This window comes from Xyrauchen texanus, chromosome 18 (genome assembly GCF_025860055.1).
Source record: "Xyrauchen texanus isolate HMW12.3.18 chromosome 18, RBS_HiC_50CHRs, whole genome shotgun sequence".
NCBI classification, from domain to species: Eukaryota; Metazoa; Chordata; class Actinopteri; order Cypriniformes; family Catostomidae; genus Xyrauchen; species Xyrauchen texanus.
In genome coordinates, this window is record NC_068293.1 from 13,902,071 (window position 1) to 14,032,129 (window position 130,059).

The following is a 130,059-nucleotide window of genomic DNA, read 5'->3' on the forward strand; positions in this document are numbered from 1 at the left end:
GGGTAGGGTCAGGGGATAGAAATTATCATTAGATCTGTGTTAAATCCATAAAATGCATGGAAGTCTATGGAGAGTCCCCACAATTATATAAAAACAAATATGTGTGTGTGAGAGTGTGTGTGTGTGTGTGCTCTATTCTAAATTTAATGTGCATGATTGTTGGGGTGTTATTAGCCTTCTAGGGAATACCATGCTTAGGCCATGAACTATGAATAAGAGATATATTTGAACAATGAATTATGTCAAATGGACAACCTTCATATTGCAGTTTCAATGTAAAACCAGCAGGGAGAGCACTTGGCATGTGTATCTGTTCAGACTCAGAGGATCATGATCTGCATATACAGCATATTTGCATCTATATATGAAAAATAATTCTGCTTAAGTCTGCAATTAAATAAAATATAGCAATTAAACTCCAACTCATTCAACTAATTTTATATATATATACACACACACAGGGTAAGAAGAAGAGGAAAATACGAAGAAAGAAAGTCATACAGATCTGGGATGGTTGATGTGGGTGAGTAAATGATGAGACAATTTTCATTTTTGGGTGAACTATTCCTTTAACCAACTAGTTGTTATGTATTATTGTATTGATGCAGCTGTCACGCAAGAGGGCGATAGTGATTTAGAAGTTAACAGCTTGTAGAAACAATCCTTGCAGATTCAGCCTGTTGAAGCCAGATGAAGAAAACTAAACTGTGTGTGATACAGTAAAGGCCTACATCGCACAAGCTGCACCCGCGGAGGACCTTCTTTGGTCTGTTACTTCGATACTCCCCAGATAGCCTAGATGTGTGACATGTGTCCAGTTTCAGCACTAGACAGCGCCAGGGATGAAAACAGTTGAGCAAAACCTCTCATGTGACTCAACTTTTGGAATAATTCCTTATTTTATAAAATATAGATACAAATCCATCACTTTATTATTATTATTATTATTATTATTATTTGCTTAACTTTTCTCTTTTGCCCTAAATTTCTCGCATATGCTCTGTCACAGCCTGAAACATTGGACCACTCCCTGTGTCCTCTCATTAAACTATGAATTAGATCATTATCATTATAGGTACCATTTGTGACCATTTGCATTGCCCACTACTTACAGTAATATTGTTGACAATTACATTTCACACATGCAATTTAAGTATTCCCATATATGAATCCATAACTTTATAAACGCTAATCTTGAATGGGGTGCACTTCGGCTTCATTCACTATAAGGGGGTCTTTGTGCTCCTTTTCCCGCTACACCCCCGCTGTCTAAGTGAATGGTACATTCCAAAGACATGTGAATCAAAATGAAAACAGTATGTGCCATCAGATAGTACACTAGAAAGAAATGAAAACCAGAGGGAGACCAAAAAGCAAGCTTGTCATGAAAGGAGGTCCGTTTGAAAGGATATGGACTTGTTTTAAAAAAATGTGAACCCGTTTCATAATGTCTTAACATTAGATCACAGACAGTACAGCGTTAAGAAACACTGGATTCTGAAGCATTGCTTCGGAATGGGAAAATCTTCCGCCACAAAGGATGTTATCTGTGATCATCGCGTTCAATTTCGCTTCAAATAAGACAATAAGACTAGAAATCTCGAACTGACAAAACGGTAAGTTATGGGTTCCCCTCCCCCACCAATACCGTAGCCTGTGTGTTATCCATGGTGCGCTTTTGTTGTAATCGCAAAAAAGTGTACAAACCTGAATTTATCCTAAAAATATTTTCAGGATGTATATATAGTTGGAGATATGTAATGGTGAAATGTAGGTATACGTGTAACCTATACGTTATATAGGTTGGTATCAGACCTTTGTTCAAAATCTTGTTTTAAAATGCTACAGTATTGCAACAGAAAAGTTTACTACTTTGGTTAAAGAATGCTGTCACCGATATTTTCCGTAATTTATTTTCAATTTCTGGCAGCGCATTTTAGTGCACGTGCTATTGTGCCATCCCATTGTGTGTGTTCTTTTGTTTAATCTCACTATATATAAACGCGCTGCCGTACTGAATTGTGTGTTTACCTGTAATATTGTACATAATAACCAAGTACTGGTGTCGTGGGAACAGCAGCGAGCAACAATCACAATACGTCGTCCTGCTTTCCTTAATGGTTGTGCAGAAACATTTATTTTTTCAGGAATACTTGAAAACAAACGGAATTGATCCCGTGCTCTATAGATGTGGACTAGTCACGTGTTCAACTGGACAGAATTCGCCTATTGTTTTGTTATTGCGTAACTGTAGTAATCCTGTGCCCACGCTGTATCAAGAACATTTTATTATTTTATTTCAATTTAATTTCAATAGCGTTGTATATCGCATTATTTTCGCTGTATTTATTGTTTATTTGTGTTTTGTTTACTTCCTCTGTTTGGTATGATTCTATAAGGATATCCACCGATAAAGACAGGCCTGTAAAGTGTATATTTGAAGATCTGGCTGATGTGATATTGATTGATCGGGGCAATGATTTTAATAATTGGTAACAATTTACAATAAGGTTTCATGAACAATATATTTTTTCAGCATTTATTAATCTTTGTTAATGTTAGTTGATAAAAATAGGCAATTGTTCATTGTTAGTTCATAGTGCATTTACTAATGTTAACATAGAGTATACAACTTTTGATTTTAAAAATGTATTTGGTATATTTACAACAATTAGTTCTGGTCCTTGAATCTGATTGGACGAGAGACGTTCCATGAGTACTGATGGACTCATACCATCAGCACTCCGACGCTTCACTGTTTGATCACTCCGCTTGTGTTCTTGCTGTTCTAAACTAAAGTGTAAGAGCAGTGCAGATGTGTTAAGAGCCATCTGTCTCTTTACATTTAATATTGTGACATTACATTTTTCAGCCAGCAGGTTTTTGTGATTAATATGAGCCAGTTGGTGACGTGAGGTGAGTCAGCATCACTCAGTTTTTATATTCAACAGCACTCTGTGATCGCTCGTATTACTACTACATTGCTACTACATTACTAAAGCTAGGAAATTAAGGATCATCATAGCTGAGAGACTGATTAATTACACAAACTCAAGGCGCTTACCTCTTACCGGACTTTCCACATAGGAGAGGACAAACTGGTAGAGGAGATTGCAGTTTTTATAGTGAAAGACTTGCACACTGGTACCGCAAAATAGGGAGGAATACCCCCGTTTGAATGGATACATAGGAAAAATAGGATACCAAACTGACATTATCTTCAGAAAGCTGACTAACACACTACAGTGTCATCAGCAGGTGATAATACAAGCTCTATCTTTCTCTCTCTCTCTCTCTCTCTCTCTCTCTCTCTCTCTCTCGCACACACACATACACATGCAACCACACACACACACACATCCTTGTTTCTGAATGAGAAAATAATAGGTCAGAATTCTGCAATACTAGTAATGCATTACATTAGAATTTTAAACATTAGGTCTCGGCTCATAAACCTTACAGCACAGCCCACTTGTATTTGAGCAGTATTGACAAAAAATACAAATAAAAAATAAATACAGTTCAGTCCATGTGGTTAGCAGCTGTCTCGCTCCTGCTCCAGAAAAGACTTTCAGTTCAGACACCGCAGCATTTCCTAGTTGAAAACATAGGAGTACTGCTTACTTCTTTTACATTTTAGGCCTAGTCCATTTCTGCTAATTCCAATATATTTTTGAGGAAGAAATCTTTGCTTTAGAGTGTATGTATTGAAACATTTTTCATCATTCTTTTAATATTTTTATAAGTCGTGTTCTCAGTGTAAATTGATGCATTGAGACATTACAAGTGGCTGCCATTTTTGGACTTGTCCAGGACATTGCCATGGGTAGAGGGCTTCTCTTGGTAGTCTTCTGATTGGGTGTGCAGAAAGAAGTTTAGTTACATAGATCGATTCCGAGAATCTTGCCACATTTCAGCAGAATGAGATTTGACATAACTAGTTAAAGGGTATAAGCATTATCTGCAAATATTTTGTGACAGAAGCTTTTATTGAAGAAAAAAAAAACATTAAAACTTTCTGAAAGCTTTTATGCTGACCTGGTTTTCTGATCACCTTTTATGTGCCATATAAAATTAATTTATTCTAAGACTGGCCATTGTCTAACCACCTATCCATTATGAAATATTAGTGAACTAGACAAAAAAAGCTTGCAGATGTTTCACATGAAAGCACACATGCACAACATGATTACATATGGAACATTTTGTTTTCCTCAAGTTGTGAGTCATACCAAGAAATCTCGTCATCTGGGGTTCCCAATACATATGCACAATAGTATAAAGATTTGGTCATGATGAGACACAAATGTGTGGAACAATACACTAACACACAGTGGTAGGTTAAAATAATGGGTGTGGTGGGAACAAAGAAAAGAGATTGAAGTTGTTTGAAAGCCAAGCACTGTGTTCTGTAATGAAGGTGGTTATATAATAATGGAGGGATAAAAGGAGCAGAAATGCCCCTTAGAGATCCATGTCTAATTGAGTCAGGCAGCAGCAGACCAAACATTTTGTACTTCATTTGAGGGAAAGTGGAAGATGAAGATGGAAAGAGAGATGATCAAGATGAACTAGATGTTGTAATAAGAATAAATGGAGGAGGAAGAAAAAAAATAGTATTACAGATAGAGAAAGTGATGATAGGCCACAGGGGGTGAGATGGAGATAACAAAGACACATGTAGAGAGGAGCGTGAGAGAGGAGGAGAAAGTCGATGATAAATCAGTTAATCCATTTCACTGCTGTTCTGCCCAACAGCCATAGTTAATTCATGCTGCTATGCTTGAGACTTTCCATAACTAGACATTTTAAACCAATCAATAAGCACACAAGTATTAGTTTCATATTCTAAAACATAAATTTTCTACTCTTCTTCAGAGTGTAGATCAATGCATATTAAATTAAGGCTATAAAATCAGGAAACTGAATTTCTAGAAAAATGCTTTGCAGGTGTCCGTTGCAGAAATGTCTTGATGCAGACTATTAATTCTGCCCATGCCTTGCACAAGAGGTAAGAAATTGTCGTGCAGTCTATCCGTTGCAATCCTTTTTGTGACAATATATCAGTGGTCTCTTTTGTTAAAGCTGGCTTTTTGCCCTGATCAAGAATCCAGCTTTCCATTCCTATGTTGTATTTATCTCAGGTCAGTTGTCTTACCTCTTGAAACAGCCTTTGTGCATGGAAAGGAATATTGGCATTTTAGAATTGTCTCAGGCACATCACTCATACGTCCTTGTCTTTCCAAAGATTTTGAGTGTCTCTATCAAAGCTTGTCCTCTATTCAATAATATGATACAGTAGAGCAGATGTTCAGAGAGTCATGTAATGATATAAGCAGGTCAAATATTCCCCAGTCTACATTGCACAGCTATCTACTGATCCTCTACCATGTCATTGAATGTATGCACCACCTCTTTGCTGTGAGAGATGAGTGTGAAACTTTGTTTGGCCTCACTACGTTCTCTCAAGTGGAAATATATTTTTGTTTGAGCCCAAACTGAAGTGGTTTTGTCATCTTGTCCTGCCTTTAACTAATTCCCTCCAGCTACATTTAAGGTTTATTTCTTCAACTTTATTAGTCAAATTCAAAGCTCCTTAATGGGTCAGTGACTGCTTCAGCAACAGATGACAGTTATAGTAAGTTGTTGGTTTCTAGCTATTTTGTTGGACTTGGCTAAGGAGGGAAGCTTTAATCTGAGAAAAGCCTGTTTGGATCTTCATCTCTCATCCCTTGCTAAAGTGACAAGAGGACTCCAAGGCATCAGTTTAAAGAAGAGAAACTGGCATTTATACTGTATCTTGAAGACTGCCAACATGATCACACAGGAAGTCTTATGTTTCCCTAGTATCCTATGATTGGCCACATAATGCCGACTCACTGACAAGTGTCATCTACTATCAGACATTTTTGCAACAGATCCAGCATGGTTACCTTTGCATGTTGCATGACTGAAGCATGTTGCGTCAGCTGCATGGGACACTCGGGTTCGGATATTGATATGAAACTAGGAACTAATCATGTTTGCATAATCATTAACAAACCCGATTCGGAGATTGTATTTTTCCCTTTAACAGTACATATTTACTACACTGATTCGTTTTCTCACGCCTACTTATTTGAAAGGATGTGAGGTGAAAGGCACAGCTGGCACATCTGGTTTTAGGAAACATTTGAGTAATAATTAAATTGATAATCCTCCTTACATAAACCCTAAATCTAACCCTAACAGTACTGAGATAATAAAGCAATCTTTCCATTTCAAATGGAAATTTCTCCATTTCCTTGTGATGTCAAAGGCACAGAGTGCAGTTTTGGGGGACATGAACATTCACTGCATGGTGGCGCTAGTTCTGAATTTTGCACGTAAGATACGAATTTGGGGGTACAAAAAATCAGAACTAACATGCTGATTTCCTGTGTGATCTTGTTGATTGAATAAAGAGAGATTCATAATAATTCACCCAACTGTCACATTAGATGCTAGATTAGCTTTTTTAAATCTTTCTGACTACTTTTAATTTCCCCATTGATTTCTTTTAATAATTAAGCCCATCTGTCACATTGCCTTGAATTTCTGCCTCAAAAGCTGAGAGGTCTTCAAGTGGGAAAGGATTCTTTGATACATGATAATTACCCTGCAGTTACAGCACAAGATCTGAACTTACACAAACATGGCTCTCAAAAAAAATGTTTTGCACTTTTTTGCATTTTGTGTTGTTGTTGTTGTTGTTTGTTGTTGATGTTGATGGGTTTTTTTTTTTTGACTGACTGACTATAAGGGAGATTGATGCATTTATGATGAACATATATTCAAAATATATTTTTTCTCCATATACAGTTGAAGTCAGATGCTTACATACAATTAGGTTGAAGTCATTAATACTCAATTTGAATTGACTATACAACACTGCTCCAATGCCGCCATGAAAAGCCAGACTACAGTTTGCAAGTGCCCATGGGGGACAAAGATCTTACTTTCTGGAGAAATGTCCTCTGGTCTGATTAAACAAAAATGTAACTTTGGCCATAATGACCATCATTATGTTTGGAGGAAAAAGGGTGAGGCTTGCAAGCCAAAGAACACCATTCCAACGTGAAACATGGGGGTGGGAATATCATGTTGTGGGGGTGCTTTGCTGCTGGTGAGACTGGTGCACTTCACAGAATAGTTGGCATCATGAGGAAGGAAAATTGTGTGTATATATTGAAGCAACATCTCAAGACATCAGCCAGGAACTTAAAGCTTGGTCGCAAATGGGTCTTCCAAAATGGACAATGACCCCAATGTCTCCAAAGTTGTGGCAAAATGGCTTAAGGACAACAAAGTCAAGGTATTGGTGTGGCCAGCACAAAGCAAATTTGTGGGCAGAACTGAAAAAGCTTGTGCTAGCAAGGAGGCCTACAAACCTGACTGTTACAACAGTTCAATCTGGAGGAATGGGCCAAAATTTCTGCAACTTATTGTGAGAAGCTTGGCGAAGGCTACCCAAAACGTTTGACCCAAGTTAAGCATTTAAAGGCAATGCTACCAAATACTAATAAAGTGTATGCAAAAATTCTGACCCACTTAGAAAGTGATGAAACAAATAAAAGCTGAAATAAATCATTCTCTCTACTATTATTCTGACATTTCAAATTCTTAAAATAATATATTGATCATAACTGACCTAAGACAGGGAATTGTTTCTACAATTAAATATCAGGAATTGTGGAAAAAAGTGAGTTTAAATGTATTGGCTAAAGTGTATGTAAACTTCTGACTTGAACTGTATATCTCAATATAAAGTTCTTTATATCTTTACCCCCACTTTCTTTTCTCTCTATTATGCATTTCTGTCCATGGACGGCACCACTTCTTCCCTCAGGCCTGTCCTTACTCTACCCACTTCTGCTTCAGTGGACTGTCAGAGACTCTGTTCAGAGCCCCTGCCAAGAATAGCTCAATAGATGCTCTGTATCATCCCCAAGAACAGCCTGGGAAAATCACCAAAGCATTTGATTTGGACACAAAGTCAGTGGCAGAGGTCACCCAGCCCTTTGTAAGAGGTGTGTGTGTGTGTGTGTGTGTGTGTGTGTGTGTGTGTGTGTGTGTGTGTGTGTGTGTGTGTGTGTGTGTGTGTGTGTGTGCGCGTGTGTGTATGCAAATGCATATGTTTGCCCCCACATGCGTATTAGGACAAATTGAATGTGAACCCAGGCTTGGCAGTAATTGTATTATGTGCTCACTTCATTTTGTTCATTTGTTGTGATTGGGGCTCAGTGATTACAGATCCACCCACAGCGCAATCAAGAGCAATCAGAGGGAGATTGGCCCCTCATGAAACAATAAAAACAATCGACAACAGAAGATGATGAATTGTCAGATCAGAAGTGTGAAATACCTCTGCTCTTGATTTGCTTTGTTATAGATCTTTCCTTGGTTTGTATCCTTTGAAGTCACTAGCTTTTATCACAAAACCTCAAAGACTCCTCTCCTCTCTTCCTCTCTCCTTTGTCTCGATTGTGAAAAGTGGAAATTAATTTAGAGGGGTTCACTCAGGGGCCTCTCAGCTGGATTTTAAGCCAAGAGCATCATAGAGTGCTCTGTTAGTCCTCATGCAATGCAATGCACTTTTTTTTTAACGTGAGATCTGTGTTTTCAGCTCAATAGTAGGCCATTGCATTTAGAATAATACAGGGCCGAGATGCACTTGTGCAATTGAAGTCAGCTGCATTAGCTCTAAGGTTGTGATCAGGGGTGGAAAGAGTATTTTTTTGTATGCCAACTTTTAAAATACATAATTGTTTATGATAAAGACTACATGAAACTGATTCCAAATAATAAAAGGGACACATGATGACAGAAATTAAAAGATTAAAACGTTAATTTCAATACACAGATCACCATTTGAAATTGTAATGTATGAAAAAATTACATTAAAATCAATTTGTGTAGGGTCTAAATTTCCCTTAACGCCAACAGAGCATTATTGTTTGTGCATAAAACATGTTCAAACAATGCAAGGAATGCAAAACAAATGCTAAATAAGCAGGATCACTAGGCAGGCATGAGAAAAGTTGTTTGGTACAGGGGATACATTACGCTTAAAAAGGAATAATTCACCCAAAAATGAAAATTCTCTTATCATTTTACTCACCCTCATGACTTTCTTTCTTCTGCAGAACACAAATTAAGATTTTTAGAAGAATATCTCAGCTCTTTTGGTCCATACAATGAAAGTTAATCGGTGCTAAAATATTGAACCATAAATCATCATAAAAGTCTCATTTATGTGCCTCCAGTGGTTTTATCCATGTTTTCAGAAGTGATATGATATATGTGGTGAGAAACAGATCAATATTTAATCATTTTTTACTATTAATTCTTCTCCCTGCTCAGTCAATCTCCACTTTAACTTTCACTTTCTTCTTGTGTTTTTGGTGATTCAAATTCTTCATACATCTCACCACCTACTGGGTAGAGAGAAGAATTTCTTGCAAAAATGGACTTAAATATTGATCTTTTTCTTACCCACACCTGCCATATCAAGTCTGAAGTCATGGATTAATGCTTTTATGTTCTTTTTGGAGCGTCAAAATTTTGGCACCCCTTCACTTGCATTGAATGGACTTACAGAGCTGAAATATTCTTCTAAAAATGTTAATTTGTGTTCTGAAGAAAGAATGTCATAGACAGATGGCTTGAGAGTGAGTAAATGATAAGAGAATTTTCATTTTTGTGTGAATTATTTATTTAACTAACATATGGGGGGCCACATTGTCCTCCTTTTGAGATATAAAGTTCAATATTGATTTTGTTCTTGTATCTTTTAAGCCAAGAAATAGTTGTGTTCTCATTCTAATGCACGATGCAAAAGTTTGTGACTGGTGGAATATTCTGCCTGAAGTATTGCTCTACAAATGTTGATCATTTTCTATCTTTATAAAGGCTAATCATAATTATCAATTATGTTATCATCTCTACATTCCTGGTAATGTATTATACCAATTAACACACACTCTACATCAGGGGTCGGTATTATTAAGAAACGAACAATATTTAAAAAAAATATCATTATCAAAAATGTCATTGTTTTATTCTATTACATTAATACTTTTAAAGCTACTCAAGTTATTCAGTCAAAAGTAGTGAGTGGTTTTCTCATTTCCTTGTTATTGTTGTTTGATTAATAGCCTTTATATAACATTGCCGATATCAGACAGTTCTTGATTCAGTTACAGGTCAAGTCTGACATTTTGATGCAAAAACACTTTTTGTGCCATTGTTTAAATTCACTTTAGACATAAACGACTGCGTTTACATTAAATCCTCACCAAGACGGGCATTGGCAGAATTATAAAGTGTATTTGATCATTTAGGCGCGAACCTGTATTAGTGCACAAACATTAGCTGCCTGTCAATCAAACAGCACACAACTACAGGAAATAAAAAGTCAATCTTTTATATGTTATCTAGATCAACCAACCAGTGGTGCTCTTGCTATTGCGGTTGATGTGATGAACACCCCTGTTCTAGATGTGGCTAAGTATACGTTGAAAACTACACAAAAGTTTGATTGAGGAAATCCTATAAACACTTTTTTCCTATAAACATCTAGATCATTTTATTACCTAGCCCTATTGATAACATTGCATTAATCTCTCACAGCAGCCCAATAATCTCAGTGATAGTTAAATTACAGGCTACATTAGAGACACAGAATCTAGTAAGGAGAAAAATGAAATTTACCTTGATATATTTCTACAAATTAGAGGCAGGATTAATGCTGATATCTGTCTTGAGCAAGTTAAACTCACATGACATGATCAAGCAATTGGCCTTTTTCACTGCGTAAAGCCCTTTCGTGTGCAGCTGTGAAGTTCAGCTGTAAACTGTGTTTAATGCTTCCTCCATAGTTGGCGCAGTAAAAGTAGAGTTACAGCACTTAAAATGAACTCAAGTAAAAGTATAACATTTTTAAACTACTTAAAGTACAGTTCTTGGGAAAAAATTGTTCATAACAGTAACGCGGGTATTTGTAATTCGTTATAGCCCTGGTGGTGATTATGTTGTAAATCATGATTGCACTTATAATCATGCACTCTGTTTCACTAACGTTTGTTTTCTATCATGGTGGGGACTTTCCATTGACTTCTATTGTTTTTATACTGAGGTAATGATATATTCTATCCCTTATAATATTACTGTGGCAAGGCAGAGGGCGGGGCCAGGTCGTGATTATATACACCCGGTCCCTTATCAGGCTAATCAAGCCTCGGAGAGGGATAAGGGCCGACTGCGGAGGATTGTGCGGGGGAGAGAGAGATAGTTTATGTCCGTCATGTGTGTGTTTGTGTCTTCTGTTTCAGTTTACTATTAAACTATTATTTATGTTGAAAAGCCGGTTCTCGCCTCCTCCTTTCCATTGACTGCTTTACAATTACCCTATCCCTAAACCTACCACTCACACAAACATTTTTATATTTTCATTGTTGTACTGTTAATTTCTTGTGGGGACATTTTGGTTCACAACACGAGCAAAACTCTGTTGAACACACATGTTCGCTTGACTATATTAGTATAGACATCTCATAGAAACAATGGTTTTTATATGGAGCTAATGAAGTTTGCTATTCCCAAACCCTACTGAAACCTGTTTATATCAATAGATTTAAAGCAAAACTCGCTTTGGCCTATTTATCAGCCTTTCAAATGTTGAGGACCATGTCAAATGCCCTCAAAAGTCAGTTTTCAACATGTCTCACTATATTAGTGAAGGAGTAATTTTTTCAAAAAATTAAGTTATTCAAAAAGACATTAAAAATGCAAATCACACAGAACAGTTACTTGAATACACTTCTTCTATGATGAACATGTTTTCAAATTCTGAGCTTGAAGTAAAAATGTCATTGGGTGTAACTGTCCAAAGACATTCAAATGAAATCAAAGTCTCATTAAGAGGTGAAATTCTTGAAGAAAAAAGATGTTGGCAGATTAAAAAAAGAAATGGGTTGTGCAGATTAATATTTTGATATTATTTCTCAAAAATAAAATTAAAACATTTGTTTCCCAAATAAAGTCATGTGGTGTACACAACATTTAGGTTGCAAATTTGTTGTTAAAAAAAAAAAAAAAACTTTAGACCGTCAAGTGTTGTTTTAAAAAATACCACATATTTTGACATTTTCACGAAAAGGCATATTTTTTCTTGGACATATGAAGTAATCATAAGAACTTAATTTTCTTGACTTTTCTTGACTGAATTCATGATCTTTGTCAAAAAAAAAGTTAAGTGTGCACTCTCATGTATTCAAGGTGCAATTTCAAGAACCTATGTTGTGTGTATGTGTATGACGTTAAATCATTATATTTTAAAGGTCTGACCGTCTACTGTGTTGGACAGCAGATGACCACTCAACTGTTGTTCTGTCTCACCTCTGACTCAGAATGGTTTCATACAGTGGGGCCGTTGTGCGGTTAGTCATTATTTAGAGCAGACAGCCAGTGGATAAAACTGAAGAATGCTGGACAAACACAGATACAAATGCACACATTGGTATGCACATGACCATACACATTACAAACTGACACCCATAACACTGATGATCACATACAGGTCAGCAGAAGGAGAAAGCCAGTCCAGTGCTAATGGAATTTAGAGCAGAAGTCCTCAACAAGATTAACGAGGTTTGGCAGTGCCATCGCCTTGTCCGCTAAACCACACAGCCCAGTCACACACACACACACACGGTCATTCACCCAACCCCTCCATTCAGCGCTCATGCCTCTCATCCTCTTCCACATCCTTCTATCTGTTCCTTTATCCTGGCAGCCATCGCCAGGGTAACCTCCACAATGGTAACTGTAGCGGAATAAGAAATGGGCAGTTTAGTAGGATGCCTCTTTATCTCCATTACCCACAGCTCTTGGCTAGCATCTGCTCTCTTGCTCTCATTTGAGGTGTAAGTGGATGTTCAGGGAGCAAGAGCAGTACATTTTAACTGTCAGTTGCTGCCTGCCTTTACTTGCAAGTGGTCTCCAGGGAGCTAATGCATGGGGTGTTGTGATTCAGCGTTTAGTATGCAGAAGGATTATTGAGGCTTCCTTCTGTCGTTCTCTGACCTATTCATGTAGCTCATAGTGGGAAAACAATTATTGTGTATGTGAGGGATAGCCTGCTGTAGCACAGTAAGTCATGAGTCATGGAAGTCATGAAATAAAAAAGTCCAACTTGAACAGTTTGTACAGCACATTATGAAATGGTTGTGAGTGTGACCCTGTTAGAATGTAAAAAAGAAATTTGCAAAGAGGCTGTTACTGAAGTATAGGGCATCATTACCTCTAAAGAACCCAATAGCAAATGTAATTAATTTCACATGAGAAGATCATTTTTACAGAAGAGACTTAAAGGCAGAGTAGCAGAAATGTCCTGTTATATAGTATTCTAAAAGAGGGTGGAAGATGATTAGGCCAATGTAAATGTATAGTATGACTGCATGTTTTTTTTAACTCAAAATGTGACTAAAATTATAAGTAGGCATCAGGGGAAAAAATTGTAATACTTTACATTAAGGTTCCATTCATTGACATTAGTTAATGCATTAGGTATCATGTAAAAATAATGAAAATATGCTATGAACTCATTTAAACTTTATTATTTTTCCTTATTGTACCTTATTATCAACAAAAATGTATGCCAATAGTTGCCGAAAGTTTTTTTTTTATTATTCCTTTGAGTTCTTTTGTGGCCAGTGTTAAAGGATTTTTCAGTTAAAATGGTTTTGCAGTATAACAGCCTGGGCTGGACTGGGAAGGGAAATCGAGGCGGGATTTTACATGGCAACTGGCCCAAATGTTGAGCGGGGTGTGGGGGTGGGCTGTCACTGTCCCTGTCCCTGTCCTTTTATGCATATCGCGACGCCATGGTCCATTCTGCATAACGTGGCGGATCATTTTTGCTTATCGTGGCCCATTCAGGACGTTTCGCAGCCGACCCACTGGCCCGCTTTGTTCTCCCGATGGCCAGTCTGCCCCTGATCAAAGTGTGTCGGCCCACAGGGAAAATGCCCTGTATGCCAGATTACCAGTCCAGCACTGACAGCAGCCTTTAGAGGTAATAAACATGATGGGTTTTATATAAATATGATATAATCAAAACCCATCATGTGGTGAATATATAGTGTAGTTTGGTAAATGGCCTATGCATGGAATCTAAATTTTTTAGTTTTATTGGGATTTAGTTTGGAAAATAAACTGCATCTGGGATTCATTTTGGACTCTTGAGTCTGTGCCACTCATAGTAACAAAGACTAAGAATTTGTTTGAAGTCTGTAGTTCCAATCCTGGTGTCCTCCGTCAGTGATTACTGTATCTTTTAATACTCTTTCTGTCCTTTACCGTCAATTGTTGAGATAATGTATTTTATATGTAAGCAAAAGCGACATTATAACTGAAATAAACCAAATGAATCAATATTGAATCAAATCTAAATCAAATATATTTGAGAGCTTGTGAATCGGAATCAAATTGAATCGGGAAATCTGTATCAGTCCAGTGTTATCACTCTTATTTAGCATGAAAGGGGACCAGGGTTCAAATTTCTGGGCTGCGATTTGCAGAGACAGTCCCCTGGGGCTGTATTCGAGCCCATAACTGGACAGCTGTTTACACTGATCTGTTATTTTCCATCTAATGAGTAGCACACATCCATATACACGTGCATACACAGGTCGAGCCTCATTCTGCTGACAATCTCACTGTGATCCTTTCAGCTGACTGTTTAAAATATTCATGTGAAGTCTCAAGCTCAATATAGGCGTTTGTTCTACATCATGACTGACATCTACATCTTAGGCAGATGATGACTATTGCCCATGATCTGGAGTGAACAGGGACATACTGAAGGTAACATTTGGAGATGCAACATAGATTTGAGGTTTCTTCATGACAGAAAATAAATCTAAAGACCGCTTCTTTGCCTTGAGGGTTGGTTGGCTTTAAATAATGCTCTTTGTTGGGGCCTGGGTAGCTCAGCGAGTAAAGACGCTGACTATTACCCCTGGAGTTGCGAGTTCGAATCTGGGGCGTGCTGAGTGACTCCAGCCAGGTCTCCTAAGCAACCAAATTGGCCTGGTTGCTAGGGAGGGTGAAGTCACATGGGGTAACCTCCTTGTGGTCGCTATAATGCGGTTCTCACTCTCGGCAGGGCACGTGGTGAGATGTGCGTGAAGCCTCCACATGCGCTACATCTCCGCGGTAATGTGCTCAACAAGACACTTGATAAGATGCTCGGATTGACGTCTCAGACATGGAGGCAACTGAGATTCCTCCTCCGCCACCTGGATTGAGGTGAGTCACTACGCCACCACGAGGACTTAGTGGGAATTGGACATTCCAAATTGGGGAGAAAATAAAAAAATAATGCTCTTTGCATAGAGCTATACCTGAAAGTTTTATTCCCAAGCCATTTCCAGTGGTGTAATTTCATGTTGTGATATCTCTTTCCAGCTATCCATCCAAGTGATGTTTTTTTCGCTTGAGTGCTGAGTTGTTGTAGAGTGTTGGCATAGATCGATTTCTTTTTGCATGTTGTAACATGAGCCTGTTTGAACTGTGTGCTAGAAGTTCACCCATGCGTAGTTGAAGGCAAACATGGCTTAATAACAATATCTCTCTAATTCTCTCTCTCTCTCTCTCTCTCTCTCTCTCTCTCTCTCTCTCTCTCTCTCTCTCTCTCTCTCTCTCAAGGTATTTCAGTCTTATAACTAAATTTATTTCAGGGAATAATCTCACCAGTCTCACAGTGAGCACAGACTCTTTCTTCTTTTTGAAGTCATGTTTGTCTGTATCTGCCTTGTTCTGTGGCTAGACTAGAGGTCAATGAGCCTGTATTTGGTAAGGACCCTTCTCTACTTTGGATCTGACGATGGACAGATATTCTGCCAGATCTCTCTCTCTCTCCCTGTCTATGCCCCTGTCTTTCTAATGACTCTATTGGCTTCTTGGTCTCTCCTTCTTTCCCTCTTTCTGTTTCTCTGTCTCTTCTTTCCCAGGCTCTCCCAAGTGGGCCAAGTTGTTATTTGCATGTCTTGAGTGCAGAAGGGGAGGGGCTTGCATGAATGGGTGAGAGAACTCTCCAGCACTGAAAGACTAGGCTGAAACATTGATTGGTTCTCATGCTGTTGCCATGGTGGCAGGTCACTCTCCTCATTGCAACCCAGTGGTGTATATCTTTTCATTATCATTATTCAGCCAGCAGCCATATCACCATGTAGCTCAAGACTGGTTGCCTACTGAAGCTAAGCAGGCATGAGCCTGGCCAGAACCTGGATAGGAGACCACCTGGGAAAACTAAGTTTGCTGTTGGAAGAGGTATTAGGGAGTCCAGCAGGGGATGCTTACCCTGTGGACTGTGTAGGTCCTAATGCCCCAGTACAGTGATAGGGACACTATACTGTAAAAAGGCACTGTCCTGCGGATGAGATGTTAAACTGAGGTCCTGACTCTCTGTGGTCATTAAAAATTCCAAAATGGCCAAATTCTCCCATTGGCCCTTATCAATCATGGTTTCCTAATGATCCCCATCCATTAATTGGCTGTGTCACTCTACTCTCTCCTCTCCACCAGTAGCTGGTGTGTGGTGAGTGTACCGGTGCCGTATGGCTGCTGTCGCATTACCCAGGTGGATGGTTCACAGTGGTTGTTGAGGAGAGTTCTGTTCACTGTGTAAAGTGCTTTGAGTGTAGTGTCAGAAAAGCACTATATAAATGTAACATTCATTCATTAGCATCCCAGAATCCCACTGTTGTGACGACAACAGATAGGAAGTGAGGTATTGTTATGCCAGTTATACTGTCTAAATGCTTTATTTTCTAAAAAATGTCTTGCCCCAAAACACATTCTTCTGCACTGGAGAATGTCTCATCATACAAGAGCTGTCTTGGATATCGATTTTATACTCATTGCCAATTTATGGTTACCCAAAGCCATCTGTTGCAGACCTGAGGAGCTAAATCACTCTGAACCTTGTGTCACAATGTCTGAACTATTCTAAATAGTCCTACATACTCTATATTTATTTGTATATTTGTATTTATTTATTAGGGCTGTCAATTTAATGCGTTAATTCAGTGAGATTAATTTGACAAAAAATACTGCGTTAAAAAAATTTACACAACTAATCGCAATGCCCACAATGATATGGTAGATTCCTGAGAAATGCAAGCTTGTAGTACCACCTGTTTACTCCAGAGGGCAGTAAGTGAATTTACAGCTGTGTGGCAATGCACAGTTTATACAGTGAAGAAAAACACCCTTGAGCAGCAGAACAACACAGACATGCGTTACGTTCAAACACTTGATGGAGTGCAAATCCGAACTAAGGGATCTCAATATGTGTTCTAAGTATTAAACTATATTTAACTTGACACAGTGACCTAAAAATTGTATGTTTATGATGCAATTCACCCGAGACGCTACACAAGCATGTCTGACGTAGGTGTAAATTGACGGGTCCTTAAACAAGCCCTCATAATAAATCTCCAACTGATTGACAAATTCACTTGTGAAATGGATTGCTGTGAACTGTATGCCAGTGATTGACTTATGATCAATAATATGGTAGTAAACAATACATTCTATTCTAAAGCCACTTTTTGTATTGTCTTATTAATGATTAACTATTCTGACTCAAGAATGTAATGTAATGTGCATTTTAAATATCTGAATATATATATATATATATATATATATATATATATATATATATATATATATAATATTTAAAGATAACTATATATCATTATTTCATCATTATATATTGAATTATTGTTATATGAGGGGTTTTCTCAGCAATATTGTATATGCGATTAAATGCGATTAATTAATCGGGACACCATGTAATTAATTCGATTAAAAATTTTAATTGATTGACAGCCCTATTATTTATATATACATGTTATTGGAAATTACACTTACAGTTTACGTTAAAACGTCCTCTATACATATGTTAAAATACAGCCTGTCTGCAGATTATAGTTTGTGAGCCACTAAGGAAAGTAATATGTCTGATTCAGTAATTAAACTTATCTGTTTCTGTCAGATCCACAGTTAACCAAGTAGTTGGAGTTGCAGGCTGGAAATCTCCAAATAGGGGCGGTATCTCCCTAATTGGGTGTGGCTTCTCCAGAAGGGGTGGAGTTCCTCCAAAAGGGGGTGGTAATACTTCAAAAGGGGGCTACACTTCTACAGACAGTTAGGTTTAGGGAAAGGGTTAGGTAAGGGGCTCCCTCCCTATATATTTGCTGGAAGTTTGGAGCTCCCGCCCATTTTTGTAGCTCTGTCTGCAGCTATACCATACTGTATATTTTAGGTTGGATCAGACTAACAATCAACCTAGAGACTGTATCAAAGTTGGAAATGTATAGGTTCCTAATAGACAGTCTACCTTCTGTTTTTCCCCTGCTTTCAACAGCTTAATGTCATTTCAGGTCTCCATCAAAGCATTACTGGAGAGTAATTACTAGGTGGTTTCCTTGAGACCAACCCCCCCCATAATTTCAAATCAGATGATTGCAACAAAGTTGAGACGGGCAATTCAAAACTTATAACAATTTGACGAGTTGAAATAACAAGGCGATGTGAAACAGGAGATGTTAAACGGGTGAGGCAGCTGTGTCATAGTACTGTATACTGTATAAGGAGCCTCCAAAAACAGCCTAGTTCTTCAAGAACAAGAATCGTTCACGACTTGCCAACAGATGCTTCAGCAAATAATCCAGCACTTTGAGGACAATGTTCCCCAAACACAAATTGGAAGTATTTTGGGCATTCAACCCTCTACAATGCACAATATATTTATAAAATTCATGGAATCAAAAACCACTTCTGAATGCACGTGATCTCTGATCCCTCAGAGGTCACAGTGTTAAAAAACATCATCATTCATCTGTAATGGATATCATGAACTTGGCTTGGGATAACTTTATTAAACCTTTGTTAGTCAACAACAATCACCGCTGCATCCACAGATGCAAGTTAAAATTTACTGTGCAAAGCAGAAGCCCTACATCAACACTGTCCAGAAGCTTTGCCTAATTCTCTGGGCTCGGTCTAATCTTAGATGGAATGTAGTACAGTGGAACCGTGTTTTTTGGTCCGATGAGTGCACATTTCAAATAGTTTTTGAAAAACCCAGCCGTCGTGTTATCCAGGCCAAAGATCAAAAAGACCACCCAAGCTGTTATCAGCATATGGTCCAAAAGCCAGTGTCTGTATGGGTAAGGGGTGTGTAAGTGCCCATGGCATGGGTAATTTGCATATCTGTGAGGGCACCTTTAATATAGACAAATAAGTAAAAGTTTTGGAGCAACATATACTGCCATCCAGTACCGTCTTTTCCCTTTTCCCTGCATTTTCCAGCAGGACAACTTCAAACCACAATCTGTTCAAGTGCATGGCTGTGTAAGCAGAGAGTGTGGGTGCTGGCTTGGCCTGCCTGCAGTCTTGACCTGTCTTCAATTGAGAATGTGTGATGCATTAGGAAGCACACCATATGGCAATGAAGACCCTTTACAATTGGGACTGGGGGAAAATTCAGCTTTCTAAAATTAACAACCTTGTGTCTTCAGTGCCCAAATGCTTAATATGTGTTATTAGAACAAATGGTGATGTTTCACAGTGGTAAACACTCGACTGTCCCAGATTTTGTGGAGCATGTTGCAATCATCGGTTTTTAAATTACTGTACATTTAAAAAAAACAATGAAATTCACAAGGTCAAATATTATGTGTAGCTTTAGAGCTTTCAATGTAGCAAAGGGTGAATATAATTTACAAATCACTCTAATGTGTTGATGTTTGTGGTTATTTATTTCATGTCAGCTGGTGCCGACATATACTGTATCTCAATGCAATAATAAAAAAAGCAATTAACCTTTTTTATTTCTTTTGAATAGTTTATTTTTCTCACCTCATTGGCAATATTTTTTCTTGTTTTTAACATAAACCTTACAAAATTTTGTAAGACCTCTTACTTAATGTCTTGAATTTCTTGCCATTTTTATAGGAATATAATATGCAAATGAATATATTTGTAGTTTGTATAAGGGAAAAGAGCTTAAAAGGGATAACATTTTATGTGAGTGGAGACATGACTTAAAGAGTTGGACAGCAGGCAGCAGGAAAACTGGTATTACACTCTGATATTGTCACAAAATGAATGTTTAAATGTAATCTGGCTGTTCCGTGTTTATTTTGAGAGGAGGCAAACTGTCTTCTACTGTCAATAACGGCACACTCTACTTCTGATCTCTTTGAACAGGGAAATTCCTGTGGATGGGAACCTCTCTGCGTCCTCTGTCTTCCACATGACCTCACTCTCCCGTTACTCTCAGCTGCCTTGAAAACACATAACATTCTCCAACCTACACTGTCAGCATGACATCCACTCCACAGATTCTGGCCTTTAAGTTCTCCCCACCCTCTCAGGATGGGAATCCAGAGCGTCTGTTCAGGTGTGATGAGGACTTTGAACGACACTATGAGGTGGTTCCGTCTGTCGTCTGCTCCATGTGCTGTCTCTTTGGCATCATCTACTGCTTCTTCGGTAGGTTGCAACACAGGCAGGATCTGAAAAAGTTCATGAATAAACTGATTATACTTGACACTCCCTCATATTATAGTTGATGAATACAGATGGCAGGATGACTGGTTTGGAGAAGTATAGATTTGCATAAGTATTACTTACTCCAAACCAGGTCAGATTCTGACCTAAATGCATGGGTATGTTTTTGCCTCATTATGACAAACATCATTTCATTTGTGGTTGTTTATAGCCAAATGTAATTCACATAATAACCATCTAAATGTGACATCCAGACAAGGGTGACAAATCCCTGTCCCTCTCTATTTGATGAGCTGTATCAGTTTCACTTGACTGTGAAATTAGCTTTCACTGCCCATTACTTGCTAGGGGAGTAAGAGAGAGAGAGAGTGAGGATTTAGGCTATTTTAGCTGTGACAAGTGACAGCATATCCTTTTTTTATTTCTTTGACATTCAGGCCCCAATATAACTAAACTGTTCAAAAACATGTTATTTATTCCCCTCTGCTTCTCTCAAAACTCTTGAGCCAATATTGACAATCCTAATTGCAGCAGTTAAGGGATAAAATCTCTGTGTGAAAAGCACAATGCATTAGGAATAATGTCGATTTAAAAGCTACCTTTTTGTAACTGTAGCAACAGAATGGACATTAATGGCACAGAGCACCAAGCACCTTTAGTAATGGTGCATATAAATGCAACTCTGGTGACCCCACTTTTATGTTTCGAAACACAATATTTATCCCTTAGATTTCTTTATCGAATTGTAGCTTAATATGCAGAGAAGATAATAAGTAAATCATTCGAAGGTTTATTTCATCTGAAAGTGTAACACTGCCATATGTGGCTTTGTTGTTTTATCTAGGGATGTGCAAAGTCTCATTCGGTTAACCGTTCGATGCACCACTATTCACATACCAAAATCACCATTTGGTTATTCTACATGCACAATAGAGGTCTTTAACCCGACCCGAACTCAACGAGTTCCGAGAAACCGTCAAATTGGTTTTCAAGTCTAGGGGGAGTTAGGGGCAGTTTAAACATGCTTTTTTGTGCATCTGAACTGTTTTTCTGTATAGTTAAAATCCGCTGGACAGATGTTTTTGACTGTTGCGCTAAATGTCAGTGCAACAGTCTTGTGCAAGATTGCAGCATTTTTAGATACCAAGTAAAGTTAAAAAGAACTTTAATTTTGATAAACACATCTCGAAACACCTGCGTTTTGTTTCCTTCATTGTGCTGCATTCTGAAGAAGTTCAGGTTGCAAAGAGGACCTCATATGAATATTACACCATTTAACATGACTTGAGGTTGTTTTTTTGCTGAGCAAAGTTTCAGCGATTGATAAATGTAATAAAGGGTTTTTTCCCTTTTACTCTAGTGTCCATATTTACGTACAATAATTAAACAAGTCCATTTGATTAGAAACCATTTAAAAATCAAAGCACCCCGAAGATGCTATTTAGCTGCAGCAGTATAATTTCACACACACCTCACAGATATGTAGTGACATGAAATACAAGCAGTGTCAGTTTGATTATTTTGTTTGACTTAATGTGAGATTTAATTATTTGAATATCTACATATTGTACTATTAAGGCTCATAGCTCACTGTGCAATTTATTGGCTGCTATCTTGAGTAGTGTTCGAGGTAATTCTATTGCTATAAACATTCTTTTTTTCCCCACGTCCCAACTCCCGACAAAACAATTATTCGGTTAACTGAATGTAAAAAATGGTAACCCTGCACATCTCTGGTTTTATCAAAACATTCCTCTGTTTGTTTGAGTATTCCATTCAGCCTGTCAAAGCAAAATTAGCTCAACCAGTGGCATTCATTTTGGGGCGGGACTATCTGTTTGTACAACCAATAAATAACGGGGAGTTTTCAAAAGAATGATAGTTTTTGCAGATCAGTTTAGTGACCCAAGTATTCCTGTACTTGCATCTATTTTGTTTTGTGTGTGTGGAATATATGCACTATTCATCGTATTTCTTAATGTTAAAATAATCTACATATTTCTGCTTCTCTATTACAATTCTCTTTTCTATCCCCTTCTGCCCTTTCTACCTCTCTTCTTTCTCTCACAGGGTACCGCTGCTTCAAGGCCGTAATGTTTCTCACAGGTCTATTGTTTGGCTCCATCGTCATTTTCATGCTCTGCTATAAGGAGAGGGTCATGGATACTCAGCTAAGTGTGGAGGCCAGTGTGGGCATCGGCCTGGGCATTGGCACCCTGTGTGGCTTGGTCACTATGCTTGTCCGCAGTGTGGGGCTTTTTATGGTTGGACTTCTCCTGGGTTTGCTGGTGGCCCTTGCCTCTCTGGTGGTTCTGGAAGAGTTTTACCACCCAAGGACAGTGTGGCTTCCCCTGGGTGTGCTGCTAGGATCGGGCATGCTGTTTGCCGTACTCACATTACAATGGCAGCGCTGTTTCACTACCCTCTCCACTGCCGTCTTTGGATCAGCTGTGGTTACTGTGACTGTGGATTATTTTGTCGAGCTCTTCGCTTTGACACTATACATCTACGAGAGGGTGAAGGTGGATCCACCTCGTCCTGTGTGCTGGTTCACATGGGTGGTCATGGGAGTTTGGCCCGTGCTGGCACTGCTTGGTGTTCTGATTCAGTGGAAGGTCACGGCTGAAGGATATTCACACACAGAAGGTTTGTTTAAAAAACATTCAGAAATGTTTCCCTTTTCTGACATCCATTTCAGGTCATGTAGTCTCTACTAATTAACTAAATACTAAGATGTATCAGATAGATAAATGTGTAGTACTGGGGTCCTCCAAGACCAGGATTGAGAAACAGTTATGGTGTCTAGGACCATACTATGTATTGGAAATAAACTTTAAATTACAGAACAATTACATAATTAGCAAGACTCCATTATATGGATGTCCCTCTAATTTGTCCCTCTGGGTATCCAGTGCATTTTGGGGTGATGAGCATGGGTTTATGGATGTGTTCTATATGGGTATCCAAGTTAATTACTTGCTGTGGTGATGATCCTATGGAGACCAGCCTCAGCTGTGCCCTGCAAACAACCTCACTCTGAGACTCTTTGGGAAATCCTGACCTGAAATCTATAAATGGGGATTTTCAAATTGCTTCATGCCTTTCTTGCAGAAAGTAAACAACAACAACATGTAAATCAAGGGGTGTGCATGGATATTTGCATGGGTTTGATGTCATGATGATCCCTTTAAGACAAATTACTTTACTCTGTGGCCATATTGGTCATTTGGGCAGCTATTGCCAATCATACGAGTAGCTTATATCGACTTAATTGGGGAAAAATCAAAATATCCAGATCTGTTTGTCAAGATTACGTTCTAGTAAAATTTTTCCAATCAGTAATAAAAGTTGACAATTGACACTGTGTCAGACATTGTGTTTCTGTGACTCAAATCATGCACAATCTTTTACTGGCTGGTCTAGCTAATTACTTTCAAAAGTAACTCGTAAAAATATTGTGTTACTAAAACATTTACTCAGCTAAAAAGTTACTTTTTATGCAAAGTAATGCGATACATTTCACTGTCTGCCACTCTCTCTTCTTTCAGAGCAAAATTGCTATGCATTCCATACAAATGAGCAATGAATTGCATACAAGAGGCATTAGGGGTCATGCCACCTACTGTACAACATTCATGTAGAAAACCTGCTGTGCATTGAAAATGCACTACACAGACTCTTTTTAATGGTTGCATCAACTGCGTCTTCCACTGAAAATGTTTTGTCATGCTTCTTCCGCGAATATGGATAGGGGAAAATGGGGTGGCGAATGCAGCGCGCTGGGCCCCATGGGAGTTGTAGGATCCTGGGCTTCAGCCTGTGTAAGCCTGTGCGTTAATGCACACCTGATGATTGCATACTACTGGAAACTACTACTGATGGTACATATGGATATCATTTGAATTAATTAATTTTCAGTGCTACCAAAATGTCAAAAGAACGGTTTGTATAAATGGAGAATCATTTTAAAAGTGATAACATTTTCTAGGCACACACAGACCTTTTAGGACATTGCTTGTAACTGTTGTTCCAGAGTAAGCTTTTGCCATCTTGCTCTCCCAGTGATGGGCAGCCATAACACGGAGCAGTTTGACAGCATAAGTCCATGAACTGAGCAACAATTTCATCCTGTTATCATGCTGTGGCCTCTGCCTAAGTGTATTCACAGATTTCTTTTTTTAATGCAGCATGTATTTACACATGAATTAATCACATTCACTCACCTGGATTTTGATTGTTAAATGCTTTAACATGGAGCATTTTGGCCGCAAACTGATTCTAGAACAGTGGTTACAGGCTGCTTTAAAACAAATCAATTCGGATGCAAAAGCAGTCAGTGATCCTTCCACGGTGTATGTAACTGTATGCATAATCATGCCATGGCCATGGGAAGACTTCTCCGACCTTACGCCTATGCTCAGAGCTGAGTAAAAGTGCTAACATAAATAATTACTTGAGTAAAAGTACAAAAGTTTCCAATTAAAAGAGTTCTCAAGTAGTGAGTAACTCGTTACTGTCATAAATTACATAATGGATGTTAACTCTCATAAATTCCATGATATAATAAACATTTAACATGTATTACAGAATTATTTTTATTATTATTAATGTAAATTCTGTCATCATTCACCATCATGTTGTTCCAAACTTGTATGACTTTCTTTCTTCCATGCAACACAATAATGAGATTTAATACAGAATGTTAGCCTTGGTCACCATTTACTTTCAGTGAATGTGTTTTTTTTTTCTATATATTTTGAAATTGAATGGTAAATAAGACTCCATTTAACCACTGGAGTCTTTTTGAGCTTTTGAATCCTTCTAAAATTCTTAATTTGAAGAAAGTCAGACACATCTGGGGTGGCATGAGGGTGATTAAATTATGAGAGAATTTTTATTTATTGGTGAACTATTCCTTTAAGTGCTTGTCAGATCTGGATGAATTTGTCAATAAGAAGAGAGGTTTGGAAACCTTTCTAGAAATTATTACGGGGAAAACGTGAACATTGTCCCAGTCATACGAATAGATTATATCGACTTGATTGGGAAAAGACAAAAATCTCCAGAACTGTTAGTCAAGATTACGTTTCTGTGACTCAAATCGTGGGGAGCTGTATCGAAACTGGGTCAGAGACCGTGCTTATGTACTGGTACTTGTGCTCATAAAAATAATCTGATACCAAAAAAGCATCTGAAGTACGAATGTCAATCCGTAAACATTCAATGCACAAATTAAAATCATGTTATGTCCTAGTGTGATTTTTAAACCGCAAAGGCTAATAATTAAATGTATGGTTTGCACTGAATTCCTTTTATAGCTCCTTGGGTCATACACGGAAAAAACACATCATGAGCATCAGCAGAATCACGGAAAAGGCTTCAAAATAAAAGCTCAATTTCAATGAAAAAATATATAAAAATGACAGTATAGCACTACCAGCGGATGCGAGAATTTTGATTGCTAGTGCTATAGAGGTGCTAGATCATTGACAGGGGGTGCTGAGCTTTGATCACTAAATATGTGCAAAACCTAGCATGGCTAATCCATTTTATGAATATCAGTTTGCATGTAGAAGTGAACAGAGGTGATTCTACAGACCTGGTCCCTTATCAGGCCAATCAAGCCTCCGAGAGGGATGAAGGCCGACTGCGGAAGATAGAGATAGAGATTACGGGCATATCCGTCATGTGTGTGTGTGTTTTTGTCTTTTGTTCAAGTTTATCATTAAAATATTATTTATATTGCCAAGCCGGTTCTCGCCTCCTCCTTTCCATTGAACTGCTTTACAATGGTCTTTGCCTGATAAATAACACAATACTAAATATTTGGTTGTTAAAAATAGATCCCAAAAAAAGAAGGCCTTAAGCAGTTCTCTTTAAAAGCACACATCCAATCTCTGCTTTTCCTTGTCATGAGCAAGGCTAAGCAAAATGATACACAGAGATTCAGAATTAAAGTGTGCACTGGGAGAACAGACAACCACAACTGTGCTGGGAGTGGTTACCATGGATACAAGCTGGGCCTTTGTTTGGCAGGCTGGGGGAGGGGGCTGCGATGTGGAAGGGGCAGAGGAATGGAAGCGAGGGTGGGAGGAGAGTTTGTGAGGGGGAGAGAAAGAGAGAGCGATCACTATATGAATTCCCTGACAGATGGGCCACAAAGCTGTTTAGGCACAACAGAGTTACTGAATTGGCAGAAATAATCCATCTGTTTTTAAAATTGACAGAGAACAGAATGTCGATTTAGCTGTGTGGTGGAGCAGAATGTGTCAAAATACTCAATGGTTTGTTAGCAGCTTGGCTTGAGACTATTGTCTGAGAGATCCAGCCAATACTCACAGTAGACAGTAGTTTCTTTACATTAGAAAGTAGGTAGGAGGTAGGAGCATAAAGAAGGGAGGAGGGGGTAGCTTTAAAGAAATAGTTCACCTAAAAATAAAAAACTGTATCATAATTTATTCCCCATGCCATCCTTGATGTGTATGACTTTCTTTCTTCTGCTGCACACAAATTAAGATTTTTAGAAGAATATTTCACCTCTATTGGTCCATACATTGCAAGTGAATGGTGACCACATATCAGAAGGTCCATAAAGGACATAAAGGCAGCATAAAAGTAATCCATAAGACTCCAGTGGTTAAATCCATATAGTCTGAAGTGTCATGATAGGTGTGGGTGAGAAAAAATCTTAATTTGTGTTCTGCAGAAGAAAGAAAGTCATGCATATCTTGGATGGCATGAGGGTGAGTAAATGATGAGAACATTTTTATTTTTAGGTGAACAATCCGTAACATTGGCATTTGAAACACGCGAGAACTGACGCACGTGTATCACAGCTAGAAGAGCAGCGCTGTTTACAAGTGAGGAGGAGGAGCGCTGTACATTAGTGTAGTTGATTTTGGTTTAGATCTGTATTTATCTGTTTCTTTACTCAGTGTCGCATTTGTGTGCTTAACCGAGTGGAGAACGTGAGATTACGTCGGTATCATGGCAATGCAAATACATCACACGAGAGACCGCTCGCATCCACCCTCTCGTGAAGCGGAAGCGATGGTTTACTTTCAACTCTCACTTTCAACTTTCAACTCTCACTTTCAACTGCTTTTATTTTCAGCAAACTTAACATGTGTAAATATTTGTATGAACATAAAAAGATTCAACAACTAAGACATAAACTGAACAATTTTCACATACACGTGACTAACAGAAATGGAATAATGTGTCCCTGAACAAAGGGGGGGGTCAAAAGTATCAGTCAGTATCTGGTGTGGCCACCAGCTGCATTAAGTACTGCAGTGCATCTCCTCCTAATGGACTGCACCAGATTTGCCAGTTCTTGCTGTGAGATGTTACCCCGCTCTTCCACCAAGGCACTTGCAAGTTCCCGGTTATTTCTGGGGGGAATGGCCCTAGCCCTCACCCTCTGATACAGCAGGTCCCAGACGTGCTCAATGGGATTGAGATCCGGGCTCTTCACTGGCCATGGCAGAACACTGACATTCCTGTCTTGCAGGAAATCAAGCACAGAAGGAGCAGTATGTCTGGTGGCATACATTGTTGCTGATGATGTCTGATAAGGACCTGCCTTACAACAGGTCCACAAGCCCTCAGTCCAGCCTCTCTCAGCCTATTACAGACAGTCTGAGAACTGATGGAGGGATTGTGCGTTACTGGTGTAACTCAGGCAGTTGTTGTTGCCATTCTGTACCTGTCCAGCAGGTGTGATATTCAGATGTACCGATCCTGTGCAGGTGTTGTTACACACGGTCTGCCACTGCGAGGAGGATCAGCTGTCCTTCCTGTCTCCCTGTAGCACTGTCTTAGGCATCTCACAGTACGGACATTGCAATTTATTGCCCTGGCCACATCTGCAGTCCTCATGCCTCAATGCAGCATGCCTAAGGCACGTTCACGCAGATGAGCAGGGACCCTGGTCATCTTTCTTTTGGTGTTTTTCAGAGTCAGTAGAAAGGTCTCTTTATTGTCCTAAGTTTTTATAACTGTGACCTTAATTGCCTACCATCTGTAAGCTGTTAGTGTCTTAACGACCGTTCCACTGGTGCATGTTCATTAATTGTTTATGGTTCATTGATCAAGCATGGAAAACATTGTTTAAACCCTTTAAATAAAGATCTGTAAAGTTATTTGAATTTTTACAAAATTATCTTTAAAATACAGGTTCCTGAAAAGGGGACGTTACTTTTTTGCTGAGTATAGTTTAAAAAGTACTGAAATATTTATATTTTTCTCACTAAAAGTGATTGAAAGACATTAATTTAACCGCTGGAGTCATATAGATGAATTTTATGCTGACTGTTAATTTTGGAGCTTCAAAAGAGAAATCTCCATTCACTTGCATTTTAAGGGGCTGAAAGGGTCTCAGCTAAGATATTTTTCTATTTTTCTTTAAATGTGTTCTGGTGAAGAAAGTATAAATCCTCATGGGATATCATGAGGGTGAGTAAATAATGAGAGAATTTTCATTTTTGGGTGAACTATCCCTTTAAGCCTCTATTTTGCAGTTATGATATATTGGGGCCAAGAATACAGTGAAAATGTATCCTTTTCCTGTCTCATTTCTTTCTGTCTTTCTAACAGTTTGGTCTTGTTTTTGGTTGTGAATTACTCTCCTAAAAGTGCTCTTTGCATTCCTTTCTTGTTCATAAAAGTCTTCATCAGTCACCAGCAGAGACGAGTGCAGTTAATGCGAATTCGTCAGAAGGAAGAAAGGAAAGAATGTAAAAAGAAGAAAAAAAAGCCACAGACACTGCCACCACAGCAACAAAAGTACCACCACCCCCCTCAGTCCAACCCTCGCCCCCCCAACCCTCCACCCAAACTCCAGCACCCAGAGCCCACCCACCGCCGGAAACCCAACACCATTCGCCGCTTCGATGGAGATGTACTATCTCCAGTAAGTGATTATGAATGTCCATCTCACTACATTTGTCTCCATCTGTGGATTTGAACCTCTGCTTATTCTCCTGTATGTATGTTCAGAAAACAATCCATCTGCCAGTTTACATAGTCTTTTCAAACCTTTCAAACAAACAAAAGAAATGGTTTGTATTTTCAAAAATCAACAAAACTTTAAGCATTTGAATCTCATGCTTATCTATTCAATTTGTCTGAAATTTTGTTACATATACCCCCTCTCTCTTTTAGAGTTACATCCAGAACTTTCGTGACAGGCGTGTGGACAGGAGGGGCTACTCTCATGACAGGTTGATTGGCGGCTCACATGTTGTAGATTTGGAATATGACTATGGCTCCCAAGTGCCCCTAACAGCCCATACAGGCCCTGCATTGAGAGGTTGATCCAATTCCTCTACTGAACAGGAGATGCACTGCAGCAACCAATCTGAGAAACAAGAACGTTCCGGCCGGATCAAATCAAATAACTCAATGGACCATCACAGCCAAATCATTTTGCCATGATCCCATGCATTTTTGCTAAGTTAGTGTGATGCTGGAAAGGTTGCATCAAATGGATCGTTTACCTTTAATGAGTGTAATTATTTGCACACCACTGCCTAGTAGTGCTCTGTTCTTCTGCATTTAACCATTTTATATTGCTAAAGGTAGACGTGGAACAGAATGTGTGTCTGCACCTCTGAGGCTCTACTTCTATCCATAATTAGACTGTGTCTCCCTCTGTCCAGGAAGAACGGCCTCATTACCACAGCAGCCATTTTTAAGAAGGTACATTATGTTCTGAACATTGGACCAAATGCGGCCTTGACTTTCAAGCGACTAACCTGCCATAAAGCATGCATGGGTTCTGCAGGATAGACTATTCATACTATATCTAGTTTAAAGATTCAAACTTCTGTCTGCTCTGTTCATTTATAACCTGTTGGACATGGTTTAGATAATGTGATGTTTACAGCACAGGCAGGGAAGTGTGTAACATTTTATAACGGTTTCAAATGGCTTTATCTGCTCTGTGTCAGGACCTACGCAATTTCTGTCGAACCATGTAAGGTGAAAACATTCTCTAAATAGCCTGAGCCCATTGCTGAAACCACAAATAATGAAATGTCCTGTGTGTTTATCTTTGTCAGCCAATGCATGTGGGGGAAAAGTGCCACCAATACTTATTTGTGAAGTAGCGATGCATTGCTTTCATTTTTTTAATCTCTTGTTAGATTTTCCCATTTATAGCCATTTAAGGCATAGTTTAAAGTATCTAGAGACTGTTTGCGTGGCTTCCAGTTAAATCTCAGGGGCTGTGACAGCAGGGGGAGGCCTAACAATGTAACTGTGAACACTATGGGATTTTCTATGGATGATTAAAAAAGTGTCCTTATCTACTATGAGAGAGTTTTGAAAGTGATTGAGGGACTAAAGTAAGATGCCTAGGAAGGATGGAAGAGATATAGAATGGTGGGGTATTGTGTGTTCCTGTGTGTCTATATGTTTATTTGGGTTTGTTTGCAGAGAGAGAGAGAGAGGATATTTTTTGTGTGGTGTGTGTATGTGTAAGTGTGTAGAAAGCATTTGTGTATACTGTGAGTCTGTGGAAGATTGGCAGCAGGGTTAAGTCTTAATTTCTGATTTATCTTTATATTTGGATGCAGAGTGATTTCACACCCAGTTTCTCCTCTATGTTTATCTGGTCTGTAAGAGCAATGAAATCACAGTTTAATCTCTTGCTCACTCTGGAGTAGTAAAAGTGCTCAAAGGCTTAAATTCCTTTCTGTTTACCGTGTCTTTTAAAGGGACAGCTTGGATCTCTTGTACATTTTTGTACATAATATATATGCTAACAATTCTGTATTAATGCTAGTGCTTTGATTAATTTGTATTATTGTTGTTTTTCTTTCTCTTTCTAATCAGTGGTTACATCTGTGTGCTGAAGAACTGTCATTTTGACCAATGTGTCATATTGATAGTCATTCGTAATTATAATTTATTTCTAATTTATTAGATAAGGACTTCAAGTGGAACTCTGTGTGTAATTAAATGGATGTTGACCATTATTATTATTATTATTATTGAGCATGAATTTGTACAGAATTGATGACAATAAATGTCATATTTGTCTATGTGTCTATTTCTCTCTTAACACGCTGCTGTTTAAAGCAGAAGTCGGTAGATGTCAGAGTCACGGAAGAGTCGCGGGGTGAAACTATTAAAATGTGTGAACTAGTCACTGGCGGGCATGCACCAGCAATGAAGACGAAACATGCTCAAATAATGTATAATTTTTTCATTAAATGTGCTCACTGGAAAATGAAAAAATTCATTAAAATGAATTACTGTTGTCATTTTACTTTTTCATTGTAAATTGATGGAAAAAGCTATGAATATACAGTAGTTTCAGCGATATGATTTCATTGAAATTATCAAAGATCTATCAAAGTGCACTCTTGCGAGCTGTAAAAAGCTCCTCGCTTTTCCGCAATGCTCTCATTCATCTTTTAGAAACAAAGACATGTCTGTTTTATTTCTTGCGAATCATCACAGACAGTGGGGCTGAGCTGCTAACGCTTCTCTTTCATTTATGAGTGCATGCTCAGCGTATATGTTTTGTGGTGGTATGGACTCTTGATTAGAAGATTCAATCTGTTGCTAGTTTTAGCATGATTAAATGCTCCCAATTATAGTTTTGTTCTCTGATATTAATAGGTCTGAGATCTCTGAGTGGCATGTTTCTTGTCTTATCATTTAGAGGAAGAACCCCACTTTTAATTAAATGGCATTTAAACTGACAACCAAACATGGGTTATATCTAGTGAGAAGAAACGTGTATCCTTCAGAATTACACAGATGAAGTTGAGTTAATTATAAAGGATGTCTATAAATGGACATTTGTGCATCATTATATCTCCATATAAATGTTAGGAAGATATATTAGAGTTCACAAATCAAAATCTCAAATGAGTATGGAAATTAATTCTGCAGGATGTTCCTTAAATATAGATCAATCTATGTATACAATAATAATAATAATAATAATAAAAAATATTTTCCAAGCTTAACCTCTTTCCTTGCGTTTGTTATTTTCAAGCCTACCTTGCACGGAGACCGAGACAAGCCCAACAAAGAGCTGGAGGCTTTCTAAAGGTCAGCGTTAACTCTTTTAAAGGAGTCTCATTAAGATCATGATGATGTATTCATAAGCCGGTGTGTGTAAAGTGAGGTAACTGTAAGGTGAGAGAGGAAAGATTGCAGTGATGTTTTTCTGCACTGCCTTTGCTTCAGGAACAAAGAGCTGGAAGATGAAATAGGACAGAAGTTGGAGCTTCACTGAGAAATGCATCTACCAACATCATTCACTCAACATGTGTTTATTAATATGTGCAGTATATGCATTTTGACTTTTATTTTCAAAGGCATTACATTTAGTCATTCTGACTTCTGAAAAAATATATCTCTAATTATTGTTGGCAAATGTATGATGAGTCTGAACCCTAAAGCACAGAAACCTTTAATTCAATTTTTAGGAGGAAACAACAGTGAATCTTTATTAATAAATTTTTTGTAGTGGTGGAACACAATTTGTCAAATCAGACCCAACCAGATGTGCACACGTACATGTATACAAACTGAAACTTTGAGATCAACTGATTTCTTCAGGACACTCCTCACAGCATGTGTGTTACAGGTATGACCACCCCACCCTCTCTCTCTCTCTCTCTCTCTCTCGCTCTTGTTCTTTTGCTCACTTGCCTTTTGTCATTGTGTTCATCCACAAATACTGTTGTAATGGGTCATGACAATTCTTAGTGTGTATAGAAAACCTATAAGGCCATCAGTAAAAATGTAAGCTAGGTTTAGAGATTTGATGAAATTCCATATGCTTCAAGGAGTTTACATGATGTCCTGCTGGTGCTGTGTGGACTCACTGACGACCTGTAGAGAGTGAAACACATGGTGACTCACATGCATAGATATGGAACGTTGGCTGCACATAAATGTGATGATAACACAGGGAAGTGTGCTACACAAAGTGAATAGGTGATATCATTAATCCATAATAAGGACAATTGGGAGGGGCTGTATTACAAGTTACATCATCTTTTTTTCTGCTGCAAATGAAAAGTGGGCTAGAACAAGGACACATTCTTTAACAAATGAGGTTCTCCTTTTGTGTTTTCCAGTGAGGAATAGTGTGCAGTGAGATCGAGCAGAACACTAGCAGAAAACAGATATTTAAAGTGAAACATGAGGATTGGAGGATTCTGAGTGTGCAGTGCATTAGTGAAACCCACTGCTGGTTAACAGAGAACAGGTTTGGCTTGCGAATGTGTTTGGGAAAAAGACTGTAGAAACTAAATGAACCATGGCTCAATTTACACATTCAGCAATAAGGGCACTCATACCCTCAGCAGTTGTCCTAATCTAGAATGAAATTGAACATGACTTTGATGATAATGATTTTACGTATGTACACATTAGGCCTATACAAATATGGGTAACACTTTACAATAAGGTTCTATTTCTTAAAATTAGTCCACAACGTTAGTTAACATGAACTAACAATGAACAATACTTTTACAGCATCGATTAGTCTTGGTTCATGTTAATTTCAACAATGAACAATTTAGTATTTTTATTTTTTTTTTGTCAAAGGAATATTCTGGGTTCAATACAATTTAAGCTCAATCGACAGCATTTGTTGCGTAATGTTGATTACCACAAAAATGTATTGCGACTTGTCCCTCCTTTTCTTTAAAAAAAGTATCAGGCTGAAGTAACAGTGAGGTCCGTAGAATGGAAGTGAATGAGGGCCAATCCGTAAATGTTAAAATACTCACTGTTTCAAAAGTATAGACACAAGACATAAACAGTATGTGTGTTAACATAATTTTAGTGTGATAAAATCGCTTCTAAAATTACTAAACTTTTCTGTGTAAAAGTATATCCAATTTAACAACTTCACTGGCATGACAACATTACCCTGTACACTGTATTCCCGCAAAAATTACAATTTAAACAACTTTACACCTAAAATAACACAAGTTTTAACAGAAGAATTAATGAAGAGGCTTTTATAAAACTATAAGCCCTTAACCCCCCAACAACCCCCCCTATTTGTTTTAAAGAAAAGTAGGGATGAGCCAAATCATTTTATTGTGGTTATGAACATTACGCCACAATTTCTGTCGATTGAGCTTAACTTGTATTGAACCCGGATTGTATTGAAAATTTTAACAAATGCTGTAAAAAAATATATATTATTCATTATTAATTAATGATACATAATACATTAACTAATGTTAGTACCTTGTTGTAAAATGTTACCAAAATATGAATGTGTTTGTGCGTATAACACCAATCCAAAGATTTAATTTTCACAAAATGTAAGTCACCATTCACATTCACACAAAGACACAATGAAGGTGAATGGTGACTGAGGCTGTCCTAACATCTCCTTTATTATGTCACAGAAGAAGTCTTAGTGCTTTGGAACAACATAACGGTGAGTAAATTACAGATTTGGGGGGGGGGTGAATGATCCCTTTAATGGTGCTGTTGACACAAACATTCCATCAAGAGATGACAAGCCTATTAGCAAATGATTGTTTATTTGTTTTTGTGTGTGTGTGCATGTTACCTCGCCATCACGGGTCTCAATGGTCTTGATCAAAACTGTTTTCTTAGAGTGGACCTCAGATGGGCGCTGTGGCTGGTAGTGCTGCTTGTCTGGGTTGGTCTCTATGACAATGCATTTCACAATCTCTGCATCATTAAACTCATCCTCACATAGTAAATACATAAATACTGCATTATTGATATCATCTTAAATTGAGGTACACTGAGAACCACAGGAGTTTTGGTCAAAGTCCTCAGAAGAGATTAACAGGTTAAAAGTTTGAAAGGTGAAAAGGTTTACATGTGAATGTATGAGAACTCACCTCTGAAACTAATGCTTGAAAATGATGGCACAGGTAGAGAAATCCTGAATAAGAAATAATATTATAAAAAATAAGCAATAATATTAATGATTTCATTATTGAAATATTATAGCAATAAAAGTAATTATTAGATATCAGTTTACAATTTGAAACAAAATCTTCCCAAGCACCTTTTTTCTCAACCTCCTAAATCTTACCTGCTCTCTTCTCCTTCCAGAAGCTTCCTGTAGGTGGCGATCTCCACATCAAGTGCCATCTTTACATTCAGCAGGTCCTGGTACTCACGCAGATGGCGAGCCATCTCATCCTTCATTTTAGCGATCTCACCCTCCAGGCGGGCAATGGTGTCCTGGAAACCACCAGCCTCGTTACCCATCCTTTCTTCCATCTCCCTCATCTGCCTCATCAGAGACTCATTCTGAAGGTAGAACGACAGGAAAAAAGAAAGAGATAGAGGGAGACATAAAGGACACCAGGTGAGCATGAATTGAGATGCAAAAGGAAAACAGATAGATTAGTTGAGAAGTACTGAGTGCAGTATTTTAAAAATGTATAAATGCATTTAGCTAGATATTTATTTAGACAGCTTTTCAGAGTGGTGCTTGGGGCTGTTTACAGAATCAAATTTACTTATGGAGGATATGGGGAAATAGGCTTCATAATTCATTTCATGCTGGAATCAGTTGTGCTGAAGCTCAGGTTATATTTGTTTTGGCTGTGATATATAATAACTTAGAGCCCACAGGTCCTTTAAAGACTCACGGTGCCCTTGAGAGAGTCGATCTCGCAAGTGTAGGACTGGATCTGGTGACGGAACTCCATGGAATCCTGCTTGGCCTGTCTCAGAGCATCATTATTCTTGTTTACTGCCTGGCTCAGATCTGACACCTGGGGGGGAGTAAAGGTTAGCTCAGATACCTCTAGCCCACAGTGATACACACCTGAATATATAACCCTTCCAGTTACATAATACAAACAGTGACTGAAATATATGTTTGTCTTTAGCTAAAAAATTTGAATACAGACCTTGGATTTATACCATTCCTCCGCCTCTTGGATATTCTTGGCAGCAATCGCCTCGTACTGCATGCGGATGTCCCTCAGGGCAGCAGTCAGGTCTGGCTTGGACATGTCCATTTGGACCTGCACCTGAGTCTCCTGCATCTGGTTTTGCAGCTCATGGATTTCCTAAAGGAAAAGTTAAAGATGGAGACAGGGCTTAAGAGTGCACTTATTTATTGACTTGATTTCACTTGATAACTTGAGGATTGCTTGGTGTATAATGTAAGCTACTGTCATTGTGAGAATGAAGAACAATATGAATCAAACCATAATGTGGTTTATTTGGAAGGAAGAAACATTAAAGAAAGCTAAATCTGTGGATGCTAGCATGCTAATGAGTGAGTCTATAAACATAGCTGTAATTATATTTTTCTCTGATAGCTGTTTCTTGTCATTAGTGAAGGAATGTGATGCCTTTTAAGGCTTATTATGTCCACCGCCCTGCTCACAGCTGTCTCTGTCTCTGTTTAATTATAGGGATGCATCTGTTCCACAGCTTCACACTGCCCCCTCACTGTCAGTATGCAGCTGACATGAACATTGCACATGTGACCATTTTGTTCTTAGATGTCAAATAAAAAGCAGAGCATTTAAAGACTTTGACCTCAGAATCATGTCAGTAAAAGGTCACTGTAGGCTATTGTTGTATGTTGAGAATGGGGATAAGGGTTTGCAGGCAGAGACAAAGAGTGAGCAGACAGCTATCTCTCGAAAAGCTCAATATATGATTAAATTCAGATATTTTTGGTGTCTAATGCAGCTAAGCGATCAGTTACTCATAGTCTTGGAAAATGTTGACTGTATAAATGTGACTTTAGCTGTATATAGTGTGCAGACCTCCTCATGGATCTTCTTGAGGAATGCAATCTCTTCCTGGAGGCTCTCAATGCGTCTTTCCAGGTCCAGCCTGGACAGAGTGGCAGCATCTACATCCTACAGAAAGCACAAAAAAGAATTGTCAAGTAATAAAATCCTTTTCATTCCTTCTTTAAATTCAATTATTTATTTGTTTTTTAATTTGTATCTTTCATTCAAGATTTAAAAAAAAAAAAGTTTTGGCAGCTTGAATTTAGATCTTGACAATTAAGTCTTATGTGTCTCCTAATGTAACTTTATTGGAAATAAAAACAATTTTGCTGTAACTAAATGTTTTCAAGGTATGTGTGATAGAAAGAACATACAGCTCTAAAAGCAGAGAGGTTGTTCTCAGCTGTCTCTTTCTGGTGGATCTCCTCCTGAAGTCTGTGGAAGACAGAGGTATTAAGTTTGTCACAACTATTTAACAATCTTAAAGTAAGCATGTCTCAAATTCCAGGGACACACTTGGTATTAGGTGTCTTTAATTACTAAGTACTTAAGCATTTGGAACAATGTATTATTATGTACATGTTGTTCCATTGTACTTACATGTACTGTACCTGTATTTAATTACATCTGTAGTTACACTGTTAACCTTACTCCTAATCCCTAATCCCTAACCACTAACCCTACACCAACCCTGACCCTAATCCCTAACCACTAACCCTACACCAACCCTGACCCTAATCCCTAACCCTACACCAACCCTGACCCTAACCCCTAACCCCTAACCACTAACCCTACACCAACCCTTACCCTAAACCCTAACCCTAAACCAACCCTGACCCTAACCACTAACCCTACACCAACCCTGACCCTAACCCCTAACCCCTAACCCTAAGACTACCCATACCTCTACTAGAAAATAGAGCCTGTAAAGGCTCACAAGTCCTGGGTGTCCTCAGTCTTTGAAGTATGTTGAGGAGAACTTCTGATGTTGGCATTCCTTCATTCCCAGAGATTAAGATGGAACATTAAACTCTCACATACTGCTTGGAATCATACATTGCTTAGGTTAATGTAAATGTCCCTGACCTCTTTGAAAGAGATATCATGTTAATGTGCCACGTCCACGGTTTCATGAATGTAATTGTTGGCAGTCAGTTGGTATCTGATATTTTCATCAGAGAGATGAAAGGAGTCGTGACATAAATAGTACCATGCCAGAGTTGGTGGCCCTGTGGTTTCTAGGAAGCTGTGGAGAACTTCAATGATAAGAATGAAGTTTAGAAACTGTTTTAGTTGGTGTAAACAAGGTTCACTTTGAGCAGTGTCTATGAATAGCAATTACTTTTAGTAGAATTTGGACAGTTATCATTAATCAGTGTTGATAATGTGGGGCATTGTCTGTGAGTCCCTTAAGTGTAATGCACTCAGACAGACAGACGCTTTGAGAGACTATGAGTGAGATAAGGGTTATTTTAAGGCAAATGCATTCTCTGCGGTTCTGTGTTGTATATTGAAGAGGATAATAATAGCAGTCTAATCTGGGCAATGTGTTATATGACTCTGGGTCCTTTTGCAAATGGCAATTACACTCATATGCTGTTTCCAACATCATACACAGATATGAATTACACCTCTGTTCACTACTTGGGGTTACTGTACACACTGACATAGGTATCCTTGCATTCTTTCTTTCTGTCTGAGGTGGTCCTGACCCCTTCTACAAATTCCTGTAGGTAAAGTATCTGGTGTCTATGTTTCAGACCATGATGTCACTGTCATATTTAAATAACTCCTTTTCAATGCAAAACAATCTTTCATTGTCAAAGATCGTGCTGTGTTTTCATGTTTTTGAGAGAGGTTCAGTAATGAGGCAGTAGTTAGTAAATGTCCAATAACGTCCTTTCCCAAGCTCACAGCTAAATGGCATATGCAAATGTTATGAGTGCTATCATAACTTGTTCCAGTTTTGTGCTTTATGAATTCTTCAAGGCCACACACATTACATAATAAATGTCACATCTTTTTTACTGTGTGGATACTTAAGTTCAGAACCAGTGTTAGCCCCATCATCAGTGGCACTATCCCACCACTTCTGTATTAACATACACTTGCTGTGAAATTGTTTTAAATTAATATAATATAAAATAAAAAAAATTCATTCTCACTAAAATCAATAAATCTGAACGCTGATCTCACCTCAGTTTTAGTTTTTGGAGGTCATCGGCCAGGTTGTCCCTCTCTATCTCAACATGAGATCTCTGATTGGTCAGTGCATCCACCTGTCTGCGTAGCTCTCTCATCTCCTCCTCATAAATCTCTGCGATACGTGTAGGCTCTCGGCCCCTCACACGTTCAATCTCCACCATCAATGCCTGGTTCTGCTGCTCTAGGAAGCGCACCTTCTCAATGTAGCTGGCAAAGCGATCGTTCAGATGTTGAAGCTCTACCTTCTCATTTGTGCGTGTATTGAGAAAATCCTGGTTCATGGCATCGGCCAGATTGAAGTCCAGCTTCTCACCAAGGCCGGCATAGGAACGGACCTTTGAGCCTCCACCGTAGGAGGAGCTGGAAGCGCGGTGGCTGGAGTAAATGGGAGCCGAAGAGGTCTTGGACACCTCATAAACTCTGGATGACAAACGAGAGGACCCAGCGGAACCACGGCCATTGAAAATGGAGGAGCCCAAACCAGAGCCAAAGGTACGGCGGTAGGAGGAAGCCGTCTCGGCAGAAGCTGAATAGGACTTACTCATGACTGGGCCTCTGAGGTTTGGATGGTGCACAAATGTTGGGTCGCTGAGGGCTGTGTGGTAGAATGAGGGTCAAGTGGCTACGATAGTTTATATATAGTGCTGCTCCCACCCTATCTGCCCCAACCCACTCCTTCACATTCATTCTTTCACTGGTGTCACCCCACACATTGGTCCCCGCTTCTCCCTCTCTCTCTCTCTCTCTCTCTCTCTCTCTCTCTCTCTTTCCTGAGCCTTGCTTCCTCAGCTGTCATGAGGTCACTTTCTAGCAGCTGGGTGGAGCAAATGGATGGGGGTTAGCACTGATGGGGCATGAGGTGGTGCAGTATATCTAAACTTTGTGTCTCACTCATGTACGAGTTACAGTGAATTTGCCTTCTTTTGTCATTTCTACTTGATTCAGGTTTAAAAGCTGAAAAGGCTATCTGGGCCAGGCAAATAGGAAGCAGAAGCTGTTAATGTCTGGCTCTGAACCCTGACCTCTCCTCAATTATAAGACAGAGGGAGTTTGCCAGAGACTTCAGTAGTAGCAGGGGTTCTATTATACATAATAACCAATTATGATGGGCCAGCCTGATCTCCAGAATGGACAAAATATTGTAGTTATGTTATATATAAGTGTGTATAATACTGTTAACAGAGTATGTTCCACCCATGGTTTCATAAATCTCTAATCTCTTACACATCCTTGTTTTGTGCACTGTGTTTTGCCTGGTTTAGCAGGTAATTTCATGTTTTTACCTACCAATTTTAAATCCTTTTCTGAACAACACATTTTTGATCTTAAACATGGAATCATGTGAGGATTACTTCATATTTTAGACTCATAGTGCCAGAACACTATTATGGGGTGATTTTGATTTTACAGGTCATTCGCCTGCTCTCCTATCCTGTGGAATGCTCCTCATTTGTTTTACTTTTGTCAAATAGCACCTAGGAAATCAGAGCGATTTAACAGTGTATTGGTGTCATCAAATACATATGATACCAAATAAGAGCTCTGACACACCAACCCCATGGCTCTGCCCTATTCCTCAGGCTAACCATAGTGACTGAGAAGCCAGTGTTACTCCACAGCTGCAGTTGTCATGGCTATTAATAGATTTCCAATCTGAACCCCGTCACAGAGTGCGTTCCTTGGGGCCTCTTGGAGAAAGACTGGATTTGATGTGTCAAAGATGCCATCAAAACTACAGTATATAAAGAGTTGTTTAATACAGAATGAAAACATGAATCAAGATATATGTTTTAAAAGATAAAAATATTCAAATTTAAATTAGATTGATCTATTCTGTGTGAATGGAATTGCGTGAGCGTTGTGTCCCTTGTGTTAAAAAGTGCCTCAAAGAACAATTTACAACCAGATAAAGTCTAATCTGGGTAATACTGTTCTTTGAATGCATGACAATTTGATTATTATTCAGTAACTGGATTGTGTTGGCCATGAAAAAGCACAATGTGATGGTGTTTGATTCATTTTAAGGTATGGATATAAGAGAGATGTAGCATATTTAAAGTTATGGATAAATTCCATGAATATAAGTGGGTAAGTATTTATTCGGTACATGGTTGGTATTTCCATTGTACCATTACCCGTGCATTTTAACTAGCTTTTAAATATTTTTTTAATTGTTTCTACATCACTGTAGATAATTCCTTATGGTTAATGCACACTTCAGATGAGTTCAGTTAATTTAACCTCCAAAAAATAAAACAGGCATGGATAACTCTGGGCATACAGAGAGGAGGCTCTTAATCCTCATTATATGGACACAATCCAAAGAAGATGTATAATATGGAAGATGGAGGTGGTAGTGTTCTGTCTGGAAAAAAAAATGTAAACCATTATCCATTTAATTAAATTGTTTGATGAAAAGTGACAAAAGTTCGAATTTTCTCAAACTAGGTATATATCCATGCTGAAAAAAAAGTTATTTTTGGAACACGGAAACTTTGTTACAGGTACAAGGTGGTCCACCAGCCCTAACCAGCTTGATCAAAGTGTACAAGGATGGCAGTGGCTCCACAAATAACTAGCTTTGTCTAGCATGAAACATTAAATCAACAACCATCAAATGGGTTATAGCCAACTACAGAAACAATTGGGCTGTCAGGAAATGCCCAGGCTCAAGCTGTTAAATTACATGGTTTTTGTTACACTCCTAATAGCCTTTACCATTGAATTCACCATTCCACGAGGCTCCCACTTTCCCACATTCCACTTCTTCATGTGACGGGGGTTATGTGTGCAGACTGTAAGTCTATGTAAATATGTTCTGGGCGGACATTTTGTGGTTATTTCTGTGTCTCTCACTCAACATGTTTACATGTGCTCCTCCTTCGACTTTTGACCGGGTTGGGGTTGCCACTGGATACTGTGGATATAGGCCATCCTGGGAGTTGAGAGCCTTGGAATTAAGCTAAGGTAAGCCAATGTGTGCATGAATGCATACAGCCCTGCATAATAGTATGATAATAAATCATAATCCATTAAAACAGTATTAAAAACTCACTTAACCAAAAAGCTATGGTCCCATTTGGTTTAACATGTTAAGTTAAAGTGGGATGGTACCTAAAATATACCCTCACAAATAATTAAATACCATTTACAACAATACAGTTTTTGATTGATGCATCGAAATCATGCTCTGTTACGAAACATTCCCAAGCACTTGACTTCCACATCTCAGGCTTAAACCAAGTGTTTCTTCATCCTGGAGTTAGAGCAATCGCTCAATCCTTTGAGCTGTTTTCAAACTAAATCCTTTATTCAGATGACTGTGAGGTGTATAATGCACATCAGAACAGCAGGCCTGTTGATTAAATTAAGGGCACTTGAGTGAGACAACAAAACATGGCACGCGATGCGCATGCTGTGCACAGACAGCCCCAGTAGCTTAATGGATAAGGCACTCCCCTGCTAAGTAAGGTTTTGTGGGTTGAAGTCCCATTTGGGGTGAGTTTCCATGCAGGGCATAAACCACAGGTTGATGGATTGAAACTATCCTCTGCTAAGAGTCCTAATCACAGAAAGCTATATCAGTGCTACACTGAAACCCAGGTTGGAAGGTATGGAAAAGCAGCACTAAATGTGTCTAAATGCAGGTTACTTTGAAGACACTTAAAGGGATAGTTTGACCAAAAATGTTAATTCTCTCATGATTTACTCGCCCTCATGCCATCTCAAATGTGTCTGACTTTCTATATTCTGCAGAACACAAATTAAGATTTTTTTGGGTGAACTATTCCTTTAAATCCATAGAATGCATGCTCAGTAGGTAAGCAGAATGGCTTGTACCTGTAAGGCATGATTTCCTTTTCTACATCTGCCATATTGGGTGCTCCAATTTCTCCCATTCATTTGAAGTGCTCAATAGTCTCAGTAAATGCACAGCAGAACACGAGGCCTACGGATAAATTGGGCCAACTGAGCAAGACAAAGCATAAAATGTGGCAAGCGATGTGCATGGTGTACTGGGCTCACTCCAAAAGAAATGTAAAATTTAAATGTGGCTATTATTTAAGGATATGCTTAATGTAGTAACCTTGTAATCACTTTATTTTCTCCATAGTCCCGCAGCTCTGCTACGCCATATAATCGCCTACAGTGTGAAATTAGCAAATTATATTTTGCACCAAAAAAGTTCATTTACAATAAGTAGGAGCCCATAAGTAATTTCCATGTTATTAACCAAGATAAACTTTTCTTATAAATGTACAAAAATGTATGTAAGTTTTCATGCCCAGTAAGAGTCATTTATGTTCAGTATATTTCTGCTTCTCAATCTTGTGTAGTGTATGTGTGAGAGAGTGTGTAGTATATTTCTAACTGAAGGGGTAATGATGTACAGTGGTGAACAGGGGTGTAAGTATTTAAGATTAATTTCAACAGTCCCAAATATAACCTAGAGACAAAAGTGTTCCTATATACACATTGCTTATTCATTAAATAAACATCACATTAGAATATCAGGTTCAGAAAATTCCCAGAGGCACAGAGGAATTGTGGGATAGGCGGGGCGACAGTTTAAAAATGAAATTTGTCAAGGTCAGATCACACAGTTTTATGTTGCCAGGCAACTACTTTGTCTATACCTATGGCAACTCATATAATGTTTGTTTGTTGTTTATTTTTAATCATTTACTTCCATTTAAATCTGAGATGAAATTAATGGATTCATTGTTTTATTTATTCTTTCATCTATTAATTTATCTAGCAATTTCAGATAAAGTCAGTCCTTTACATACTTTAATTGTAGTGTTATTTTCACTGTATGAGAAATGGAACTAAGATAAAATTGATCAAAATCACTTAATTTCTGAACTTTGAAACTTAGAAATAGAAACAATAACATATGTCCCTGTCCTGTGATATTGACAGTTTCTCCTGTGTAACATCAGTTTATTTGAACTGATTCTGCATCCGTATGAGCTGTACAGATTGTGTGCCAATATGGTAAGTGGTTTTTTAGATGCCAGGGGATTGTTGTGTCTAAATGCCAAAACATGTGACACAAGCATTGGCGGGAGTTATGGGAAATGATGGGAGGCGCCCAGTGGGTCGTCTTTCAAAAGCACCCTACGGCTGCCTCAGCAACCCACCAAACAGACATACACAGATTCCAACAAGGTGAAATTCCACACGGAAAGGGTAAATGAGAGCAGGTCAAGTGAAATTGCGACTCATGTTTCAAATATTACAAATATTTAAGGGTCCCTCAAACATTGACAATAATTTTGTAACATCTTAATTTCCCCCAGGGGATGAATCCTATCCTATCCTATCTGGGCTTGCGGCCATATTTCATTAGATCTTCACATTTCAAATAACACAGAAAACAATACACTATGATGATAAATGTAGTTCAACATATCATAAAAGTGGTTGTTAAAAATGTAACTAATATTTGGGCAAAATAACAGTTATTTATTTATTGGTGTATTTTTCTTATTTAAATTGTTTTTTATTACACATGAAAACGTGAGACAAAATATTTTATTTACATTTTTTTTTTAGCTTTCTAAAGGCAAATCTATAAGGTTTATGCGATTAAGATTAACATGTAATCGATCCTTTGTAGGACTTTGTTCCTTTGGCTGGTTGAGAATATTACACTGTCAATATCTGGACAGTTGGTGGCACCACTGCACTGCAAAGTAAAAAGACACTAAATTCCTTCAATCACGACTTCAGCTAGAGTAATGCCACTTAGCATATGCTCAGCAGAGTTCTTTCTGGGGAAAAGGAGAGGGTCAACAACAATAACAACAAAAATGATTTTAAGATATAGAACATATCTCACCAGCTTACACAAAATAGAATGGCGCAGCGGAAGTGTTCTGGGCCCATGTACCAAAGGTCGATAGATTGAAACCATCATCTGCGATTAAACATTCCTAAGCCCTAGATAAGGGGTGATATAAATATTAAGATATTTTATTTACACAAAAAGGTAAAAAAAAAAAAAATAGCTTACCACTTGTAGCTACCGTAAAGGATTTCATCATGGCAGTAGATTACAGGCTTTTGTGATTGTAATTTAAGTAAATTGACTTAATTTTGTTTATTTCAATCAATTATAATGTAGGTGTATTTTGGCATTAGGTAGACTTTTGCTTAAAACATATGACAACTGACAGGTAAGATACTTCAGTAGCAAATCGTAAACCTCACAGAATACATATAAAAACTAACATTTTCCCTTTCTGGAGTCATCATGTTATGCATTGACACTGTTTCATCTACATTAATGATAAAAAAACAAAAAAAACATCTGCACTTGTTATGAAAAATAGCACTTCTGTGATACAACATATTGCTCAACACCAAACATTACCAGAGTTTAAACTCAGATAAACACAAACCTATGATCTACTATATGAAGGTGAAAACTATTAATATTAATAAGTCACTCTAAAACATATAGTTTTGCATGTTTTAAAGTTGTACACATTTCAATTAAATTTTTAACCAAATCAATCAATACAACTTTTTTGTTGTTATTTTAATTTTATTTTGTTAAAGGTGCAATCAGTAACTTTTTTTCGTGTCATCTTGGACTTACAGTGACACCTAGTGGTGTGGATGCAGCATTATTCAAATTTCACTATTCACAATCAGCCATGATTAATTTAATCCAAGAGTGAAAGTGTCAAGACGAAATAACCAGATGGTTACTGAGATTATGGCAGTAGTATTTGGCTGGTTATATGATTCTAAAATGGCAGCCCCCATGAGGGCGCCCCTGCCCCATGTAGAATAAAACAGCTTTTATAGGATTACTGATATGACTACAGTCCTCATCTCATGTGAGTGTTCATGATTTTATACATATGTTTCAAAATTTCAATTCATTTCTTCAAGAGTAAAACTTTTATAATGTGGAAAAATGACTGAGCGCACCTTTAAAGATTACTCAATTCAATTTGATGGAATTGTATTAAATTTAAATGAATAAATCTTGCAATTATTTTTGTTGCACTTTATTTTACAGTATGTGTGCTTTCAGTATATTTACAGTGTACTTATCCAAGAAAGTACTGAGTAATATTAGTTAACTACATGCACTTAAAAAGGGTTAAATTTAGGGTTGGGGTTAGGTTTAGGGTTAGTACCTAGTAATTACTGTAATTATATAGTACATAAATGTAAAACAGTACTGTAAAATTAAGTGCTGCCATTATTTTTTGGAGGGTATTAAAGCAATGATATTTTTACTTTGAGCTGTGTTAATATAATTTATTTCTCAAGAGTCAAAACTGCTTCCATCACAATCCTTTGTTCTTATTTGTAATAAAGTAGTTTAATATCACTTATTTCTCAAGTGTTAAAATTCCTTCAATAACACTTCTTTTATTTAATGCAGTATTCCCAACTTGTCTTTTTCATTATAAGTCTATTTATAGAACAGTTATTGTTGGCACATGTGTATGTGTGTTATACCAAACGATGGCATGCAGCCTACTTGAAGCAGTCTGTGAGTCATGGAGGAAAATGTAAATAATGGTGCATAGGCCTTACTTGTGCTAAGGCACTAAATGATTGCCATCTGCCTCTGAGACATTTTACTATCACGTGTCTTTGTGACACAGCCTTTTCCTGGTTTTTGAGCATTTTTATGGATTTACATTGTAGCACATCATATGTAGGCCTATTTGTATTTCCTTGAGTCCACATATTACAAGAAAAAAAGTAGCCCATTTGTCATTGTCATCTGATATGTAGCCTATTCTTTTCTCGGATATGTGATGTCATTTTCTTTTTTACCTCAATAATTTCATGGGAAATTAATTGTGATTCTTGTAAAACAAGAAGTAGGCCTATTCTCTTATCTTCTATTCATTCTGAAATCCAGAATTACAATTTACGGAAGCTCAAAGAGGCCATACGTTATTATTATTTTTCTGTCTCGTTTTCTCGTGATCTCGACATAACTAAGGTTGTTTTCTCGTGATCTCGACATAACTAAGGTTGTTTTCTCGTGATCATGACTTAATTTTCTCGCGATCTCGGCATAACAAAAAGTTGTTTTCTCGTGATCTCGACATAACAAAAAGTTGTTTTCTCGTGATCTCGACATAACAAAAAGTTGTTTTGGTCAATTTCATTGCCAGCCAACTTGAGGGACCGGGACGTCTGCATGACTGCGGTCAAGCCAGCCGCGATTTAGATCCGAGTGCGCGCATATTACAGTATTAACGGTACTTTGCGGAAAGCACATAAAGACGTGCTTCTTGACTCCTGTTGAGTGCAGAAGAAAGCGAGTCTTTCTATATTGATGAAAAGCGTGTATTAAGTGTTTGTGACGTGCTGCCTGGTGTTTATTAATATGTTTGATTTAGCCTATGTGAAAGGTGACTGGTTAGAATACTCTTGGATAGGGCAGGTGAATATTTTATAACCAAAGTGTAATGAATTAACATAACTTTACATTTACATATGATAAATTGTACTTTTCTGCCAAAGATCTCTCATTGTCCTTCATACCTTGTAATAAACGTTTAATTGTAAATCCTGTAGCTCAATTAAAAACTGTATAGAAAATTAAAGGCAAAAACAACTTTTTGTTATGTCGAGATCACGAGAAAACAACTTTTTGTTATGTCGAGATCACGAGAAAATTAAGTCATGATCACGAGAAAACAACCGTAGTTATGTCGAGATCACGAGAAAACGAGACAGAAAAATAATAATAACGCATGGCCTCTTTGAGCTTCCGTAACAACTACACTTGCCCAGTCTTTCATTTCAGTGGTAAACCAGTAACTACAGTATGGCATTCCTACTCGACTTCCTCTTCTTTCTCCATTTACGACTCTTCACAAATGTCTTGGGCTCGCTGTGACGTATTTGCGGGTCTCCGCCACAGGACGTGCGTGATTCCCGCTCCAGATCCGCACCAGACATTCCGTACATTCGTAAGTGTCTCTGTATGTTTATGATTGCCTAAAGCGAAAGCCCACAGTTAATTTACCTAACCTGCCGCGTCCATCACTTGTGCTACAGCCGTTTAGCACAAGCCTGCGAAAACGACAGACAAAATGTGGATTTAAATTCCTGACGTGCGGCGATAAAATAACGCGTGTTGACTTCAGTCCCGCGGATAGTTAAAATGATGCATCCACCACTATGGAGAGCCCTGTTTCTGATGACCGTATTCTACCAGCTTGGGATGGCAGGCAAATATGGTGGGTAACTATTAACATTGCAACAAAGTCATCGAGGAATAAAATGACAGATGCAAGAATCTATTCACAATATTTCTGTTTCATTGCACAGCCTATTCAGGCAGACATTGCACACTGGTGCGGTTTTTAAGGCCTATGCAAATTAGTTATGGCTGGGTGTTCCTAATTCTGTTTTTTATTTTTATTTTTAAATGTATTATTATTATTATTATTTTGTAGTCACTGTTACTTGAGTAAACAGCTACAGCATATGCTACTGCTCGTTGACATTTTAATTGCGTTGAGTGACTCGTGAAATCACCTGTAAGATGCTTCATATCATGTCATTCTTATAAATCAGTTAGTGTGAAATCCGCATGCATTGTTCGGGTGTTTGTTCTCAACCTGAGACCTGATTTGCTAAAGAGTTGTCCTTATCATGCACTGAAACTGTTATGATAAAGCGCATTTTTTTTCCAGCTCTATCATCACGCAACTGGTGTGAATGCACATCCTCAACGAGTCCATCGGTGAAGAGCAACATTTCAGCACCACGGAGAGGGACAATGTTGCTATTTGTTTATTTTCAAAGCATTTATCCATTTCAGCTAGAATTCCCGAATGTATCATCCACTTCAATCCAAGCCTTTTCTCGTTAAAAATAAAATGAACCCTGTGCACGTTCACACAGAATGTGTTTGTGCGTGCGTCTGCGCGGTTTTTCAATGTAAAGCAGCGTCTAAATATTTTAGACGCCGTGTCAACTTAAAAATAACTTTCACTTTTTTTTTTTAAACGCATCTCTAGACACCTGCTTACTGTTTCATTCGTTGCGCTGCGTCAAGTCTTTTTCTTTCTCTCTCTCCAAACACATTCGGCGTGAACTACCCTTATTTTCCACCCCTGGTCTGACCATCATACACATCTCTGTGTCCTTGCCGACAATTCGGCGAAACGGCAACAGTGATCCCAGTGAATTTCTGAAACATCTATTAGGCTATGTTATCCACTAAGTCATACAGTCTACGTTTGCTCATTTGAGCCGACAGTACGGTTTCCGTAATGTTGCAGTTAGCTTTTTTTATTTATTCATGCGTTATTCATACTTTCGCGTTTAGCTACTGATATTTGTGAAATGTTGCAGCTTAAGTTTCGACTTTTTCCGTCCTTTGCCTCTGGTTGCCTTTATTTTTCCGAGGGCTTCTTTTGATGTAGTTAATGACAATTTACAAACATGGCCATTGCCATCCACCCTGCATTACTCACATGTGCCTCAATCTATCTCTCATGTTTTCCTGTTTGACCTGCTTTTGTGGGGCAATAACGATTCAACGTGTCTGACCATATTCAGGCCAACCACTGTAGGAAAGAGAAATTGTCATACGAACATGTATATAATTTGATCGTGTAAATGGTTCAGGGTTAGAATATTGTGAATCTTTTAAGAATTGAAAGAGGCGTGTGTGTGTGTGTGTGTGTGTGGGTGGGTGTACAGTTAACCAAATTGAAAATGGTCTCATCATTTACTCACCCTCATGCCATCCCAGATGTGTATGACTTTCTTTAATCTGCTGAACACAAAGAAAGATTTTAAGAAGAATATCGCAGCTCTGTTGGTCCATTTAATGCAAGTGAATGGGTGCCAGAACTTTGAAGCTCCAGAAAGCACATAAAGAAGCATAAAAGCAATCCATATGACTCCAGTGGTTTAATCTATATCTTCAGAAGTGATATGATGATAGTTGAGAAACCGATAAAAATGTAAGTCCTATTTTACTATAAATTGTCCTTCCTGCCCAGTCGGTTGCGATATGAACAAAGAAAACAAAAGAAGAAGAATGTGAAAGTGAAATAACAACAAACAGGTTTTTTGTTGTTGTTGTTGTTAAAGGAATAGTCTAGGTTCAGTGAGGCACCAACAATGGAAGTGAATGATGCCAATCCGTAAACATTAAAATACTCACTGTTTCAAAAGTTTATACAGTATGTTATGCATGTTCACATGATTTTATTTTTTTTATCACTTACTAACCTTTTCTGTGTAAAGTTATAGCCAATTTTAAAACTTTGTTGCTATGATGATGAACTTTACAGCTTAAATGATACATGAGATTTAACAGAATAATTAATGTAAGTGCTTATATAAAACTATACGCTTCACATTTCTGCCTTTAAACCCTCCAAAAATTGGTCCCATTCAATACCATTGAAAGAAACACACTGTAACCTTGATTTTTGCTTTTATTTTTAAAGAAAAGAAGTGATGAGTATTAACTAACTAATTAGAATATAACTAGTATTGCTACTTGTTTAGTTCCATTTAGAGTGATTTAAAAACAAATACAGAACACTTACAATGCGTCATACCCTTTTACTTGTCCACATCTGTTTTTATGCCAGTTCTGGCTTTATTCCCATCTGGCTGTATCAGCCTGACTTTTTATCTGTGTTTGTCCCACTCTGTTCCTTTGACAGCAGTGCTCCACACACACACACACACACACACATCCAGGCACACAAACATACATAACCATATGCTCACTCAAGCATAGTCAGGTCGTGCTCACTGGCAGTTACAGCTTTTTTTTTTTTATTTGATCAGCTGTGTTCAGCACATGCCCAGAGCTTTTCTCCTCATTCTATATGCCCACACAATAGCTCTAGATCTTAGGGGAAACAGAGTTATCTCCTGCAACTATTGGCCATCATGGATGAATGATTTGTGTTATTGATTCATCTTGTTTTAGTATTATTTGGGGTTATAAGCTGTAACTCTTAAAACAGACAGAAAGTAAGGAGAGACAGTTCTGACAAGTTTGTTTATATTCCCATGCTGAGATGAGTGTTGGTGGAGGAAAGGTCAGTTAGACATCATTAGTCTGGTTCAGATTAAATGCTCAGTCTCTCCCTCAATACAAAAACACAGTTTCACCTATCCCTCCACTAGCAAAGTATGAAATCATTGTGTGATATTTTCAATTATTGTGTTAGAACTTCAGTCAAACCCTTTTTAATTGTAACTGTTATGTTCTCTTGCCTTTTCTCTCGCTTTCTTACAGGCTGTTTATTTGAGAAGAGGCTGTGCCCCAGGGAGCAGTTCTGCTCTGATGGTGAGTATCAAACTATGGGTACAGAATTGCATGCCCCTCACAGATACAGTAAATCTCGTGGTTCAGAAACAAGGATGAGGCTGGCTGATGTTAGCATAGCACATGGTGTTAACTCCAGTGTCCTGCCTCTTTAAGTTTTGCTCACGATGATGCGCAAGTTATGGATCATCGCTTGACATCACAGCTCTGCTACATCCTGCTGCTCAGACAACAGGGGATGCATACATGCGGCTAAATAATTTACATTCCAGGAACTTTTACTTCACTCATTTCATACTTTTCAACAGTAACAAAGATTGTGTAGGTTTATGTTGGAAGGGGATGTTTATGTTTTTTGCGTCAATATCCACATGAAAATACAGCGGGGTCCAAAAGTCTGAGACCACTTGTGAAAATGTATCTATTTTGAATTCTTTTCATTACAAATTATATTATCAGCCTAACAAATTGCGTGAACAGGAAAAATGTACTGGAATTTTCTTAGTAGGGCTTGAATAGAGAACCCCTTTTAATTTAATGACAGTTTGTCCAAAACCTGGAGATCCATATTATACCAGCATGGTTTGACAGTGTTCCAAAAAGCATTTTTTGCTTCAATGGATGCAAGAAAATATGATCTTTTGTGCAAAAATTAGTTAATAAGATCAGTTTTAAAGGAAAAGTTCACCCAAATATTACAATTCTCTAAATATTTACTCACCCTCATGCAGCCCCAGATGTGTATGACTTTCTTTCTTCTCCTAAACACAATCAAAGATTTTTTTGAAGAATATCTCAGCTCTGTAGGTCCATACAATAGAAATGAATGGTGATCAGTTCTTTGAAGGCCCAAAAGAAAGTATAAAGTAATCCATCCGATTCCAGTGGTTAAATCCACATCTTCTGAAGCTATATGATTGGTGTGGGTAAGAAACAGATAAATCTAAATAAAATGTAAGTCATTTTTTACTACCAATCTCCACCTTTGACCATCCCCAACCAGTAGGTGACTAAATGTAAAAGTAAAAGTCACTTCCACAACAGAATGTGGAGTGAAAGTGAAAGTGGAGATTTACAGTTAAAAAAGGATTTAAATATTGATCTGTTTCTCACCGACACCTATCCTATCGCTTCTGAATATCATTTTGGGCCTTCAAAGTTCTGGTCTCCATTCACTTTCATTGTGTGGAACAACAGAGCTGAGATATTCTTCTGAAAATCTTAATTTGTGTTCTGCAGAAAAAGAAAGTCAAACACATCTGGGATGGCATGAGGGTGAGTAAATAATGAGAGAATTTTTAAAGAAGTTTAATAAGGTGACCTAATGCACAGTACTACATTCATATTGTAACTTTTTTTTTAAATCCTAAAACTTGTTTATTTCCAGGTATAAATCTATAAAATATTTTTAAGAATCCCACATTTTTGATGTGGTCTCAGACTTGTGTACCCCACTGTAAAAAGACATTCTCATATTAGTTGTAAACACTACACGATCAGCACTGACTACATATTTATATGTATTTTTTATGGTTTTGGTATGAACCCACATGACTGAATGTGTGTTAATGTAGTAACCAAAAAAATCACTTCACATATCCAATAGATTTTTACTCCTCTCAGGGATTAACCTGTGCATGTATTTCCACAACCCAGAGCCACTAGTATTCTGTCACCTGCTCTTTTCTCTCTCCATAAAGTCCCTCCCACCTCTGCTCTATGTCCCCTTGGTAACGGTGACATCATCAAGCCAATGGAAGCTGGGTGTACGCCCCCACAATCACTGATGACTCACTACTCAGTGCTTACGCACATAAACACGTCTCTGCCTTGCATCCATACACATTAAAACGCACATACGCTCATATTTATACCGACATGGATACCTGCACATTCAAATCTTAAATATGCAATGACGATGATATGGATCCTGGCTAGATGTGCGTGGTCAAGGTCTCTTTGTTCCCAGGCTCATAAAATGATGGAACAGATGCGTATACAGTAAATATCCTGTGTGCTCTCAGTCCTTTCTCTCTCACTTTGACACCTACATAGACATATTGAAAGGAGTTTTATGGCAATTTTATGGGTTTTCATATGGAGCATTTTAGTGGACCTTGTCTTCTCTATTTTATTTCTTAAGTCCAAAAGGGATTAGAGATCATGATTAGACATCTTCGTCAAATAATGAGATTCCTAAAGCCTTCAGTTATTTGATTTTACTGGTTTTATGGCTCTCAAGTCAGCTATTTATTCATCTTTTTTTTACACACACACACACACACACACACACACACACACACACACACACACACACACACACACACACACACACACACACACACACACACACACACACACACACACACACACACACACACACACACACACTCACACACACACACACACACACACATACACACACACACACACACATGTTGGTCTACCTATCATTATGAGGACTTTCCATAGACATAATGACTTCTATACTGTATAAACTATAGATTCTATCCCCTAAACCTAACACAACCCCTAAACCTAACCCTCACAGAAAACCTTCTGCATTTTTACATTTTCAATAAAACATTGTTTAGTATGATTTTTAAGCGATTTGAATTATGGGGACACTAGAAATGTCCTCATAAATCACATTTATAGCATAATAACCTTGTAATTACCAGTTTGTAACTTACAAAATTGTCCTCGTAAATCACAAAAACACGCACACACACACACACGCACGCACACACACACACACACACACATATCTCTTTGTAAAAACTATTTTATACACTGTATATGTGTGTGTGTGTGTGTGTGTGTGTGTGTGTGTGTGTGTGTGTTACTGTAATGTGTGTGTAGGTCAGGGTCAGAAATTAACCAGAGCTTGAGGCAAAATGACCCAGGTACTGAAACTGTGGGATTAAAAACCTATTTTATCTGTTTCTTGCATTTGATGTATTTCATAATATTTGATCTAGATGAAGCTGCAGTCCTGTGGTTGAGCTCCTGTATTATGGACATCACGCCAAATCTGTTTACCTTAATTCTCTCCAGGAATATATGAACAAATTCTAGGTTTAGTGCAGAAACCATGTAGGGACCTGAAGCTGTCATATATCTGTATTAGAAATATCTGACCCCTGTAATTGATTTTCAGAGGCTTATTTTATTTTCAAAGTAATTTCTGAGATTTGTTTGTCTGTCTGTTTATGCTTATGGGTATAAGAATGGCACACACACACACACACACACACACACACACACACACACACACAAAAATATTTTGTTTAGCAACCTGTGACACTTTATGTTGTCTATGCTTTCTGAAAAAAAAAAAAAATTGTTTTAGTGTGTATGCTTTGTTACTCCGTCACTTTATGTAATTATTTTACTAAAGCAGTGGTGCGACATAAGTTCTCATGGGTCACTTCTATTATGATGAAATACTCAACTATGTATTTCCATGCCCCAGGGCAACTGATCTACAGTGTCTCCCCCATAGTGCTCTTACACCTCCATTTGTGCTATAAATAGCCGTGAGTCATATTCATGGACAGGCCATCTCTGAGATGTAGAAAATGGCTGCGTTCATGTTTGGAGCTCATTTGCGATAGGGGTTCAACTCAGCCCTTCAAGTCTTTTTTTAAATGACACAACTGGAGGTTTAGTCAGAGATGAGTCAATGGTATATGTGTGGGAAGTGAGTGCATGAGAGTGTTCGGTGTTGGGGGGATTTAATATGTTATTGAGTGTTTGTTAGTCAAGAAACTGGCTAACTTTTTTATTAATGCCAAATTTTCACACAAGTGTTTTAGATTTTTTTTTATTGTTTTTTACATTTTTGACATTCATCAGAACATTTTTTACACTATTTATTTCACAGGCTCTTCAGAGAATGATATATATTCCAGTGTGTATCTATCTATCTATCTATCTATCTATCTATCTATCTATCTATCTATCTATCTATCTATCTATCTATCTATCTATCTATCTGTCTGTCTGTCTGTCTGTCTGTCTGTCTGTCTGTCTGTCTGTCTGTCTGTCTGTCTGTCTGTCTGTCTGTCTGTCTCTCTGTCCGTCCGTCCATCCATCTATCTATCTATACAGTATATACACAGTATACAAAAATAGTTTTTATAAAGAGATATATTTTCGAGCTGTTCTCTGTTGTTTGATACTTGTCAAATCTAAACGGTGTGTGTTTGCTTTTATTACAGATCGCCTTTTCGGACAGTGTCGGAGATCTAGGCAGGAACAGGTTCAGTACCAGGTCTCTGTTCCTGTACTTCAAAGACTACAGGAAGTGCTCAAACAGTTGATGATTCAGGGTAACATACAGTACATGGACACTCACACACGTGTACATATTTGCTCGGCAATCTAAATGGGGACATACCATAGACTACTATTGTTTTCATATAAAGCTAACTATCTTTACCTAACTATCTATTCATATTTACCCATAAACCTAACCCTAACAGAAAACGTTATGCATTATTAGGATGTAAAATGAGGATGTAAAAATGTCCCCAAAGGGAGGTTTTGTCTGATTTAGCTCAATTTTGGGTACAAATTTGTCCCTAAAATATAGCTAAGTAAGCACACACACACACACACACACACCTACACACAAACACACACAGATACACACATGCGCTATCCTTATGAGGACAGTCCTATGGAGAGTCCTCTTTGATACTGTACAAACTATAGATTCTATCCCCTAACCTTACACCTAAACCTCACAAAAAATGTTCTGCATTTTTACATAAAAAAGAAAAATGGTATAGGATGTTTTTTAAGCGATTTGAATTATGGGGGCACTAGAAATGTCCTCATAAACCACATTTATAGTATAATACCCTTGTAATTACCAGCTTGTAACCTAAAAAAAATTCCTCGTAAACCACTTAAACCTGTACACACAAACACACACACACATAATCGCGAACACACACAAACACATACACATAAGCACACACATATGTACACACACACACACACAAACACACATAGGCACATACACACACATAATCACACACATACACACTGTTGCTAATATTATTTTTGCTGTTTTCACATATAATTAATTTAATCGTGTAATCGTTATAAGATATAATTAAAAAAACTAGTGTTTTCTTACTATTAACTATCTCAAAATGAAATTTTGGCTACCCTCACGCTTGAAATTCTGTGTAAACCTTGATTAAAGAGAGTAAATAGCTGGTGGCCGATTAAGAGTGTTTGTTACCAGTCTTCGTTTAACTCATTGATTCATTGATACTGTAAACATTCACTACTGCCAAATATTTTAAAACTTAATTAAGCAAGTTTAAATTGAGAAAAATAAGATACAGTAAAATGTAATAATGGAAAGAAGACAGCATGACAATGCTGACATTAATGTGTCTGAGAGATCAGGATATTTGTTTAGTTGATGGTGGAGCATGGTACTGACAACAAAATATTACAGAAACTGCCACAAATATATGACACTTCATTGATGTTCTGAATCCTGAATTTTACAAAAGGGTCTATTCACAAAGTTTTTGTGCTTTTGTGTGAATGTGAACAGGATTCTCCTGGCAGGATGACATCACCCAGCACATCATTGCTAAGGAACTGAGCCGTATTCCTCGCGCACGCACCCAAAAGACCCAGAATGCACTGTGAGTATCTGAGGTGTCGAAGGAGCATTGGAATCAAAATGTTCCAAATTATAAAACTGCACCCATATCATTTTCAATGAATGCTTTACGTTCAAGTGTATGCTATCGAGGCCTTGAAACTTGATTTCAGGGCTCTTTTCAGACCACAGACATTCGATTTCAATGAAATGAGAAGCTAGTAGACGATTTAGTATTGATTGTATTTTTTTAGGCCTTCACAGCATGCAGCTAAGAAGATCTATTCCAGCTCTAACTCTGAGCCTGGACCAGTACAGAGCTATATGGATTACATGATCTTAGACCCCCGCCAGTCCTCCTCACTCCGGATGCAGGCCCTACCTATGGAACCATTCTCATACCTACAGGTAAAAAGGCTGTAGATTAAAGAATGTATGTGCATGTGTTTTTTTAATCATTACCATGAAACAAAAACATACATTTACTGAGAAAGAGTGGTCCCAATTTATATTAGGTGTCTTTAACTTCTATGTACATTACTAACATTAAAATACATGCAATAAAATATATTTATTGTGTAACTACATAATGTTCTGCAAAATTCTAACAAGATTCACATTTGCTGTTTTTGAGGTTGAGGAATGGGTAGGTTTAGGGGTTAGGGTAAGGATTGGGTTAGGTTAGGTTTAGATTTAGGGGAAAGGTTAATAGTGTAATTACAGATGTAATGAAATGCAGGTATTTTAAATATAAATGAGTCCGTTGTTTTCACTCATTGTCATCATTGTTCCCTAACAGGAAGACATGACCCATTCTCTCCATCCTCACACCAGTGTGGGATACCAGCAACCCTCCTCTCGAACTGGATCCCAGCAGAGAGACAGAGACCGTCAGCTCCTGGAAGATGCTGTGTCTCGCTACCTCTCCTCTGCACAGCCCTCTTTTCGCCACAGGGGGGCAGCAGCCCTCACTGCTGCCCCATACTATGAAGATCTCGACTTCCCATTGGACTACGGAGAGGAATACACTCTAAAGGGGCAACCAGGCACACCCCAGCACACCAACAAGAAAGTCCCTCAGGACTACAGCTCTTTTGCTGAACTTGATGGTGAATTTCAATGGCATCTGGCCTTTTTTGGAAGTTTCAATTGTAGTACCCCTTAAGAACTATTGAAGTCTGTATGTGCATTTCTTTTGCTTTAGTTTTGTACTGGGATAAAATCTAATTGCAGGGCTATTTGTTGTCTCTTGCACAAAGAACACATTCCAACAAGACATTTACCTTTGTAAGACCCTTATATTTAAAGAAACCTACAGCACATTCAAGCTGTGCATTTATTTGGTATTTGATACTATCTGGGAATTTAACCCATGATTTTGGTATTGTTATCTACCAGTTGAGCTACAGAAGCAGTTGCATCTACACAGAACTTGAGGGTAGAATTTCATATCAGTAAATAATTTTTTTCCCTATGTCGTCTGATTTTCAGTTAGTTAGTGAGAATGTGTGCTGATCTTTTTATTGTGCAGTAGTAAGTTGTATGTGTGTTACAGAGGACACACTGGCACAGCTGGCCACTCTGTTAGAAGGTTTTGGGATAAACCCACAAGACCTGAACCCTCAGCAGATAAAAAGACTCACTCTACTGTTACAACTGTTACAAAACATGGAGAACACAGGTAAAGGATGACCCTGAAACACATGCAGGCATAAGCATTGAGACATTCTGTATGCACTGCCACCCTGTATGAATGAAGTAGACAATGCACCTTGTCTTAAAGTTATAGTTCACCCAAAAATGAAAATTCTCTCATTATTTACTCACCCTCATGCCATCCCAGATGTCTACGACTTTCTTTCTTCTGCTGAAGATATACAAATATTTTTAGAAGAATATTTCTGCTCTGTATTCACTTACAATGCAAGTGAATGGTGACCAAACATTTTAAGCTCCAAAAAGCACATCAAAGAAGCACAAAAGTAATACATACGACTCCTGTGGTTAAATCCATATCTTCAGAAGCGATATGATAGGTGTGGGTGAGAAATCAATATTTAAGTCCTTTTGTAGTATCAATCTACACTTTCACATTCTTCTTTTGGTAATTGGGATTCATATTATTTGTGCATCTAGACACCTACTGGGCAGGAAGGAGAATTAATAGTAAAAAAAATAATTAAATATGTATCTGTTTCTCGCCTGCACCTATCATATCACTTATTAAGATATAGATTTAACCAATGGACTCATATGGATTACTTTATATCCTTTTTGGGGCTTCAAAGATTTTTTTACCATTCACTTGTATTATGAAGATCTAAAGAGCTGACACATTCTTCTAAAAATCTTTGTTTGTGTTCAGCAGAAGTGAGAAAGTCACACACATCTGGGATGGCATGAGAGTGAGTAGATGATGAGAGAATTAAAATTTTGGGTTGAACTACTCCTTTAGGCATGCAGACCTAATTTTTTATTTATGTATTGTTTCTAAAAGAAAATAATAAGTTTAGGTACAAAAAGCACTATGTGATGCTTTCTTTTTCTTTTTTGTCTTCCTCAGATCAATCCCCAGGGACGGTCACAGTAAAAGAGGTAGGCTCTCTTTGCCATGTTATTATTCATCTAATTGCAAAAAAAAACAAAAAACAATTAACATTTCCACCAGGATTGGTTTTAGTGCATAGTTAAATATAGTCATTTAATTATGTAAACAACACTGGCATGTATCAAACAGCTCTAAAATAGCAATGAAGTAATAAGTGTGCTGTACATTTCAGTTTCAGGATCTGGTTAAAATGTATGCAGAAATTTCTGTTACATAATTCCCATTTAAAAACCTTAAATATGGAATTTATTAATTTATCTGATAAGTGCATGTTATTTCTAGTGCTTTACCATTGCCAATATTAGTTTGTGTTTCCTTGACAGACAATGGTAGAAGGCAGTGATAAAGTGACACAAAAAGGAGCCAAACCCCTCTCACCTGTCGCAGATTTGCCCTCGACCCCAACATACAAGCTGTCCCCTACTAAGCCCCCATCCACACCAGCCCCTGCAACTGTGCCTAAGAAAGACAGCGAGAGCACTATTAGGCCCACCCTGTCAGCAAAAGACCTGGATTTGAAAGAAAAAACAGCCAATGTCCTGACAGTCGCTAAGGATGGGACAAATACCAGAGAAGAGTATGGCTACATTGTCACTAATCAGAGGTAGGAGTTGTGATTTGATTTTCAGTGACACCAGGCTTTCATAAGTCAACCTCTGAAAACGTAGTTTTAATGCTGTACAGTTAACTTTGGGGTGGCGTTCATGAAATCCACCCTGATCATTTTCAGAAACATTAATCCATGCTCAGCCTCGGTGAAAAAAGGCGTGTATCTGTTGACATGCACCCTTTGCCCTGAATAACTTCTCATTATTAGAGTGTGCAGCCTTTACAGATACACAGCGTTCTGGTCAAACATTGTTTTTCTTTCCTGCTAAAAAGTAACGATTGTGTTGAATCAGAATAATGAACATTTGAATAGCATAGTAACTATTCACTCACCAAGCACTTTATTAGGAACACTCTACTATTGCAGACTATCCGCCTCAAGATTCGACAAGTTCTGCATTCTGAGATACTATTTTGCTCACTACATTTATACAGTGTGGTTATCCAAATTTATTGCACCATTCTGAGTAAATTCAAGAGACTGTTGTGCGTGAAAATCCCAGGAGATCAGCAGTTAGAGAAATACTCAAACCAGCCCATCTGGCACCAACAATCATGCCATGCTCCAAATCAATGAGATCACATTTTTCCCCATTCTGATGGTTGATGTGAACATTACTGAAGCTCCTGACTCCTATCTGCATGATTTTATGAATTACACTGCTGCTGCATGATCAATACATAATTGCATGAATAAGTAGGTGTACTTGAAAAGTGCTCTGTAAGTGTATAACGTGATTATACAATGTTATTATAGTAATAGTGTTATCATAGTCACAGAAACACAGGAAATGTAAGGGAATTTTAAAATTGTGATTTCCAAGCCTGGAAAAGTCATGGAAATATATATATATATATATATATATATATTCAAGTTATTCTTAGCTTTGAAATATTTAATTAGTTACACATTGCTTTTTGTGAGTGCAGTCTGGAATGGACAACTGGAAAAATCATGGAAATTCATTGCCGAAGAGGTGTGGGAACCCTGTAATAAACATGCGTTTTAAAAAGGTTTATAGGGGATTAATTTAATTGATCACATCACATATAATCAATATAGTACTTTAATCTTTTTATTAAAAATAGAATTGAAAGAATAGTTGATCCAATTATACTTCCTGAAAATCCCCCTTTTTATATTATAGGTTTTCAGAGGATTTGAAAATCAAAAATGATTCTAGGTCAGCTTTTCCTCTTTGAGACGTTTGAAAAATGTAGTCTAGTGTGTGATGATTCTTTGAGATGTGTTTCTGTTAATATGGCTGAATGTTTCCTGAATTATTTATTTATTTATTTGTGTATCTAAATTCTCTGATTAAAATGAGTGTGATGTCTTGTGTTTTCCCGCCAGTCCTTTAAGTCTATATGATGGAGTGAAACTCTTAGAGACCCTGGCAGAGAGAATTCATCTCTCCACAAGCAGTTTTATCAACATTAGGTACAGAGTGTGTGTGTGTGTGTGTGTGTGTGTGTGTGTGTGTGTGTGCGTGTTTTTGTGATTTACGAGGACAATTTTGTAAGTTACAAACTGGTAATTACAAGGTTATTATGCTATAAATGTGATTTATGAGGACATTTCTAGTGTCCGTGTGTGTGTTTGCATTGAATAAAGAGTGAGAAAAAAGAAACTAGATCTATCGGCCATTTGTCTCTTCTCATGTCTGCAGCGTGGTGGGTCCTGCCCTAACGTTCAAGATCAGACAGAACTCTCTGAATCTCAGTGCTGAGGATGTGGCCAATAAAGCTGGTAAGTGAAAAGCACTCTCGTTTGGACAGTTAATTTTACAGCCAGCAAGATAAGGAGAGGGAGAAGGGGAATTTGATGAGGAAAAAGGTGGGGGTTTTTTTGTTCTCATATTTCTTCTGAAGTAATTAAGCAGCTACTCATAGTAATTAATGTATTCATAGAACAGCACATATGCAAACATCGTTGCCTTTACATTGCAGTAGCTGAGAAGAATTTCCTCGAGGGTGAGACAGGTTTGAAAATCATCCAGACTGGAGTGGGAGAGGTAAGCATCTCTCTCTCTCTCTCTCTCTCTCTCATTTTTTGTGTCATCCAACCACAAACCGCAAAAGCCACACATTCTCCCTGATCAGCAGGTTTATAGATGAGTGATTATGTTTATTGGTTGATAAAATGATCCACTCTCTCCTTGTCAGTCAGCAACTGAATTGGCCACACAGGTCATTATTCTCTACCTAACAGCCCTTTCCAAGCAAACGGGGAACATTGTCATTGAAATTCATAGATTCTACAGTTTGTCCATCTATTATGTACAGATCACATACTGAAATGTATTAATTCCCAATTCTCATGAATCACTTTGCCGTTTAATACTGAACTGAACAAGGAGGGCATTTCAAATGAAATGTTTTTTTTTTAATCTTCACCGTTCATCTCTAACTGTCCCCACTGTACTGTTCCCCCATCTCAAATCCTCCTGTGTTTTTTCCTGCTGTGCCTCATTTCTCTCCCTGACTCATTCTTTTTCTTCTTGTCCCATGCCATTCTCCCCTCTGCCATTCTTTTGCCCCTTCTCTTTTTGTTACCTCTGTCTTTGACCCCTCCCCATCCCTTTCTCCCTCGCTCCCCCACTTTCTTGGGTGGCTTTTGTGCTCTGTGCACATTGAGGCATTCGCCTCTCTCCCTCGCTTGCTCTCCTTTCACTTTGTACAGCTGTTGCAGGCACTTGAATGCAGAATAATGTCTTTTGTTGCATCCGGCAGCTCATATTTTTATTTATTCTTTCTTGTTCTATTGTAGGCCGTGACTCTTTCTTTGCACTGAAGTGCAAGTTGTATGAGCGAGTGAGTGCACGTGTGTGTAAGAGTGTGTGTGCGTATACTCTCTCTCCTTTATCTTTTAATTTCTCTCTCTGCCTGAGTAATGAGACCTGTTTGCACCTGACGGTTTTTGTCCGCCTTTTTATTAGGGATAAATGCTTTTCTGCATAGGCTGCTCTTTCTTATGTTTTTCTCTCTGTCAGTCTCTTTCTTTACTTCTCTTCGTTAATGAATTACTGTTAAGAGTGTTCACACAAAAATGTAAATGTTCTCATTATTTACGGTACTCACCCTCATGCCATGTCAGATGTGTGACTTTCTTTCTTCTACGGAACACAAATGAAGGTTTTTAGAAGAATATTTCAACTCTGTTGCCCCATTAAATGCAAGTGAATGGTGATCAGACCTTTGAAGCTCCAAAAAATATAAAAGGCAGCATAAAAGTTATCCATACAACTCCAGGGGTTAAATCCATGTCTTCAGAAGCAATATGATATGTGTGGGTGAGAAACAGATCAATATTTAAGACCTGTATTACTATAAACCTTTTTGACACATTGTTCATGTATTTTGCCAACTACTGGGCAGGGAGGATAATTAATAGTTAAAAAGGTTAAATATTATAGTTAAGTTTAATATTGAACCTATCATATCGCTTCTGAAGACAGATTTAACCACTGGAGTCGTATGGATTACTTTTATGCTGCCTTTATATGCTTTTAAGAGCTTCAAATTTCTGTCCACAATTCACTTGCATTGTATGGACCTACAGAGCTGAGATATTTTTCTAAAAATATTTGTTTGTGTTCTGCAGAAGAAAGAAAGTCGAACACATCTGGGATGGCATGGGGGTGAGTAAATGATGAGATCCTTTTCATTAATTTAAATGGGCAATATTTAAAATTTTTCACGTAATATTAAACTTTTTTTTTGCCAATGTGTGAACGCCTTGTAACGCAACTTAAAAAATTAGTCCTTCCTGGACTTCCTAGGTTGCCTATTAAAGACTGTAGACTGATTTTCATGCGAAGGGAGCGGGTCACTTTTGCCGGGAATATCCAAAGGATGTGACATTTATGCATGCTCCCGAGAGCCTTGCATCAGACAGTAGCTTCTCTTCCGCTATACAACAGCGACGACAAACTGCAACACTAAATAACGTTATCTTAGAGATGGAATCCAGCAAACGGCCGGCTCCCAGCACAACACCGACTCCTACACAAACTCAGAGTAAGCCAAAAGCAAACACACACACAAAAAATACATTTATCTACTGAATCCAATCTGGCTAAGCGGGAACATGATTGTGGTCGAGCGAAAACTAGAGTGAACATCGGCAGGGCATTTGATTCCTGGAGGGACATTTGTTCGGTTTTGGGGATCAAAACTGACCCTGAATTGCCGTTCATCTTATTGGACAGGTAAACTTACATAACTGCAAAGCATGTGAATTATAGTGCCATAAGGATTGATTTGTGTAATCTCAGCAAGCTTGATCTTGCCTGCTAACGCTAACGAATTGGAAGCTTCCTTGCTTCGTAACTTTCATTTCAACGATCTTCTCTTTATACTAAAAGTGAGGTTAATGTCAATGTTAATCTGTAATTATTCAGAAAGGTAAACAACAATAACGCATGAAATGAATGCTTGACAATGTTCAAGATAATGCAAAAATCTCCATTCATTATTGTAATGTAACTTGGTTATACAGAAAATATATACAATCTATTATTATAAAACAATACCACATCGATATATCAAAATTACATTTGTGATGGAATCACGTCAATAATGAATTGTATCAATTAATTTATAATGTACAGTCTATTATATTAACAGCTCTTGTTATCATCCACCAAAATTAGCTAGCAGCTATTGATAAAGCTGACTAGCTAGCTAACGCCGACATAGGCTTTCGTATAAATGCAGTGAATGTATCATGCAGAGAAAAGTGATTTCTATCAGGAAGACTTGCAGACTCGAGTGAAATTTAAGATGACATTTATTTGATGAATATAAAACAGAAAAGTAATGTCTCACTTTGGCGTAGGCCCCGTCTGGCAGTCCGAAGAAGTTGTACTCGGAACCGTCATATCCTGCCAGAGATAGGAGGCAGGGGCGAGGAGCCTACCCCTGTGCGGGACGGGGCTCAACTGGTGGTGGTGGGGTGGTGGAGGTTGCCGTGTTAGCACACTGAAACAGCAATGTGGTAGATTGTGAGCAGACTTATAAAGCAACGGCTTACATGTGATTGGCTGGGAATTACCCAGCTAATGATGTGATGATGTACAACTGCTAGTCTTCCAGCTAGAACTACGCTGCACTTCCATTTCTTCAAACTAAAGTCTCGCATAGTCAGACCTATATCCACACTTTGTTTCGGCCCTGTTCCAGCACTGGAGAGTCAAATATAATATACAGTCTCAAAGTTTGTAGTAAAACAATCATAACTGTGTAATTTTAATTATGCTACCTCATCTTTCAGCATGATGTCAGTGAATCACATTTAATCTCTTTGTATGTTACGTCATTGTTTTGGCCGATGCTCGCTCGCTTTCGTCCTTATGGACTGTGTGCGCATGCACGAGCAACAGGTATTTGGCTGCAGTTCACTTAACAGCCACAGGTGTCACAAGCAAAGTAGTGCACTTTTTTTTTATCATATTGATGACATTTATGCTTATTGGACAACATATCCAGAAAATGTTGTTGATTATTTGTCTTTTTAGCATAAATGATCAATTTATTACCCAAAACATTCCACTTAAATCACTAAATCAGCCTATTTATTTCTCATATCAAACTAAACACTTGTTATTCTATAAATCATAGGGGGCATTTCCCATATTTTCCCCAGCCTCTGAAGTCTTGTATAACTTCAGTGGTATGATTATTCCAGATGTGAAGGAGTGTTTGTGTCCTTGCCAAACCATATTACTTACACAACCTTTTTTGGGCCCATGGCACTTTAGTCGTTGTTCCCCCTCCAGCACTCTTTTTTTTTTTTTTTTTTCTTTTGCCCTGTTTTTTCCCTCCTCTCATTCTTTCACGGACAGCCTATCCAGGGCATCAATGCCACCCCCCTCCCTGCACCGTTTCACCATCAGCAACATGTGGAGCTGTCGCTACGGCAACGCCGTTTGATGTGACAAGTGGCGGCGATGGTTGAATGGGGCTGAGAGGCAGCGAGGTACTTCGTACGATTCGGACACAGGGAGGCACTTTCTCTCTCCCCCTCCCTTTTCTAGTCCTCGCCGTTTATTTTCACTCATTTGCCTTTGCGCTCCGTCTCCACTCGTATGGCTCTCCTTCCCTCCGTTGCTACTTTGAGGCGTTTGTTTGATGCATAGCTTCAGCAAGTTGTCCGACCGGGACGCGTTAATTTGGCGGAGGCTTGGAAATGTGAGACGGTGCTGCTCGCATTTTCCGCTGCGCGTCTTAAGTAGTGAGACATGCGTTCGGAGCGCGCGGGAAACACGAGAGATGTGTGCGGGTGAGTTCTGCTCTTAACGCTTCATAACTGACGCTGTAGGCCTTAAAGGACTACATAAATGCTGAGATGACGAATTAATGCAGGTGTGTTCTGCAGTTATTGTTTTTAGCTTACGTCTGTTTGACACTTTTATGTGACCAATCATTCCTGTCTAAAAGTCATGTAACACGCCATTCAAATGCGTTCTGAGATGTGAAAATGCGGTATTGGCGGTTATTATTCCATCGATATATTGATGCAATTCATCGTGCATCTTGGTTTGTCAATTTAGTCAACTCTTTTATAAACACAAACGGTTTTGCTTTGTTATAAGCACAGTTAAAATATAAAATGCAAATAAAAGCCATCTGATCAAAATCATTGGTGACAAGAAAACTCTAATAATTGAAAACACTAATAAACTTAATTGTTATATGAGTTAAATTATGGGACACTTAGTCATGAAAATACTGTGTATTTTTAAGTGTAAGATTTTATGGATTTAATCAATATTTAGTAGAATGTGTAGGTTTTTTCAGGTCTGTATTTATTATTTTTATTTAAAAAAATCCTAGTAACTTCTAAAACATAAAGTTCTCCAAGATCTTTATTAACTTATGAAAAATATTTCTCTCTCTCTCTCTCTCTCTCTCTCTCTCCCTCTCTCTCTCTCTCTCTCCCTCTCTCTCGCTCTCTCTTGAGTTTATAGGGGTCAAAGTGAATTGTGATGAGTATAAATGTAATAGTTTACATTTATAAGCATTTTAATACACATTTGAAATATTAATTAAGTATTTTACCAAAACAAGAGATCTTAAATATAGGTTATCACTGCAGTAAAAGTGTTTCGTTTGCCAGCAATATTTGGAGAAGTAATATGAGCAGATATTATAATGAGAGCTAAAATAACTATTAACCACATGCATCTGACCACAGTTCACTTCTACAGTATTAAGCAGCTTGGCAGACACACAGTACTCTTTTATGTGTATGTGTGTGTATACATGTGTTTGATGAAACATTTTTTTAAGAGTTGTGTGCTATCTTGACTAGTGATGTCAGGTGGACTGGTTGCTGTGGTAACAAGGCAGAGCAGACTGGATGAGTGAGATGATGTAATTCGTTTGTAGCCTTTGCAGGTACTCTTAAGTTCACACTATTTATACTGGTTACATGTTCAAAAAGGGATTATTGTACATTTTATCTCCTACTGCCAGCGCTGCTGAAATCACCCACTCAGTGACTAGAATCGACTGGACATTTTTACATTAGAGTAGAAAATTTGAATGATCGTTTCAATAGATTCTAATTTCCATTTAGATAGTTTAAAATAATTTTAGCATTGTTTATGCCATTTTCTCTGTTAATATTGGTTATTTATTAAACAAAAACAACTGTTCCTCCTATGTACGTAATTGTTTTAATTCACTATGGATTAAAGCATTGGCTAAATGTACATGGTGTGTATGGTAGTTCAATGAAAGGTGCAAGAGAGAGAGGGAGAGAGAGAGAAATTCTTTATAAACAGCTCTCTAAAGGTTGAAATTTACTGCACACCCTCCGCTGTGTATTATAAAGGCAGAGACACTACAGCGGTGATGAGAATCCTGACGAGTCATAGTCTGAATGGTTTTATCAGATAACAGCTGAGTCTTGCTGAATTGTGAAATCAATTCACAGTAAGTGAATGGACCAGAAGACACATAATGTGACAGACAGGCTGATGAAATCTTAGATCACGAGAGCCTCAGAGATGGCCGGCGCTTCATTTTTGACCCTGACATCTCGGCCTTGCCTGAATTGCTATTGTGATTTAGAGTGTGAAACTCATGGTGATCTTTGCCCCTGAGATTGTCCAAAACAAACAGCCACACATACAACCATGCATGTGTGTTTGCGTGAGTATGCATCTTCTCTTTTTTGGTTGAGTTCAAAGGGCTCAGTAAAGGTCAGAGGGGTCATGGGGAATGACGGAGGGGTCCTGGGATCCTGAATGCTATTTTCCGGCTTCTTGAGGAGCAGATGTTTGAATTATGCTTCCACATCCAACAGCTTATTGTGATTCTAAAGCACGTTTGTATTTGTAGGTATGTGTTTAATAAAGAGCATTGCGCTATGTAATGCTTTTTATTTTGCGGAAATAGACCATGTAATTACATGCCCTCTATTCTGAGGTTTTTCTCATATATATCCACATGCATCACCCCCTCTGGAACCCTTTTACCCCTCCTACGCAGAGTTTTACAATCTCGTTCCCTGTTACCATGCTTTCTTTCCTTCCAACCCTCTGATCGGTTGCCTCCTCTCGTGCTTTCTCTCCTCTCTCAGCCTCCTCATTTCTCTGCCTGCCCCTCTCAGACCTTGGGGGGCTTTTGTCCTCTTGTCCTCTTGTCCTAAACCAGCTCATTTTTCCTGCTTGCTCCTGTGCTCCATTCTAAAAGCCTGTCACTCTTCCTTTTGGGGCCTCTCCAGAGTAGCAGGTGAGGCGCCCCACACCCCTTATCTCCTCCCCCATTGTCCTTCTGTCCAGCCGCTCACCCTTGCCTCAACACCGCCCCCTCCCTCCTTCCAATCTTCTCTCCGGAACATTCATCCAGCTTTTTAGAAGAAAAGGCTGAATTTGAGTGGGAACAAGAGGGACAGAATGAAACATGTGAGGAATGAAGGGAGAGTGGGTGTGAGGAGGGCATAAAGAGATGGGGAACGAATTTTGAGAAAGGATAGAAAAGTAGAGAAAGCGTCTTGACCTCTTTGTGGTCAGACTTAAGTGCTCATTCACTCACTCTTCCTAGCTCGGCTAGCTGTGTGCTGCATAGCCTGTTCAGATGGTGGTGAGGTGTCAACCTGAAGATCTATTCCACTAACAGCACACTAGAACCAGTGGGTGCTTGAGTGAAAATTACATCCATTGTAAGAATAGGTTGTTAAAACTTCATCCTGCTTTTTTATTTTTTATTGATTTGATCCACATAAAGATAGTAGTCTTTAAATAGTCAGTTATATGTAGCTCCATCATACATAAAATCTCTAAAAAAGATTGTAGTCAGTATAAGTACATTTTCAGTTTATTCCACTGTAAAAAATGTTTTGTCGGGTAACCTAAATAATTTTCTTCATGTGGTAACATCTAAATTAACTGGTTTTATTGAAGTCAAAAATGTTATTTAATCTGAACAAATCTTTTTATTTATGGGTGTAGAAAGAGATTCTTACATGAATATTCCAGATTCAATACAAGTTAATAATGTTGGCATAATGTTGATTACCTCAAAAATGTATTTGAACTCATCCCTCCTTGTCTTTAAAAAAAGCAACAAACAATGTTTCAGTGAGGCACTTACAAAGGAAGTGAATGGGACCAATGTTTGGAGGGTTTAAAGGCAGAGATTTTAAGCTTATAATTTTATAAAAGCACATTAATTCTTCTGATAAAACGCATGTATTATTTGAGCTATAAAGGGTTTGTTGATATTACATCGTGATGGCAATTAAGTTGTAATATTGGCTATAACTTTATACAGAAAAGGTTAGTTAGTGATTTTATCACACTAAAATTGTTTATGTCTTGTGGCTTAATTCTGAAAAGGTGCAAACTTTAACATAAAAAAATTGGCCCTCATTCACTTCCATTGGAAGTGCCTCACTGTAACCTCGATATTTTGCTTTAATGAAAGAAAAGGAGGAACTAGTCAAAATGTATTTTTTTGCAAATCAAAATTATTCCACAAATGCTGTTGATTGAGCTGAACTTGTATTGAACCCGGAATATTCCTTTACAGTAACTATTGCAGGTTACCACTTTTAACAACATTTTTAAGAATCTTCTATAAATTGTTAAATGTTCATGCTTGGGTTTTCTCCTTTTATATTGAGAATTATACGCCTTATTAAAAAAATGCTTTGGATGATATTTCAGTGTTTAATTATTAATGACATAAAATATGCATATTATTACTTGAAGTGGAGGTTTATTTTGGTACAGCGATCCTTTCATTTCTATAAATGTAATCAAATTCAAAGTATTTCCATGTAGTTTTACACCACATATTATTCAATTTAATGAGTTAAGCATACTGACGATGGCATCTCTCCTCTCCTCTTCTGTCCTGTCCACTCCTTTCCTGCCCTCTCCTCTTCTGTCCTGTCCTCTTCTCTTCACACCTCTCCTGTCCTGTCCTCTTATCTCCTCCTCTCCTCTCCTCTCCTCTGCTCTCCTCTCCTGTCCTGTCCTCGCCTCTCCTCTTATCCTCTCCTGTCCTGTCCTCTCCTCTGCTCTCCTGCCCTGGCCTCTCTTCTCTTCTCATTTCCTTTCCTCTCTGTGATGACCATGGATTTCATTGAGCGTTCTGTTGTTGCCATGGTAGCGCTATAGCCTGTTCTCCCCTGCTAAGGCTCCCAGACACCATGGCAACGCCAACAGGCAGGGGTTGGAGACACAGGGGCAGAGGGTTGAAAAAGCGGTTGCATGACATCAACAATCATTGCCAATCACTGCTTTCATTCTCTTATCTTGTTCTCTTGATGTCTTATTCTAAAGTACACACTGTAAAATAAGAGAGAGAAATTCATAGATTGACTAAAGATAAATGAGAATGTGCAAGAGATCCCCTTGCCCATTGAGCATTTCCTTAGTTGTTTACTTGCTAGTAATTATTCAGAGGGGCGGGCGGGCCAGTGACTTCCTCTAATTATTTCAGGGAGTTGCGAAGGGCTGGCACGTGGCTGTGCGTGAGTGTATGAGATTGTGTACGGGTTGCCAGGGTAATTAGTTGATGATGGCGGTGACATCCAACTTGTTTACACAGAGTCGAGACAAAAGAGAGGATGAGAGAGTAAGAAAGACACTTGTGCCATAGAGACCACACAAACACTGCACCTTCCATGCTCTCTCATTTTACGAGCATTAAACTCTTTCGACTGTGCAATAATATTATATTGACTTGTACAGATTGATTTAAATAATATATTAATTATTTGAAATATATTAAATGTTCTTATTTATAATTTTCTAACATTTAGATTTTTCCTAGCGTTGCTTAAATGGTCTCTCATTTACATTGTGCTGTCTGACATTTACACTATTTATTTCTTTATCTTTTTCTCCCTTCACCATAGAGGAGCGAAGGGCGTGGTTTGCCTCAGGCCACACGGGTAGGGGAGGGCTCACATGGGGTCGTTCTGACAATGGTTGCCATGGCATGTGTGGGCATGGTGTTGTTGGTTGCCTTGGGAATTGCCTGTCTTCGCCACCACACCCGTCAGATAGCCGCAGGCAAATTGGGTCTGGGACCAGAAGCTGGCGTGGAAACCCACTTTGACTACCAGGTACACATAGACACACAGATCCACATTTTGTAGGCAAAAATGATGACAAATGTACATAAAAACAGAAATATGCCATAATGACAAAAATATTACCACCTTTCCTGTATGAAGGACTTGGAATCCTTTGTAGGCCTGCAGTCTGAAATACCTTAATTAGAATCTAATGAATTATATAAAATAAATAAAACATAATTAATTTTAATAAATATTTTTAACCAATATATCAAGAAGTTTAAGTTCTCAGCTTGAGAGTAGCAATTGAGATTTTCAGATGAACACAACAAGCACTTAAAGGGATAGTTCACCCAAAAATGTTAATTCTCTTATTATTTACTCACCCTCATGATATGCCAGGTGAATAGAAAATATCTTCAGTATCTTCAAGAAAATATCTTCAAATAGTTCAGTAGGTCCTTAAAATGCAGGTGGATGGAGATTTCACAGATAGTCAGCATAAACGTGATCCATATGACACCAGCTGATTAATGAATGTCTTCTAAGGTGACATGATCACTTTTGGTACAAAAAAGATAAATATTTAAGTACTTTTTAACTATAATCCAACACTTCTGAGAGGGTGGAATTCAAGCAGTCTCTCTTGTGACATCTTCACGTTGCCATGATACAGACATAATCTCACATTCTCCACTAGGTTGAGACATCCAGGATGAGTACACAACTACACCATTGTGATTAAAAAACATTTAAATACAGATATAAACTAAAACCAACCAAGCTTCTGTAGTGTTCCTCCTACACATTTGTGAAGAGTGCTGCTCTTCCGGCTGTGATTCACGTGCCTCAGTTCCAAATGCCAATGCGTCTCACGCACGTACCACTGCTGACCCGAAGCATGATTTAGAGTTTAAAAAAGTACTTAAATATTTATATTTTTGCACCAAAAGCAATCATGCCACTTTAGAAGACATTCGTTAAACACGTGTCATATGGATGACGTTTATGCTGACTGTGATTTTTGGAGCTTCAAAAGAGAAATATCCATCCACTTGCATTTTAAGGACCTACTGAGCTAAGATATTTTTCTTCAAATGTGTTCTGATGAAGGAAGAAAGCCATACACACCTGGGATATAATGAGGGTGAGTAAATAATGAGATCATGCTGGTATTAGTGATATTGGGAAATGTACAGTACATGAGACAGTGAAGATTATCAATTTGAAATATTGAATGCTCTGTCAGTAATGATAAGTTCCTCTGGGTCTCTCAGGAGCTGTGTCGCCAGCACATGGCAGCCAAGTCCTCGTTCACCCGTCCGGAGCCAGGCGGTCGGCGGGGGACCGACACGTCTCGAGTCAGCAGCGTGTCGTCTCAGTTCAGCGACGGACCGCAGCACAGCCCCAGCTCTCACAGCAGCACACCATCCTGGAGTGAAGAGCCCGCACAGTCCAACATGGACATCTCCACTGGACACATGATACTGGTACACACTGGCTCACTCCCACACCCACAAAAGCAGACACAACAAATGTAATTCAGCCAAATTTACTGAGTCTGTGTCTTTAAAATTCGTCATTATCCATACTCTAATTATCATTTTAAACACTTTTTAGTACCAGCTTTGTTTCATATATTCAAACATGCACAGCAGTAAATTAAACAGAAGTATTACAGACTCAGCATAAGCGCAGATCCTCAAATTTGTTCTTTAACTCTAGTCTAGTATACAGTCATTTTTCCATGTCCAGTCCATTGTTAATTATATAAAAAAAGCATTAGACCGGTCATGGGTGACCAGCGGAATGTTTAAAGTTCACTTCTGTTGTTTAGGCATATATGGAGGACCATATGAAGAATAAGGACCGTTTGCAGAAAGAGTGGGAGGCTCTGTGCTCGTACCAGGCTGATCCGAGCTCCGTCGCTATTGCCCAGAATGAAAGCAACCTGGAGAAGAACCGCTATGCTGACTTTGTGCCCTGTAAGAGCAATGTGCCACTTTTTTTAAAAGGAATATTTATTACTGTGATCTAATCCACATACTGTGCTTTTTGCAAAGGACTATTTTGACAGTGAGAAATGCCCCAGATCATGCAACTGAAAAATAAACAAATAATAATGATAATAATAGCAAACCATAATCTGTAAAATATTTCAGTATTCTTAATAATACTGAAACTCCATTTCTGAACAATTGTTGGGGGCTTACATCACAATCTATGTTTTAGATGACCATTCACGAGTGAAACTAAAGGCAGAGACCAACCCCTCCAAAGAAGACTACATAAATGCAAGCACTATAGTAAGAAACTGCCACAGTAATATATACAGAACTCAGACATTTATATAAGTAATATTATGTATTGTAAATTACTATTAAGAATTGCTTCTAGCAAAACATGGAACAAAAGTGATAATGTCAGGAAAGGCTCTTTATTTATTCTGTTGTCTTTACCCATAGATTGATCATGATCCACGCTTACCCGCTTATATTGCCACTCAAGGACCATTGGCACACACTATTGCTGATTTCTGGCAGGTAAGGTGCACCTGCTGAGGGTGATGATGAAATGGGCAGATATTAAGAGCTAGATTTAAACTAATAATATGTTTGAATCTAGTTTTATTCTGATTGACTTCAGAAACTACCCTAAGACCTAATTTATGTACATGTATAATAAATAGAAAAATCGTATACTCTGTATCTCAGTGATAAATTATTCTATAACGCTTTACAATAAGGTTCTTAACACATGTATTAATCTTGGTTTTAATGTCAATTTATAATTAGAATATTGTTAGTTCATGTTAACTATTGCATTAACTAATGTTAACATATGCAACCTTATTGTGCTAGTGTTATCAATAATAAAACATTTTCTGCCACCGTGTTTCGATGTGTGATAGATGGTATGGGAGAATGGGTGTACTGTTATAGTGATGATGACAGCTCTAGTGGAGGACGGAGAGAAACAGTGTGAACGCTACTGGCCCGATGAAGGATCTTCTCTGTACAACATCTATGAGGTGAAAAACATAATTGAGTCATTGCTCTAATGTCCCTTGTGGCTTTTAGTTTTTTGTCTTTTCTACCTTACCTTCTTCTACACTTCTCAGGTGAATCTTGTGTCCGAACACATCTGGTGCAAAGACTTTTTGGTTCGTAGTTTCTACCTGAAGAACGTTCAGACTCAAGAGACCCGCACTCTGACCCAATTTCACTTGCTGAGCTGGCCCACACAAGGCATTCCCTCCTCCACGCGACCCCTGTTGGACTTCCGCAGGTACTGAACACCACTTCATTCACTTACAGCCTTGATTTCTATGAAAAATATATATATTGACTATGGTCAATGTTGCTGATCAATTAACACATTCACATTCTAATGTGATTAGACACACATCACAGTTTTCTCCAAGGAGGCATTGGAGGCAGTGCCTCTGAAAAATTCAAAGAAAGTACTGTATTTGACAGTACAGGGGGGAAAAAAGCGAAACAAATATTACTAAATATTACCATTACCGACAGCTACATCAGTGGATACAAGCTAAAGTGTACAGTGAATGTGAAGGGGTGACAGCGAAAAACAGGGATGTAGTCACAGGACAGGGGACATAAGAGTCCCCTATGTATTTCAGGCTTGTTTATAGTTAAAAGTCCTGTGTTATACACCAAATATGCATTTTGCACAATAAACTGCTTTTGGGGTTTTATTCATTTTGTAGCCTCATTTTTTGTGGCTTTCATTGTAAGGAAAAACAAACTTTTTTGTAGTCTATAAATAGATTTGAAAAAAATATTGGACGATTAATCATCGATCTGCCTTTCCCATCACCTTAGTCTATTGGTATTGGCAAAATCCACTATCAGTCGACCTCTACTTGAAATGATGATCCGTGAGTTAGCTGGATTTTGAGCACTCTGCTCAGTCAAAGTCCCTTTCAAGGCAAGTCAATCTAATTGGCAGCCATCTTTGTAATACTCCCGGGCAGCTATTTTCTATGGATAGAAGCAGCATAAAAGTACAGCTCCTATCTACTTGAATGGGGAAAGACCAAAATCTCCAAAACTGTTGGTCAAGATTGTCATCAAATAGCAATCAGCAGTAATATCTAACAACAACGGTATCATAAATTGTGCTTCTTTAGCTCAGATCACACCAGAAAATGCTATTTTCCTGGCTGGTCCAGTTAATGTGCAGGTGTGATCTTGAGTTGACTGGCAGGTGATGTCTGTATCTAAAAGGTGATTGGCTCTTTTATCTGTAAGGCGGTATTTCCGTTTCTACATCCGCTATATTTGGTGTTCCAATTTTTCCCATTAATTTCAATACAAGTGGTCCATCTAAGGCTAAACAGTCTCTGGCTCTGTGAAATTAAAAGTACTTCTACTTATTATTACACCTGTGCTGTTTACACACGATTTGCTGACTGATGGTCTGAAAAAACTTGACTTTTAAAGGTGCATGTAAAGGGATCAATGGAAAGGAGGAGGCGAGAACCGGCTTGACGATATAAATAATGGTTTAATGATAAACTTAAAAAACAACATAAACACACACATGACGGACATGTCCATTAACGATCTCTCTCTCCCGCACGATCCCCTGCAGTCGACCTTTTTTTCACTATTCACAATCAGCCATTATTCATTTAATCCATGAGTGAAAGTGTATTTTGAATGTAGTTATTATCAATGTAAAATGTGCCAGATTTAGCCAAGATGGCCAATTTTCATCTGTAGTGCCTGGGCAGGTTGATTTTAAAAAGAAAGAAAAAGAAAGAGAGATAGAGATAGAGGGAGAATACACAATCAAAAATAAAACTAATATAAACTAATATCAATTAATAAAAAAAACTACATTTTAATCTAAATGAATTCTATTGGAAGTCTATTTCAGTCATGGGTTCCTCTAAAAGCAAAGGATAATTGACCAAAAACTTTTTATCAATGGCAGTTACAATCACCCCTTGTACTAGCTCTTGTGTATCTTCCTGTTAATTTATAAATATACTACTAGAATATAGGTGGAGCAAAACCATTCAAAATCTTAAAAACCAACACTCAATCAGCAAGTGTCCAACAAGACGGTTACTGAGAATATGCCAGTAGTATTCAGCTGGTCATGTGATTCTAAAATGGCAGCCCCCATGAGGGCACCCCTGCCCCATGTAGAATAAAACAGCTTTTATAGGATTACTGATATGACTACAGTCCTCATCTCATGTGAGTGCCCATGATTTTATACATGTGTCAAATTAATTTCTTCAGTAAAACATTTATAATAGGGAAAAATTACCGAGTGCACCTTTAATAATAACCTAACAGCTGCTAGTAATAACAAATAAAAGATACAGGTAACATTGTTATTACTGTATTATTGTCGTCAATATTTTTGAAGCAATGTAAAAAAAACAATATTTATAAAATGTATAAACTTGGTGTTTAATAAACACCACACACCACTAACACATACACAAATGGTTCATCCATATCTGACTATAACACATACCAGTACTTTCCCTGCTATTTCTTCCTAACCCTGATACTGTATGAAGGTCTGCTTCATGCTATGGTTTCCTTAAATCTGTGGATGTTGTCACAACCTTGAAGATCAGACCCCTCAGTTCCTCACCCTTGAATGCCTCTGCACTTTGGACTTTCCTTGATTGTGCTCTACATGCTCCACTGGCCCTGCTTTGCCCTCTGCCTCTCTCTCCTCATTCCAATAATCTCTCTGCCTGTGATGGACATCGGTAGGTCCCTGGACGTAGCACACCTCCCAGTGTCATTTTTGTGATTTGCAGCTAGTAGTCTGGGTCCAGTTGCATAGTCACAAAAATGATCATTGGTAGGTGTGAGTGCAGCTGGAGTGAGGCTTAACAGATGCTCCATCGCCCCTCTCCCCTTCCTCCTTCCCCTGCCCTTGAAAACAGACGGATGTATCGTTACTTTATCTCCTCTGTTGACAGAATAGTGAATTGTAGGGCATGACAAATTGAAAAATTGTGCTCATTATGACATGCCCAGTTTTTTTTTATTTGATTTCTCTCTGTCTTTCCTACCTGTTTTTAAATGCTTATGCATCTTTTTTTTTTTTTTTTCAGGAAAGTAAACAAGTGCTACAGAGGACGCTCCTGCCCAATCATTGTGCACTGCAGGTAAACAGCAGCAATATGCATCTCAGACTCAGTGTGTTAGTGTGTTTTGTCATTACTGTTTTCATAGCAATTGAATCATTTACAGTAAATGAAAATTGCGTTTCCTGTTTCAAACAGTGATGGTACTGGCAGAACTGGCACCTACATTCTTATTGACATGGTACTTAACCGCATGGCGAAAGGTAAGCACCTCATTACTTGTTGAAAATGTAATCTCTATACAATCATTAGATACTTTATTTCAGTACACCATGCATGCACTGCATGCTCACAGGCTGTTTGTATGTTTTCAGGTGTGAAGGAAATTGATATTGCTGCGACACTGGAGCATATTCGTGATCAGAGACCAAGTATGGTACGCACGAAGGTATGTGCAATTCTTTTATTTATTTTTTTAGATGATTTCAGCATGTGAGAAGCCTTATAATAAATTAGTGCTAACTAAAATGAAATGAAAACATTTCATTCCTTCAATGAAATAAAAATAGAAAACATTATTTTTAAAACTAACTATCACACATTTTCATAACTCATAACCATCTTTGGGCCAACAATGGACGCAAATTCATTTTAGTTTTAGATACACGGTATATTATTAAATGTTACCTTAATTAAACATGGTAATGTCACAAGATAATGATAACGCTACAGAATGTAACCATATTTGGATGAAATAATTAACATATTAACTCGGCAGCCCAAAAATACTAAAACTAATATAAACATCTAAACATACTAAATTTAAACCGAAAACCAATGAAAACTAAATTGGAATTGAAACTTAATTAAAAAAAAATCTAAACTGTAATAACCTGGTGGTTGTGCATGTTTGTGTTTGTTTACAAGAGCCTCTTAAAGAGTGTGTGTTTGCTGTAGAATAAATATGCTTGTTTCTCTCCTCAGGACCAGTTTGATTTTGCCCTAACAGCTGTGGCAGAAGAGGTGAATGCCATTCTGAAAGCCCTTCCTCAGTGAGCCACATTCCACTGTGTTCCTATTACACCCTTCTGCTTACATATTTCTGTTTTTGTGCACTTTACGTCAGAAATTTAAACCATACTCACTTTGTAAAAGACAATGAAAGATTTCGGTGTACTGGAAATATTTTACAGGGGCCAAATTCTTCAGTCCTTACTGTGTTTCAGGGAGAACCGTAGCTTTATGCGACATTATCATTCTAAACTCTGCAGTAATTTAAAGTGACCTAATTCTTGATGATTGACAGTAGTGTTGTCTTTTTTACAAGTATATTTAATGTTTGATGTTTCAAATGCAGAGTCTCTACATTTACATTCTCCAAATGCTTTCTCTACCTTGGAATGGCCAAAAATGCAATTCATATGTCAAATGTGTAAAATAAAAAACATGTCTCATGCTGTCTAACATGAGCACACAGTATATGCACAGCCACGTCATCATGTTCCTGTAAAAACATTCTGTGCTTTCACATTCTTAATGTCTATTGCAGCTTTTACGTTGTGTGATCACTGTAAATAATTCACTAAGAGCTGTTTTTGTCTGTTCCTGTTGCAAATGTTTCGAAAATTATATAAAAAAAGAAAGAAATTTATGTTTATACTATTCCAGTCTAAAACTATAGTTTTTAAATGGTTCTGAATTAAACGTCAATCTGTGTAGCAACCCTGGTTGATGTGTGTGACTTTATACTGTCCTCTCTCTGTCATAATGATTATGCAGACTGTTCCTATTCATTAACAATACCAAAAATGTTACACACAGCACTGTTAAAGGTAAATGTTAAAATTCTTTCTCCTGTCTAGGCCTTAATATGCAGAACTACTGTAGATCATCCAAGCTCAACCAATGGTGTGAGTTAGGAAAAGGACTATTGTTTGTGTTTGCCTGACTAACAGAAGATGGGGAGAGTGTTTAAAAAAAAAAAAAAAACACCGTTTTGTGCTTCTAGTGGCTTAAAAAGGACACTTCACCGTTAAATCACAAACTAAATGCCCACCAAAGTATGCTTTGGTGGATCTATATTATTAGAAGACTTGCAGAATAATGATCAAATTCAGATATTTTATATAAAACACAGGAACTTATCTGAATATATAATAAACCGTTATCATGAATAGGTATGAAGATTTTAAATTCTCAAATATAGTGCTGGTGTACATTCATATTGTGATTGTTTCATTCATTATTATTAAAAATGCAACTAAAGAATTTTGTCCATAAGACACTTGAATTATTTCATTAGACACTTTTTCTGATCAGTGCAGGACATAAATATAATCATGTACGAAAAAAAATCCAATCTTCCTTCTCTAAGGGTAAACACACATGCATACTCAGCATGTACATTATTGACCTTTATGTAGTGTTGCCTGTGGTTTTTTCCAAATAAAACTTTGAAAAGGGTCTGAGCAGCAGGAGTGCCAGGCAAAGAGAGAGACAGAGAGGCAAAAAGAAATAGCAGAGCACCAGGGGCACTTCACCTGCTGAGGGTAGATGGATGAATCAGGTGTTATTATGAGGACTGATTTATAGGACCATAACTGATTTATTAGAATTCATTGTTTCTTACATTAGTGTCAACAACTTCAGGTTGCCAATGATTAAAACAGCATTTATTAACAATATAGTCATTTAAATATCACTTTCTGAGCAAAGAACTGAATCCCCCCCCGAATTAGGATACTTCTGAATTGAGACATGCTGTCTCAATTAACATTTTCAAAGAGAGTAAAGATGTTTGTAAATAAATTGGTTTTGCTTTACAGTTTATATAATTACACAAAATAACTTGTTTCATAAACATTCACATGGCAGAACATTCTAACGTTTTGTCCTTTGTCTAGTGTTTTTTAAGCAGAACAAATGTTGATTTATTGAAGTTTTGATAGTTCATTTCAGATCACACACCTGCTGGCTATTATGAAAGAAACTACACAGGCAATCAACAATAATTAAAATGTGCTTTTTTGGCCAACATGTACATGAGCTGACACATGAAATATGGCAACCACAGCCATGCATTTTAATCTTAACAAAAAAGGCACAAATCATTATCAATATTGAACTAGAAATGAGGGTCATTGTCAATCAGTTATTTGGCACATTGTAATGAATTGAAAAAAAAAAAATAGGGATCTACAATCTTTTAAAAGTTCCCAGAGTTTGAAATTTTATAACTATTTTCAAATTAATCAGGGGAAAATGAAAATTGGTGTGATTTCTTTTAAAAAAAAAAAAAAATAAAAAATCTTCATCTCAAAAAAATACAACCAGGAATGAGGCACTTGAAACAACTGAAAAACTCTAACTTGCTCTGCTGCAATTTTATATATTTCAATTTAGTGGTAATAAAAAAATGGCAACATTTCATATTTAATACTTCATTTAAAGGTGCTTTAAGCAATTTCAGCTGTTTTGCTACCTGCAACTATTTTGCTAACTTCAAAAGGTGCATTCAGTCTTTTATTTGCCTGACTGAGAAAAACGATTCATAGGCAGAGAGCATTTCTGACACTACCGTATAGCTGGCGTTTTTTTTTTATTTGCTAATATTGATATGAGCTAATATTGCTTTTTTTTGCATGGTTCTAAAAACAAAATCAAGCAGGTATAGCTGCAGCCCAAAGATCTCCAAATGGGGACAGAATTAATCTCCAAAAGAGGGCGGGGTAACTCCAGAAGGGGGTTGGTCCAACTCCAAAAGGGGGCGACACACGGATAGAGTTAGGGAAAGGGACAGATTTGGGGCTCTGTAGGTCTTTGCTGTGGGTTTGGAAATCCCAACCCTATTTGGAGCACGGCTTGCAGCTTCATCCTTCTTAAAAAAAAAAAACTGCTTACCCTTTAATTTTTCAACATTTATTGCGTATTAAGCCAGTGCCATACTAGCTGATTTTTCCAGTGATTTTCAGCCAGTCAAGCGGAGGGAGACTAATGACATACCGCTGAGAGACGCGAATGTACATTTAATCACTTGACTGATGGGACTCCCTCTGAATTAATGGTTTCAAAAACTGAAAAGGCACATCAAGCTTGCTTGAAAATATGGATTTGTTGCCGAGTCGGGCTCTTGCATTCTCATCAAGTGAACAATATGTTTCTTTTACTGAAGAACTGACAAGATGTGAAGCTGAGTTTTATCACACTCAGAAGTATATTATCACAAACGCTAGAGTAATTCATAGTGATTCTTTCACAAAGTGTTTTCCTGCCTTTTTATCCATCAGAAGGCAGAGCCACAACACTCCTGTTGTTATTTCGGCGAGCTCCATGTGAAAGGGAATTGCAGTGAGTTTTGAGTTTGCTAGTGTGGCACCAGCTTTACCTGTAGTCAGTGTATTAAGCAGATTGTGGTGAATAAACACATTTTGGCATATGTTATTTATATCTCAAGGAAAGAATATACAAAATCAGCACAATCATCCTTGCACAATGCCATGAGCCTTGACACAAGAAACAGAGAGCTATAAGTCAAGGCACAGTCCAACACTTCAGGAAGTATCAAAAACACACCAGATGAACGTAGGGCTAACACACTGCTAACATCACACAAGTTCAACAAGCAAGATTATTCCACGCACGCTTACTAACAGACCACGCAATGACACTTTCTCTTCTTTTTGATCATATTATTCCCATTGGCCACTGTTTTTTCACTCTCCTTCAGAACAACACTCTCTGGATGCAAATGTTTGGAACCCCTAGCCTGTCCCTTATCTGCTACTCTATCCTCTGGAGAACAGGGGGTGCTGGGTGCTGAATCATCTGTCCCAGCCCTCTCAGATTTGATTTCCTCAGTGGCACGCCTGCCATTCCCACATTCACCACTACCATCACCCCTTGTTTGCTTCACCTTCCCTCCCCCAGCACCAGAGATCATGTCCTTTGCCCACTCCTGGGCCTCCATCTCCGACAAGCTGTAGGCCAGTGCAATCTGCAGGTCTTCGTCATCCTCATCTTCGCTGGCATCAGGACATTTATACAAAGGGGCAGCACTGAAGGAGCGCAGGGCAGGGTTTGGAGAGCTGTTGTTGGGGGGCCGGAGCAGTGGCTGTCTGGAAGGCTGACCCGGCTGCTCTCTATGTCTCAGTTCTAAAGCTAAGGCCATCTCATCCTCCACACCTGCACACACAAACACAGCTGAATGTCAGATCACTTCTACATGAACACATGACACGTGTTGAAAATATTAGGAAAATCAAGAGGCTAGTGTAAAATGTTATAAAGAGATATTCCCCACAAACATTGCTTTGTGTCCAGGACAGTGATATTTTGAAATGTACCTATTTTCCAGAACATTCCAGATAGATTCAGTGCCAAGTAAACTTTCCAGTAATATAAATAGTAGTATAAATACAGTGGCCTTAAGCCCACAGTTCAGTTTAGTTCCAGCTGCCTAAGTGGATACATATCTGCATTTTTCTGAGATGGCATCAAGAGGCTACAAGCATCCGGCAGACACATTTTGCCATGTCTGCAGCCAATTTATCAAGACAAGAGTGAAAAAGTACTCCATGGAAGCATCTGCTAAGATGTGTGAGGCCTACAAGGCATATTTTGGCATGCCTGTTGGGATCAAGACAAACCCTGGGCACCTCATTTCACCTGTGAGCACTGCAAAAAAAAAAAAAAAAAAAACTCTGGAAGGTAAGATGGACAATTGTTGCTTGGAATTTTTTTTTATCAAATTGGTACATTTTTTTAAATGGTAAAAGTTTTTAATATAAATGTTTGTTTTTGGGATGCCTTTGGGATAGCAGGAACACCAAGGTGCAATACCACAGGTGGGACTAGCCACAGTGGACAGAGTTCTCTGTGGGGAGGAACAACGTCAAGTGGGAGCCACTGGTGGACCCCCGGAAGGTGCCGATGCCACCACTGCACATCATGGGCCTTATGAAACAATTTGTCAGAGCTCTAGATAAGGAGTCAGCAGCCTTCAAGTACCTTCAAGACTTCTTCCTTAAGCTGTCTTAGGCAAAGGTCAAAGCCGGTGTCTTCTTCGGACCACAGATAAAGAAGATCCTGGAGCGCAATGAATTCCCCAAGAAGCTCACTAGTAAGGAGAAAGTGTCTTGGAACAGCTTTGTCGCAGTGGTTCGGGGCTTCCTGGGCAATCACAAGGCCAAAAATTTTGTGGAGCTGGTTGAGACTCTGGTGAAGAACTACGGCACAATGGGCTATAAGATGTCCCTAAAATTCCATATCCTTGATGCTCATCTTGATAAATTCAAGGAGCACATGGGTGCGTATTCGGAGGAGCAAGACGAGCGCTTCCATCAGGATATACTGGACTTTGAACGCCGCTACAAAGGACAGTATAACGAGAACATGATGGGAGACTACATTTGGGAGCTGATTCGTGAAAGTGATTTACAGTATAACCGTACATCTCGAAAAACTACTCACTTCTAAATCTTTTGTAGTTATGTTTGTATTACTTTAGTATATATACATGTTCATTTACATTCATATGTTGTTTTTTCTGACTTTATGTGAATGAAAAGACCAGTTTTCTCATTGGAAATAGGTACATTTAGAAATATCACTGTCCTTTTCACAAAGCAAAATTGTTGAGAATAATAGCCAATATTGAGGCATAAGCAATTAGGAAATAACTCTTACTACCCAGGAACCAAAAAAAAAAAAAAAAAAAACATTTGTTACACTGTTATTATTAAAAGATGCAGAAAATAAAATTACCATTGATTAGGATAGATTTCAGAACCCCGTCCTCCTCAACCTCTGTTCTCTCCTGTCCATTTTCTGTGACCCTGTTTAACACAGTGAATTTACTTGAATTACTGGGACTTTCTGTAGGTCTGGCTCTTGCTGTATGGCAAAGTATATAAAGTATCTATTACTATTCTACATCAACTGCATTGAATTTCCCATTATTATCAAAATGAATAACAAAATAATAATCTGTAATTAAAACTGCACTTTACATTGCCATTTTTAAGTGGGTTAAGATTATTTCAAATAAGACAGCATTTTAAATTGTTGAATTACATTGCATACGGAAAAAGGGTAACAGTAAACATAATCATAAAAAGAAGCAAACTAACTTTTTTGTGGTGATCCGTTTTCCGTTGACAATACGAGTGGAAGTAGAAACAGACTTGAAGTTTGCCCCTCCCATGCTGCCCATCCCTCCAATTGAAGAAGAGAAGGAGTTGAAGTCAACTGTTGGTGTCAGAGAGAAAACAAATGTAGCTCATAATGAATATAAAATAATTGTCACTAAGTACTTGAGGCAACATTATCATATCAATATGTTCTGATCTAGCTGAGATTGGTGTTAACAAGATATAAGAATTAAGTCTTAATCTGGAAGTATATGCAAAAACCGACCCAGATATACATAATGTAGACCAGTTTAAAAACAAACCATTTGCTGAGGGAAATGAGAAGAAGTGACTGGGCCCAAGCCTGGAGGAGCTGTGAAACCCACTGTGCATTCCGCCAAATGGTAACTCATCTAATAGGAAAGTAGGAGGAGGTAGAGAATGAGAGAGGGTTAAAGTGGGTAAGGCAAGTGAGACATTGAAGCAGAGATCAAGGGAGAATGTGATGAGCTTGCTGTGATAACAATGCTGCCATGCAAAGGCGAAACTTGGTAACCACACATTTTTATCGGGTCTCTTAGTAGTCTAGATTGTGATCCATCATGTGACAGACAGATCAGCTATTTTCAGATTCATGCTCTTATCTAATCAGTACAAAACTAGGTGTGAATGTACAACACATTTGGCTTGACAATTAAAAATCTTTATGGCTATTTTCTCCATTTGAGTGGTGTAGTTACTCAAGGTAGACCAATATATCGGTTTTAGTGATTAATCAGTGCCGATAGTTGCTTTTAGAACAACTGGTTATTGGCAAAAAACTATGCTGATAGATGTCGATTGTTGTTTTCATTTTATTATTCTTCTGTGGCACTGGGGGATTCTACAGAGGTGAATTAAAAACTACATTTGTTAAAAACAAAAGACACCTCATGGGGAGTTTATTTTTCTATCTAAATATTTCATCATTGACAATATTCATCTATATTTTTATCCTCACTTCAATGCGTATTTTGTTATTTTGATTAGATAATCAAGTGTTCTAATATAAGGTGAAGGTGTACAGTGAAAAATGAAAGTGGAAGAAAACCTGCTCTTTCAGTACAAATATTGTGACTCCAACTTTCAAGTACATTCTATAAATATATATTTTTTTTAAACTATCGGCCGATTAATCGTTATATGCCTTTTCCACTACCTTAGGCTACGTCTACATTAATCCGGATACATTTGAAAATGGTGTTTTCGTTTCAAAAAGCTCTCCATCCACACTAACATTTTCAAGTGTTTTCCAAAAGTTGCTCATCCACACTGAAACGTATGAAAATGCTTAAATCTTGTCACTTCGCAAGCGGAAAATCCCTGCTGCATGTGCAGTCCGAAACACAATTGTCCTTGTGTTCTGTCGTTGGACACCTATTCCGAGTGCTGCTATAACACAGGTCCCAATCTTGATTGTTTTGGTTGGATAGATCACATGATAAAAATGCGTCATCGTTTTCCAAAGCATCCGTTTTCACAGTCCACACTACAACGCGAAAACGGCATTTTCAAATGTATCCACTTTGGAGTGCGTTTTCAAAAAACTATGGTTTTGTGGACAAAAACACCGTCTCAGTGTGGACGGAAGGCCAAAACGGAGAGAAAAAGATGCGTTTTCAAACGAAAATGTATTAGAGTGGACTAGGCTTTAGTTATCGGTTTCATAAAATCCACTATTGGGATATAGGGCACTATGTGTGGAAGGGAAATTCTTACACTAAGAGAACACTCCCAGCAGTCTATGTGAGGGGTTTAAGATCAGGTAAGCAAGAAGCACATCTATAGACTAAGTCAATGAGAACCCACCAAAGAAGTCAGCGAATGGGTCCCGCCCTCCGAAGAAGTCTCGAAATACCTCATCTGGGCTGCGGAATGTGAAGGTGAATCCTGGTAAGTCGTCATGAAATGAGGAGCTTCCAAAGCCTTGGAGACAGATGTAAAAATCAAAATAGCTTTGAGACCTGACATAAACACATGTTGCAATAAGACCATATCAACCGCTGCAAAGATTTGCACACCTGAGCTTGGCAGGTCCGATCTACCGTATCTGTCATAAGCTTCCCGTTTGCCTTCTTTGAAATGACAAAACACAACAGCAATGTAATCAACTTTCTAACAAGCCATGTACATTTATTTTTTAGCTAAAATATGATATCTTACTGTCTGAAAGAACTTCATAGGCCTCTGCTATCTCCTTAAATTTTCTCTCCGCCTCCTCCTTGTTGTCTGGGTTCTTGTCAGGGTGCCACAGCAGAGCCAGTTTCCTGTAACTGTATACACGCACATAAATAAACTGGTAAGTAAACTTAGCTTGACTGGCATCTCAAGATTGTCTCATATGTTGCGTTAAGAACTGATATACAGGCATGGATATCCTGATCGGTGTACATCATTTCAAGGCCATGGCCCAGTCATTGGAAAATTGCTAATAAATGTTAAATAGGAAGGTAATTCTGGGAGTATGGCTTTACTGAAGATATTAGCATTCAAAAAGTCAGACAGATATTCGTAGATACAGTATAATGAAATCTAATGACATTCAGTTATTAATTAGGATAATATGCTTCACAATCTGTTGAGCCACTAATGGTTAAACAATATAGTCTTTACTTGCATACATTAGAGTCAAATTTAATCATATTTAAAAGTAACTCCAATACTGCAATCCAATGTTAAAGCAAAAGTTCACCCAAAAATGAAAATTCTCTCATTATTTACTCATCCCTCATGCCATCCCAGATGTGCGACTTTCTTCTGATGAACACGAACAAAGGTTTTTAGAAGAATATTTCAGCTCTGTTGGTCAATTCAATGCAAGTGAATGGTGACCAGACTTCAGAAGGTCCAAAAGCACATAAAGGCAAAATAAAAGTACTCAATAAGGCTCCAGTGGTTTAGTCAATGTCTTCTGAAGCGATCCAACCGGTTTTGGTTCAGAACAGACCAAAATGCAACTCGTTATTCACTATAAATCTTGACATTGGTGATCGTGATTTCAAACTCTATTACAATTCCTAGCACCATCTAACACTCTGTGCATGAATAAGATATATAAGTGGCTATTCTTGCCCAAAACTAATTAGATTTCTTCTGAAGATATGGATTACACCACTGGAGTCGTATGGATTACTTTTATGCTGCCTTTATGTGCTTTTTGGAGCTTCAAAGTTTTGCCCACTATTCAATTGCATTGTATGGATCTAAAGAGCCAAGATATTCTTCTAAAAATCTCCATTTGTGTTCTGCAGAAGAAGGAAATTCATACACATCTGGGATGGCATGAGGGAGTTTAAGGAAGCTTTAACTTACGCTTTCTTGATGTCATCTGGAGAAGCATTTCGTGACACACCCAGAACATCATAATACTCCACCATTGCGCCCTTTAGCTCAGTGCACCTGTTTCTTACATTTGTGAAAGTGAAATTAAAATCAACCAAATAGGTCACAAACTATTTGTAGATTGTTTCAAAACATTTATGATTTTTCAGAGCAGTGATTACATGTCAGTTAGTCATGTTCACACGACCAGGCATGAGCGAGCATTCAAATCAACTGCAATGACATCAAACATAACAACAACTTTGTTGAAATAACAACTGAAGGCCATGCAATGCGTTTTTCACGAATCTAGGACATTGCTGACATTTGTTTTACGATGATTTAATGTTAGGAAATCAATGTTAAATTCAAAGTTCTAGGTTCTTCGACGGCAGAAAGTTTAACTTGGAGTATGTTGTATTATTTCATTTATAAATACACTCCTAATTCAATGAACTGTTGCTGATGGTGACCCAGTTCGTCACAAACTGCTGGACTTGGGACTGTTTGACTGAATATGGTCTGTTATTACTCTGGAGTCTGGCCTGCCCATGTCTGGAACTCTCTGGAAACTGGACACAATGTGACGTTATTTCAAGCCCAAACTTGAAAATCGATTTGTGTGGGCCATTTGGCCACTGACAGCTGCGGTGCAGTTTTAACATGCCTGTTAGCCCCATAGAAACACAAGTCCCTACGGTTCAGGAGAAGAAGAGTATTTTTAGGTTTTCGCAAATTTTCAACGTCACGGGAAAATCCATCATGGTGAAAGTAATGGGTCCTTAAGGCTTTTTTGTTCCCCATGAGGAATGAGGCATGTACACCAAGTTTCAGAAGATTTAGACAAATGGCGTGGAAATTGTATCACTTTGAATGAAAAATCACTTTGAAAATCTCTACTTTCACTTTCACTTCTCTCTTAAGATTTTTTTTCTGTTTTTTTGTGTGATTTACATAAGCATATCACAAGCAATTTTATTTGAAAGACTATCTAGGCACATAATAACACTGTATAGCTGTGACTGTTTATAACTATTTCAAAATGTAGCCTACAAGCTCACACTTTAAATGGTCAGTGCTTTGATTTTTAAATCATTAAAATAGCAACAGATCCAGTGAAAAAAATGGAGTGATTGTGTTTACATGCCATTCAAAAACGTGGCATTTTACAAGGTAAGAGAGAAATAAAAAAAACTTAAAATAATACCATTTGTACTTCTCAATTACTTGGGAATGTCTATGTTCAGGACGAAGGCTAAATTGTTACTGTCTCTTTAAGAGGCTTTTATCGCATGATACGATACTTAAGGCACAGTTCAGTTTAATCTTTTGAGAACTGAGAAGTATCATTATTTTCGTTTTGTGCCATGTTTGTTGCATTTGTATTCATTGTGAGATGATAAAATACAGACTGCAGTGAATGGTTGATTTTGTTCACTTGAATTTTGTGACGTGTTTCAGAAAAATAATCGCTGAAGACAGAGACTGAGCACCCTGTTTATTTATTTTACAAAAGCACAAGGTTTTGTTGTTATTTTAAGTGTACACAAATAAAAGTACGACTTTCATAGTTTGTGATGATGTATTAAATGTATCAGTATGGGCAAAAATGGCGCAGTATTTTGTTTAAGTTGTTTCCGCTGTTTCGAGAGAAAAATATAGCAGGACGTCATCTGGAATAATGCCAGAATAAAATATAATTATTCCAGATTTCTTTCTCAACTGTTTGTTCACTTGAGACATAACAGACTCCTCAATATATCATGTATTTTGACACTCTGTTGTATGAAATTGTCCGTTCAGGCGCAAGCAGCAGCGAAAGACATCGGAGTGCGTGAGTTAGACGCGACGCGGCTCAGCTGTAGTCACACAAACAGCTTCGCAAACATGTATTTGAGTTGTTTTGACATTTGTTGAGTTGAATAGTGTAAAATCGGCTTGAATGTTCAAACAGGCAAACATTGTATACAACCGACAAACCTTCATGATGATCGCGAGCAAAAATGATCTCGCCTCGCGGTTTGCGTGTTGTCAGAGACAATTAAACAACATCATTCTCGGAAGTTTTGATACGTTAGGATTGATCAGCCCATCCCTACTTTCTTTAGACATATGTTTCATGTTTGTGTAAGTTTTTGTGGCGTGTTTCAGAAAGATATTCGCTTAGACAAAGAGCACACGGTTTATTTTCTTTATTTTACAACAAATAAAAGTACAACTTTCATAGTTTGTGACGATGTATTAAATGTATCTGTATGTGCAAAAATAACGCAGTATTTTGTTTAAGCTGTTAACGCTGTTTCGAGAGAAAAATCTTAACAGGACACCACAGCGGCATCCGTGTTGTTCACAATAATTCATAATTAAATATATTGATACCCAATTTCTTTATCAACTGTTTGTTCACTTGATACATAACAGACACCCCAATATATCATGTATTTTGGTGTATGAAATTGTCCGTTCAAGCGCATGAAGCTGTGAAAGCGAACTCTCATCGGCGTCGCGGCGTTAGTCGCGACGCGGCTCGCTTCGCTGTGTCACACAAACTGCTCGAAAACATTTATTTGAGTTGTTTTGCCTTTGTTGAGTTGAATAGTGTAAAATCGGCTTGAATGTTCAAGCAGGCAACCATTGTACACAACCAACAAACCTTCCGTGAAGATCGCGAGCAAAAATGATCTGCGCCTCGAGGATTAGCGTGTTGTCAGAGACAATTAAACAACATCATACTCGGAAGTTTTGATACGTTAACGCTGTCTCGATAGAGAAAAATCTAACAGGACATCACAGCGGCATCACTAGACCCCTTCAATAATTCATAATTCAATATATTGATACCCGATTTCTTTATCAACTGTTTGTTCACTTGAGATATAGCAGACACCCCAATATATCATGTATTTTGGTGTATGAAATTGTCCGTTGAAACGCAAGAAGGAAAGCGAACTCTCATCGGCGTCGCGAGCGTTAGGCACGCGACGCTGCTCGCTTCGCTGTGTCACACAAACTGCTTTCGAAAACATTTATTTGAGTTGTTTTGCCTTTGTTGAGTTGAATAGTGTAAAATCAGCTTGAATGTTCAAACTGGAAAGCATTAAGACACACAATTGATTTGACATACCTCCATGCAGACGCAAAATGTCTTCTGTAGTCTAAGTCTGGAGCTCCACCCACTAGGAGACCGAAATGCTTCATTAGAGAGTTGCTACAGAAGAGCTGCATGTGGTAGACAGAGTTACTCCAGTAGAGGGAGCCTCTTTGCTCAGCCAATGTAAGTGAATGGGATTTTACATGTGGACCATATTTGTCCAGTAGAGGGAGCACTTTTGCTCAGCCATTGTAAATCAATGGGATTTTAAAAATTTTTGATCATCTTTTGTGTGTACATTTACATAAACACGTCCATTTCAGCCATTTTGTATTGTATTCATTTTTGCTAAGTAACGTTTGGAAAGACATACATACTACACACGTGTGCCAAATTCCAAGTCAATTGGAGCTGAGGTTCAGGAGAAGAAGAGTTTTGTAGGTTTTCCAAAATTTTCACTGTACAGGAAAATCCATAATGGCAGAAGTATGGGTCCTTGAGGCTTTTTTGTTCCCCATGAGAAATGAGGCATGTTTACAAAGTTTCAGAAGATTTGGACAAATGGGGTGGAAATTATATCACTTTGAATTTTTGTTTTTTGGGCGTGGCCTGTAGCGCCACCTATGGGCGAATGTTGACCATTCTTGGTTTGGGGGTACCCGTTGGCATGGAGTATCAATGTGCCAATTTAGAAAATTTTTGACCAGTGACTTTTTGAGCTATTGGGGCTCAAGGAGAAGAAGAATAATAATAATAATAATAATAATAATAATAATAATAATAAAACCGACAAATACAATAGATTCCCTCCTTACGGAGGAATCTAAATATAAAGTACAGTATTTGAGAGATCCAGCAAAGCCAATGTCTCGTCTCAGCGTTCCACTCCAATTACAACACTTACCTTTTTAAGACGTGTATCCACCCAGGAGGAGCCGTGCCTCTGTAAACAGTTCTTGGCTGCGATATTTCGGTGAAGCCACTAGAACGACACAGTCCGTCCCAAGACGCGGATCACAGGAACTGAGGCCCTTTTTTAACGTACGCGTGGGTACGGAATTTCGTTAGACGCCCACGCTTAACGTAATTGAGACCCAACTTCTATAACTGTATGTGCTTCAGCCGTCTGCTGTGAATACGGAGCGTCAAGATCAGCCGAGCGACAGTTAAGTAAACAGAACGTGTCTGTTTACGTCACGTGCCCCGCCCACTACTGCGCCGAAGAAGCCATGTGAAAAGTATGGAATGTGCTTTCTTTTGAGTGAGCTACCCTTAACGTTGATAGCATGAAATAGCTATTAGTTGTTTTGCTTTTCTTGGTTTTAGTAATCGGGAATGTATTGGTCTCTAGGCCTAAATGACAGGTGATTGGAGAAAGGTTAAAAAATAAGACGGCTTGGCTATGTTTGCCGAAACGAAAAATCAATGTAAACTGACAATAAATAATACAATACATTATTAACTATAACTTCTGTTTCTGCCATACATAACATTTACATAAACTGGGATTTCTATACAGTTCATTCAATTAATCCACACACAAAGGATGCCGTTTTCTTGAAGTAGTTTAGTTGTGCACACATGCAATATCAACAATGCCCTCTGGTGGTACATCAAAGTAACACCATGTATAATAACAAACATCCTCACTAACTGCAGCTGCCTATATTCATCTTAGTTGTACCTGATGAATAGACCTACTTGCTGTTCTCTTTTTAGGAACACATTCCTTTTCCATATGATTCTTTTTATTTTTCTCTTTCTGATATATGCTGTCTTCTTTCCTAAAAATGTGATCTCCCCTCCCCGTCAAGTGCACAGTATAGCGTAGCCATTTGGTTCAAGATCCTGTCCCACCTAATCCACATTTGTCTCCTCTTATTGACCCTTCATTAATTCTTCATGATCTTAAACATGTAGACTCTTTAGCATCTTCCTCTTTGTTGCCTTCTTTGTATGGTTTGATGATTTATGTTTTAACTTGTTTTTAAAACGAGTCCACCCTGATTCTTGTAACGCAACTTAAAAAATGAGCTCTTCCCGGACTTCCTAGATTGCCTATTAAAGCCCATAGACTGATTTTCAGGTGAAGGGAGCGGGTCGCTTTTGACGGAAAATTCCAAAGGATGTGACGTTTATGTGTGCTAGCCTCAGTGCTTCTCTTCCGCTATTCAACGGCGTAAACAGACAGTCTGCAACACTAAGTGATGTTATCTTAGAGATGAAATCCAGCAAATGTCCGGCTCCCAGCACAACACCGACTCCTACACAACTCAGAGTAAGCCAAAAAAAACAAAACATTTATCTACTGAATCCTGTCTGGCTAAGCGGAAATGTGATAGTGGTTGAGCGAAACTAGAGTGAACATCGGCAGGGCATTTGGGGATCAAAACTGACCCTGAATTGCCGTTCATCTTATTGGACAGGTAAGCTTACATAACTGCAAAGCATGTGAATTATAGTGCCATAAGGATTGATCTGTGTAATTTTAGCCAACTTGATCTTGCCTGCTAACACTGACAAATTGCAAGCTACATTGCCTCGTAACTTTCAAATAATGTCAACGATCACTGTCATGACTGCTATGTTGCTCGGACCGCACCCAAAACTTTCACCCACTTTTGCACATGTGTCTATGGTTGAGTGACAACAAAGTGATTTGTTTTATACTAAAAGTCAGGTATACAGGATACATTTAAGCAAATATGCTGGTTTCTTGATCGTAGTACAACATATGACATACAAAACATGCAATAATGCAACATAACAGTGCAGTGCAACAGTCTGATATAGTTCAGTGGTATGTAGATGTATGTGTGTTTGTTGTTACGTCATTGTTTTGGCCGATGCTCACTTGCTTTTGGCCCTGTGGAGTGTGTGCAGTTCACTTAACAGCCACAGATGTCATTAATAACAAGGGTTTCTGAATATTACATACTGCACCTTTAAATTAGACTGAGCTTTGTACTCTTCATATTATGAACAGCTGGAATTTGTTCAAAATCGAAGGCGTAAAAAAACAATACTTACTGGCAATTCTTCTGGTACTTCGGAAGGAAATCTCACCTCACAGGGGACTGGATTTTGTGGTGGTGTGTATTTTGGATCTCAGGGAGTTTATAGTGGCCTCTATGGAAATATTCCAGTCATTTTGATGTTTGCTTAAAAGTTTTTGGGGACCTCGAAATACATTGGGAATAACGAGTAAAGCATTGTTTAGAGGTGGCATTTAGGTATGGACATCTTAAAGGTGCACTCGTTATTTATTTTCCTCATTATAAAAGTTTTACTCTTAAAGAAATTAATTGAATTTTGAAACATATGTATAAAAACATGGGCACTCACATGAGATGAGGACTGTAGTCATATCAGTAATCCTATAAAAGCTGTTTTATTCTACTTGGGGCAGGGGCGCCCTCATGGGGGCTGCCATTTTAGAATCACATGACCAGCTGAATACTACTGGCATATTCTCAGTAACCGTCTTGTTATTGTACATTTCACTCTTGGATTAAATGAATAATGGCTGATTGTGAATAGTGAATTTCTGCAATGGCATCTGTAACTGATAACTATTGATTTTGAATGGTGCTGCATCCACACCACTAGGGGTCACTGTAAGTCCAAGATGACATTAACAAAAAGTTACTGGTAAAAGTTACCTTTAAAGCTTCACAAATTAATACATTTTATAATGACATTAACTTTTTTTGCATCGTATAGGCATACAGTATTTGCAAGGCTGTCTTTTACCTTAGTGTTTTAATTGCTTTTCATCTAAACTGTTTGTTTGAGTGTGGTAAGCATACATAACATGCATTCACTTTAATGCAGAAGGATTACAAAGGGAGCTGATTATCTGAAATAATAAATACATAAATTATGGTAGTTATATAAGGTAATCTTAAAGTGTCTGCTCTGCACAATCATATTTTCAAGAGGCAATATGACTGAGAATTGTGAGAAAATTACACATACACAAAATAATTAATTATTACTTTTATTATTCAAATATTGAAAACCAATTGAAATGCAGATGGATTTTCAAGTAACCTTCTTTTCTAAAACCATAATGGTCAGATGAGACTTTCATTTTGCAGGGCAGTTACACTTGGGTGATTTTGCCACTTTAATATTCTTCTCCTTCTTCATCCTCATCTGCCATGCTGTCAGTGCCCACTTCTTCATAATCCTTTTCCAGAGCAGCCATATCTTCTCTGGCCTCTGAAAACTCTCCTTCTTCCATTCCCTCACCCACGTACCAGTGCACAAATGCTCTCTTGGCATACATCAGGTCAAACTTGTGGTCTAGACGAGCCCAGGCCTCAGCAATGGCTGTGGTGTTACTCAGCATGCAGACAGCTCTCTGTACTTTAGCCAGGTCTCCACCAGGAACCACAGTTGGGGGCTGGTAGTTGATGCCTACTTTGAATCCAGTTGGGCACCAGTCGACAAACTGGATGGTCCGTTTGGTCTTAATGGCAGCAATGGCAGAATTGACATCTTTGGGCACCACATCTCCACGATACAGAAGACAGCAGGCCATGTATTTACCATGACGGGGATCACATTTCACCATCTGATTAGAAGGCTCAAAGCAGGCATTTGTTATGTCGGCCACAGATAGCTGCTCATGGTAAGCCTTTTCAGCAGAGATCACTGGAGCATATGTAGCCAGAGGGAAATGAATACGTGGGTAGGGCACCAGGTTGGTTTGGAACTCAGTGAGATCCACATTCAGAGCTCCATCAAATCTCAGCGAGGCCGTGATGGAAGACACAATCTGGCCAATGAGCCTGTTGAGGTTGGTGTAAGTTGGACGATCGATGTCCAGGTTTTTGCGGCAGATGTCATAGATGGCTTCATTGTCCACCATGAAGGCACAATCAGAGTGTTCTAGGGTGGTGTGCGTGGTTAGAATGGAGTTGTAGGGCTCCACGACTGCCGTGGACACTTGAGGAGCGGGATAGATGGCAAACTCAAGCTTGGATTTCTTGCCATAGTCAACAGAGAGACGCTCCATCAGCAGGGAGGTGAAGCCAGAGCCAGTACCTCCACCAAAGCTGTGGAAGATGAGGAATCCTTGAAGGCCAGTGCACTGATCAGCCTGTTGGATTTAGAGGAAATTTGCTGATTATATTTCATAATTAATAATGCCTGTAATACTCAATTTGCACTCATAATATTTCTGGGTTGAAATTTTTAGAAACCACACCAGTTTGCGTGTCCTGTCCAGCACTATGTCAATGATCTCTTTACCAATGGTGTAATGACCACGGGCATAGTTATTGGCAGCATCTTCCTTGCCAGTAATTAGTTGCTCAGGATGGAACAGTTGGCGATATATGCCTGTGCGCACCTCATCTGAACACAAGAAAAAATCAGCTAGTTATTGTTCCAGCATATGTCAGTTGATCAAAACTCCAATTCTTTTTGATGCTCAATGACAAATAAGTAAGGACCCCAATTTAAATACTAACAAACACGAGGACACACTACACCAACCCCTACCCCTAAACCTAACCTTCCTTTACAAGTTTTACTGCAGTGACTATTGTATCACTATGGTAATTGTAGTGAAATCAGAATAACCACAAATTTAAATGTAAATTACTGTAGTTACACCATGGTTAATGCCATAAAAATAGATACAAAAATGTTACTACAATATTTCTATAGTAAAACTACCTTTCTACAGTATTTGTTTTTATTCATTGTTATAAGTAGAATTCAAGAAAATACTAAAAGAGGAGACAGGAAACAGAATGGGAAAAAGAGTGGACAAAGGCAGATTTGAACCCAGGTCGCATACACAAAAAGGTAGAATAGCACCAGCATCACGCCCAACACCACTGCAGCAATGTCTTTAAAATAGATTGTTGTAAATTTCTATGTTTCCACTAGACTATTGGACATGTTATGTGGCAGGTGCTATTTAAACCTGGGTGCAAATAGTCACTCCAAATAAGGGATAACTAAAAAGAAATCAATATGTTCCAACAATACATAAATATAGTTGGTTATGTGTTGATTTTTAAATTTTCTGATCTGTCGGCCAGGTTTAACTTACCAATCACTGTGGGTTCCAAATCAACAAAAATGGCACGTGGAACATGTTTCCCAGCTCCTGTTTCACTGAAGAAGGTGTTGAAGGAATCATCTCCTCCTCCTATTGTCTTATCACTAGGCATCTGCCCATCCGGCTGAATACCATGCTCCAGACAGTAAAGCTCCCAGCATGCATTTCCCATTTGGGCCCCAGCTTGGCCAACGTGCATGGAGATACACTCACGCTGTATGTGGACAGAGGAGGATGAAACTGTAACTGTTCACTGAATAAATGAATTAATCAAGTGCAGCATATTGATTTATTTATGAAATACGTGTTTCCATTTGGGTATTACAATGAGAAATCTTTATTTTATCCTTTTATCCAGGATGTCATTTTGTCTATGGCATGCATCAGCCCAAAATATTTTTTCTAACTATTATAATATCTTATGGGAATATCAGACTGTCGCAAGGATTAAAGATACAGGATCCAGCTAGCTTTTAGTATTAAACTCTCTAATTTTTCTTTCATTGTTTTAAATGAGGAATTTAACTGGGTCAGTTAGTTTACTTGATTGCACCTCGGTTGAGCTCATCCGAAATTGTAATAGCCTTACGCATTTCCTAAGCTTTTGGATCTATTCTTTGATAAAGAACTCAACTTTATTTACATTATATTTATGCATTTTATCCTATTATCTAGCCAGGGTTATAAGATCTGTAGAATACAGATGAAGAGGCTGAGTGACTTCCTTTGAGGCAATCCACCCCCTCCATGTCCCATTCAGCTGCACCCTTTTCTTTGTGTAACAGGCAGAGATATCTCACTCAAGACTTTTCACTAGAACAGATATATCTATTATTCTGCTATGCTCCAGTTTTGGTCACTCATGATCTCATTAATTACCAATGCGTCTCTGTATGTCATAAAGGCATGAATGTATTCATTCTTCAAGTAACAACCCAATTTCTCATGCTGTAGTTCCCCTTTTATCCTCTTTAGCTGAAGGAGAGTCAGTGTGCTATTTTGGCTCTGCAGAACCACCAAACATAGAAGAATGTTATATTCGGAAAAGGTAAATTAAGCAGTGGGGTTTCCTGCTGAAATATGTGTCATAGTCTGGGATTGGGCTGTGAAGGCCGTAGCCACATCCTCTTTACAATGAAAAGCTAACTCATTGACTGAAACTCAATCAGGAAGTCTCACAATTTATTATTTTCATAAAACTTGTTTCACCAAACTACAGGGCCTCTAATTTTGTCTTCTACACGCACCAACAAATGTAAAATACCAAATATGAAAATTATTGAAACATTGCATAATTTATCAAAATCTCATAACTTTGCCATTACTCCACAAAATGTTAAAGAATATACACAATTTACATATAGATGCAGTTGTTTATAATCAAACAGCTCTTACCATCTTGTCAGTTTTTTCCTTCAGGCCGACTTGAAGATTCGGAAAGAGAAGGCAGATGTGGAGAAGAAAGGAGAGGTGGGGTTTTTATAGAGAGGCAAGACGAGGAGGAAGAGAGGGGGTTAGCAGGAAGCAGGATAGCCTGTTGGCGTGAGGATAGTAATGCAGAAGGGTCACCCTTCCTCCACAAGCATAGTCTCTCTCCATTGGGAGTTTGGGTCTGTGAAATCCTTCTGGCCCCTTTACTTGCTTTTGGGCATGCAATAATACTGAACAATGCCAAGGAAATGTACAGGCTATATGTAACATTTCTACATGCTAATGTGTAAGTTGCATACCAACTGGTGGAGACCTGATATCTTGACTAGTTGTATATAATATGAAGAAAAACTAGTTTAAAGACTAAAGAGAGAAATAATTATTTCATACTCGCAATTACTTTTCAAATCTTTTTTATGAAAAAGGTAACAGTTGTGTCAAAGTGTAGCCCTATACAGTATTTGAAAACAGATATTTCTTGTCTACTTGTTTACAAAAGCATGAAGCGATCTATTGATGATTACGATTTTCTAAGACATAGTACTTGTTGTACAAAAAGAGACAGTCACGCAGGCCCAATTGTCATAGGACTTTAATTTCTGTGCTACAGTGATAGTGAATGACACAGACCATATCCAGCCTCTCATAGTAATGTCTATAGACATGTACAGACAGCTGAATCATGCATAAAAGCTACAGCAGGTGGTCATTTTTGTGCTGCATAGACACTGATGGGGGGAAGGGTGTCATGGTGAAAAATGTTGTCTTGCCTAAAAGTCTTTATCACTTTTGCATTTTTAAACAGATAACAACTGTATATCATGAATAGTGTGCAGGATTTTAAAACAAGATATTTGTTCGGAAAGTGCTTGTCACAGGAGGTTTTTAGCTATTTGTGTAATCTATGATCAGTTTTATTCTATTCTATCCAGTTAATTGGACTATATATTAAGTTGAGCTTTTGCATAAGACACAAAAAGTAGACAAATAGTTTGTAGTAACTTTGTAGTACTAAAAAAATCTAAGAAAATTTGTAGCAGAAACAAATCTTAGCAGATTACCCTGAGATTTAAAAAGTTTTAAAAAGATTTAAAATTCCACTCCATCCTCTTCATCTTCTCCAATGCTGTCAGTGCCCACTTCTTCATAATCCTTTTCGAGAGCTGCCAAATCTTCTCTGGCTTCTGAGAACTCTCCTTCTTCCATTCCCTCACCCACGTACCAGTGCACAAATGCTCTCTTGGCATACATCAGGTCAAACTTGTGGTCTAGACGAGCCCAGGCCTCAGCAATGGCTGTGGTGTTACTCAGCATGCAGACAGCTCTCTGTACTTTAGCCAGGTCTCCACCAGGAACCACAGTTGGGGGCTGGTAGTTGATGCCTACTTTGAATCCAGTTGGGCACCAGTCGACAAACTGGATGGCCCGTTTGGTCTTAATAGCAGCAATGGCAGAATTGACATCTTTGGGCACCACATCTCCACGATACAGAAGACAGCAGGCCATGTATTTACCATGACGGGGATCACATTTCACCATCTGATTAGAAGGCTCAAAGCAGGCATTTGTTATGTCGGCCACAGATAGCTGCTCATGGTAAGCCTTTTCAGCAGAGATCACTGGAGCATATGTAGCCAGAGGGAAATGAATACGTGGGTAGGGCACCAGGTTAGTTTGGAACTCAGTGAGATCCACATTCAGAGCTCCATCAAATCTCAGCGAGGCCGTGATGGAAGACACAATCTGGCCAATGAGCCTGTTGAGGTTGGTGTAAGTTGGACGATCGATGTCCAGGTTTTTGCGGCAGATGTCATAGATGGCTTCATTGTCCACCATGAAGGCACAATCAGAGTGTTCCAGGGTGGTGTGGGTGGTTAGAATGGAGTTGTAGGGCTCCACGACTGCTGTGGACACTTGAGGAGCGGGATAGATGGCAAACTCAAGCTTGGATTTCTTGCCATAGTCAACAGAGAGACGCTCCATCAGCAGGGAGGTGAAGCCAGAGCCAGTACCTCCACCAAAGCTGTGGAATACCAGGAAACCTTGCAGACCAGTGCACTGATCAGCCTGTTGGAAGAAAGTGTTAAAGAGAGCTTATCGAAAAATAAAATAAAAGACTCTTGATTTGTATCCTACAATGCACTAGTCTGACTGACAAAAAGTAACTGTAGCATTTTCATAACTGATTAATTGAATTGCAAATCAGACCAAATGAAATAATACCAGTTTGCGGATTCGATCGAGGACTGAATCAATGATCTCCTTGCCAATAGTATAGTGTCCTCTGGCATAGTTATTGGCAGCATCCTCTTTTCCAGTGATGAGCTGTTCTGGGTGAAAAAGCTGGCGGTAGGTGCCTGTCCGTACCTCATCTATGCAAGGAAAACAGACAGTATTACATTTTAACATTTCATAATTTAATTGGTAAAACTTTACTAAGAGATTATATAACATTAGTTTACACAATAATTAACCATGAACAATACTTTTAGAGCATTTAACAGCATTAATCTTGGTTAATGTTCATTTATGCATATACTAATACATTTTTAACATTTAAGGAATATTTAAGGTTATGCTCAACAGCATTTGTGGCATGTGCCTCGGTGTAATGTTACAGTGCCTTTCTGAAACCCAGGATTTTGATTTTGTTTTTAAAGAAAAGGAGGGGCAAGTCAAAATAAATGTTTGTGGTAATCAATATAATGCCACAAATGCTGTCGACTGAGCTAAACTTATATTGAAAATGGAATATGGAATATTCCTTTAATGTAGGCTATATGTACACATTAGTGAATGCATTATAAATTAACATGAACTAACAATGCACAGTAGTATTTCTATAAATGAACACTAACCAAGATTAATGCTGTAAAATAAATAATTAAATATATTGTTCTATGTTGGTTCATAATACTGAATACATTAATTGTTAATGATTAAAACCTTACTGTAAAGTGTGATGATTTAATTTGTATTCACTAAAAGGCCATCTAGGTTTACAATTTTATCATTGTGATACTCACGTTACATGCTATTTTAAACAACTGTCAAAGTTATTCCCGTACCAATTACAGTGGGTTCCAGATCTACAAAGATGGCACGTGGAACATGTTTCCCTGATGCCGTCTCACTGAAGAAGGTGTTGAAGGAATCATCTCCTCCTCCTGTTGTCTTATCACTGGGCATCTGCCCATCTGGCTGGATACCATGCTCCAGACAGTAAAGCTCCCAGCATGCATTGCCAATCTGTGCTCCAGCTTGGCCAACATGGACGGAAATGCACTCACGCTGAAAATGGTCAGAATTCAGATTTCACATTAATCTCTAAATTCATAAAGACTACAATATGATGTTCTTAAAAGAAATATCTTAAATTAATGTGTTATCAAAAAGAAAAGTTGTTGTACATTACCATATTGTATTTTGTCTTCAAGCCGATGCTCAGGGTTCGGAATAAAGCTCTAAATGTGTCAAACCCAGACACCCAACATATTTATACCTGAAGCATCACGAGGTAACAGTGTTCTGTGAAATAAGAGAAGTCGCTAATGCTGATACCATCTTCAGGCCGAAAAAGAAAGGAGGACAAAAAGAAAGATGAGGTTAGTACCTCCTACACTTTGAGTAGACCTTTATTGTTATGGCATGATATAAAATTCAATAGGCTGGTGAACATTGTTACAAAAAGCTCCTTTGATCCTCTGGGGAACATTTTCACAAAAGAACAGCTGAACAAACTGTATGCCTTAACATGTGCAAAACAGTTTTTCATGCATACTCAAAACAAAGCAGCATATATCTAAGAAAGCACTAGTAGGTTACTCATTTGGAGGACCCACTTTCATGAATTAATAATACCTTCTCCAATTTCAGAATAGAGTAATGTGATACCCTCTGTGTGTGCACTGAATGAGGTTTGTTGAATGTGATTGAAAAATTGTAATGCAAAAGATGCTCGGATTGACTTATACAAATACTGATGCATGAGAACAATATATCTTAAATTTTCTTTTCATGTGGCTTCCTGGACATTGCAAAGGAGCATTTCACATCCTTTTCTTGTAATCTGACCCAGAGTATCTGCTAACATGGCAGAACCTGTAGTGTTCTGAATTCTGACAGATTATATGTGGACAGAATTAAGAGATGTTATACTTTTTAAATGTCAGCAATTTTGTGTCTCTGTGATTACATGTAGCTCTGTTTACAAATGTGTCTGCCCAAAAGCAATGCATTGTTACACATGTCTGTAAAGAGATCATTCACTTCAAAAGTAAGACCTTTCCTCTTATTGTGTTTGTAGAAGATCACATTTCTGAAAACACATTCATGGTCTGTGCCCATCCTCCAGTAGTGAAGTCTAGGGCATAACCTATCTTTCTCAGGATTTTGCGTATGCCCACCTGAAATATGTGATGATACGTATGGCCACCAGAATGAACTTTTTCAATGCAGCACCAGAGTGAATCTGGGGGTTTATGTTTTTCTTAAGTGTACAGAGATTCTCTCTAAACATGCAGGGAGCTGCGGGAGTGCAACTGATGGCACTGGCAAGACAGACTGGCCGACTAATCTGATCCACTAATCAGAACGTTTATTTCAGACGTGATATTTGCTAGCCAATAATATTTTCAGTTTCAGTAAGGGGCGGGACATTTCCAGCTTCTGATGCGAGCATCCCTGGAGTAACCAAAATTAAATGTAACTTATGCAATTAAACTGTGAAAATACTGCATGTTATTGCACCCCTGCTAGTTTTTGATGCTCTTTTTTTATTTCCACACACAGAAAAGCACATTATAGTACACAAATAAAACAATTAACCATTAATTCTTATGTAGGCTATAGATGGTAATACAAGATAACGTGTTAACGTGAACATCACTACACTCATATTAGCCACAATGCTTAGCAGTTTATTGCATGTTATGAATTAGTTTATTAGCTAGAGTAATAATAAAGTATTAACAATGTTCATAGTAATCTAATAAAAGGAACATTAATGACACTTATTAATTTTAATACATATTTAACATGAAGTTACCATACCATGATTCTGAGTAGAGTACTCTACACCATGCCAGGAAGAAACTTACATATTATATATATGATATATATTTTGTAAGTTTATGTGGGACTATAATTACAGCAGCATTAAAAAAAAATAATAATGTTATGCAAAGAAATACATTTCTTACACTGTTTTACATATGTACTGTATAAAAAAGTACATTAATTTTAGAGATTGAGTGCATGTTTATTTATTTATTTTTATTGGGTGTCTTTCATTAAATCACATTATGCCCACCTCTTCAGACACTACAACACCACTGTCATCCTCCCTCTGGTATGTTTTGCTCTGCAAGTCACACCTGCCACTTTTGATGTCCTATTACTTTTTTAAAGCATTAGTGGCAAAAATCTCATGTTTTTGTGGTGAACTATTAGCTATGTATGGTAAACTAGTATTTAACATAAAATTATATCTCAAAACATCTCAAATACCTGTTTCCCCAACTAAAACTACTTGTAATTATAAACCAATTTGTATTATCACAAATATGATATTTATCCGTGTCCTACATTTTGCATGTAATATTTCTTAAAATATATTATATATTAAATTATACATACAACAAATATTTTTTAATTAATATGTGTTGGTGTTTCTACTGTATAATATTTGTTGTTGGAAAATAATACAATCATTCAAATAAGTGTGTCAAACTGCATTTAGACATGTCCCAAATTTTGGTAACAGGGCTGACAACAGGAAACGTCTTGGTAACTGTCGAAACCTCCATTCTTTGATGGAGGGAACAAAATGTTGATGTAGTTACACAAGGGGCCGCTCTTGAGAGTCTATTCTTTTGAGAAAAGGCCAAGGAGAATTGGCGAGTGGAATTTGCATGCCACTCCCCGGTACATACAGGTATAAAAGGAGAAAGAATGCCCACTCTCATTCAGGTTTTGTGCTGAGGAGTTGCGACAAGGTCCGGCCATTTCAGCTAGTACAGATTTATGGCAAGAGGGACACAACTTCTCATTCCCTTCATCAGAGAATGGAGGTTACGACAGTAACCAAGACATTCCCCTTCTGTCACTCACTAGACATTGTGTCGATGTAGTGACACTAGGGGTCCCTATAGAAAAATGGCACAACAGCTGACCCATGTTACATGAACTGCTGAAGCAGATGCAAGCAAGCTGCGGCTTGCGTAATAGCAGGTGCATCAGTCTGCACGTAACCTCCCCCAATGCCCCAAAAAGATGTCATGTAGTTCCCCACGTCCTTGAGGGGGGAAGCAACGTAACTATCATGGGAGCAGGCCATGCCAGATGCTGCCTTTTCAAACCTGACAAAACACGGGACAAAACCAGCTCAACCTGGAGATTGTAAAATCTTGCAAAGGTAATGGGTGTAGCCCAGCCAGCTGCTCTGCAGATGTCTGCTAGAGAGGTGCCGTGGGCCAGTGCCCACAAGGATGCCACACTCATAGTAGAGTGTGCTCATATTCCCAAAGGGGCGGGCATGGCCTGGGCCTGGTATGCCAGAGCGATGGCATCCACGATCCAGTGGGCAAGCCACTGTTTGGAGACAACCTTCCCTTTCCGCTGTCCGCCGAAGCAGTCAAAGAGCTGCTTAGAGCGTCTAAAGCTCTGTGTGTGATCCGAGAACCGCACCAGACACAGCAACGACAGGGTTGGGTCTGCCTCCAGGGTAGTGCTTGCAGGCTCACCACCAGATCCCTGAAGGGAGTTGTGGAAACATTGGCCCCATAGCCTGGCCTGGGTCTCATGTTCACCTGAGAATCTGCTGGACTGAATTACAGGCAAGTATCGCTGACAGAAAATGCTTGCAGGTCCCCAACCCTCTAAATGGAGGTGAGCACAATCAGGAGGGCCGTCTTCAAGGAGAGGGCTTTCAGCTCGACTGACTCGAGTGGCTCAAAGAAGGCTCCCCGATGGCCCAGCAGGACCGTGGAGAGATCCCAAGTGGGGAAGAGGCGTGGCCTGGAAGGATTCAGCTTCCAGGTGCCTCTGAGGAACCTGATGATCAGGTCGTGCTTCCCTAGGGACTTACCGTCCACTGAGTCATGGTGAGCCGCTATAGCAGCTACATATACCTTCAAGGTGGAGGGGGACAGCTGCTCCTCCAGCCTCTCCTGCAGAAAGGGAAGCACTGACTCGACTGCACATCTCTGGGGTTCTTCGGCTCGGGAAGAACACCAATTCTCGAACAAGCGCCACTTCAGGGCATAAAGCTGCCTAGTAGCAGGAGCTCTGGCCTGAGTGATCGTGTCTACCACTGCTGGTGGTAGGCCACTTAGGTCTTCTGCGTGGAGGTTCCAGAGGTCTGGGCAGGGGTGCCAGATGGTGACCCATCCCTGAAAAAGAAGGTCCTTCATCAGGGGAATCTGCCAGCTAGGTGCTGTCGTGAAGAGCATGAGGTCCGAGATCCAAGTCTGGGTGGGCCAATATGGGGCCATGAGGGCTCGTTCCTCGTCCTCCCTGACCTTGCACATGGTCTGTGCAAGTAGGCTTACTGGGGAAATGCATATTTGGTCTGGATTCCAGCTCCGTGGTGGACGTCTCCCTCCCTGTGTCTCAGGGGTGCTTAGGAGCCTTCCTGGTCCTCGTGCCGGCCCGTGAGACAGGGGGCGTTAGCTTCCTGCGGGGGGCTCTACACTGGGGCCGAGAGCTGGGCTCGGGCTGAAGTGGAGCCATCTGGGCTTTCGCCGCCACAAGGGGGACGCCCTCGGTGAGCATACGGGGTGCAGTGATCTTGAGCCACACTGGGGCTGGATGGCCTCCATCTTCTTCTTCACCTCAACGGTGTCGCCGAAAAGTCCCATCTGGGATATGGGCACGTTGAGAAAGCATGCTTTGTCGGCATCCCTCATCACGACGTGGCCGTGAGTGGCGCTCCGAACCCAGGTACCAATCATCAAGCCGCAAGCACTCGGAGGAGGGTGGAGGGTTTCAGTCCAACCCGATACTCGCAGAGGCTAGGGCAAGCATGGTGGTCAGGTCTGCGTCAGCCTCAGACTGGGTGGGCAGACCCAAAGGTGGCTGCCCAGTCAAGTCCTCAGTATCCGACATCGCCATTGCACACTCCGATGCAGCAATCAAAAACTCATCCTGCTTGCAGGCCCTGAAAGAGACATCAAGCTGGCCTTGAGGCAGGAATGGTCTCATTTTGGAACCGGACGGGAGCAAATGAGCATTGTGGGGAACGGGAGGTCTGCGGGGAATTACCCGGTGAAACAATGCCCATTGGACTCCCCAAATCGCCTCCAACACCAGCCGGGATGGCCTCATACCCATGGGTAGAAGTGGGAATGTTTTATTTAACTTAATTAATTTAATTATTACAATTTCTCTCCTTTTTCTGGACAACCAAAAGGACACATTTGTGAACAAAAGGGGCTGCCCACATTCTGTACACGTCAGTCATATATTTTGGATTCAAACGACAAATTTCTTAGAAAGGAGACGTTTGCATTACAAAAAAAATAAAAAAAATCAGAAAAAGTCAATAAACCTATTCAGTATCCAGTGGAAGGGCCCTTTGAGAAAATATTAATTTTCTCACATTCATTTTGGTGTCTCCTCCCACAACAGTGCCCTCCAAGGAAGCAAAATGCAGTTTTGAATTCGCCCCGGAGCATTGAAGTGCCCTCAGATGAGTAACAGGGCAGATAAAAAAGTCTACTCCATGTATTGTGTTGTAAGTTAATCAAAAGAATAATACTCGATCGCTACCGCATTTCTGATATTGCGCACATGCAGTATAGACAGGTATATTAATTATAATGATTTATTATTAAAGGTTGCGTTGCTTTCAGTGATATAAATTAAATGAGTCTTTTATAGAATTTTATATACTGACATAAACTGAAGGAGCTGTCAGGTTTAGCCAAAGCCAGTTTGGTTTTGTTGAATCTAATAAGCCATTAGACTAATCAATTTAAGATAAAACATTCAGTCTACCACATTACAGCAGCACACTTGCATATTACACAGTCTATGTAAGGCACTAACTCCCTGGGGAGCACCATCACACCCTATGGGGGCACCAGAAACTCCACCAGCTGCCCTTATTCGCATGTTAAATGTTATTCAAGGACCCTGTAGCATTCAATGAACACAGTCGATCGCCTCGTGCTCGCACTTTCTCATTGCGCCCTCATGCACCACATGTAATGCCATGGTACTGAATGATTGAACATGTGCATATTTTATGATCCTGTTACGGTACTCTAAGGTACTTTAAAAAATACAACTTCAACACACTGTAAGTTTAGAGTAGAAAAAAAGTCAGGGTCAAAAACAAGGTAGCTATGAATTAATAAATAAATTATGAGCCATCCAATATAGAATATTGTTTTGTATTTTTTTTTTTTGTACTTTAAAACCATCAACAGTGAGTCAAACACTGAGAAGGGGCGTGAGAAAAATCACAAACTGGTGCAAACTTCGACTTGATATTGCAAAGAAACATTTACATTTATTAACCATGCTTCCAGAATTCTGATGGCTGTTAGATTGCTATCATTATGGGTTGATATCTTTCTTTAACCTTTATGCTTTTTTTTCTTATTGTCTTTGTAGGTTGGAACAAATATGGTGGAGTACCATGTTAAGGCCTTACATTCGCCTACATCCTACACTAAGCAAAACAGGCCTGAACATAGATCATTTTGAATTCTTATTTTAACTTAATACATTTTATGGATGCTATTCATTCCTTACATAAATAGTTTTCTAATAATAGACACTAGAATCCTAAGTAACATTTAAAGGGATAGTTCACCCAAAAATTAAAATGCTCTCATCATTTACTCCCCTTCATGCCATCCTAATGTGTTCAACTTTATTCTGCGTGAACACAAATTAAGATTTTTAGAATACATCTCAGCTCTGTTGGTCCATTCAGTGCAAGTGAATGGTGACCGAAACTTTGAAGCTCGAAACAGCACATGCAGCAAAAAAGTAATCCATATGATTCCAGTGGTTAAATTACTGTGAATGTGAGAAAAGTGAGAAACAGATAAATATTTAAGTCCCCCTTTTTTAAATAAAAATCTTCACTTTCAATGAACAACACAACTTGCTGGGTTAGATTAGCCCAACGTGTGATCTGTACCATATTTAAACAGCAGCTATGTTAAAAATAACCCATTTTGAATGACTAGAATGTCAAACAATGTCTATAATATTCTACATATATTTACATTTCTGTTGAAAAGTGCACTTGCGCTCCTTCTGTCTTTCGCTCCCGTCTCACCCACACTCACACACTGCTGTGCATCATGGCCGCATTACCACCTTGGTGTGTGCAATATTTTTCAATAATTCAAAGGTCTGTCATCAATTATTCCTTACGTAATATATAATACTGTAATAATAAAAGTACTATAATTTGTAACAAGTGATAGCAAGAAAAGCAGACCCAAATGCAGAGGAATAGTTCAAAGGATTTATTTACAAAAAATGTGAGCAGTCCTGGTATCCCAACAGGAACATCAAACAAACAAACAAAAAAAAAAAAAACACAAACAAAATGAACACTTAACAAAGAACAGGAAACACAACAGAAATGGAGGGAAACCAGGTAGGGAATTGAAGTAAAAGGGCATAGTCTGGAGGAGGCCTCAGGGCAGAGGCAGGGTCTGGCAGCCTGGGAGGCAGCCTCAGTGCAGGGTTCATGAGGGAGCGGCTCAGGAAGCGGCGCTGTGGACGGCTCAGGTGTGGGCACTGGTCATGGCTGGGGAACGGTCTCGGGGCCGAGAGCACAGGTAGTGAAGGGGAAACAACTTCCGTGGCTGTGAGCAGTGGCAGGGGAACAGCCTCCATGGCTGTTAGCTCAGGCAGTGAATGGGGAACAGCATCCTCGGCTGTGAGCAGTGACAGGGGAACAGCCTCTGTGGCTGTGAAAACCGACAAGGACTGGGGAACAGCCTCCGTAGTTGTGAGCACAAGCAGTGACAGGGGAACAGCCTCTGTGGCTCTGAGCACAGGCAGTGACAAGGGAACAATCTCTGTGGTCGTGAGCACAGACAGTGACAGGGGAACGACCTCTGTGTTCGTGAGCACAGACGGTGAAAGGGGAATGACCTCTGTGGTCAGGGGCACAGGCAGTGACAGGGAAACAAACTCCGTGGTCATGAGCACAGTCAGGGAAGTGCAAACGACCTCTGTGGCCTTGAATACTGATAGGGACAGGTCAACAGCCTCCATGGTCATGGGCACTTGCAGCACATGGAGAAAGGCCTATGTGGCTGGGAGCGCAGGCAGCAACTTGGATACGGCCTTCGTGACAGAGGACGCTGGAACTGGGATGGCCGAGGCTTCTGGCACTGGCTCTGGGATGGACGAGGCTTCAGGTTCTGACTCCAGCAGGGGAACGATTCACGTGGAACAGCTTCCGTGGCTGTGGGTGCTGGCAGCGGCAAGGAAATGGCCTCCATGGACATTGTCTGGGGCAGGGGAAACAGCCTTCGTGGGCGTGGATGTTGTCAGTGACTGAGGAGCAGAAACTGGACATCACCAGAGAGTGCACAGCGGTAACTCACGCATGCCGGCAACCAACAACCGGACCTGTGTGCTCACACAAAGAATGTACACGAAATACAAGACAGACAGGGGATGATGATTTCACGTCCTAACCATGTTTAGCTATACAAACCTATGCTTCGGTGCACACTATCGTTGTTACATCAAAATAAAAATAAAAAATGCTACTCGTTAGATCATTTAAGGCTTTATTTCTTAACCACTACATAGCTGATTAGCTGCCACATAAAATACCTAGCTACATAATAAATCACTAAAACACTGAAGTCTATGGCTTGCCTTTTGTGTGATTAAACAGCATTAAACCGTCTCTCAGACTCAGATAGTGGAAATGTATTTGAGGCACAAAAGGGGTAAAGATTCAACTGTCCTACTTAATTAAAAACATTATTTTACCTCAGTTTAGATCATGTTCTAATGAGATAACATACTGTAAATGCGTGGTTCTAGCTACTTTCAGATTGGTCTACACCAGTCCTCTTTCTACCAATAGCAGAAACCGTTGGACATGCCCATACATTTCACTCTGCCAGTCCACAGTTCACTTTCGATTCAGTTCACTTCGACATTGCTATGGGTATTCCTTCCCAATTACCTAGTTGAAGCCCTTGTACAATAATGCCAAGCCTGAGAATGGCAATGGTATTTGAGCCCCACTGCTTTAGGCATCTCTCATACTGAAAGCCCTTTTTGCTTTGTCGTCGAAATACACTTCTTCAGCAGATGGGAGCTTCTCTGCAGAAGCAGACAGGACAACACCTAACCTGTACTACTCAGCACCTGCAGCGAGAAGACTCATCCCTCCCCTGCAGTGTTCTGGTGAAGATCCTCTCCGCATCGCCATCCCTCGGTGAACGGGTTTTTCGCTTCAGATGCTCTCATTTGAACAATGCAGCATTTCAGCGGGACACCACCTGCTTCATGCGGTGTTCCGTCAGAAGATATTGTATCCTTCTTATATATACACAGTATATGCATTAATATGTTGTAAATCACAAAAAGAGCCATTTGCGTGCAACACATCTTTTTCAAGACGTCATTCCGCAGCATCAAATATGAGCGAGTGGTCCACGGAGGATGTCACCATCCCTTCTCCCATTGAGGGTGAAGAGCATATGCATGCCACTGATAAGAGTTGATTTGCGTCCCATCGCAGGCGGTTGAGGAGCCTGGTTTGCAGTGGTCGCCTCCAGTCATGCTGGAAAGATTCCGTGGATGCCTCAAGATGGCGCTGCAGGTCACAAAAAGTCACTGGTGATTCAGTCTGATGACTCACCATTCTATTTCGGGTCAGCACCCCATGGAGTACCCCACCCTGGCTCCACCAAAGACAGCCGAGCCATCGAATAGTTTCTGTGTGTTCAAATAGAGAATGTTCTCTGAAGAAACAGAAATGTGCTCGCTGCAAGACGCCACATTAATTCACTGTTCATTCTCGCAGGATATGCCGTTTTCCTTTTTTGTGTTTTGTACTCACAAGAAACAGAAATGCGCTCGCTGTCAAGACGCACACATTAACACTTTACACATCGCCGCAGGGTGATCCGGAATGGTAGACGAATGTGTTCCTTTGCGTTATGTTCACATAAACAATATAAATATTCTCATCCACACCCATCATATCACTTCTGAAGACATTTATTTAACCACTGGAGTCATATGGATTACTTTTATGATGCCTTTATGTGCTTTTTGGAGCATTTTGACACTGATTCACTTGCATTGTATGGACAAAAACAGCTGAGAAATTCTTCTAAAAATCTTAATTTGAGTTCAGCAGATGAAAGAAGGTCGTACACATCTGGGATGGCATGAGGTTGAGTAAATGATAAGAGAATTTTAATTTTGGGGTGAACTTTTCCTTTAACGTGCAGTTTCTGGCTCTCATTACTCAAATTAATTCATGATATCAACATAACTAACCTTGGACCATCACTTTATGTCATCTACACACTCAGGTGAGGCACTGTCCATAAAAAACTGTCATCTCGACATACTGACACTATACAGCCAAATGTTTTTTGTTAGTTTTTTTTAAACATTTTAACAAATGTTAAATAATGTTTAATACCTGAAACATTACACTACCTGCATCGATTATACGCGATGCCAGGTGAAAACACTGAAAACTGGAAATTTAAAACAATCAAATCATGGAACGCTTCCGCATTCAGGAAAAAAGACCTCTGAACACACCCTCTACCTGTCGACACACCCCCACCTTTCGATCTGCCCCCATTTTTCCAAACTGCAGAGACCCATGCTAGCCAGATTGGAGAAAGCGGAAATCTCCAAAACGGTTGGTCAAGATTGCGATTAAATAACATATTTAAAATCAGTAATACATTTAGATAATAATGGTATCAGAACTTGTGCTTCTTTAGCTCAGATCATGTAAAAAACAAAATAAACAATATATAATTTTCAGGCTGGTCCAGCTAATGCATGTTCTAGTGTAAACTGATGGCATGTCACTAACAAAAGGTTGACTGACTCTTGATTTCATTCCTATAGATGATTACAATTTCTCCAATTCATACAGTAAGTGCAGTGACCCATCCAGGGGCGGACTGTGGCAAAATTTCAGGCCGGGATTCTTACACTTATCAAGGTCACTCCATAACAATTTCTTTTTAAAAATGACAACCTTCTATAATGTATCTTAAAAAAAAAACATATATATAATTTCCACTACACATTACTGAAGAAAAATAAACATGTTTAGGAAAGTGTTACTTAATATGAAATGTATCCGAGCTCCCTTACATCTGACCAATAATATTTGTTAATTATAGAATGCAAAACAAACCAAGTAAACTGTCAAATAAATTTATTTTCAAAAACACATATATTTAAATTATATTATAATATTTATTTTTTGTGTACAACTGGGCTACTGACTAGCTTCAAACAGTCAGCCAAATGATTGACGAACAATGAACAGAGAAAACATACTAAGCTAATTGTTTCTGGAGATAAAATGATCCACATTGCATGGTGGTAAATACACCACTAGAGGTCAGTATTACTCCACGTTTTCTGGGATTATTTCTGTGCATGGAAGAGTCCTAAACATGGTGAGACATTTTTCATAAAACACATACTTTTAGTCAGGCAACATTTGAAATATAGGACATTTGGGGTATGGTGGTGTACAGACCCATAAAACATGTTTCAAAGTTAAAACTGCATGTGTAGCTGTTGTCAACTTTTTGGGTTGCTGTACAACATGATGATCAACAAGATGAATACTACATGAATGCCGATAATGAATAAGTATTATGCATTGTTTATGGCAAATTCACTTTGGTAGTGATTGTTTGATGCTTAATGGTTTGTGATGTAATTGATGTAATCTTTCTTTCAAATATTTCCCTCATACAGTATATTGAGATCTAGGTTAATACTATATTTCTTCTTAAATGTATTTGCAAACAGATAATAATCATGTTTCATGTTTCAGATTCTCATAGGATGGCTATATGGACATGGAGGGGGTGGAACATGAAGCTGATGAAATTATGCAACAGGTCTCAGACATCACAAAAAAATATGTTGGCCAGCAGATTTACAACCATCAAGGTCGGCAAGCTCAAAGTGACGTCCTACCTCTTTCCATGTCCTAATTAATCACTGTAGTGACCTTAACCCTGTAGCTCATACACACACACAGTGAAATGAATTACACTTTGATTAAAGTCTGCCACAGTTACGTCCTCTCGAGCAAACCTGTTTCGTGCATTCCACGACTAGGGTGTATTTGATTCTATTTTATGCATGACTAATGTACTATTTATTTCAGTAGGCTATACTTTTCTGATATAAAATTCTTTAAGTTGTTTTTGAAAAGATGCACTAAACATTCTGCGCACCTATAAACATAGATTTTTCCTTCTGTGTTGTTGCTGTACACTTATGTGTTATGTGTCATAGATGATGTATTATAGGAGGACATTTTAGAGAGTGAGAAAAATGTCACTATTTTACAATAAGATGAAAAATGCTGGGTGAATTATATTTCTTATTTAATCTAATTAAGAATATGTTCAATGCTGGATTTGAATGGAGCCCCTGGGAGCAACTAAAACACAAATGGTGTGAAACTGGCAATGGTATTCAGCTGTTAGCTGATTACATTGATTCCATTTATTTGTGACAGTTTTCCAGTAACTTCACTCCTGAAGGTGAGTATTTCATCTATGTATATGTAAACGCTTTGGGCTCAGAGCCCTTATATAAGACCTGTATGTGTCTCACTGTGAAGGCAGATTGGAAAACATAAAGCATTTTGGATAAATCAATACCAACATGGATCAATGTAGATAATTATTGGTTTAATTCATTAGCACACTCCACTTCACTGAGTTGTGCCATTAGAATATTAAGTGGTGACAGCACAGAAAATTCAATAGAATATTTTTTTTTATCTACCTGAGGATTTGAAATGGGTATGTACTGGTATGAAGACAGTGCTCCTAATCTAAATTCAGAAGCACAAAAGACATTCTTGGAATGGATTTCAGACATTGGAATGGCCAACGGTCAACCGATGTAGAAAAGGAAGTTACCTTTTAGGTACTCTTGTCAATCGACTTGAGAATGTGCAGGCCCATTAGCTGAACCAACATGAAAAATTGTGTTTTTAACATGATCTGTGCTAAATATATATATATATATATATATATATATATATATATATATATATATATATATATATATATATATTTTTTTTTTTACTGCTGAAAAAAGCTGCCCAGACTGCCAGGGAGCGTTCCAAAGGTGGCCGCCAAATGGAGTGACTTGCCTTGAAAGGGACTTTAATTTCAGCTTTTTTGGATTGGTCTTAGTTATGACCTGCATCTTCACTCTGGTGGGTATGGCGTTAAAGCCTGATTCCATTAGAGAACCTTTTTAAGTTCCACAAAGACCTTTTTGGTTACTCCCATAACTTTGGTTCCCTGACAGGAGTGAAAGAGTTGCTGCATTAGTGGTTGGTGCTATGGAGCACATCCCAGGGGCGGAGACCTTAAAACCCTATACTATCACACACATTTTATAGGCTTTAAGGATTTTGTGACTGAAGGGAAGAACACTGTATCTCTCATCCCTTAACAGTGAAAAATCAGTAGCTGTGGCAAAACTAAGCAGCGTCTTGTTAGCTCTTTTCAGGGATCCAAGGTTAAGAGAGTTAACAAGACGTTCCCTTTCAAGATGTTAGTACACTTCGATGCTGCATCAGTAGCTTACGCAATGGGAGCCATATACAATAATGCCATAGTACTGATGGGGTAATGCCCATGTGGGGGTGAGGGCATGGTCGAGCATACTTCTGGGGAGAGAGGAAGCAGTAAGGGTTTTTAAGATGAATTGCTGCTAATTGTGACTTCTGTGTTCACAGTGAGAGGTGGGGAGATAAAAGGCTGCCCAAAACCCCAGAGTGAGAGAGAGAATCCAGCTGACAAGCTGTATGTGTGTGTGTGTTGACCGCTGTCGGCTGTTATGAAGCTTTACCATCACGCTTGATGTGGACATGTTTGAGTTATAAATAAAAGTGATGTATCTGAGTTGGAATCGCTGATCGCTGTTCCCTGCTTCCTAATTTCATTGAACCTTTACACTGGTGCCAAAACCCGTGAAAAAAGAGGAAAAAGGATGTCATTGCCACTGGATAGTGTCTTCAGGTCCCTTACCAGCATCCACCAGGCTCAACACTACACCATTGTGGACATGCACGTGGAGCAGCAGTAGCGTTTTGAGGCACTCCTTCAGCCCAGGAAGAGGACCGGTAGGTGCTGCGGAGCTTAGTAACCCAGGGGGCAGCAGCTACCACCCATTCCCCGGCAGCAGCAAACCCTCACATGCTGCTCTTGAAGATGGGGCCTCAAGATGCCCTGAGATGGCCGCAGCAACAATGGCTGGTACATTTTCTGCTGCTGCTGAGGCCCAGATCAAAGAGCAACAACTTCTGGTCACCGACTTACTGGACTACGCAAGGTTGAAAAACTTCATCCTGCAATGGGTAGGCAGCAGCCCAGAAGAGCACCGTCAGCGGTTCCGCTCCTTTTCGCTGGACGAAGTGGCCCAGCTGGTGGAAGACCATCTGACGTCATATCCAGGTGCCGGTGTGCCTCATAACATTTCCCCCCTTGTTCTCTCAGGGGAACATTCCCCCAAGACCACCTTCCCTGTCATGGGGGAACAAACCCTAACAAACCCCATCTCTCCCCTCTCTTCCTCTCAGGTGGAGTCCACCGACCATGAGTGTGGGTGGGATGCCTGGGCCGGTCTGCTGGGGTTGCGGGGAGCCAGGTCATGTCTGAGAGCAGGACTCTGTATTGGAGGTAGGGCCTTGATTTGTATCCCCGACACCCCACGGTCCGTCCCCGGTCGAGCAGGGACGTACCAAGTACCCGTGAGTATTAAGAGGGCTACATACCAAGCTTTGGTGGATTCAGGTTGCAATCAAACCTCCATTCATCAATGCTTGGTTCCAAATGGCTGAAATGGAAACAAATAATCAGGTGAAGGTGGGGTATGTGCATGGGGATATTCATGAAGTGACTGTCACGATAATGTTCCGTGGACAACAGTGTAATGTAGAGGCAGTGGTTACTCCACGCATTACCCATCTGCTAATTTTGGGAACTAATTGGCCAACTTACATTTATCTTTTAAGGGGCTGTGTGCATATGGGTCCTGTGAGGAAGTGAATCGGTGTGGGATGTGCAAAGCTCTTGCTGGCGAGGCATGGTCGGGGCCGTCTATGTCTGCTCTGCATCAGGCTGATGCTGGGGAAGGGGAGGTGTAATCCTCCCCTCCCCTTAGGATTTCCCGTTAGAGTATTTCCGTCTAGAGCAGTCGCAAGACGAAAACCTGAAACACGCATTTGACCAAGTGATAGTGATTGATGATCAATGTCTTCAGCTGGACATCGCACTCACATATCCATACACAGGACACTGAGCTTGAGAGAGCACATCTTTCCTCAAAGGAATTTCCCATGGGGGAACATCTAGCAGCTCTACAATCTCTGGGAACCAGTAGCTGTTCGGCCATTTCGGTGCAACTGGAAACACTGTCTCCTTGTCTTCCTCTATCTTACACAAAAGTTGATGTAGCAATCAGGGGGAAATGTATGTTTGCGTTTTGCTGCTAATCTGTGAGCTAAGGCATTCAGGCTTAGTGAAGCTTGTGTCATGGAGTACCATAGACGACAATCCTTGGTCTGCGGCAGGTCCACCTCTTTCCCCGAATGCCTCCCAAATCCTCTGACCTGACTGAGGGTAGAGTCTCCATTCCCCCAGACTGGGACCCTAATGCAAGTGTAAATCTGCCTGAATGGCCTGTGATATTGGGCAATCTGCACATGAAATGTCAGTTGATACTAAATACTCCAGAGGGCATACATGAAGCAGGATCTGTCTCTGAGTCACGGTTTTGAACAGAGACTGCCTGAGTGTCCAATTCAAGGGTTTTAAGTCCAGTAATGCACGGCTCTTTTTTATCAGAAAATAATGGCTGCAAAAGCCTTTCTGCTCTCTATCACATCTTTGGCGAGAAGAATCTGTACCTCTGAGTGTAGAATTGGCAGTGTAGAATTGGCACCTCCCACACTGGTACAGTGGAGGAACAAACACAGTTGAAGTATAGTGGTTTCATTATGAACAGAAGCACATATCGGGATGATGTTCAGTACACAGCTGGAGATACCTTGAAGACCCTGCCATGTATTGGGTCAGGGCACACAGCGGTTGACCTGCTTCCACTGGGGTTTTTAGTGCTGCCTATCCTCGGTGGGCAGTCGCTCAGAATAACCGGGTTGGTGACAGCTAGAAATTTGCCTGTTTTTGCTAACTTGTTTGGGCCCCGAGCAACTGCAGAGAGGTTTGCAAACTTTGTGACAAACATTTGGCACTGAGCTAACAAAAACACACAATTGGTCTCGATCCCAGCATGTAACTGCGGAGAGATCAAGAGGAATGCTGGGGGACAAGGAGAAGTGTTCTGGGCCTTCTTCAGTGCCAATGTAGACTGGTCTGTTTGTATGACCCTGCTTCATAGGTGCCAAGCCATCAGAAATGCTATGCCTGTCCAGAAATAACTTTTCCGAATTCCAGGAAAGAGTTCCAGGAAGCGCCACCTTATTTTTGGGTGCATGCTGCTGGGTTTGCTTCCTCACTTGAAGCAAAGTTGAAACAGATTCCTCCATTCTACAGGAAGGCACAGGGTTAGTCAGTGTAACACTTTGTTTAGCTGTTTAGATGGACGCTGACCCAAAGTTGAGTGTGAGCAAAACGTCTGGATAAAAAAAATACTCCACCTCATCAGGATGTGTCTATAGGCCAGTAATTGCTTCTTTGCCAATTGGAACTGTGCACTCGGTAAAAGCATTAATAGCCCCAAAGAGGCCCTGCTGACACACTGGGGCATCAAGAAGGGCTGCTTTGTCTATGTCGCTCAAATCTGACAATTTTAGCCTGATATGCCACTCAGAGGACATCAAGCCACCCAGATCTGCCGATGGCCAGATCTATGGTTTGACACAGGTCTTAGAGAGACTCAGGGTATGGACCTGTAAAGGGATCCATGGAAAGGAGGAGGCAAGAACCGGCTTGTCAATATAAATAATAGTTTAATATAAAACTTAAACAAAAGACAAACAAACAGGACGGACATGTCCGTTAACGATCTCTCTCTCCCGCACGATCCTCTGCAGTTGACCTTTAACCCTCTCGGGAGGCTTGATTAGCCTAATACGGGACCGAGTGTGTAGGATCACGACCCGGCCACGCCCTCCACCCTGCCACAGGACCATTCTCAACCATATCTCTCAGCAAACTCACCTGGTAGGCCTGTTGCACTGCCATGGTGTGCAGAGCCTGACCCGCTGAGGTGTAGGCCTTACCCATCAGTGTGGATGTGAGCCTACATGGTTTAGATCAGGGGTGGGGAATTATTTGCGGGCCATACAATTTCTTGCAATTTCTGATTTGCTGAAATTAACGTACACATTCTGTTAAGTGCTCACGCACCAATAAAAAACACTAAAAGTATGTCTATTATACAGTATTTTGCATTAATATAATGAAAAAAATATTTTTAATTACTATTTTAATTTTAATTAAAAAAATTATTATATTTGTATTTATTTTTTACAGTTAATTGAATCAAGTCAATTTGTTTTCTTATCAAATTATTTCTCAAATGGCCTCGTGGGCCGGGTAAAATGGTCTAGTGGGGGCCTGACGCTCCCCACCCCTGGTTTAGATGGATGCATCGTCTTAATTTCCATGCCATTGTGGAAGAGGATAAGGGCATAAATGGGCCGCTACTGTCTCTTCGACTGAGGAAGCTGTGTATATCTGAATGTTCGGTGCAGTCCAAAGATGTGAAGTGCCTGAGACATTCACGCCGAGTACAGCAAGCACCATGTCCTATATGGTGCAATACCAGATTATGCCAGCTCAGCTAAAAATGTTAATCCAGCCAAGAGTGCTTGGGCACATCGGGCATGGGTCGTTCAAGCTGAAGTCTCTTGCTGCCTGACTGAGAACCTCCATTAAATCTCCGAAGCAGATATAGCACTGTTTTCTTCTGCTCAAGGGGAAATACAAACACTTTGATGGCAATTGTGATCAAAACATGTGCATCAATCTTCGTGCATAGGTTGTCATGGGCGATGTTTCTTGATAAGAAAACCTTTTTTTGTTAAAAGCAAAGATCCAATGAAGAATCTATATTTTTTCAGTATGTTGGTTTAGAACTATTTAAAATATTCAGTTCAGCTGGTAAGAATCATTATTGGTAACTACTTTTCAAAAAAGAGCAGTCATGCATAATGGAACCTGTTTGGGTGTTTCTTGACAGACAACTGATCTTACCTTGGGGTATATGGTTTAGTTTTGGCTACATGAGGTGCAGTCTCCATCTGGGACTGGGTCTGAAAACATATGGTCTTGGTTTATGTTTTTGTGTGATTTGATAGCTATGATCTTGAACGTGTCTGTAGTCTCCTGAAGCTCTGACCATAGGATATTTTGTATGGATTTACATAATTTATAACTTGACTTAATCCAATGACATATAAAGCACTATTTATGGTTATTTATCTTATGTGGTTTAACGAGAGGTTTGATAGGGTCTAATTGGTGGATTAGGACCTTGTTAAAACAGATTAAGGCTGATTGGATTATGTGGCTCAGTGAGAGATGGGACAAAGCAGGAGGAGAGAGACACCACACAAATTAGGGGTGTCAGTGGAAGGGGGAATTAGTTGATTAAATCAGCCACTACACTGGCAAGCACAGGAGGAGGTGCAGGATTGTGATTTATTCATGCTGGGTGGTGGAGCATTTGTGTATTCTGCCACACTGTTGTCAGAATGAGAGTGAAATGTCTTCATTAATTTGTACCCATTATCGTGTCAAAAGACTAAGAGGGGTTGGATATAAACACACACACACACACACACACACACACACACACACACACACACACACACACACACATTCATTTTCTTTCCCTTGCCAACACTGTACCTTTCTCTCTCTCTCTCTCTCTCTCTCTCTCTCTCTCTCTCTCTCTCTCTCTCTCTGACTATCACACACACACACCCTCCAGTGTCCTTTTACCGTAAACCTTATTCATTTCCCTGAAACAGTGACACTGACAAGCCCCCATTCTGATTAAATGGCTGGACATTATTGGAACACTAGGACATCACTCCTCTGTTGCTTGTTTGATCAGTTGACATAAAGGACAATTCTAGTGTTATGTTTAAGTGATCATGTATCTAAATACACCAAATGCTTTTCAAAAGTTGCTGCAACTAATCTAACGTCAGTTCTCACAATAGGTAAAACTTGAACTCATACATGGTGACTGCGAGTTAGGCCTAGCTGGATTCATTGAGAGTTCAAGATAGCACCAGAATGCATGCGCATTTTAGACAATTCTGAAATCTTCAAGTAATCCATGGTCTCTGTTACTGGCTCTGTCAACGTTTATGGTTTATATAATAAATGACATAATATTCCATGATAGCCATGCTAAGAGCCTTTAATACCTACTGTATGTATTTAAAGTTCTCTGTGATTTGTTTTAATTGACCTGTAAACAATACCAGGTGTTGAAATGTCAACCATTTCAAAAGAATAATTGACAATCAGCCCTTTGATACTTATTCACTGAGGACTTCAGCATCAGCACAGGGCCCATTGAAGTCACTCTGCAATATGGCTCTGTAATGCAAACAGCATAATCAAACAAACTAGAGACACAAGTACTCTAGATTACTGTATATTTGTGGGTGAGGCTGTATGATTTCATAGAGCTTCATTGTTGGTTTATTCTTTATTCAAAAGACCATTTAAGATGGTGTGACTGCTGCTAAATAAACCTGAGAGATTGAATAGCAATTAATCCCCCATTCAAGTGTGTTAAACACTGTCTTTGTATGTTAGGAAAAAAGACAAATTAAGTTGATACTGTGCTTTTATATTATTGAAACAAAGGACTATTGTGAATTTACTACAGTTATAACCCTCATTCTAATATCATCACCACTATTATATTATACTATATTATACTAGTGTATATATACCTTCAATGCACATCATGGTAAATTGCTTTGGATAAAAGTACCTACCAAATGCAAAGGTGTAATTCCTTGTCTGTGTGTTTTAGTTTGATGCAAATTCTAAGCATACAGTTTTACATGCTTTATGTAAACTGCTTTTGAAAAGTACCAGTAAAAGGCATGTAACTATGTTATACTATAGCAATCAATGCTCGCAAAGACACGTTCATCACTAAATAATACCTTATGTGCCTTACAGGAACAGCAGGCCATTTAACTAATGCATGACCAGATGTACAATTTAGCTGTTCTGCAGTGTTTTAATTAGTCCAATTGCAGTAAGTGTCGAACCCTCTATCCACACAACAGCATTTAGGGGTTAAGCAGCCTGATAAATGGCTTCTTCCACTGAATACAGGGCTCATTTTGTCTTAGCTCCTCCCTATCTCCTCCCTCATGTCTCTCTAGGGTCAGGCAGTGAGACGATAATTGAGAGATTCCCAAACAGTAATCTCTTATCTGCCTGATTGACCTCAAGTCCTGTTCAGTAAAAAGTGACATCTGTTGACTGCTTGAAAAGGACATCACATGCTACATTTGTTTAAGCGGCTGTACACCCTTTGTTATTGCTGTGTGCCCATCTTCTATTAAAATGATGAGCTGTTAAACACTCACTCTTGTTTTCAGAGGTGGCATTGGCTTCTCTTGTTATCAGTTGGGCAATCCACATTAAATATTTTTGAGTCACAGTTACACATCATCATACAATGAAAATCTTTGCATTTACATCAGTACAATTTAAGATATATTAGTTGTTCTAAATGATTGTGCATGTCTTGCTATATGGACAAAGCAGGCGGTGTTCTAAACTGTGCGTTGGATAAAGGTTTGATCCAAACTGTTTTATCTCTGTGAGTCTGCAATGCTATTTGAAGGTTTTTTCTTTCATCCTGTCAAGTCTGAAACAAGTTATTTTGTAATATGGTTTAGACAGTTGATTTACAATATACAGTACTTGCAATATATAGGGTACAACGGGGCTAAAGGCTCCATGGGGTAAAAGGCTTCATTGATTTTATTTTCTATCAAAACACTAAATAGCATCATAAACTACCACAGCACTTTCCTAAACACCTGTTTGACACTATGCACTGCAAAATTTCCCTGTTCCATGAGTTCATAACGTGTAATACCAAAAAGTTGACTTTGAGGTAATTTGATAAATTTGTTTAATATTTTTTTAAATGTTGCAAATGTATGTAGCTAATGAAAAGTACTGAAATGAACGCATTTTAGACTAAATACTAATTTATCAATTTCTGTTTTGTTTAAGGTAATTCATTATTTATTTTTTAATTCAAAAACTGTCCAGTAAGTGAAAGTATATAATTGGGGTAAAAAAATAAAAATAAAACATGTAATAACATGCTAAATGTGTTTGAAATTAACAGGAAGTTATTTTTTTATTTTCTGAAGTGTTCTTCAGAACATCTTCTTAATCTGTTACCCAAAAAGCATCTTGGTGTCTCACAATTATTTGCATTAGTTGAAAATTTTCCACAATAAATATTGCCCCAATGTCTGCATGATATCACTTTAATACCCATATGGGCCTTTACCCCATGTAAGGTTGTCTTTTACCCCAAGTGTGGTGTAAAAGGCTCCCACACCACTTTCTTTAAAAAATAAAAATGTTTCTGAAGTTTAATCGAAACTTTTGTTATTTTTTGCTCCAATATTCAACAAAAATAAATAACAATGTTTGACCTTGATACATTTTGTGACCATGAAAAAAAGGTAAGTTTAGCCCTTTAGCCCCATTGTACCCTACACTAAATTAGATTGTACAGCTTAAATATTTTAGAAAAAACTGCAGTACAGTGGGGATTCTGCATGATTTTGTTTCTAATAAAACCACAGGTTGATCTAAGAATGTATGTCAAAAGTGTGTTCTGTTCTTGCAAGTATGTGCATCAGGATACTGGCACCATTTTTGACAAAATGTGCCAACATATGTGGGAAACACCCAATGCATGACCTTCTCAGATTTAACCTCCTGCAGGCTCCAAACGTGTTGCGACCGTTCCTCAATAAATCATCCATCTTAATCAAAGTAGAACCCGCCTCATCACTAAAGCAATGCACCGAGCCCGACTCCGCTACACAATGCAGCATAATGGAACTATTTATTTCCATAATGCCGCATTGTCACTGTGATGTTGCTCCCTTGGGACGATGACGGAGGGGCGGAGGGATCGAGGAGAGGTGACGAAGTACTGGAACAGAAAGGGCGGGGGGTTTCTAATTAGCGAATGAAATTTCATGTTGGGCTCCATAGGAGATAAATTAGCTTTTGACAGGTCCTCCCTTTCAGCTTGTCAGAACCCCTGACAGAACGGCTAGTTAACGGATTGCTAATTCCTCTTTGAGCCCTTGCCGGTCCGGATGACTGTTCACAACCAAGACCATTTCTTAAATAGGCTGCTGCTGTTGTTTTAGCACTGGCAAGACGCCACTTTATGCAGATGCCATTATACATAAAGCAAGTTAGGACTAGGCTACATATGTTCAGAACTTAGTGTAAACCTACTTTTTTGTTGTCTACAGTTCATCTTATTTTCACAATTATTTTCAGTATAGAACTATTTTAAAAGAGATACACTGATATTGATTATTGATTCATATTGATTATTAAGCTTATTTATTTAACTTAAGTCATTCACATTGTTATTTGACAACTTCCGTTTGAAGATTAATAGAAGGCGAATACATTTCAGTAGTGGGCAAGATACTACATGAGAGAGAATATGCTTTCTTGGACACTTTTTTCTGCCTCTGACTTAAACCCCATAGATCATCACTCATTTACAATAAATACACCTAACAGCCTTTGCAGTCACTCTGCAAATTGGCATAGATTTGCAAAGCAAATATTAAATTTTAACGACAACCTTCCAGACACAGAGATTTAATGTGTGCATGTCATTATCTAACAGAATATTTTAATGAATTCCTGATGGAAATCAGATGCTGTAATTTATGAATGACAGGTTTATGATATAAAAGCATAGACATAATCAGCACATAAAGGGATCACAGGCAGATGGTGCTTGGTTCATAATATAGTTCTTTGAATTTAGGGTTATTCCATATACAAAAAAAGTCTGCATTCTACTATTGATTCTGTCCTCAAAAGTTGAATTTAGGCTAATTTAAAATACCATTCTTGAAGTTTTAAGAATACATTCATATCATGTGATGTTAGGCGTGGGTGCACAATTCAGAAAAAATATGGTGGGCTTAAATCATGGTTTTCAATTATGGCTATATGTTCCCTTCATTTTGACCACACTGAGAACTGTCTGATTAAAAAACATATAGTCTATAGGTGGGTGGGGCTGCTTATCCTACAACAGGATTAGATGTAACCAGTTGGACAAGCAGGGCTAATTGAGCTGTCAAGTTTAATTTGTTCACCTCTGACAGCCGCACACAAACATAAAAACTTGGATGGATCTGTGAGCTGACTAGGATGGTCCTAGAAGATAAACACAGTCCCTGATTAGATGTAGTAGTTATCTATCATGCCTGTCCTGTTATATATCCTGGCCAAACACACACATACTCATACAAAGGGTGAGGCAATTCAGCCCTGCCTTCTGTGCATGTTGTTGGATTTTTGCTGTGCTAATTAAATTTCACCATGACAAAATGAAAATATGGCTATATTTTGGAAGTGGACATTATTACATTGGGTTTCAGACACCTGGAATGATATCTCAAAAATTATTGTAATATGTGGCTCAAGTGAAACAATTGCCCCATGATTAAAATGTTTCACTATTTTTCTACACACTCTCACAGTGAAATTTTATGGATTTGGAAGTACGACTTTTCAAAATTTTGTGCAACTTCACTCATATGTATTCGTACGACTTTCACTACAGCCAATGATGTCGCTGGACATTGTTCCCATTTAATATGCGACAATAACTTGCTTCTGTCACACACAACAGCTTACCATCATGTTTATACACTCTACTGATTGGTTAAGTTTAGATAAGGGGTTGGGTAAGGGTGTGTAACTAGCACTTACTTCCGCATTAGACATCCAGGCATTTGCACATGACGAAATTGAATGAATTTATACGAAAAAAATCATACATACAAAATAGCCAACTTGTAAAATATGTAAAAATGTTCATGAGATCGGGTTGTTTTCTAAGGCATGGGACCATATATCTTTGTAACCAATTGTATTCTGCACTATAATGTTTATTTGTTTTATTTTTTTATGGAATGGATATTCCCATGGTTTATAATGGAGATGTCTTTCTATCTGTGTATGCTGTATCTGGGCAAGAGAACCACCCACGATGCACTACGAGCTCCTGATGTTGTCACAATTTTTTCTGGAACAACAGATGTTTGTAACAGCTCTGCGGGACTAATTATCCATCTTAACTGTGCTCTTTGTGTGGTACGTGCACGTGTGTGTTGAACTCTCTGTTTCACTTTAACTCAACAACGGTAGGATTTGCCAGTAATTATCCAGTAACACACCCCTCTTGCCTCTGCCATTGTCGAGATGTCCAAGCAACATCGGCGTCATTAATCAAACAATTCAAAGCAGTTCTGAACTGGTTAACCTGCACCGCCCAACCCTGGTTACTGAGGAAGTTTTCAATTCACTCTGGTCAATCACAAGGACACATGGGTGTAACAATGGGATGGTTATGAATGGAAATTAAAATGACATACAATCTATTCAATGGATTCCAGGAATGCAACTTTCAGTTTTAGTAGATGTGGGCAAAGTGTAAATTTTTGGGATAGGAAGGCTGGAATTGGATTTTGGACTGCACATAGGCCATTTCCTTGTTATTTTTTTAAATGCTGAAACCATCAAGAGCACATTCTGACCTAGAGCAAGAGAGGTCAGACAGTTACGAAAGGGGCAGCCCATGTCACCGTGTTGCATTTGTGTATGAATAGCGGTCCATTCAATGGCTCTTTTACAGTCTCTTGAATACAAGTGTTGGCTCCCTTCTGGACAGTCAGAATGCAGAGTGCATGCACTTTTGGCATGCAGGCTTGGTATGCATCTGTGGTCTTCTTTTTATTTTAATAGGTCATTTATTTGTTTCTTTTTTATTTTATTTTCTGCAACACAATCTGAAAACATACAGCAGCATGCATACAGCATTTTATTGTTTAGAATATTTTTTAATTCTTTGCATTTAAATAATTTATCTAATTAACTATTTTACTAACTATAACAGATTATATATTATATAATTAAATTACACATTTCACAAGTAATTGGATATACTGTAGTGCTTAGATTTCATTTTGCTTTGGGCCTTAAGTTTATGTTGTTGATGGAGAGTGCACAGGTAACATAAATTGTAAGCCAGTTGCACCATCCATATGAGCACCACTTCGAGCACATGCACCAACTGCTTTGCCATGGCTTCTGCATGGTGACTAAATTAATGTAATTTAATGTAGAATTTTGTATCAATATTAAAGAATTAGTTAAGGGCGGTACTTCTAAAAGTTCTCCAATATGCCATAGAGAAATGACATATTTCCTCAATTTCAAGAAAATTTAAAACATTTTCCCCATTAATTTAAATTGTTTTATTTGGGTTTTTTTGGAATTGATTTATGATTTGTGTTTATCAATGGAGTGTGCATTAAGTATGCATCATATGCAATATTTTAATCTGGAATGTTCGGTATATCTATTTTTTATTTAATTTCTAGTACTAGTTAAGTGTTGATTTCTGAGATTATAAAATATTGAAATTTTTGATGGTGGAAATTCACAGACAGTTGCACACTGTTTCCTGTGTGAATTGTCACCTGTAAGTGATCATATAACTGTAATACACTTGCAGATCAGATTTTTTTTAATGCTAACTAAAAAGACTACAGACAGTTAGTGATATTACCTTAAATACAGCACACACACACACACACACACACAGTTAGTGTTTATGCATTTTACTTAAAGTTCATTACAAAAAAAAGTTAATGTTGCCCTTTTGTGTTTCAATATTTGTGGGTCTTTCATTTTGATTATCAAATCACATGTTGTACATTGAGCTGTTTGGAGGCTAATATTTGTACCAGTTGGTCCCTTATTCCAAAAATAAATAAAGCTAGTTGCCCCAAAATACATGCAACTATTTTTCTTTTTTTTTTCCAAGAAGGAAAAGGGAAATTCTTTTTATTATCTGTTCAGCTGTGTGCAAACTCTACCACCCGTTAATGATTGACTGGTATAGAAGCCTAATAATTGACCTTTATCTTCCTAATGAACTGAGATTAATTATCACTTCAAGGTCTGGTGGTCTGTGAACACATTGACATACAAATATCTATTCTCCTGAGTGCATGAACAGACTCCCCATGAGAAAAATTTGAGTATTATATATACTGTACACACAAAATTGGCTTTAAATAACTGAACAACCAAACAGTTTAGATTATAGTTTGTCAAACTGAAAAAAAAAAAAAAAAAAAGAAACTATTTTCAGTTTAATTAATTAAAAGTCGATTCTGCATTTTCTTTCATGTTTGCACTTTATCCCCAGACAGCAGCCAGTATTAACAGTGCACAGAAAACAAGCAGCACGGAGCGGAACATTTAAACCAGTAGATAATGGTGGAATATTAGTCCAACACACACCTGCGAACACAAATTCTTTCATGGTTGTTAATTTATTTGTGCATTATGTATGTTTGCACTTGATAAGGAATTGGGGTGAGCGGGTGGTCACGCATAATCCTTATTGCTTGGTGTGAGAAAAGCAAGGCGTCATCGCACCTGCGAGCGCGCAGAGTGGAAAAGGTCACCTGTCAGTCATTCTTCCTTTGTCAAGGTTAGTGTGAGTCAACATTAGGATCTTAGTATCTATTCCACTCATCAATAGATGTTTAATAGTCTCCCTGCTGCCATAGGTTGTAGCTAAGGCTTTTGACGATTTAGTCAAAAGATGTGATTGAAATTTGTTTTACAATTTGAATAAACTATAACAAAGACATGGATTTCGCTTCAATTCTAATCTAGATTATGGCACCAAATTTGTCTGTTGAGTTATTTCTACACACTTATTTAGGTAGTATGATCCAGCAATAGCCCAACTGAATCAAACACACACACACACACACACACACACACACACACACACACACACACACACACACACACACACATGGCTTAAACAAAACATGAAACCTTTTTTGTCTAAAAAATTAAAATATTTTAAATATGAAATACATTTTTTAACATTTATTACCACATATAGCCTACTGTACAATATTTTACTTGCAATTATAATTCGGCTGTGAATTTGTGAACTATGCTATTAAAAGACGTTGATTAAATACATGTAGCCTTGGTGGATTGTGCATTTAAGTATTAATAATAATAATAATTGTTATACTTTTATTGGCATATTAAGACTATAGCATTAGCCAAATCGTTCT

The 130,059-nt window shown here is 38.7% G+C and overlaps 6 protein-coding genes across 9 annotated transcripts; 2 read left to right on the top strand and 4 right to left on the bottom strand.

Annotated features, from left to right (window-relative positions):
• Positions 1-1,309: 1,309 nt before the first annotated feature.
• On the top strand, positions 1,310-31,960 carry LOC127659017 (transmembrane protein 198-B-like). Its single transcript, XM_052148625.1, has 5 exons — positions 1,310-1,616; positions 20,302-20,586; positions 22,675-23,250; positions 29,274-29,518; positions 29,770-31,960. Exons 2-5 carry the CDS (start codon positions 20,418-20,420, stop codon positions 29,920-29,922), a joined length of 1,143 nt encoding a protein of 380 aa, XP_052004585.1. The 5' UTR covers positions 1,310-1,616; positions 20,302-20,417; the 3' UTR covers positions 29,923-31,960.
• A 921-nt stretch (positions 31,961-32,881) lies between these two features.
• On the bottom strand, positions 32,882-40,166 carry LOC127659086 (desmin-like). The gene is made up of 9 exons (XM_052148728.1): positions 39,534-40,166; positions 37,712-37,772; positions 37,368-37,463; positions 36,495-36,656; positions 36,231-36,356; positions 35,666-35,886; positions 35,469-35,512; positions 35,168-35,268; positions 32,882-33,462 (listed from the first exon to the last, which is right to left on the bottom strand). Exons 1-9 carry the CDS (start codon positions 40,085-40,087, stop codon positions 33,421-33,423), a joined length of 1,407 nt encoding a protein of 468 aa, XP_052004688.1. The 5' UTR covers positions 40,088-40,166; the 3' UTR covers positions 32,882-33,420.
• An 8,190-nt stretch (positions 40,167-48,356) lies between these two features.
• Positions 48,357-80,030, top strand: LOC127659331 (receptor-type tyrosine-protein phosphatase-like N). Its single transcript, XM_052149106.1, has 23 exons — positions 48,357-48,772; positions 51,811-51,861; positions 56,064-56,174; positions 57,422-57,515; positions 57,727-57,880; positions 58,272-58,581; positions 59,028-59,153; positions 60,036-60,067; positions 60,404-60,684; positions 62,044-62,130; positions 62,360-62,439; positions 62,640-62,704; positions 72,067-72,276; positions 73,506-73,718; positions 74,066-74,213; positions 74,461-74,534; positions 74,694-74,771; positions 75,140-75,259; positions 75,350-75,516; positions 78,341-78,394; positions 78,512-78,576; positions 78,688-78,761; positions 79,298-80,030. The coding sequence occupies exons 1-23, from the start codon at positions 48,697-48,699 to the stop codon at positions 79,367-79,369; spliced, it is 2,742 nt and encodes a 913-aa protein (XP_052005066.1). The 5' UTR covers positions 48,357-48,696; the 3' UTR covers positions 79,370-80,030.
• An 879-nt stretch (positions 80,031-80,909) lies between these two features.
• LOC127659334 (dnaJ homolog subfamily B member 6-like) lies at positions 80,910-93,050 on the bottom strand. Of its 4 annotated transcripts, none has more exons than XM_052149111.1 (9): positions 92,796-93,050; positions 88,792-88,878; positions 87,643-87,752; positions 87,501-87,554; positions 87,289-87,405; positions 85,764-85,853; positions 85,441-85,558; positions 85,076-85,146; positions 80,910-83,494 (listed from the first exon to the last, which is right to left on the bottom strand). In XM_052149111.1, the coding sequence occupies exons 2-9, from the start codon at positions 88,854-88,856 to the stop codon at positions 82,959-82,961; spliced, it is 1,161 nt and encodes a 386-aa protein (XP_052005071.1). In that variant the 5' UTR covers positions 88,857-88,878; positions 92,796-93,050; the 3' UTR covers positions 80,910-82,958. The 4 variants fall into 4 exon arrangements, with proteins under 4 accessions (XP_052005071.1, XP_052005070.1, XP_052005069.1 ...); XM_052149110.1 differs by having other exon boundaries at positions 88,792-88,884; XM_052149109.1 differs by lacking the exon at positions 92,796-93,050 and adding an exon at positions 88,983-89,488.
• Positions 93,051-95,894: 2,844 nt separating this feature from the next.
• On the bottom strand, positions 95,895-99,509 carry LOC127659332 (tubulin alpha chain-like). The gene is made up of 4 exons (XM_052149107.1): positions 99,366-99,509; positions 97,962-98,184; positions 97,107-97,255; positions 95,895-96,998 (listed from the first exon to the last, which is right to left on the bottom strand). The coding sequence occupies exons 1-4, from the start codon at positions 99,366-99,368 to the stop codon at positions 96,021-96,023; spliced, it is 1,353 nt and encodes a 450-aa protein (XP_052005067.1). The 5' UTR covers positions 99,369-99,509; the 3' UTR covers positions 95,895-96,020.
• Positions 99,510-99,818: 309 nt separating this feature from the next.
• Positions 99,819-102,958, bottom strand: tuba8l5 (tubulin, alpha 8 like 5). The gene is made up of 4 exons (XM_052149108.1): positions 102,817-102,958; positions 102,470-102,692; positions 101,625-101,773; positions 99,819-101,468 (listed from the first exon to the last, which is right to left on the bottom strand). The coding sequence occupies exons 1-4, from the start codon at positions 102,817-102,819 to the stop codon at positions 100,491-100,493; spliced, it is 1,353 nt and encodes a 450-aa protein (XP_052005068.1). The 5' UTR covers positions 102,820-102,958; the 3' UTR covers positions 99,819-100,490.
• Positions 102,959-130,059: the final 27,101 nt, after the last annotated feature.

Bases quoted from the DNA above. Each gene is read 5' to 3' on its own strand.
- LOC127659086 (XM_052148728.1), bottom strand. From the start codon at position 40,087: ATGAGTAAGTCCTATTCAGCTTCTGCCGAGACGGCTTCCTCCTACCGC. The intron at 37,773-39,533 runs GTGAGATCAGCG...TGTCTTCCACAG, and splicing joins CTCCAAAAACTAAAACTGAG to ACTTCAGGAGGAGATCCACC. The intron at 37,464-37,711 runs GTATGTTCTTTC...TGCTTTCTGTAG, and splicing joins ACCTCTCTGCTTTTAGAGCT to GATGTAGATGCTGCCACTCT.
- LOC127659017 (XM_052148625.1), top strand. From the start codon at position 20,418: ATGACATCCACTCCACAGATTCTGGCCTTTAAGTTCTCCCCACCCTCT. The intron at 23,251-29,273 runs GTTTGTTTAAAA...TGTTCATAAAAG, and splicing joins AGGATATTCACACACAGAAG to TCTTCATCAGTCACCAGCAG. The intron at 29,519-29,769 runs GTAAGTGATTAT...TCTCTCTTTTAG, and splicing joins ATGGAGATGTACTATCTCCA to AGTTACATCCAGAACTTTCG.
- LOC127659331 (XM_052149106.1), top strand. From the start codon at position 48,697: ATGATGCATCCACCACTATGGAGAGCCCTGTTTCTGATGACCGTATTC. The intron at 58,582-59,027 runs GTGAATTTCAAT...TGTGTGTTACAG, and splicing joins CTCTTTTGCTGAACTTGATG to AGGACACACTGGCACAGCTG. The intron at 59,154-60,035 runs GTAAAGGATGAC...TGTCTTCCTCAG, and splicing joins ACAAAACATGGAGAACACAG to ATCAATCCCCAGGGACGGTC.
- LOC127659334 (XM_052149109.1), bottom strand. The intron at 87,753-88,791 runs GTAAGTTAAAGC...GCGTGTATACAG, and splicing joins CCAGATGACATCAAGAAAGC to TTACAGGAAACTGGCTCTGC. The intron at 83,495-85,075 runs GTAATTTTATTT...TTGTGTGTGCAG, and splicing joins GAAATCTATCCTAATCAATG to GTGTGGAGGATGAGATGGCC.
- tuba8l5 (XM_052149108.1), bottom strand. The intron at 101,774-102,469 runs GTACGGGAATAA...TTCCTTGCATAG, and splicing joins TCTGGAACCCACTGTAATTG to ATGAGGTACGGACAGGCACC. The intron at 101,469-101,624 runs GTATTATTTCAT...TTCTTCCAACAG, and splicing joins TCGATCGAATCCGCAAACTG to GCTGATCAGTGCACTGGTCT.
- LOC127659332 (XM_052149107.1), bottom strand. The intron at 97,256-97,961 runs GTAAGTTAAACC...TCTTGTGTTCAG, and splicing joins TTTGGAACCCACAGTGATTG to ATGAGGTGCGCACAGGCATA. The intron at 96,999-97,106 runs GTGTGGTTTCTA...TAAATCCAACAG, and splicing joins TGGACAGGACACGCAAACTG to GCTGATCAGTGCACTGGCCT.